The sequence below is a fragment of the Mustela erminea genome, chromosome 19, assembly GCF_009829155.1.
Source record: "Mustela erminea isolate mMusErm1 chromosome 19, mMusErm1.Pri, whole genome shotgun sequence".
NCBI classification, from domain to species: domain Eukaryota; kingdom Metazoa; phylum Chordata; class Mammalia; order Carnivora; family Mustelidae; genus Mustela; species Mustela erminea.
The window spans coordinates 12,267,974-12,412,152 of NC_045632.1; the positions used below are offsets into that span (position 1 = coordinate 12,267,974).

A 144,179-nucleotide genomic window follows, 5' to 3' on the forward strand; every position below is an offset into this window, starting at 1 on the left:
AAATCAAAGGAAAAACTAAAGAGTTCTCAAGAAGGACAGTTACCAGAACAGCTCTATCCATGCAGAAACAAATGAGTCAGTGCTACCACTGGAATGAGGCATGTTGTGTCCTTCTGCTCAGGGAGCCCAATAGGCACCAGGCTTAGCCTTTAGTTGAGGTAGGGGCAGGGCACTACGAAGTAGTCTCCAGAAAGAGGAAGAGTATTTTGCTTGGTGAAAAGGGCAAAAACTGCCTCAATAACAAAGCTACCTCATGTGAAAGGAAGGTTAAAGATACAGAAGTTCTTAGGAAACCCAAAAGTGGGCAGTTCAGCCAGAATCCACAAGGTACTGGGGTGAGTGAGGCACCAGGAGCCAAGCTTCCCTTCAGTTATATGGCCTAATTCCAGACTCGTTTGTTCATCAGCACACCCAGCCCCCAACCTGTGAGCTCTCAGGTAGCCCTTAGTCTGAGTCTGACTACACACTGGGAGCCAAAGGGCACCTATCAGCTGAGATCAGGGAGGAGTCAAATATCATGGAATAAATGTGGGGCTGGAGCATGGTTACTGCTACAACAGAAACACAGTGGAGGAATTCTGGAAGTGTGAAAGTGCTGGTCAGGCAACCCCAGATGACCTTCACTGAATTTCTTTTCTCTACTTCCTTTTGTAATATAAACTTCAGGAAATCAGTCTTAAGAGAACTGACCCTCTCACCCTGACCTATGCTGATTACCCCTCACCACAGAGGGGCCATCAAAGCTGTGACTGAGGAGTCAGAGTTCACAAGAGATAACCATAGTGTGGTGGGCTTTCATTTTAATATAAATAAGCTAATTTCTAATAAAATGAAAGAACCCAGGACTCTGCCACTGTCAAATTCCAGAGTAGTTAGAATTAAATGAAAATCACATTTTTATATCCTGAGGAGTAGAATCCAATCATGTGACATGCAGATTAGAAGGAGTCAAGTATATAAGCACCTCCTTTGTGTCATGGAGTCAAGGACACAGCAATTTCAAACTGGCTAAGATGCAAACCACAGTCCTAACCAACAGGGATCCAGCTAGCAACCTGGCCAAAAATCTCTGATCATAACAGAATTACAGGCATGTTTAAAAATTACCTCCCAATTTACCTGGGATGGTAACCCACCAAATTGCATGAGATCCTTGGGTGGTAAAATCAGGTTAAAATAAGGGAAATGACTCCCCTGAAGACTTTTAACTTCAAGGAAGAATTAGGAATAGACACTTTAAAGAGATTCTAGGGGACCCGGATGGCTCAGTCAGTTAAGCATCTGCTTTCTGCTCAGGTCATGATCTCCAGGTCCTGGTATTGAGTCCCACATGGCGCTCCCTGCTCAGCAAGGGGCCTGCTTCTTCCTCCCTCTGCCTATGCCTGCTGCTCCCCCTGCTTGTGCTGTCAAATAAAATCTTAAATAATGATAATAATAATAATAAAGAGATTCTAAACCATAGTACTAACATTTTTATGTTAAGGCATTACTCGTTTGTAGTTTTTTTGCTTGAAAGAATCTCATATTTGAGATTAAAAATTAAAATGCTGACTCAAGTTGAGTGAAATATACTTGTGTTTATTAGCAAGTTTAAAAACACTACAGGAATATACAGAAGTGCAGTTAAAAATGAAGAATCCTGTAGCATTTAAATATCTCTTAGAAGGAATTATTGAAATAAATACTTAAAAATGTAGTAAGACTTGTAAGCCAAACTTAAAGGCCTAAGGAGAAACTAAGTTTTTGGATTTATAGTTGTAACAAAAAACTACACTTACCAACCCCAAACACTTAGAATGGACAAAAGAAGAGACTGACAAATACCTTCTTTTTAACTTTATTTTTATTGTTGACACTATTACAGATAGATAGAACAACCACAACCATATTATCAAACCAAAAACCTGTGCACAGAAACAAGATGAAGAAAATATATCAAGATGTTAACCACAGTCTTTGGATGGTGAAAATATGGGTGAGTTTCTCTTCTACATTTCTGTAACTTCAAAGTTTCTATAATGAACACATACAGTGTTTATAATGGAAATATATGTGATAAAGGTGGATTACCAAAACACTATGATAAAGACCATTCGAAGAAACCAAGACAAAATATTTAACCATAATCCCACAACAACCACATAACTATTTAACTGTCTTCCATATTTCTTCCCATCTTTTACTCTATGTATACTTATCATTAACACCCTAATTATAGATTGGTGCACAGATCAAGATGTTAACAGCAATTGTTGCTGGGTGTTGGGAATATGGGTCAATTTCTTTTCTTCTAGTTTACTGAATTTTCCAAAGGTTGCTATGAGTATGTATTATATTTGTAATGGAGAAATACATACATAAGATTTAATACCAAAACACCAAAGGTCATTCAAGGAATTTGAGACAATATATTTAACCATAATCCCACAATGACAACACTATTTTAATTATTTTCCATATATTTTTTTCATTTTAGACTTTATGCATACATATTTAACACTTATAATCACAAGCGTGTGCACTAAAACAAGATGGAGGAAATAGATTAAGATGTTAACAGTAGTTGTTGTGTGTTGGGAATATGGGTGACTTTTTTCTCTTTTCTAATTTAGTGTATTTTCCAATATTTTCTCTGGGTATGTATTATGCTTGTAATGTAAACAATCATAATAAACTTTGTTATCAGAACACTATTATAAGGAACATTTGAAGACATTAAGATGAAAGTATTTAACCATAATTCCACAAAGATAACATAACAGCTATTTTGAATACACATTTGACACAGTTATAATCATAAACCTGTGCACAGAAACAAGAATAAACAAGATGTTGAAGAGTATATCTGTCTTTGGATGGTTGGAATATGGATTTTTTTCCTCTACTTTTCTGTATTTTCCAAGTGTCTGATAATGAGTTCAAATTATGTTCACAATGGAAACGTGATTATAAACTTTTTAGTAACACTACAGTAAAGAACATTCAAAGAATTTAAGAAAATAATGCTCAACTATAAGCCTACAACAAGAACAACACAATAGCTTTTGACTATAAGCATACATTTTTAATCAGTTATAACTGTAGTATAAATATAGTTCTGTGTCCTGCTTTTTCCACTCAATATTCCGTAAATATACTTCCACATTGCTACATAACTCTTCATGATTATCATTTTTAAACAACTGCATGACAGTCCATGGATACCTTCTTGTAATCATTTTCCTACTGTTTGGCATTTATGTTGTTCCTAATTTTTCACTAACATAAGGTTGGAATGGGCACCCTAAAGTCTGGCAAGTTGTTTAATACTGCCAACAGTGATAAATCCAAATTCACCCCAATAACATCAATGCTGGTTCCCATCTAAAGGGTCCTCCTGTTTTGTGGGGCCTCAATGCTCCTTGGATGTCCATTCCAACCTCAGGTCTTTCCATGCAGCTGGCCCTCACCTACATTGAAAAGGCCCCTTCTTAACTGCCCAGGACATCCTGCTCAATTCATTCCCACAAACCTGGCCTTCTAAGCCTTGCTTTCCATGTTTCCTTCTGTCTGCTTCCTTACCCTCCTAGATCTGGTGATGTATTAGGACTCCCTTCTTTGGCTTCCTCATTTCTGCTTCATGCTTTCAACAATACAACCTCCCTCGACTTTGGCATTCCCTGCAGCTCTGACATACACTCTCTGAGCCCCACCTGCAGATCCAGGAGAGTGAGACTTAGACGCATTCCCCCAGCAGGTGTATTAATTTTGCTTGCTCAAATTATCTGCTGTTATCTTTTGCTCACTTAATCTATAGATCCACTAAGTTTTTTTTTTTTAATTTTTTTTCCCAGCCAACTCAAAGCCAAAAAATTTAATAGTTATTATGCAAGGGGAGGGGAAGCAAAAGAGCACAGGTGGTCCACAGAACAGGACACAGAAAACCTCAAGCTATAAGGTCAATTTGTGATTAAGTGGAAAACTGAGGTGATCAGACGAACGTGACACTAAATGGATAGCTCAGAAATACTTAGAAGGGCTGAAAGAGGGAGGAACAAATGTTAAGGAAAGAAATTAAGGCTGCTGGGGAACCTGAGTCCATGTTAAGCTTAAGTTGACTGTAAAGAAAGCTTTTTTTAAATTTTTTTTTAAAATTTTTTTAAAATTTTTAAAATGCAAGTTAGACATGGGTGGAGGGTCGGACAGGTGAAGACGAGAATTAAGCGATAGAAAGCTCTAAGGATACTAGCTCCTGGGCATCCAGGGTGCAAACTGACTTGTGGCCATATAATACTAATGAAGCCACGCTGCTACTTGTCACTTAAGGCAGGAAGCGCACAAAGGAAGTGATGGAAATTGTAAGCCTGCGTCCTTATTTACAACATGAAAGCCTCTCCCTCTGGTTTTCAATCATCAGTAGGCACTACTGTGATCTAGTGATGGTTGCAACCCACTCTTCAAAGGCAAAAGCATAAGATTTATAGGGAAAAGCTTCAGCTTTTAAAAATTCACTATCAAATACACAAGTTGGTTAAAAAAAACAAAAACAAAAACTTGTAATATATTTGCATGAGAATCACTGCAAGGTACAATGTGGCAACCAACCACTTTGGGTCACAGAAGGCCAATCCACATATTGTAAAGGCTTACACAGCATTAGGTTCCAAAGTGTTGGTGTAGACAAAAAGGCTGAAAAGGAAGTTCCAAGTACTTCTCTTTTCAAACAGCAAAGAATAAAAGACATTTTACTTTTCATGCTTACACTTTTACAGGAATACTTAAGGGTAAGGAACAATACACAATTACTCAAAACGATACTGACGGGGTTCAAATAATGCACAATAAGTCTTTCTCAGAATCTAAGATACTTAGAAATATATTCTAATTTGTTGCTCTCTTCCTCCTCCAAAAAAAAAAAATCAGAGTACCAGGTAAGGTGCCTCTGCACAGTAAACTGTATTATCATATTAAATCCAAATATATGTAATTACTGCTTTTGCTACCATATGCTATTTTATATACATTGCAGGGAATATTATATATAGGTTACAGAAGTGTCATTTACATTTGACTGGGGCAATTTCTGTAATCTCAAAAACTTTTGAAATTTTCCCTCCAATAGATTACTCAGATGAAAGGTATGTGCTATAGCTTTCCCACATACATTCAGCGATGTGTGATGGGGGAGAGCTAAAACCAAAGAAGTTTCCACTTCGTTCTCTTTAGTCTGAGTTGTCTAATACTACAAGTCAGGTGTGCACATGCCGGGGTAAGTTTCCTTCTGACGCTATTATAGATTGGTTTCAAGTCTCCGGTTTAGTGGTGGTCAAGTTCTAATTGAAAGTTTTCTAAACTTTATACTTGTGTTCTCAGCCAGTATGAGTATTCTGGTGTCTAGCAAGGGACAGGCGATCACTGAAAAGCTGCCCACAGACATCACATTTGAAGTACTTGTCATCGGCCCTATCACTGTCACTAGTGCTGGTGCTGGCATGTTCAGTGTAGCGTGAGCTTTCCCCATAGACACTTCCAGGCTCAAATATTATCACCCTGGCATGGGTTTTCAGGTGCTCACCATAGGCTGAGTTGGAGGTGAAGGTTTCTCCGCACTCCCTACAGTCATAGTATGGTTCTTCAACCTGAATCTCCTGATCGTCACCTTCTTCTTCAGGGTCTTCGATCCCTGCCCCATCTGGCTCATCAGCATCTCCCTCTGGCTCTTCAGCCTTTCCCTCCGGCTCCTCAGCTCTTTCTTCTGGGTCTTCAATCCCTGCACCATCTGGCTCATCAGCATCTCCATTGGGCTGTTCAGCCTCTCCATTGGGCTGTTCGGCCTCCCCATTTGGCTCCGCAGCCTCCCCATCTGGCCCTTCGGCCTCTCCATTGGGCTCAGCGGCCTCTACGTTAGGCTCAGCAGCCTCCACCTCTGGTTCAACAGCCTCCACCTCTGGCTCAGCAGCTTCTACATTTGATCCCTGGATCCGCAGAACTTCTCGTGGAACAAGGACATTGGCTTCCACCTCCTGGGCTCCTTCTTCTTCTTCCTCTTCAAGATGAAGCTTCTGATGTTTTGTGAGAACTGTGTTGTGAATGAAGGACTTCCCACAGTCCTTGCATTCATAGAATGGTGAATCTCTCTTAGGGGGCTCAGTGAGAAATGAGGTGTGAACAAAGGAGGCCCCATAATCATAGGGCTCATCTTTCTCATGAACTCTCATGTGCTCCCTAAGGTCTGACTGATTGAGGAAGGATTCTCCGCATGTTTTACATTCATAGTGTTTCTCTTCGGTCTGACTTCTCTGAAACTCAGTAAGGGCCAAGCCTGGACTGACTGCATCTTCACTTCTCTGGTCCTGCTCTGGTAAATCCTCACCAGTGTGAATTCTCATATGTTCACTAAGGACAGAGCCATGAATGAAGTCTTGTCCACACACGTGGCACTGAAGGGATGTTCCTGCAGGAGGATTCTTCTGTGGGGCACGAAGCCTCCGTGGGTTAATGACCAAGGGTTGCATAAAAGGTTCCTCATACCTTCTATGGCCAAAGAATTGATCTTGCTCATGGATTTTCTGATGCTCAAATAGGAATGAGCTGTGAACAAAAGATTCCCCACAGGCAGGGCATTCGTAGAGCTGCTCCCCAATATAATCTTTCTGATATTCGCTGACAGAATGGGTATGGATTACAGAATGTGTGTACTCACGACTATCAATGAGATACTCTCTGCCATGAACCTTCTGATGATCCTTCAGGTCTGCACGGTCTGCAAAACCCAGCCCACAGTCCTTACATCCATAGATTGAGTCTTCAGTCTCATCCTGCTCGTCCTGCTCATCTGGGTCATCCTGCCGAGGGTCATCAGGCTGAGACTCTACCTGCCGAGGCCCATCAAGGCCTATGCCCTGAATAACAGAGTTTCCAAAGAGCTTCCGGCCATGGAATTCTTCTCGGGCATAGATTTTCTGATGTGCCCCAAGCTCTTCAATGGTGGCGAAGCAGTCTCCACACTCCTTACATCTGTTGCGCACCTGCTGTTCAGCGTAACTCGTCTGTGCTTGCTCTTCAGTGTAACTCAGTGATGCTGGCTGTTTAATAAAACTCAGTGGTGCTGGTTCTTTAAGGAAACTCAGCGCTGCTGGGTCTTTAATGAAACTCAGCGGTGCTGGTTCTTTGGTGAAACTCAGTGGTGCCATTTGTTTAATGTAACTCATCTGCATGGGGTTTTCAGGGTAACTTATCTGCACTGGGTGTGCAATGTAATTTGTCGGCCCTATTTGTTTAGGGTAACTCACCGGCGCTGGGGGTTTTGTGGAACTTGCTGGCGCTGGGGGTTTAGCGTAACTTGTCTGCACTGGTTGTTCAGAGTATCTCGCCTGCCCCGGGTGTTCAGCGTAACTTGTCTGCGCTTGTTCAGCATAACTTGTCTGAGGGTCAGTAGAAGCTAAGCTGCGAATTACAGATCGTTCATAGTTTTTACTTCCAGAGGGCTTCTTTCTATCATGAATCTTTTGATGCTCGGTGAGGTCGGAACTACGAACAAAGGATTCTCCACACACTGGACATTCATAGAATCTCTCTCTAGGGCGAAATGTATGAGGTTCACCAAAACGTAGGGAGTGAATTACAGAGGTCTCATGGTTCCTACGCTCAATGTTTTTTTTTTTTAGCACGAGCCTTCTGATGTTCGCGGACATTGGAGCTGGGAACAGACGACTCACTGGACCCCTGACTAGTCAGACTTCTTGGAGGTTCAATACGGGACACACTTTGTATAACGGAGTCCTTGTAGTTGTTACTCTTAGCCCCTTCATAAGGGTTCTCTCTGGCAGGAGTTTTCTGTTGCTTATCACGAGAGTCGGAAATGTGAGTGGAGGATTCTCCCTTCTCATCACATTCAACAACTTCATTTCCGTTGCAATTTTTGGGAGGTCTGAAAGAAGCTAAGCTATGGATAACAGACCTTTCATATTTCTTTCCTTCGGAATTCTCTCCAGCATGGACCTTCTGATGTTCAGTAACACCTGAGCTCTGGGTAGACTCTGCAATCACTTGTGGTTTACTGGGCCCCACTGCACTGTTACTTTTCTGAGCTTTAGCAAAGGCTACACTATGAATAACAGACCTCTCATATGGTTTTCTCTCACAGGCATTTTCTTTAGCAGGAATCTTCTGGCCATCATCAGGGTTAGAGCTGATGGTGAACGCTTTCTCATCCTCCTCGCTTTCAGGTGGTCTTGTTATAGTATGACTCTTCTGAGATTCAGTGAAGGGCACGCTATGAATGACAGACTTCTCGTACCCTCTGCCTTCATAGAGGTTCTTTCGAGAATGAATTTTCTGATGCTCACTGAGGTCTGAGCTTTGCCTAAAGGCATCCCCACCATCTTTAAAGTCATAGAGCTTTTCTTTGGAGTAAGATTTCTGACGCCTTTTAAGGGACTGACCAGGAATAAAGGTTTCCTCACACACTTTACCCTTATTTTCAAATAAGTTTCCTCTAGTATGGATCTTCTGATGTTCTTTCAGGGATGAGCTATGATGGAAAGTCTCCCCGCACACCTTACATTCATACATTTTCTCTTTACCATACATTTTCGGAACCTCATTAAGGGGTGGGCTAGGTTTAAAGGCTTCCCCACGCTCATTATCTTTGTCATCTTTACCATGGGTTTTCTGGTGTTCGATCAGGGCAGAACTATGAAGGAAGGTTTCCTTACATACCTTACATTCATAAAATTTATCCTTTCCGTATATTTTCTGAAGTTCACTGAAGGTTGGGCTAGGCATGAAGGGCTCCTCGTACTCTTCATCATTACATTCTGCAAGATGCTCTCGAGCATGAATTTTCCGGTGTTCGGCAAGGGCGGCACTCTTATTGAAGGTTTCCCCACACTCCTTACATTCGAAGCGTTTCCCCCCAGCCTGGCTTTTCTGAACCTCACTGACAGCCACACTGTGAATAAACGATTCGCCATACTCATAGAGATTCTCTCTAGTATGCATGATCTGATGTTCGACGAATTCTGAAATCACACTGAAAGATCTCCCACACTCATCACACACATAGGACATTGCCCCAAAATCAAGTGGGTGCGACTCAGTGAAGGAAGGGGCGCTAAGACTGCTCATGCTCATGGCTTTCCTCATTTCACTACATTCAAAAGGTCTCTTCCTTGCACAGCCTTTCTGCTCATGAACGGAGCCCTTCCCATCTGTGTCAAAGTGATAGCGCCTTTTTCTTTCAAGAACTCTCTTTTTGGAAACAAGACTTGAGTTACAATTATAGCTTCCCCCAAAAGCATTCCCTTCATAGCCCCTCTCCTGAATCACCGACTCCCTCTTGTTGAATGAAGCTTCTTTCCAATCATTGTCTGGCCTTCTGGAGAACCTCTGTGACCGATCATTAGAGTCCCTGGCCCTTCCCGATTTGGAGTTTCGTGAAACATCCTTGATGAATTTTTCCATTATCACCCCGTGGGAAGATTCATCTTCACAAATTCCCCGCCGATGGGTTGACTTTTTGGTTTCAGGCATGGTTTTCAGACCTGAAAAGAAACCCCAAATGTAAATACTCCCTAGTCCCTGTACATGTGCAAAGTAACAGTGGGACTTCTGAGATGATGGTGTGAATACAAAATGTAAGAGATTTACCAGTGTGTAGGTACAGCTCCCATCTCACTACCTAAAGGGGCCACTAGCTGGGATCTGCCTAGTGCTTACCTCGACTGGTGCTCGGGTAGGCACTTCTCTTTGACCTCGATGAATGGCCTTGTGTCATATGGGAATGACCATCGTCTTCGGCAAGCTGAACCCCTGTTCACAAGAATAATAGGAGTTATGGCTTATATAGCTGCAATCAGGTTGGGTACAAGACTCAACACAAAATAGTGCCTACCTTCCTACAAACCACTAAAGGAGGTAGCTCATATCCAACTCCGTGAACAGTCCCTGTCTCTGAACAGTCCTATGTGCAGTCCCACATCCTCACTGTCCACCTCTCAATCCATTCTAGCCTGCATTTTAATTAATTCTCCCAACTCCACCTAGAAATCTTAGAGACAATCCCATGTCCTTAAATCCAATGCATCCTTTTTAGTAACCTTTTCATAACCTTTTAAATCCCCACACCCTCTTTTTCACCAGCCTCCATGGTTCTCTTCTTCCTTGACTCTTTTCTCTAGCTGTTCTCTGAACTCCACTGCCTCGCACAGCTCTCTCCCCAGCATCAGACCTGCATAGCCAAGTGCCCGCTATGACTGGAGCTAGAGGACTTCAAGGACAGTCCAAACGGGAACTCGGGATCCCATTTTACTTTTGTATTTAAAAATCTTCACTGCCACCTCTCTAGAAAAAAGTGCCAACTCTTGTGGCAAGAGACATCACCCCATTCTCTTCTACCTTGTACAATACACTCTTTACCCAAAGCCAGAATGATTTCTCAAAAACATAAATCTCATCATTTACTTCTCTCCTTGAAATATTCAAAGCCTTCTTATTGCCCTTAAAGTCCAAATATATTAACGTCAATTCTAATATCTTGCAGCTTTAAGAATAAGGTGACAAAAAGCTTTAATGACTAGGTCTGGAGTAACTGACAGAAGCACCTGCTTACCCAGGGAGAGCAGCTTCCTATAGTTCTCCATGTTGTCCTGAATTGGGTTCTGAGGCTTCCTGTCCTCAGTCAGGTTCACAACGTCCTGGTATGACACTGCATCCTAAAATACCAAACACAGACCTCTCAATGGAGTCTTTCCACAGGCATCCAAGAGAGAAGAATTCTGGCAACATGGGTGCTACACATACAAAGATATGTAGAAAGTGCTCACAGTGTTTGGGGTTCTGAGTGATCCCAGGCAAGTTTTACTACGGACCTACTTTGTACCTACCTTGGCGCTATACTCTGAGGAAGATCCAAAAGACGTATGACACATATTCCTTGCCCTCATGCAGCTTATAATTTGGTTGGAGAGAAAAGACTCATGAAACAATTAGAGAACAATAAACAATAAAGTGGGGTACAGATAATCAGTGTTAAATAGCTTTGGTAGAAGGACAGCTCAGGGTTTTGTAGGACTTGGGTGGAACCTTAAGTGGTTAAGACTCCGAACACAGAGAAAAGGGACTGGTGGGAGAGCTTCAACAGGCCAAACATCAGTTATGTGTGGCATATGCAAGGACAGAAGGAAAACATGTTTCAGCAGACAACTAGTCAGCAACTGTGACTTAAGACTCCCTCCAAGGTCTCACTGTGTCCTATGCTCACCTTCACTGTACAACATGGATACTTGGTGGGCTCTTCTAGCTGTGGACAAGTTCCAAATAACCCAGATATAACTTTAAGTACTGAATGCCTTCATTTTATAGCTGCCTCTTCTACTGTAACAGCTATGCCTCTAAAAGTAATTTTTAAATTCCCTGCATTACTCAGAAGAATCTTCTATGCAGGATCTTACAGGATCTTTCCTTACTGCTGCACCAGAATGTCAATGGTCTCACGGAAGTGTGGTCCCAGGGAGTACGGCACCATGGCCTAGAGACAGACTTAAGGATGGACACAGCACCATGGAAAACCTGCAGGTTTTAGAGCCAGAGAAAACTCGAGGGTCAAAGGAGAACTGTACCATTTATGAGCCATGCAACCTTGGGAAAAGAAATCTTTCTGAGCCTCAGGTTCTTCGTCTATAAAATGGAGAGTTAGGCCCAACCTGCCGTGCAATATTGTGGGTGATGATTTTCTGCAATGTGATGTGTTGTTTAAACACCAAGAAAAACTACATAAAGAAAATGTAAACCACCAAATTACTATATAAAGATATTTTGATATTAAATTTATTAATTTCTCTGTGAAGTGGCATTATAGCCATGTGAAATGTAGCAAAAAAAAAAAAGTGCATTCACAATTAGGTGTATCTCCTATGAAGAAAGATAATAAGCACACACACTACGAGTTAAGAGGAAAGCCTCATTTATGCACCCGCCAACATCCAGTGATACAAAGCAAAAACCACAACCAAAACTAAGCAGAGTTCAAAACTGAAATCCTTTCTAGGTCCAGGCTGAGAATTCCTAGAATAATGAACAAGCGACATAGCTCAGGAGGCACTGCAAACTGGGTACAACTGCCACCCCAGAAAGCTGACTTGCATTGTTTTTGCTGGGTGCCAATCTCCTGCCCAACAGCAAGTTCAAGAGCAAAAGCCATGCTATGCTCATGTCTGTGACAGTGCATCCTAAGTCCCAGCACCAGTTTATTATACTACAAAGGAAAGTGTGGGTGGGAACAGATGCATTTCTGGTGAGAGAAAGGGAACCAGGGCTCTTAACTTGGGGGATTAGCAGAGAAACAGATGCAGTTAAGAACTTGGGGAGCACAGGGAAGTCAGAAGGGTCACCACCCCTGGTGTTGACAGACACCCCCAAGGACAATGGCAAAAAGCAATGGCTGTTTTTCATATTCTTCTCTCCATTTGACTGAGTAAAATAAATACATGTTAAATTTTTAACTACATTGTTCCTATGAAAGAAAAATGGTGCTCTGATTTAAAGTGAAGTTATAATCTATGTAACAGGGCTTCTCTAAAGCAGTCGCTGGCATTAGATGCCACCAAAATGGCATCTAAATTTGCACAAGCAGCAATCAAACTCCACTCAAATGGGCACCGCCCAGAGGGCAGCGTGGCATCACTTCACTTTCATGGAAGGACCCACACGCCAAGTGATTCAGAGATTTACACGCAGTGTTAAAAGAGGGTGAGGATTTTCTATTGTGTATACCCTCACAATATAATTTACATCTGCTGCAGCTGCTACTCCTACCACACTGAGTTAGCAGCAATCAGTGGGTTCTAGACATTTAAGAAGACACAGACATGGAGCCAGTTCTTCTCAGAGTCAAGGAAGGGCATTTTTGTTTTTTTAAAAGTAGGCTCCGCACCCAGCATGGAGGCTGACTTGGGGACTGAACTTAAGACCCTGAGACAAGACCTGAGCTGAAATCAAGAGCTGGGACGCTTAACCAACTGTGCCATCCAGGCGCCCCTCAAGGAAGGGCATTTAAAAAGCAAAATAAGACAAAAGTCAATTACCAATCTCCCATCATCTTCGTCTCATAAGAGTATTCTAACACTCCCAAAATAAGGACACTTGCATTTCTCATTTCCCCACATATCAGTGAAAACTTAGTGACCATCTGGCATGGCAGCGCTCGGGAGCCACTGATCTTCACTGCAGACCAGCTTCATGGGTGGAAAATGCCTATCAATGAGACTTTTTTTTTTTTCCGAAATCAAATTTAAGAAAGAGTCTATGATTTAGTATTCTTATCTAGGTTCCTAAAATTTTGGTTACTTTGGTTTCTTCAAATAAAGCATCAAAATTAGTGAAAAACTAAGTGTGTCACAAACTTAGATTGTTTTTCCCTGACACAAGGGCTAGAGGGCCTGAGTCACCTCTGACCCCATCTACCTTCTTCCAAATCCTTCTGCTGCTGCAAGAGCTCTGCTTTCAATAACCAGACGCTACCCATCCTCCCTTCTCATACACACCTGTGGATCCTTGCTTGCCTGGGATAGAGGACAAATGACAGACCTCTCAGGGTAGGACACAAATCCCTCGTCAGCTGATCCCAACTCATAAATCTCACTGGCACCATTACTAATATATCTCAGTGCACTGGCGATAGACCTGAGCTCTCCACTTGGCTACAGGACACCAGCAACCAGGCCTACCCAGGCTTCAGGATGTCTTGGGTCTCTTGTCCTCTGTGTTCTGGCTAACCTGGCCTTTGTTTGGTTCCTGCCTCAGGGCCTTCGCCTGGGATCTCCTGAACCCAACACTTCACCTAGTCAAGTGTTCCTGTCCTTCAGCTGCCAAATGTTACTGCCTTCAAGAGATCTCCTTTCAAATCCAAACCAAGATGTCCATGACAATTTCTTGTTGTAACTCCCAATTTTTCCTTAACAGCACCCTGTATAATTAACATATATGGTATTTTTATGGAAATTTATTTGTGGGATTATTGAATACCCTTCTCTATTATAAGCCTCAAAGTTTCCAGGGCATCCAGGGACCCTAATTATCTCAGTCACTACTGCACTCCTTGACCTGAAGGAGGTCCTTAATAGTTAAGAGGAGACGCAGGCTCCTCACACTCAGCTACCCGCTTCCTCTCAAAGCCCTTTCAATGCTATGGCTGCCCTTTACGATGCCATGTTCTAAGTGACCCGTCTCCTTAAAGGTCAGCTCAAATCCCAAGTCCTTTTTCCCTTCACCAATTGCCCCAGCATACCGCCTCTTAAAATTACTGCCCATGCCAGGCATTCATGATAAGCACTTCATATACACACATGAATCGCACTCATTCCTCCCAGCAGCCCTGCTGAGCCAATCGCCACATCCATCCTACAGATGAGGAAACTGAGGTTCAGCTTGCTTAAGTAAATGTTCCAAGGCTGCACACCCAACAGGTGGCAGAGCTGGGCTTCAAACCCAAAGCCCAGCTCTGGTTGGCTCCAGAGCCTCTGCTCTCACTTGCCAGTCTGCTGTATGACCTGGCCACTTCCTTGGCTCCCCACAGTGGGCCGGCCAGAAAGCTCTCCAGAACAGTTCTGCATCCCTGGCCCAACAGGAACAACAGACATGACCGAAGCACGACTCAGATGCTGAGTGGAAAAGTATTTCCTCTGACTATGTGGATAAATGGGAAAATAGGCAGGAGTCGCCCCAGCCACTTGTCTCCTCTGGGGACGGGCCTGGGCTCCTTGCAGGGAGTAATTACCCCCTCCCTACAGCCAGCTGGGATGCTAGGGAGCAGATGAACATACCCTCTTGGGAAAGAAAGGCATCTCTGCCATGAAAAGAAGATGGCCTTTCCAGAAAGAGAGGAAACCTAAGCATACCTGGGATCCTGACTCATAATCCATCACGGAGTCCCTACGTTTGCGCTCCCTTTCCATCGCGAAAGTTGTTTTCTCCATCAGAGGAAGGGAAAGATCCCGTTGAGGAAGTCCTGGGAAGAGAAAAGACATCATGAAGGACAAGGCCCAGTCTAACCCTGCACGCTCATCAGGACGTCAAGCAGGTGACTTACTACTTCTGGGATTCCTGGTGTACGGCCAGCGGTCTTGAGACTCCAGGTCTCTGCTTCTCCCTCTCCGTTCCCGCTCCCGGTCCCAGTCCAGCCCCCAGTCCCGATTCCGGTCCCGGTCCTGATCCCAGTCCTGGTCCCATTCCCGGTCCCGGTCACCTGAGAAAGCCAGACATTCCAGAAGTTAACAGAAATGTTCTGACACGTGTGTTCTCCCTTCATGTGCACACATACCGCTTGGGAAAGGAACACTCTCCTTGCTCCTCCCTTGATGAAAGGGATCCCACAATGAGGTTTCCAGACTCCTAAGCATGATCTGAGCTTTTCTTATTACCCTAGACCTGGAACACCATTTCTGGAGGCTTTGCTCAAGTGGGACATACTGTAAAGCAAGTTCCAAAGGTTGGTTTAGAGGTTAGTTCCCCTTCAAACACTTCTGTTGGTTTTCCAGTTCCTACATACTCAAACCCACACTCAGGACAATAACTTGAGACTCTCTGCTGTTGGGCTTACCTCTGATTATCTTAATGGACACATTACACTACTCCAAAGAAACAAAACACATGCCCTTCCCAAAAGCACTCCTGCTTTTAGAAAATTCACTGAAGAAACTTTAACAGATAAAATAGCTTTTAGAAACAAAGTAGTAATGGATTTTGTCCCTCTTTGGTAGGGTGTGGGCATACCTTCAAATAGCCTGCTGCAAATTTCCAACAGCTTTAAATACTATCTTGAAAATTGTAGGGGTGCCTGGGCAGCTCAATTGGTTGAGCGACTGCCTCTGGCTCAGATCATGATCCCAGGATTCTGGGATCGAGCCCCAGGTCAGGCTCCCTGCTCAGGATCTGAGTGTTTCTCCCTCTCCCTCCCCTCACTCACTCTCAGATAACTGAATAAAATCTTAAAAAAAGAAAGAAAGAAAGAAAGAAAGAAAATTGTATTTCATGCCACATACTGCTATCTGCTTTAATTTTTAAAAAAAAAAGTCTCACTATGTCATCAATTAATTTACTTTCCGCTCAGATCTTGAGTAGCAGCAGCTGCCCTGAGGAAGGCGCTGCTGTCTTCCCTGAAGACTTCATGCCCACCATGCACTTTTATACCATGCAGCAGGCTTGGTGGAGGGGAAGTTAGGCTGAAGTCTGGAAGCATGCCGAATGCGGGGGGAGCATAATCGGACAGGGTTACTCACTGCAGAAAGAAGAGGCGGAGCGGGGCGGCGGGGACTCTGCTCCCTTCCGGCTCATGCTGTCTTCACTGAGGAGGTCACTGCTGTTGTCGTCTGAGAGGACACCAGACACTGACTTAATGCTTTATCACCTCTTGCCTGTGTTCTCGAAATCACTCCCCCAAGTGGAGTCTGCTCTTGCCCCTACTGCACTAACCCCCAACCTCAACAGGTTGGATCAGAAGTGATCAGATCCTCTCATCCCTCAGCTTCCTACTGCTCCTGGGCTGGCAAGTGGCTGCAACTGCCCTCCCACCTCCCCTCTAAATAACAGCCACGACAACTTTCGGGGGAAATACACCCTCTGTTTCACGAAAGGGACTGGACCAGGGTTGTGAAGCCCACGGAGGCTCACCAATTCCTCATGGAGGCCCTCAATGAAGTGTTGCTTTTCCTTCTCACACCACTTAGGGTGGTGGTTCTTAACCAGGGCATTCTACTCCCCAGGGGACATTTGTCAACATCACGTTGTAGTTGTCACAGCTAGGGAGGGAATGCAACTGGTATCCCGTGGGTAGAGAAGGGCCAGAGATGTCACTGTATGTCCTATAACAAGCCGGCCCCCCACGAAGAGAACGATCTAGCCTTGAACCCCAACAATGCTGAGGCTGCAAACCCCCAGGAGCTCACAGCTCCATGACGGCCTTCACCACGCTTCTACAAAGTCTCACCTCCTGGCTCATACATCCCCTTGTAATTTTCCAGCAGAGTAACTAGCTTCTCACAGTTCTCTGGCTTTTTTGCCCGCACCCAAGGCTTTATCTTTTCTGGAAGGATGGTCAGGTACTGCTCAAGGACCAAGAGCTCAATAATTTCCTCCTTGGTGCGAGTCTCCGGCTGCAGCCAATCAAGGCAGAGGTTTCGGAGTTTGAACAGCGTCTTCCGAGGCCCGACAAATTCCACGTAGAGGAAATTTCGAAACCTCTGATGAAAGAACTCAGGGTCAGTTGCACCTTCTCTTACGGTGGCATCCGGCTCCTTAGTCAAGTCACTGTCTAGCTCATACAGATCTGGGGCCCAAGACTTCTTGGGTTTGGTGGCAGACAAGTACTTTGGAGGCAGCATTTTTCTAAGTAAAATTTTCACTTGAGGAACCAAACATGAGTCAACAGGAAAGACGCAGCAGCCTGTGACAGTCAGTACTCAGGGACCTGTAGATCGTAAGGAAATATACACATGTCCCAAAGTTGAGGATCAGGCAGCAGAGCAGGGCTGCCCTACATGGTCAAGGGGACAGAGATGCATAAACCCACAATATACAGACACACACAGCACACAAAGTTGGCTTCACAAAGGACTTACAAGCATGACCTCTGGGCACACCTGTTTGAGAGTTAGCTCTGCTACTAACTGGTTTTGTGACCGCGGGCAACCATTCAATGCCCTAGAGTCTGTCCCCTTATCTACACAAGGGGAAAAATGCCCTCAACCCTTTTAAAACTGAGATTAAATAAGTTAGTATTTCTAAAGGCCTAACTACCCAATGTCCACACATGGGAAATGCTCAAGGTGCTAGCCATTACTGAAACTGGAGGTCAATTTTTTCTTCAGCAAAAATGGAAAAGGGAATATAGGGAATGATGGCCAAGCCTGCCATTTCTGATTATTTCTGAACATCTCCATCACTGCCGAAGGTTCTACTGGCCAGAGTGGCAGAGTTTGCTGGTATACTTAGGACCCCTTCCCTCAGCACTGCACACCCTTCTGATGAGTGCCTGTCCCAAAACCCAGCCTCAAGGCTCTGCTAACACCACATCCTCAGGTATGTTTCCTGAGCTGCACTTGATCTTTTTTTTTTTTAAGATTTTATTTATTTGACAGACAGAGATCACAAGTAGGCAGAGAGGCAGGCAGAGGGGAGGGGAGCAGGCCCCCCGCTGAGCAGAGAGCCTGATGTGGGGCTCGCTCCCAGGACCCGAGATCATGACCTGAGCCGAAGGCAGAGGCTCAACCCACTGAGCCAGCCAGGCACCCCTGCTGTACTTCATCTTTTAAGTGTTGCAAGTACTCATCACATTTATTTTTAAATACTGGAATTAACATGCTCCTCTCCCCACAGCAAACTATAAACTCTATTAAATGGATTAGAGATTAACTTTTCTATCCCCATGTCCTCTAGTGCCAGTGTAACACAAAGTCAAGTGTCAACAGTGCAATAACGTTATAAAAAATAACATACATAGACCCATCCTAGAATTGATTTTAGACACAGGCAAGTATTACTATGTGCCTGCAGAAGCATGGAGAAGTTTCCAGGGAGAGAGAACATTCTAGGTTAACCTCTAGGCCACTGCTTCTAAAAGAGCATTCTGGTGTGTCACCCTCCTCACCTGCCAACTGTTCTACCAGCCCCTTCTCCGTATCTCCAGACAACTGGGTGGGAAGCCCTGGTGGGTATATGGGAAGCCTCTGTCCTGCCTAGTACACTGGAGGGAAATTAAACACAATAGCGGTGAAACCAAGGTGATAAACGTATGTTATTCACATGAACAGTAAGAATATGATGCAGTGGCCGTCAGGCTTCCTATTACACATTCTTCTGCCTTGATCAATCTTGCCAAAGTTTGTCGTGAAAGAACCAGCTTTGATAATCCTCTGTATGGTTTCATTTATTCCCCTAGTTCTTTATTTTTCTTTTATTAACTGCCCCCTCTTTTTAGAAAAACGCTTTAGACAGAGTAAAAATGCTGATATTCATCTTTTTTCTAATGTAACCAATTAAGGCTATACATGTCTCCCTGTGGACAGCCACAAATGGTACAAGGAAGCAGGCACTATGGAAACAAAATCTAGCTTTGGGTGGGTCAATTAACTCACCCGACAGTTCTGTACTTCTGGCTTTACTTCCAGAGAAGAACAAAATCATATGCAGCAAAAATTCTCTGCTTTTTTGGTTTTGTTTTGTTTTTGTTTTACAAGGAAACCAAGTATGTTTAAAATTAAGGTTTTATTTTTTAATGTCTAAAGAGAAAACAAGGTGTTTCCTTTATTATTTGGTAATAAATGTAGCAAACTCTGCCACGTTAGGTTCCCCTGGCAGTGATGGGCTTGCATGCTACTCATGCACAAACTGCCCTCCCATCCCCTCTCCCACCACTATCTCCGGGAGTACCAAGCCTCACAAACACACATCCATCATCAAGACCCTCATGAATGAAGCACCATCTCCCTGACTGCCCTGCCCTCCTTGAGGAGGACAAGCAGTAACAGAGACAAAGGCACTTCTGGACAGAAGACTTCCAAAGCAGGGAAAGGAAAAGAGCAAAGGAAAAGGCTCTGGGGAACTGGTATGATAATCTGGATGAGAGAACAGTCCATTTTATCCAGGATTTGGCTAAGAGGGACCGCCTCTGATAAGAGCAGAGTTCCCAAAGAGCGGCATGCCTGAATGGCAAGGACAAAAGGGCAGAAAGCCCAAGTCTGCTCTTTGGCATCCAGATTCCAGAGCAACACTCCAGTCCCCTAGAAAACACTAGTCCAACTTCTCGGAGGCAACAGGGTACCTGTTTGGGAACAGGATCCTTTCTGGAACTTCAGAATAAGCAGCTTTCCACAGGAAGTGAGACAAAATGAAACAAACCTGCAGACAGTTAAAAAAAAAAAAAAAGACAAAAGTGGAAAAAATGTAAAAAGAGTGTCAGAGAATTAACTCTCCAAATGGCTGCGAATTCAGATAGCATTAGAGGTGAGAGCTTTATATATCATATTCAAGAAAAGGCCAATTCCCATGTCATGTAAACCAACCAGAGAGAAATAACTTTCAAATTGTAAAAACCCAAGATAGAGCTAGCACTAACAAACCACAGACTGAACTCAGTTATAAAAGCAGACACAAATCTTTAACACTATCACTGTTGAACATGATTCTACAGAGTTCTAGCCAATTAGAACAAGGTAAGAGAAACAAATCTGAAGCATAAAGATGTAAAACTATCATTCACTTATATAAGACTATCCACTCAGACACTGTGAATCAATGCAAACAGACCTTATAAAAATATGGAAACCCCTTATAACAGACTTCCTAAAAATGTCTCAGCAATTATAAATTTTAAAAAATGGGAAGAGAACTCCTATTATAAAGATAGGAAAGATTTAATAAAAGACAACAGCAACCATGTGAATAAAATTATAAATTATAGTAATAAAAGGCAATAACTGGAGAGACACAATTTAATCATGGGAGATGTATAGATCTGGTGTATCGAAGTTCTAAAACCTCCCCAAAATCAATCTATAATAAATGGAACTTCAAAGAATATTAACATTGGGTAACTTGGCAATGGTTCTAAGGTTGACCTGGAGGAATTCCATTTGTATCAATATTTTAAGAATCCATGTATCAAAGGTCAACAAACCAAACACAACATTTAAAAAATATTTTAACATAATCTCAGGTAAGAAAGTTCTTTTATAATATGCCTAAAGGCAGAAAGACTACAGAAAAATAACAAATTATGGTTTTGTTTATACCATCAAAGAAATAAAACAACAAAAAAGATGCACTTGTAACTTATGACCAAAAAAATGAATTCATTTAGGAATCTTAGTCTGAGTCGACCATATATAGTCAAGTATCCAGTAGTGGCATGAAAAGTGGCATTTCAAACTAGTAAAGAATGTATAAATTACTTTGGTGATTGGTATATAGGAAAACTAGCCTATCATTCACTTAGGGGAAAAGGTCACACTATATACAAAAACGCTAAAACTAAAATAAAAATAAACAAAAGTTTAATTTTTATAATTATGGAACAAGGGCGGGCTTGTCTAACCTGACAATAAAATCAGGAGATATAAAGGGTAACTCCCAATCCACATAGGTACTTACTTACTATGTTAACTTTTCTTCCCAGTAGGCATGTATTTGAAGCATAAAGCACCAGTAAGTGAACTATATATAAGAACTCTAGGGTTAAAAAGTTTGATAGGGAATCAACAATTTTTCTAAGAACATAGAAACAGACAAATCTGATCAGAAAGCAGAGCAAAATCTAGGGAAGGAACTTTAAAAGATGAACTGATTTAAGGAGCAACCTCCCGTAAAATTTCCATGAGCAATGAATCTACCATGTTATAAAAACCCTCCCAGAACACAGAAAAGAGATGAAGGACTTTCTATTCATTAATAATTTGACCATTTAAATGTCCTTATGAATCCTATCATAAGGTAGATGCCGAGTTCTATACAAAAAATTCACTCATTTCTTTTCTCAAGAAATTCAGGACTAGAGAAACAAATACGATCTTCATTAAATGTGTTCATAGATTTTTCTAACCAGGGGAATAAACAGCTCTTGGTGAGTAAGACCATTACATTTTTTTTATTTTATTTTAACAGGAAAACCTTAAAAAAAAAAAAAAAGAATCAGACCCTAACAATTCCTTCCCACAATGGCAGAGGAAAGTCACTTGAGATCTGAGAGTTTGGGGCCTTTAGAACAGAGTAATCATAAAGATGGACAATATATACATCTGTATGAGGAAACTGGGATACTCACATAGTGCTTATGGCAATGTAGATTCTATGGAGGGAAATCTGGATAACTTATCAAAATTTTAAATGCACATACCCTGTCCTCTAAATTCTATTTCCATGAATTTATCCTAGATATATGTAATGACATGTGCAAAATATATTCATTGAAGCACTGCTAAAATGCACAAAATACAGTACATATTCATCTAATGATTATGAAACCTTTTAAAATAATGAGGCAATTGTAAATAAATGGCTATGAGATGGTCTCTAAGGCAGTTAAGTGACAAAATGGGACACAACAATGTGTATAGCATTCTAAGAAACTATAAAAACAGATGCATTTACCTAAACAGATAATTTCTCTAAGGATATAGATGAGACTGCTATTAGTGATCAATAGTGACTGCCTCCAGGGAAGGGAACTGGGGGCCAGGGAGAGAAGGGAAACTTACTTTTTCACTGTATATTCTCCTTTTATTTTTTGATTTTATTTATTTTTTACCATGAGCATGTACTACCTAGTTCAAAAAATACATTCTAAGTTAAAACAAAACAATAAACAAAAGCACTGGAGGCCTTAGAGACTGTGCTGCCCACTGCATAGGTAACACAACACTGACACCTTAATGCTGATCGGGGTCTTCTCCCCTCCCTACCCATCCCACCCTGCTGGAGTCAGGTCACACCCTAAACCAGATGGCAGTCAATTTAGAAAAACGCCAAGAATCAACTGTGGAACTTCTGACACCCAAGAATGACATATGGAAATTGCAGCTCAAAATTGAATATATTCCTCAGATATCCAACAATTATTATTATATAAATGCAATGCCATCCCCTACTATGCTAGTGTTTTCGCATCTGAAATCTAATAGACTTATCTGTCCACTACACAAAGACAAGAGTTCACCAGTGTGTTGACAGAGGCACTCTTTACAACAGCAAAGAACAGGTACAGAAAGGAGAATGCTCAAGCAGAATCTCAACAGCAGAGACCACTGAAAGACAACTACTCAGCAGACCTGAAACTAAAAATGGGTAACAAATTTTCTATAGCACTATAAAAAGCAACCAAAACAAAAACAAACCAGAGGAGGGGGAAAATATTTCACAATATAGATGACAGTTAAAATTTGAAATGTGAAAAGCTCTTAGAAAATAGTAAGAGAAGGGCGCCTGGGCGACTCAGTGGGTTGGGCTGCTGCCTTCGGCTCAGGTCATGATCTCAAGGTCCTGGGATCGAGTCCCGCGTCGGGCTCTCTGCTCAGTGGGGAGCCTGCTTCCTCCTCTCTCTCTCTCTCTGCCTGCCTCTCTGCCTACTTGTGATCTCTCTGTCAAATAAATAAATAAAATCTTAAAAAAAAAAGAGAAAATAGTAAGAGAAAGGTAAGTGTCTCAACATGAAAATAAAAACACACAGTGATAAGATCCAACAGTTACATTAGAAATCAAAGAAATGTGAAATATGACGGTGAACATTTTTTGGCTTATCAAATGGGCAAATATTTCAAAAATCAAAATAAAAAAAAGAAAACCTGATGTTGGTGAGAAGCTGGCTGGTGCAGACATGAACCATATTTCTGAATGCTGTTTCAGCAAATGGCTTAAAAACACTAAAAATACCCATTCCTTTTGAACCAGTAAGTCTCCATTTAAGGATAGTCAAGTAAATAAAATATTAGTAAGATAAAAATAAGAGCTAAAAAGTTGGCTGCCCACTACAATTAAGTCTTTATATGGATATCTAATTTCCAGTTTATAAAAGCTAACACTTGCAGTGCTAAAAACCTGTGGCAGTAAACGACGGCAGGTGACATCATTTTACACACAAAGTCACAGGAAGGGACAAGCACATGTCAGAGAAGTATTCTGCTGTCGGTGTGTTGTTGTATAACGCAGTCTTACCAGAGTCATTAAGAATCAAACTCAGGAAGACAAAACACTGGTCAGTATCCTCCCACTGGGATACCTAAGAGCAGGTGAGCCCTGTGAGATGAGGTAAGGTGCTCCACTCGCTACGTGACCCAGCCCTTAACCCTTACTCACTCTGTCCTCCATCTGCAGCCCAAAGGGCAACTAAGAATGGGGCCAGATATGCTTAGTACCTGCCAGGGCCCCATACTCACCTTACCCTCGGGAAGACCCAGATCCCAGGTGAACTCATCCTGTGACAGCACCTCTGGCCAATCAGAAGCATAACTGCTCTACCCACTTCGCCCCCACTTCCCCAGTCCAGCCTACAGTTAAAGAAAACAGAAGATACAGGTGAAGAAGTGGCTGAGACCAAAGCATCAAAAAGGAGTCGACTGAAGGTTTGCCTGATATGGATCACATGAAATGTTAAGGCTGAGGGGGAACCCCTCCAAGGATGCTCAGAAAGGCCAACAATAACAATTTACCCATATAATGAGATGTGCTTGAAGATGCATGAAGCCAGTAGAAATGAGTGCCCACACTTATACCCAAAGTCCCTGAGGGCAAGGCCTCTGCTGCCTTTTCCATCATTGTATTTTATCTTCACAGGACTGGCACAGAAAAGGTGTTCAGTAAATATTTGCACTTCAATGCAAAAAATGTTTAATAAATCCAATCTAGAAAAGTCTAAATAGCCCATAACCATGAAAGCCTATTCCAGGAATACAAGGAAGATATCCCAATTCCAGTGGACTATTCTATATGAGCTATTAAAGGGGGAAGGGAGGGAACCCCGTGAGCACTGTTACACATTGAAAAGCATTTGCAAACTTCAATAGCCTCTCCTTATTTTGTTCTTAGCAAAAGTAAAAGTAGAAGACCATTTAAGAATAAAGATTTAATCTCAAATAAATACAAGAAAGCACGTGAAACACTAAAACTATTCCAACTAAAGGTGAGGACAAGGAAAGGAGGTCTTCCACCAAACTACCATTCAACGGTATTCTGGAAAAAACCTAGTAAACACAACAGAAGAAATGAAAGGTGTGATGTGAAAAAAGAATTATTTTGAACTGAAAAACCTCATCAATAAATACAAGAAAAGAAGCCCATTAATAACAAAATAAATTCGCATAAATTCACCAAAGTATTTGGAACCTCAAACAAAAATTTTAAATGTACAGAACATAAAACAAATCCTAATAAATGAAAACATATGTTTTCAGATGAGAATGTGGAAATTTTTGTCAATCCTTCCTTGAACATAAATTAAGATTCAGTAACAGGGTGCGGAGTTTTAACAAAATGAGAATCCAGTTCCTCTAGGTAAATAAATGTACAAAAATATCAGGAGAATTTTGAGTAAGGTATGTGTGTGGTGGGAGGAGGGAGTTGTCTGTAAAATGACCCAAACACATGAAAACATAAAGTATTCTTTCCAACACAATGATCCAAGTGTTAAGACAAATACACTAACAGAGCTAACGCAGTCGAAAAACTGACTTGCAAGGAAGTATATACACATGCGGGATTTAGTTTACAATAAAGAAATGTCTCTCAGTCAAGAAAAGCATTAACTGTTTAAATACAAACTATAAACTTTCTGAGGACTAAGTAGTAAAGTAATTTTAACAAACATGGTAAGAGGCGACAGCCAACACTTTAATTTCTGACGAGTTATTCAAGTATGCTTTCCAAGGAGGCTGGAGATAGCCTTTGACATTAGGAAAGAATAATAAAACCAGTGTTGGTGTCTGGCCGCCTGACAAGAAATTCTTTATTTCAAAACATCGCTAGAAGGCTAAGACCACTAAGGCCAATAACAAACATACTTTGTTCACACCAAAATAAATCACTGTACTCAAAACACAGCATTCTTCCAAAATTTTCGAACAGGAAGGAATGAAAACAGATAAAAATCTTTAATAGAATGTTATGTAGCCATTAAGTCATGTTTTCAAAAAATTTTATTTCTGATTACAAACACAGAAGATAGGGCAATGTTCAGTTACAGAATATTTGATGGGGAAACTACAAGCCATACCCATTGATCAAATTTGTTGCTATTCTAAACCTTCCAACATCCATATATAGAATAGGATCTCATTTTTACCTAAATGAGATCACATTAGGAGTTCTGCATGAGTATGCTTTTTTTTAAATTTTTTTTTTTTAAATAAACTTTCCACCCAACATGGGGCTTGAACTCACAACCTCAAGATCAAAAGTCACATGCTCTACCCACTGAGACAGCCAGGTGCCCCTTATGTGTGCACCGTAAAACTTAGTAATTTTTGATGGTTATCTTTTTGTACTAGTACTTACAGATCTACATCATTCTTTCTAAAGGCCACATAGTATTCCATTCTACAAACACACTGGTTTATTTAAACTTGACAGAAACCACTAATGTAAAAAAATTTTGAAGCATTATGTTAAAATAAGGTATAAATTTGTACATACACATGACATTTATATGTTAGAAAATGATGAAAATATCCACACAAAAGAATATAATGCAATTTTTAGAAAGCAAAGCTTTAAGTGAAAATGTATTTATATGAAAATTCTTGTAGACACTGTTAAACAGCGACAAAGTAGTACATGTACACGCATAAAAAACCACACCCTTGTAAATGGAGACTGAAAATGTGGTGGACACATTCTGAGCTCTCCAGAAGGTATATCACACCTTCCTGCCAACCACTGTCTCACATCCTACAAACTTGCACTGTTATAACTTGTCTGAAACATTAATGAATTGGGTATGATCTCTCATTTGTGTTAAAATAAAAATTACAAAAATATTTAAACATGGAAGTAAGTATAAACTAAACCAGAAGAAAACTTCCACATAAATCATGAGTAAAGATTTCATAAACCTGAAACATTTTTTTTAAAAGTAATAAAAGATACTTCCATTTCTTTTTGCATTTTAGTTTAAATGTTTTCCTAAGTTCACAATTGAAAAACATTTTTTGAATATAAAAATCCAAAGTAAATTTAATTGCTATGTGTCCTTTTTCTTTCTGCTTGTTACTGTGTATCAGCACTCCCTCTGCTGTGGTGGTGCTTGGGACATGGCCTCTGCTTACTCTGACACTTCCCCCTCCTCGTCAGGCCACCTCACGTTGCTCCCATGGAGTCCTCCACTCACTATCTGTAACCCCCCTTGAGCCTGTGCACCACTTGATGGCACTCCTCACGTAGGGCCTCCCCTCTGTCCTGTTTAGTGCAAACTGAATTCTGGCCACATGGCCCGCCCATCACCTTTTCTGACTTGGAGGTGGGCCTTCACATGCCCCTAGTTACTAAAGCTTCTGCATTTCCCTCTGTTCTCTAGAGTAGTAAGTGGGTTAAGTACTAGCCAAAGGCAGGATCTTAAAAGGTCTGACCACATTCTGCAGACAGGCGCAACGGTGGAGACACAAAGGGACCAGGCCAACTCTGGTCCTAGGGGCCAAGGGAGACCACGAAGTCCAAGAGAGGAGACATATGAGGGAAAACCAGTCTCGATCTCCACACCAGGTAGAAGAGCTTCCAGATTTCTAGCTGTTCTTTAACCTCCAAATATCTGTTCTTACACACACTGGACGTCTAACCATGAAATGTTACGTGCACTACAAACATTTTATATGGAGTGAATTTCAGACACGAGCTTGACCACCCAAAACCACAGGACAGTGCTGCTGCCAGGACAACAGTGTTGCCATTGTGGTTTATGCTGCAGTTTTAGCGCTATTCTTTAGAAGTTTTAAAGCACTTCACTTCTCTATTTCATGAATAGAAAACAAAAATATGGGTCTCAACTGAAACAAAGATGGAATTCATCAGGCGTCCCTGCTATAAGCGCAGTGTCTCTGGCCTCAAAGGATCACTGGGTCAAGAATTTAACTGAACTTGGAAGAACTCAAAGAACACATACCAGAGGCTTGGAAACCTAAGTGGGATGTGTAAGGAGAGATAAAAAAAATCCTGTGACCCCACTGTTTGACCTCAGGCTCCCCACATCCCATCAATTGAGAAAGAAGCTCCAAGAGAGCTTCTTTTTTTTCCCCCCCCCAAGAGAGCTTCTTTATCCCCATCTCTATTTACTTACTTTGGTCCCTCAGCACAGTGCACCTAGATTTAGCCCCCTCACTCATTCTACCTACCTCATCCAAGGGGGCTGGAATTGAGAACTTTAAAGTCAGGAAGCGAGGCAGTTACTTTCTTCATTTCTCAAGGACAGCATGGTATGCAGTCTCCTCTCTCTTCTCATTTGCTCCATTCTCCTGCCTCTTTCTGCAGACCAACAGTCTCTACTACAGCATGCACCTGGGTAAATTCTGCCCCCCTCCCAGTCCTACCTCACCTCCCAGTGAAGTGCTCAGTGCCGAGAGACTAACAACTCAAGCTCTCCGAATCTGCAAGTGCACACCATGGCTCAAGTTCTTCTAGGGTAGTGGTTCTCAAATTTGGGGGTGCCAAAAGCTATCTGAGGTACTTGTGAAATATGTAGCTGCCTTTCCAGGTACGATGACTTAGGAGGTCTGTGGAACTCTAGGCAAGAGGCATTCAAACAAGCCCTCCAGGAGCTATACAGTGAGAACCACTGCTCTAGACTTAGATGTGTGGTCTTGTCCAACTGACCGTGAACAGCACCATATGGCCAACAGGAGCTGTTGGGCAAACAATTTTATATAAGAATGTCCGCAAAGAGTAAATGACCACTCTCCCTACCACACTGGCCTTAATCTCTACTCTCTGGTCTTTTACATGGCTCCTTTCAGGTAATCTCCACATCACTCTGGGCTTACCTCTCTCACATAAGCTCAGCACTTACCAAACTGCAGCAAAATTTCCTTGTTGTTGTCCATTCCTGTGGGGTTTCCCCAAAAATTTCAGAAGAGAGGAAACAGTATCTCAGAGTTTAATGATCAGATTCCAAACAGTTCAAGATGAATAAAGCTACCTTAAAGAAAATGTCTTCTGAACCAGTATGATATATCTGACCATACTTAAATGTCAATAATTAGCTGATCAGACTTTTTTCCCCCCAAAGAGAAAGAGCATGGAAAGGCAGGCCACAAAGCATGGTTCATTTGACCATGTACAGAAAAGGGCTACTCTGGTTAGACCTAATCTGAATGGAAATTAGGGAGGAGAGGGACTGTAGACAAAGAGCTTCTGGTGTCCTAGTAATCCTACCAAGAGCTTCACTGCACCAGAGGGTAGCACCAGCCTACTTTACAGGCCAGTGCTATTAAACCTTGTCTGCATCCTCTCATCATGATTCCATACTCGCCAAGCAACCTGCTCATTATGGTTTCACTTCCCACGTAGGTCTGCATACAGAGAAAGAATTTACTAGCATACATACTTTTTTTTTTTTAAGATTTTATTTATGTGAGAGAGAACATGAGCAAGGAGAAGGTCAGAGAGAGAAGCAGACTCCCCATGAAGCTGGGAGCCTGATAGGGGACTTGATCCCGGAACTCCAGGATCATGACCTGAGCCGAAGGCAGTCGTCCAACCAACTGAGCCACCCAGGCGTCCCAATCATACATACTTTTGAGTATTTGGGTCCCTGTTGTACTTATCTCCCACCAAAAACTGATAAACCAAAATTGAGAAAACAGGAACATTGTACTTTAGCCACACTATTTTTCAACATAAATTATTATGTCAGTAGGGTTTCCAGAAGTCTCCTGAGCTTCAGTCACGTGTACCTACTAACATGAGTAAAATAAGGTTCCTGAGTCTCCACAGGCTTCAGCATCAGACATTAGCTACTTGGAGCATTTACTGAGGCCAGGAATAAACAAATCCATTCCCAGGGGCCCACCTGGGACAGCATGTAAGCCTTTCTCCAGATGGTAACACCATCAACATGGCCACCTATCTTGGTGAGCATGTTTTCTTACTCTCCATCTAAATAGAGTTCTCATTCAGAAAATACTAATGTCAGTGACTATGATACCCACTTCCAGAGACAAAGAATCTAACATGGTCCTATCCCAGACTGGGCATATAGTGTCCATGTTTGCTGATGGAATGAACAACTTTTGCTATCCTTCTCTCTTTTCCACATAATGTGATTTCTTGCACCTTATCTGAAACAGTCAGCAAGCCATGAAAGAAGAGTACAGGCCCTCCTGAGTCTCTTAGAACCTCTCTCAAATCCATCCACTTCACTTAACTCCATGCTCTGATCTGAATCCACGCCACCACCTCTCACCCAGACCTGAGGGTGCAACCAATTTCCACCCTCCCCTTCTAAACCTGACAACCAGCTGGTACGTTTAAAACACAAATCTGATTCTCATGTTACTTTCATGGCTAAAACACCTCAATGGTTTCCCACTATGCTTCATATCAAGCCCATATACTTACCATTGACTTCAAGGCCTTTCACAATACAGTTCCTATTGACCTTCAAAATCCACACTTTGCTCAACTGCCACTCAATTCTTTCCTTTGCTCCAGGTATCCTAGACTTTTGGTCTTTATCTCTGGATCCCTCAGGAAATGTCCCGTCCCCTCTTCTTAAGACTACACTTCCTAAAGTATACTACTGTCCTCCTTTCTTCAGGGCTCTCAATGACTTTCCCAGGAAGGCCCTATGTGGCCTTTCTCAGGTTAACTGTTGTTCATAATGAATGTTCTGTCCCCAAAACATGAAAGATACAATTGTTTTTTCAACATTTTTCATTACCCAATAGAGCAGGAGCTCTAAGAAAACACCTCCTTTCCCACTCGGGGTCACGTTTGATAGATGAACCAATGAATCTCTCATGCTTCTTTAATCACCCAACAAGAGAGAAAGAGCAGGCCTGAAGGTGCAGCTGAGTGTTGCAAAAAGAAGTAGGAAACTGAAAAGGATGGCGTAGAGCCAAGGAGAATTTCTGGTGAACACACAAACTCACCAGAAGAGTCTGTGAGTTTTCAGAGCACAAATGACATTTGCATGGCTATATGGAACACCTATGCAGTAGGAAAGTGTCAGGATGAGGAAAAATGTGTTCGCTCCAAGGATGAGTGTAGCACTGTGAGAAGGGAATTCAGCTCACCTGGACCTGGCCACCTAGTGTTTGGACCTAGTCCCTCGTCCTCTTGCCAGCTGTCTCTGAGAAGGGTAGAAGCTCGAGAAGGCAAAGCTGGGGAAGAAAAGAAAACATGAGATATCAAATTTACTTTGTATATACATTACTCAGGCTGAAAAGAGATGCATCTCCACTTCTTCCAGTGACAGAGGTCAAACCAGACCAGGAAGAAGAGCTCTTCCTTACAGGATGGAAGGGCCCATGGGCATTGCTCCCTGAGGCAGATGCACCTTGGACTGTAACCACAACCCTTTTCCAATGAGGTTATGTCAATGGGTGTGCAAGCCAATTTCTGGGTATCTCAGAACCCTTTCTAACAAACAGAGCAAAATAGTAAAGACACAGTGCTTTGGATTAAGAAATCAAGTCAAGAATTCAACGGAAGTTATTAGCTATGTGACACTGGCTGTCCCTCTAAAAGCAAAGGATGCATGTTGCAGGCAAAAATCGGAGGAAAGAATAGCTAAAGCAGTACAGTCATTTACTAGTTACATGCCCTATATAGTGCTTAACATCTTACTTTTATTATTTATTATTTGTCACTCCTTACCACAACACTATTAATTTTCTAGTTCCCAGTTCACAGAAAAGCAGATGCTCAGAGAACTCAATCTCAGACCTCATGGCAGACTATTATAGATCATCGTAATGTCATTTTGGAAAACAGAACATCTACTGACATTTTCCATGAACACCACACAGAGCAGCAACAATATGCACCCTTTAGAAAAGTGAATTAAATCCCAGTTTTGTCATTTAACAGCCAGTGATGCAGGGCCAGACATTTAATTCTACTTTAAATTTAAGTAATATGAACTTAACTTAAAATTAACTTATATGTGGACCTCAGTACTATCATTAAGTAGTAACATCATTCCTTAACCTTATGTAACATTTTAGAGATTATCAACACCCTTCCAATGATTAATACTTCCTATTTCAAGTCCCTCTGTGCCTCAGAGCATGCATTCAATCAACTAGAAGCACCTGGGGGAAGCATCTTCACCATTACACTCTACTATATATTGAAACATTGTTCACCAGTGGATGTATATTCTTAATTTTCTCTCACCACCATTGGGAAGGAAGAATGCAACGTGTTACCTTCCTTACTACCTAAATAAATAAATAAATAAATAAAGGTAGGGACTTACAGGCTCCTTTGTCGGAGCTAGGACTAGAAGCAGCCCCCACTGGAGTCCAGAATAGACTTAAGGAAACATGGTGAAAGCTAATTCAGTGTTGGAAGCATCACTGCCCTCCAGAGGACGCTGTGACAGTGCCCCAAAGAGCTCTGCGCAGGAGCAGCCCCACCTCACCTCTCTAAGCAGGAAGCCCTGCCCCTCCAGCTCTCCCACAGCCTCCACCCAAAACCACGCCCGGACTTGCCTAGAGAGCATCCACTCCATAATCTCCCATACCACGCCCCTCTTGTAACGGTCTGTAGCTCTGAATTGTCTAGTTCATAGGCTTTTAGACCTTTTTCTTTGCATAACCTCCATACTGCCCTCAGAGCTTCCAAACCTCAAACCTTACATCCACAGCCTGCCATCTCCATTTTCTTGAGACCCTGCCCTTCCCCAAACATATTAAAAGATCTAAATCTGAACCCCAGTTTTCCAGACTGACCCTCCGAGCTGTCCGGGTGAGCCCTGTCCCCCGGATTCCCCTGAGAGCTGGCTTTGGTATCCTTCCAAGGAAACGCGCCTCCCGCCATGCTGCATGGCCACTGCGGCGAACACTCTGGGCCTGCCAAACGGGTGCCTGCACAGCAAACCTCACACTCCCTTTGGCCAGCAAAGGTGAGCAGAGCTACACAGGTGCCCTTAGTCACTCAAGACACGGCAACACCACCTGCAGGCCCACCCTCCAACTCCATGGCCATTCCTGATGGTGCCTGCGCAGTAACCCTCGGAGTCACCTACTGGCCAACATGGCACAAGAACAAGCAGGAGTCTGCAGTTCCATCAATCAGGACAAGTCGGCCTGTCCTTCACAACTGCCCCGTGTAGTTCTACCACTCACTCAAAATGGCGCCTGCGCAGTGAGCCTCGGCAGCCATCTACCGGCCAACAAATATACCGCTAGGGTGGGTATGGGTCTGCAGATCCTGTCCGTCATTCAGGACAAGCCAGCCCCTCCCTCAGGGCCGTCCTCCCCCGCAGCTGAGGCATCACTCAAGATGGTGCCTGTGCAATAAACCTCGGGTGGGCGGGGGGCGATCCCAGGCCAACATGGGGTCTACAGTCTCCTGTTAGTCACTCAAAACATGAAAGCCGCCCTTCGGTGAGCTCCCAGAAATAAAATCACTGATGGTAACATCTGCGCAATAAGCTCTAGCTGTCACCTGTTCATCAAATGGGTGGAGCTCCGAAGCCCCCCCTTGGCCTCGTGGGGACCACACCCCCAGCAAGAGCAGCCAGTCCCACTGTCACTTAAGATTGTACCTGCGCAGTAAGTCTTGGCCGCCACGTGGCAGCCAAAACACACTGCTAGAGTGGGCGGAGCTCCATAGGCCCTCCTCTTGGCCCCACCCCCTACCCCAATGTCACTCAAGATGGCGTCTGTGCAGTAAGTCTCAGCTGCCACCTGTTGGCCAACAAGCAGTACTACAGAGGGCCGAACTCCGCAGCCCCTCCCCTTGGATTCATCCCACTCCTCCACAGCCAGCCCCACTGTCACTCAAGATGGTGCCTGCGCAGTAAGTCTCAGCTGCCACCTGTTGGCCAACAAACAGTACTAGAGTGGGCCTTGGCCCTTGGACCCGCCCCCCCAAGGCCAGTCCCACTGTCACTCAAGATGGCGCCTGCGCAGTAAGTCCGGCTGCCACCTGTTGGCCAACAGTACTAGAGTGGGCTGAGTTCTTCAGCCCCTCCCCTTGGATCCACCCCATCCCTCCGCGGCAGCCCCACGGTCACTCAAGATGGCGCCTGCGCAATAAGTCTCGACTGCCACCTGTCGGCCAACAAACAGTACTAGAATGGACTGAGTTCTGCAGCCCCACCCCCTTGACCGCCCTCTACGGCCAGCCCCACTGTCACTCAAGATGGCACCTGCGCAGAAAGTCTTGGCTGCCACCTACGGGCCAACGAAGAGTGCTAGTCTGCCGAACTGTGCAGCCCCTCCTCTTGGGCCCACCTACTCCCCGCCCCACCTCCGCCGCGGCCAGCCCCACTGTCACTCAAGATGGTGCCTGCGCAATAAGTCTCGGATGCCACCTGTCGGCCAATGAAGAGTGCTAGTGGGCCGAACTCTGTAGCCCCTCTTCTTGGGCCCACCTACCCCCCGCGCCCCCGCGCCGGGGCCAGCCCCACTGTCACTCAAGATGGCGCTTGCGCAATAAGTCTCGGCTGCCACCTGTTGGCCAAACAGCGCTAAAGTGGGCCGAGCTCTGCAGCCCCTCCTCTTAGGCCCACCTACCCCACCCCCACCGCCACGGCCAGCCCTACTGTCACTCAAGATGGCGCTTGCGCAAGAAGTCTCGGCTGCCACCTTTTGGCCAAACAGCTCTAAGGTGGGCCGAGCTCTGCAGCCCCTCCCCTTGGATCCTCCCCCTGCAGCTCTGCAGGCCTGCAGGATGGCGCCTGCGCAGTAAGTCTCAGGCTGCCACCTGTCGACCAACAAAAATAGTGCCAGAGCAAGCGGGGCTTCACAGGCCAGGCCCCACCCCAAGCCCACCAACAGAAACTGCGCAACACACCTCCACCGCTCCCGCACCCCCAGCAATTCCCCTAGCCAAATGATGGGGCCAGACACACCCAGGGCACCAACTGTCCCCAGACAGTAGGAAAAGGGTGGTCTAGGAGAAAGAGCGGGCACGCCAACAATCTGTAGCCCTGTCCCTCGGAACTGATGGTTTCATGACGGCCGCGGTTGCCGCGGCAAACTTCAGGCACAACGCCTGGCTTCAGTAGACGCTGCCTCTCCAGACCACACACATGGGGCGAGCCAATAAAAATGGCGCCCAGTCACTTGCCGTGGCCCATTCTCAGAAGTCAGAGTCCAGACCCCACGCTAGTCGGCCTCTGCAGCCAGACCCATGACTACCAAAGGAGCTGCAAAGTAGTCGAGACCCTGCAGCCTTCAATCACTGCGTGGAACACAGGTTCGGAAAAGCCAACTACAGCCCCTGGCCCCGCCCCCTGCTGCGGCCAGACACCACCACGCCTGCGCGGCAAGCTTCGGCCACTCCCCCCAAAGATGGCGCCAAGGTAGGCGGGTCTCAGCAGACAGCGGTAACCCAGCTGAGCCGCAGTCTTGACAGCCCCTGGCCCCGCCCAGCCTGCAGCCAACCAATCAGGACAGCGCCTGTGCCGCTACCGTCACTGCTCACACCGAAGAAGGCGCTAGGCGGGGAGGAGGGCTCCCAGCCTCTCACAGCCAGAGAAACTACCCCACAGGCATGAAGCCCTCGGCCCCGCCCCTTGCAGCCGGTAGCTCCTCCCGCCGCCACTGCGGCAAAACAGGCCCCTCCCCCAAGGACTAGAAGGGATGCAGGGACAGCCAGAGCGAACCAGCCTGTCAGGGACACCGTGGGATGGACGTAGCGGTCTGCAGCCCCCAGACCCAGCTGCGAAGGGAGGGGGCGCCCTGAAACCCGCCAGCCCGCCACTTCCCCAGCGCCCACTCTGGTTGGCTCGCTGGACAGGAGTCCGCGGCCAACCAGTCCCCGTTCCCCACTTCCACAGGCAAGATGGCGCGGCAGTCCCCCAGCTCCGGGGCCACCTCAGAGGGATGACCCGTCCCCGGGACCCTGGTGGGCCACACAGGATGGCGCCTGCGGCAAGCACGGCAACCCACGCCCGAGACCCGCTGAGGGAGGACCCTGCCAGACGACGTCCACCGGCCCCACCCCCCGGCTGACCAGGGTCCCAGACTGTGGCGTGTGACCGCTGTGCCGCCTCACGCTGCATCCTGACACCGTCCTGATGTGGCTGTCCAGGACGAGCGCCGGCCTGACTCACCTCCCCTCACCACACGGCCTGGGGCCCGACCAAGGTGCAGCCCCCGTGCACCGTCTAGCACGCCCACAGGACCCCTGGCGCCCGGCGGCGCCACCAGCCCAGGGTGGACATGCCAGTTCCTCTGCTCCGACCTCGTCCTCCTGCAGCTCCCGGCGTCTGCACGGAGCCTCTGCGTGCGACTCCTTGTCAGACTCTCCGCAGAGGCGGGGCTCCAGCGCAGGCCAATCAGCGGCCAAGTTTCCCACCCCGGGCCCCTTTGCCACGCCTCTGAACCCTGCCAATCAGGCTGTGATTGCCGTGCCTACAGCTTGGCGCGAAGGCTGGAGGTTGACGTCAACTGAGCTGATACTAGGGGCCCCTGAGAGGGGTCTGCTAAGGGGGGAGGGGGCGGTGGGCGGGTGTGTGTGACCCCCACACAAAGAAAGGGGGGTGACACCGAGAAGGGCCAACTAATGACGCCCAAACACAAAACCAACTTAGAAAAATAACGTACATTTGTCCAAAATGTGAAAATTCAGCGGGCAAAACCGAGTATGTAGAAGTGCAAAGACAAGCGAGAAGGTGGGAGACGACACTTCTCCGCCTGGGACACAGGAAAGACGCGGGCCAGCTCCCTCAGTAAACGAGCCGCTCTCGGAACCAGTACGGGAAACACCAGCCGCACCAGAAAGCTGGGCGGCCACGGAGACGCTGGTACCTCATGGGAAGACACAAATGGCTGACAGACCCGCGGCAAAAAATCCTGCGCTGCCTCAAAGCCCGGCGAAGTGGGTGCCACGGACAAGTGCGGTGCGCGGATCCCCGCACGGATCCCCGCACGCATCCCCGCCATTGCCCGGCACAGACCTGCACAGACCCCCGCAGACCCTGCCAGTGTCCCGCACAGATCCCTGCAGAGACCCTCGCAGACCCCGCCGGTACCGGGCACAAACCCCGGCAGACCTTACCGCCACCTGGCAGACCTGCACCGGTCCCCATCCAGACCCCACAGCACCCGCACAGATCCCTGAACAGACTCCCGGAAGACCCAGCGCCCCGCACACACCCTGCAAGCCGCTCCGCAGAACCCCGCCGCACTGGGTGGCAGACCACCGAACCGCAGATGACACCAGGGAGGGGACCGGTAGCTCAGGACAACAGTGAGGGGCAGCTGTCCAGGACTAGGAAGGACCAAGGACTCCCAGAGTTAGGTAAACACATAAGTTGCTCAAGTTTGTAGGAATGAGCTGGTAAGTGTTTTCATTTGTTTGTTTGTTAAGGATGAACACATCTGCAGATAAAACTTGCACAAAACAAGAACTCGTTAACTGGTTACCTGGAGGGAAAAGGAATGGAGGGGGCAAGGGAGGAGGACGAAGGAAGGATTTTTCTTCCCTTCTCCAACCTATACCGTCTGAATATCCTTGATAGAAATACCAATTTCTTTTCTAGCAATAAAATCAATGAATTTGGTGAAACTCATTGATCCAACTATTCTACCTTCAAAAGACCAAGACAAAGAAAATAAGCAGTGATGTATGAAAGATAATACGCAAGCATATTCATGGAGCATCATCTTTTATTAGAAAAGTGTACTCCGCAGGAGAATTAAATGGTATTCTGGTAAATCCATACATTGCAATTTTATGTGGCCAATAAAAATGTAGGATTTTAATTTTAGAGGAAAAAAATTCATGAGTTAATTATAAAATGCAGGTTACCTACAAGCACATAAAATATGATGCCCCAAATTAAATTTTCTGTTTATACTTAGTAAGTATAAATAGAAATCAGTGGTTGCTTGTTACATTAAGAAGTTACTGGCGTGGGATGGAGGATGTTTTAAACTCCCCAAGTCTTCACCAGTCTCTTCTCAGCCAGCCAGCCGCACCACAGTAAACATAAAAACTGAATGAAAACATTGTGCTTGCTATGCACCTTTGAAACATATTCCCCAGCAGCCTCTACAGAAATTCTAGAGGCACCAGTGCAAGTGAATGGGGTACTACCCTTAGGTCAGAGGTTTTCACATCTGGCCACCCATTAGAATCACCTGGGGAACTGTTGAGCACTCTAGCTGTTTTGGAGCTCCCGGTGATGTTAATGTCTGATTAAGGTTTTGGAGGTGATTTTAACACATTCTATGGACCCCATCCTCTCTCTCCTCATAGTCCTCTATCTGCTTCCTAGATCATTCATTCCGTTCAGATACCACATCCCCTCTGAGCTCCTCCAGCTACTACCCCTTTCCTCAGCACTCCTTCCTCCCACGCTCCCCAAAATCCTCTCTTGATGGAGTGGTCTTCTAACTCAAAGGCCTTACTGTACATTCTTTCCCTCTACTATGCCATACCTTCTAGCCAAAGAAATTGCTGAGCAATTCCCCATGCAGTTAGGACACTTGATCTTAATTTCACTGGATCTTTCAGTGATATTCAACATCCTCACTAAAAGAAACAATAACAAACAAGAACACACACTATCTTCTTTTTGGTGACCCTACACCACTCTGATTTTCAGTGGCCTCTTCTCCATCATCTTAGCTGGCTTCTGCTCTGTTCAACTTATAAAAGCTCATAACTCAGTTAGTCACTAGACTTCTCCATCAACATCTGCTCCCAAGGCAGCAGTTTCGGCTAGTAGCATGGTTTAAATATCACCGAGATGCCAGCAGCTCCCACGTTTATATCCTCTGCCACAGAACTTTACACAGAAGCTCAATCTCCTTTATCTGTAGGCTGAACAGCGGACTGCTCCTTGATATCTAACAGGAACTGAAAGCATTTAAAACAAATATTTTATTTTCCTTTTCCTCATTCTATATTTCTATATGCTTCTATAAACAGCACCCGTTGTGGTAGCCAAAAATCTCACAATTGTTCTTGAGTCTTCTTTTCCTTAATAACACCATCTAATTCATCAGCAAGTCCTGCTGACCCTACATCTAAGCCATCCCAAATCTGTCCAATGTTTTCCCTCTTTCTGACAATCCTAATCACCATGAATTCCCTTGGTCATTAGCCTACTCACTTGGAAAAACTGCTTTTAGTCCAAACCCTTCCCTCCCAACATTCTCTACATAACATCCAGGGTGATCTTTAAAGGCAAATAATGAATTTGAATTACCTCCCATTTCCTACCCCAGTTGCACTTAAATATAAGTCTAAAATATGTACCATAAACAAGTTTAAAAAAAAGCCATCAAAATCCTTTCCTATGGGTGTTAAATACTGACGCTGTAAAATTTAACAATCTCTTCCTTCATATTTCTGCTTTTTGTACCTTAAGAAATCCCTTTCCACACTGAAGTCATAAAGCTATTCTAAAAGTCTAAAGTTTTTATGTTTAATTTTCTGTATGTTTTGTGATTGGGATCTGATTTTTCTCCTGACATGTTTCTGTAGATGGGCAGGCCTGTTCCTAAATTCTCTCATCTGTCCCACTGGCCCATTTGTCAATCTCTGTATGTTAACACATCATAGTAATTGTTATAGCTTTCAATATCTTGATACCTGAAAGGGCATCTGCCCTACCTTGCTTTCTGAAAGCGTCTTTGACTATTCTTCACCCTCCATCTTCAAATGAGTTTTGGAATTAGCTTGTCAAGTTTGATGAAACACACTACTGCAAGGGTGCCTGGCTGGCTCAGGCAGTGGAGCACGCGATTCTTGATGATTCAAGGTTGTGAGTTCAAGCCCCTTTTTGGGTACAAATATTACTTAAAAAAAAAAACAACAACCAAAAAAACACCTGAAGAAAATATATCCTATTGGAATTTCAATTTGATTTTAGGAGGTCTTTTCCCCCTATTACTTAATCAGTTATTTTGGGGTTACAATGTGGTACAGCTTTTTTTTTTTTTTTTTTAAGTAACTTCAGGTTTATAGGAAAATTGCAAAGATAAAGCTTCCTCACCCAGTCTCCCCTGATGTTAACATCTTGCCTAACCTTGGAATGTTGTGAAAATGAAAAAACTAACATTAGTACAGAATTATTAATTAAACTACAGACTTTATTTTTATCTTACTGGTTTTTCTGTAAATATCTTCCTTTTGTTCCAGAATCCTATCGACACATTGTTACTTCTTAGGCTTTGGGCTATGACCGCCTCTCAGTACTTCCTTGTTTTACATGATTTTGGCAGTTTTGAGGTATCAGTAAGATTTTATAGAATGTCTCTCAATGAGTTTATCTAATATTTTCTCATGACTTGCATTAGATTATGAGCTTTTGAGAAGAATTATCTGCTATTGCTTTTTTGATTTCGTAGTCAGTGAATTTGTTTACCAGTCCTGTTAGCTCTAACACTTGTTAGTTTGTCTACAAATATTCCTGGTTTTTGGTAATGTCACTATCTTTATTAATGACAGTTTTTTTCTCTTGACAATCATAACTCGTTCCATTATCATAACACATTGGTTAGGATCTCTGAGGTGGGGATACATCTTACCTTTCACTATCAAGTAAAAATGTTCACAAGCTTTTTTGTAGAGCCTATTTATTGGGGTTTAAGGAAATTCCTTTAAGCTCTAATTTTCTAAAAAATTTACCATGAATAAGTTTAATTTCATACAATGACTTTTCTATATTTTGGGGGAAGATTATACTTTATTATTTTATATAATCTGTTAATGTGGAGAATGAAATCTAATTTTCTGATGCTGAAACATGTTTGCATTCCTAAATCCTAATTGAGCATGACTACAAGAGTCTGATTTATATATATATGCAGCTGGATACTACTGGCTTATATTTCATGTTTGTTTTTTACATCTAAGTTCTTAATTATACTGTCCTTGCCTGGTTTCCTTATCAAAGTTATGCCAGCCTTATAAAATGACTTGGATTGTTATCTTGCTGCTTATATTCTCCACAACAGTCTATAAAAAAAATAGGGTTCTCTGCTTTTGAAAGCTTAGTATAATTCACCATAAAATTATGTAGATCTGACGTCTTCTTTCATAGAATATTTTAGATTTCGTCTCCTTGTAAGTTTGGGACTTTTATTTCTGCTTCGTCTGGAGTCATTTTGGTCGTTTATATTTTACAAGAAAACTGTTCATTTCACTCAAATTTATTAGCACAGAACTATTCACAGTATTCTCTTTGATTTATAATCTCTTCTGCATTGGTAAAATGTCACCTTTTCTAGTACTAATACCATTTCATCTACTCTAATGTTACCAGTTTTATTAAAGATTTGACAATTTTATGTTTTTAAAGTGACTTTTGGCTTTTTTAACCATATTCCTTTTTTCCATTTAATTTCTGTTCATTTTATTATTTCCTAGCTCCTACTTATTTGGGTTTCTCTTCCTCACATCTTGAGTTGCATATTTAACTCATATATTTTAATCCATTAATTTTTAACAGATATACTTAAAACTGTTAACTTTCCCTCCAAGTACCACTTGACTGGCTTTGCATGTATTTCACTGCTGTTCAGTACCGTGTTATATTGTTTCCATCACACTTCCTCTTCATGACATTTAAGAATGCCTTTAGGTTTCTAAGTTCTGCAAAAGTCTTTAATTACAGATTCCTAATTTAACTGCATTATGGCCAAATGACATCACCTGTATGTTATTATTTGATGTTTTTGTTAAAACTTCCTTTGTGATCTTGATATAATCAATTTTTAATTGTTCAATGCATTAGAAAATAATGAGTATTCTGTAAATACTAGCTACCAATTTCTGTTTGTGTTCATAGACAAGCTTATTAACTATGTGTTCACATTTTCAGAATTCTTACTAATTTTCTCTCTGCTTAATATATCAGTCCTAAGTAATTATCATGAAACCGTCCATTATGCCTAAGGTTTTAATCCACTGCTCCTGGTTAATTCTTTACCTTTTGCTTTATGTTTCAAGGCCATATTTTTAGGTAGAAACAAGTCCATGATTTCCTCTGTTAAGTTGGATATCAAAGAAATTACTCTGTGAGTTTATTCTTCACAGAGGAGTTAATTTGTTTGCATTATTAATTTCTGATATATTTGCTTGATGATTGTGCTTTTTCCTCTGCTTATTTTTTCCTTTCTTACTTTCTACTAAGTAGATCAAATTTTCTTTACCCCCCTTTTTTCCCGTCTGCTAATATGGAAGCTCTCAATTATATTTCAGTTATTTTATTGTCCACCTTAAATTCCTAATTTGTATACAAGTATATATTTAACAGTATAAATAATAAAAGATATCCTGGAATACCCTAGCAATTTTTGAATTTCCTATTCCTCCTTTCTAGTTATTGTCAAGAAATTTAGCCATACTTTTTAAATAAACCAAAAAGTTTTTTATATTCAATGACTAATTTTATATTTATTGATATTTTAATAATTTATTCATTCATTTTTGCTTAAATTTTACTCCTCTCTAGATTCATCTTTTTTTAATGAAATAAATCCTTAAATAAAATTTTAGTTAGTGTGTAAGACAGTCTTTCTATTTGTATTTCTAAAAATGGCTTTAGGAGACATTTCTAAATGACAGTTTATCTAGGTATGGAATTCTAAGGTGACCTTTATCTTCCCTCCTTATTTTGAAGATAATATTCCATTGTCTTCAGACACTGCTGAGAAGAAGGTCTGATATCAATTTAAATGTCCCTGGAGCTTTTAGAATAGGTGGTGGGATTTATTTCTGTTTATCCTGCTCAGAACTTGTGTGCTTGATGAAGGTATTTCTTCCCATTTGGAGAATTCATGCCAGTATGTCTTGGCCAAAATCGCTTTTCTGCCATTCCAATTCTATTTTCTTCTGTACTGGAGTATACTGGCCTTTCTTCATCTATCCTCCACTTATCTTAATTTCTCTATTTTTCATATTCTTTTCTGGGTTGCTAATTCCTTTTTTTCTTTTTTAAACACACACACATTTTTTTTTTATATTAAGTCAACTCTATACTCAACATGGGACTTGAACACAAGACCCCAAGATCAAGAGTTGCATGCTGTACAGACTAAGCCAGCCAGGTGCCCCTGTAATTCCTCCTTTTATCTGCATCCAGTATAGTATTTCACTTTATGTGTTTTACAATGGCTATATTTTCTTTATGTCTATGATTTTTAATTGGTACTCTTTTATGACCACCTTTCTCAAATGGATGAACATGTTATGAATACTATCTTTCATCTTTTAAGAATCTTAAGGTCAAGGACACCTGGGTGGCTCAACTGGTTAAGTGACTGCCTTCAGCTCAGGTCATGACCCGGTGTCCCAGGACTGAGGCCCACACTGAGTCCCACATGGGCTCCCTGCTCAGCCGGGAGTCTGCTTCTCCCTCTGACCCTCCCCCCTCTCGAACTGTCTCTCATTCTCTCTCAAATAAAATCTTTAAAAAATAATAATCTTAAGATCACACTGAAACTATCTAATTTGAATTGCATTTTGTCAGGAGTGAATTCATGTCCTTTCTGTTGATTTTATTGTCTTGCTTATTACAGGTTTTCCTAAGTTTAACTCAGTGCTTTGCAATTTTAGTTTCTAAGTGTTTCTCCTGTGGATTATCTTTTCCCCTCCTCTCAGAACTTCTCTTCCCTCCACATCCAGCTTTTTTTTTGGGGGGGGGGTGGTTAATCTCTACCTGCCGGTGAGAAACTTAATCCCAAGACAAGTTTTATATTGTCAATTAGGGAATTTGTGCCATGTGAAGAGAGAGTATATTATTCACTGAACAAGACTTCAGCTTAGGCTAGGTACTCTCTACATGGTCATGTTTTTCCCCACTGCCCTGAGTATAACCATCATAAGCTGGAGGCCTGAATAACCGTCACTGCCTTTTTCCAGTCTCATTTTATGTCAGGACAACTCCACCCCAGCCCGTTTGACACAGTGAACCTGGGACCTCAGTGCGCATCAGCTTCTCCTGGACCTCCTTACTCCACAGCAGTGGAATTAACTTCCTCTGCCTATTTTAAGAGCAAAAGTCCTGCAGGTTTATCTCTTTGAACCCCACATATCTTTGTGTCTTTCTGTTCAGTTTTTGATCCACAGAGATGTCATAAATATCTCTATCATTGCAAGTTCGTATTAAAAAGAAGTGGAAGTGTGAAAGCAAAAACTCCCAGCACCATCTCAAAAATAGTATCTTCTAAATTATCTACATCAGTAATCTCATTTCTTTCCCAAGTGTATAGTGGAGTTCTCCTGAGGCTGACAGAGGGAATGCTTAAGCAGATGAGCATTTAGCTATTTTCATTCAAGCCAGATGTTAAAGAGATTAGCAAAGATGTAAAACAATGCTGCTCTCTTTGTTTTAGGAATTAAGACATTTTCAGTTTAAAAAAAAAAGTTGCTTATATTAACATGTATTGGGATTTACTACAATTATTTTTAAGTGAACTAATATACATTTATAATTTTTCTGTTTCAATTTCTAAACCTATATATAGTGGCAAGTATAACCCACATTAGCAGAATTCTTTGGAGGACTCAATCATTTTCAAGATTGTAAATGGGTGTTAAGACCAGAGTTTGAGAATCTCTGGCCTGCAATAAATCTGCAATAGATTGGACTAACTGGGTATTCTGATCCCATAGCTTATACAGATCTTAAATACATAGAAATCTCTCAGTAAATACTTATTCATCCATTCTTTCAACAACTATTTGAGTGCCCACTACATATAAGGACCAACGCTAAGGCCAGGTTCATGGTTCATTTTGAGTGCCACTAAAATGACCCCTGCCCTTACTCATTTGATAAATGTGTCTTCAAGCTTCAGTCTAGCTAGGAAGATACATACAGTAAGTAAGTTGGCAAAATAAACCTTTAAAACTGTGCTGAGGGCGCTGAACAAAAACAAAAAACAAAAAACCAGGATGTGGAAATGAGGAGGGATGTGTTTGTATGGTGGTTACAACATAGTCAGGGAAGGCTTTTCTGATGAAGAGAAGCAAAGACTCAGTTGTAGGAAAGAGCCAGCCAGAAAAGCAAGGGGAATGACATTCTAAACAGACGAAACAGCAACATACAAAGACCATAAAGGGAAACAACAGAAAGACACCTGAATTGGTGGAGGGTAGTTAGGATGAGGTTGAGGTACATAAAATGAGGTTGTACGAATGTGCAAGAGCCAGCTCTTTAGGAACTGTGGACCAAGATGATCTTGAATTTAATCCTAAATATGATGGGAAGCCATTAAAGACTTATACATAAGGTCTGTCTCAATCCATCCTGAGAAGATTCATGTTGCTGTGTTGAGAATGAGAGATGGGGAAGAGAGGAGGCAGCTGTCTAGCACAGGATGACGGTGCTCTGAACTAACCTGGTGGCAGTGGAGACAGGGAGAGGCGAACAAATACAATGTAATTTGGAGACAGAAGAGAGAGATCTTGCTGGCAGTCTGTGTGCACATGGCCAGGAAAAAAGGTGTCAGAAATGATTCTTATGTTTCTCATTTGGGCAACTTAGTAAATGGAAGTGTAATTTAGTGAGTTTCTGAATTACATGTTTAGGAAAGAGCCTAAAATCAAAAGCGCTCTTTTGGACATGTCACCACTGAAATGCCTGTGCTCCTATCAAGTGGAGAGCTTAAGCAGGGAGTCTTGAGAGGCCTCTGCTGGAGCGCTAGTGCTGGAAGTCCTCCGCTCCTGTTCTCCTGTTCCGAGCTGGGTCAACACATGAATAGGTAGGTTAAAATAAATACCACTTTACAAGATAAAGAAAGAAATCATTCTTCAGTATTTAGGGCTCTTACGTACATATTCATTGCTGAATGGGTAAATATCTTAGTATACAAATTTGTATAAAATTCCTCAGTAATGCAGTTTTCCTTAAGGGTAAACTTACTTTTATTTTTTAACCCTCTCAAAGGATGTCAGGACAACTGAAAACCAAACATTTATATTAAAGGCATTGGGACACCTGGGTGGCTCCGTTGGTTAAACCACTGCCTTCAGCTCAGGTCATGATCCCAGGGTCCTGGGATTGAGTCCCCACATTGGGCTCATTGCTCGGCAGGGAGCCTGTTTCTCTCACCGCCTCTGCCTGCCACTCTGCCTGCTTGTCCGTTCTCTCTCTCTCTCTCTCTCCGACAAATAAATAAATAAATAAAATCTTTAAAATAAATAAATAAATAAAAGCAAACAACTCTTTCACAAAAAATGCCCCTAAATTGAAATATTAAAATAATAGCTCCCTCAAACAATTAGCTATATTTAAGATTAAACCTAAACAAAGGGCAACCCTGTCAGAAATCAGAGTTTATAACAGGAAAATATGTCAAGTCTAGACAGTGCTAAAGTTTAGAACCACAGGAGTTCCTGTATGCCAAGAAGGCTCACCTGCCTACTCAATGTTCTGTTCACATGTTCCCATCCGGAGGGCACTGGGCATCTTCTCTCATTGGAGGCAAAAACATTCAGAAGTCAAGTTTTCACATGTTAATCAAAATACTTATCTAGAAAATAGGGGTTATTCACATACCTTTCCCTCAAATTGGTGTATCAGCCTGAAAGCCCTAATCCTGAACTGGCAGCATCCTAGAGGCTTTTTATTCAATCATTCAACAAACAGGCAGGGAATATCAACTACATCCAGACACTTGCGGTACAACGAACAAGGAAACAGTCTCTGCCGTCATGGGCCATACGGTCCATGGTGAAGCCCAACAATCACATATAACCACACAATGCGAGTGACGAGCAGTAAATGTCATGAAGATATACATGAACAACGGGAGAGTCTGACCTGGATCGGGGCTGAGAAAAGACAGCCGATGCCTAATTAACGGTGCGTATGAAGGTTAGGAGGCAGAGAGGAATCTGGAGAGCCACAGAACTGGAAACAGACGGGCATAAGACAAATGCTACAAAGAGAAGTCAGACCATACAGGTCCTGTAGACCATTTAAAAATGAGATCCCCGGCAATCACACCCTCCAGCACATCCTCCTAGGGGCAACCAACACTCAAATCTCACCCAAGTCTCCTGAAAAATGGCACGATTTCCACACATACTCACATGTCAACACCTCAAATGTGACTAAAATGGTATGGAGAGGTGATATGGTTTCCACAGCGCAGATCATCAGGCCAGGCAGGCCTGGCTGGTTTTGCTAAAGGCCCATCACAAGATACATCTAAAGAGAACAAGAAAAGACCAATCAGGGGTGCCTGGGTAGCTCAGTCAGTTAAGTGCCTGTTTCTGGCTCTGACCCCATGATCCCAGGGTCCTGGAATTAAGCCCCCCATCAGGCTCTTGCTCTGTGGGAGCCAGCTTCTGTTTCTCTCTCTGCTATCCTCTACCCCTTGTGCTCTCTGGCTCTCTCTCTCTCTCTCTGTAAACTAACTAAATAAATAAAAATCTTACAAAAGAAAGAAAGAAAAAGACAATCATTGAGATAAAAGTAGAAAATGACTCATAAAGCAGAAAAACAGCTGGAAATAAAGATTTTACAAATTCTGTATGTAATAGAAAATCCCATCCAAAGGAGAAATATTTTATCCAAAAAAAATCCAAAGGAGAAATATTTGATGGAATGATGTCCAAGACACATTATTAAATGAAAAGCCAAGGAGTTGAACACTTTGTTAAGTTAAAAGGGAAACATATCTATATTTGCCACTATATACGCAGGATAACTTTTGAAAGACTATTCAGAAAACTAGTGACACTGGCTATCTACAGGACCAGAAACTGGTGGCTGGAGATTGCATGTGGGAAGGAAATTTTCACTACATACCCTTCTCTCCTTTTTAATTGCAAATCACACAAATATATTAATAATTAAAAGTTAAAGCAAACACATTAATATTAAATAAGACTTTAAAATGATATATATGAAAATTCAATGAAAAGGAACATTTTCAAAGAAAATAAAAATGACCAAAATTGACTACTAAAAGGATAGGGAAAAAAACTGGGAAAGATTTTCTTACAAAGAATACTATGTTAAAATGCTCTCCAATATATTTCAGTAACCCAGCAGAGGGATTTTCAACTGCATAAGATCTATATGATTAAAAACTAATCTTTATTTAACACTTCTTGGGCTCTCCATACTGCCTCGAGCATTACATGTTTTGCAGCTCATCCTTACAATAGGTGAGACAGCTGTCCTTATCTGTTTTATATACAAGGAGACTGAAGCTCACAGAGTCTCACTCAAAATTGCATACCTCATAAATGACTCCGAAGGTCAGGCTCTTCAACCACTATGCCATGTAATTCTATGCTAACACATTGGAAAAACTTAAAGAAATGCTATCATTTTCTAGGGAGGCAGCAATTACTTGAAATCTCAGTTTGACTGGAGTGTCTTTCAAATGCCCAAGAAACTAATTATTCTTAGTCTGCACAAATTGTTACAGGGCGTTAAAAAAAAGGCAGAAGGCTTGCCAATTCCCTTAACTAAATTAGGAGAGTGGCTTTCAAGAACATTTTCTGACAAAAACAATCTGGGTACCACTTGGAAAAGTCTGGCAGTTCCCTGAGAGGTCAAACAGTTACCACAGGACCCAGCAATTCCATTTCTGGAGGAAATGAAGACATATGTCCTTATGAAAACATACGTGAATTATGAGAACAGCCAAAAGGTAGAAACACAAATGCCCATCAGTGCTGAGTGGACAAATAAACTATGGTATATCCATACAACAAGAGTACTGGGGGGAAAAAAGAATGAAGCACTGATACATACCACAACACGGATCCATTTTGAAAACATTACACTTTGTGAAGGAGCCAGTCGGAAGAGCTCTCTTCCATTCATGTAAACTGTCCAGAACAGGCACACCTGTAGAGACAGAAAGTAGATTAATGGTTGCCCAGGGTTGGGGAAGAGAGGAATGGAGAGTGAGATTTCCCTTCAGGGTAATGCAAACGTTCTAAAATTGCTTGTGATGATGGTTGCACAATTCTGTGAATATACTAAATGCTACTGATTTGTACACTTTAAATGGGTAATTAGATCTGGATGAAGTTATTGGCAAATTTACGTATCTGGGTGTATTTTCCCAGTAATCATAATGAAACTAGAACTAATATATTTGGTTTACAGATGAGAAATCTTCAGCTCAGAGAGGATGTCATCTCCTCAAAGTCATAATCTGACCAGTGGAGAAAGCCAGATTTCAAACCTAGGTCTTTTTGTCTACACTGCTTTCTACTTCCCAATACAATGATATGCAAATACAACGAAAATCTTCAAGAAATGGCCCCCTTTATGAGAAGTAAACTGGTGACTAATGGGTTCCTGAAGGCAATCTCCTAAGACCAAAAATTCCTATAATAATACTAAGCATTCCAAACCTAGAAGAAGAGGGAAGGCTGCCCATTTAAAAACCTAGCAAATGGTTTTCAATCTCAAATGGGTCTTACATTAAGAGTGCCCTGGAGGGTAAGAAAAGTAATAGCTATCATTCATTAAATTCTTACAATGGGCAAAGCCTGGCACCAAGCCTTTTTGTGCATTATGATGGCTAACCCACATCACAACTCTACGAAGTACATGCTAGTATTATCCAAGTTTTATGCATCAGAGGCAAGCCTTGAGAAGTTAGTTATCTCATCTCAGGTACATGCTAGTAGGTGGTAGAGTCAGGAATCAAACCCAAATTTGTGAGACGCCTGAACTCTCAACCACCACTGGGTACATGTCTAGGCTATTAAATTTGAAAGCCATAATGAAATATATCATTCTTGAAAGGAAGGCAGATAATAAAAATTTGGCAAATGTCAAGGGAGTACTTTCTTGAAATATTTCTCTAAGCCCTTGCCTTTTTCTGGCAACTTTCTTCACACTTCCAAGGAACAAATAATTCCTCTGCTTTATAAACTGTACTTCAGTGAAATGAAAATCTTTCATTTTAACAACACAGCACAGGGATTTTCAACCCCAAATATATCGTATTGTGAAATAATAATAGCTAATGCTAATTGAGAATTTATATGCGCCAGGGATTTTTCTAAGTACTTTATAAATAAAGTGTTAGCTTATTTAATCTTTAGGACAACTGTTTGAAGTGGGTACAATTAAAATCTCTATTTTAGGGATGAGAAATAGGAGGGAGAGTGGTTGAGTGACCAGCTCAGAGTTACATGGCTAGTAAGTGGCCAGGATTTAAACTCAAGTTATCTAGTGACAACCTCTACCACTTAATTCTATTCAACTAAGTCTCAGAAATGTGAGATAGCTAAAATGTGATCACTTGACTCCCAACACTAAGACCTTTCATATATATTATCTCAATTGAACAGCCCAAGGAGGGAAGTATATTAGTATATTGCCTATCTGACTCCAGATCACACCACTAGTCACTGTGCCATGAAATCTTATGGCGGGGTCAGCAAACTACACCCAAATTCAGCCCTCTCTCTGGACAGACTAGATACAATATAGTTGAATTAAAAAGTGGTTAAATAACTGAAAAAATAATCAAATGAATAATCAAACACAAAAGTCACATGAAATCCAAATTTCGATGTCCATAAATAAAGTCTCATTGGACATAACCATACCCATATTTACATACTATCTATGGCTGCTTTCATACCACAATGGCTGACTTGAGTAATTTCAACACACATCAAATACCCCACAAAGCCTAAAATATTTACTATTTGGTCCTTTACAGAAAGGGTTTACTCACCCCCATTCTCTAGTATTAAATTTAAAACTCTTAGCAAAATGAAAGGGGAGAATATAAAAAATACCTCCCAAAAGGAAGAAAAAGCATGACTTTGAAGGGTGACTGGAGTAGGAATGGGAACTTCCTTCCAACTTTCAAGGAACATGTAATTTATCTGTTCCATAACATGTTCCAAGGCCTAGGAAACAGTGGAGGGCTTCCCAACTTCTTTTAATTAACTAGTTCACAGAGGTTTACAATCCCTAAGCTGTTTTAATTGGAAAGAATTCTGCATAATGAAAATAACAACAGCTGATAGTTATGGAACTTTCTCTATGCTGCCAGGTTTAGTGTTAAGTCAAAGGTTTCCACTTAATCCTCTCCACAAGAGAAGGTAGGTGCTATTGTTATCCATTTCTGAACATGAAATTGGAGCCTCAGGAGGTCAAGGACACTGCTCAAGTCACCAAAGTTGGTAAGGGCTCAGGCCTCTAACCCTTGTTTCTACCTTCAGGGACTACACTCTTAAGAGCAAGCTATTTAATTTTAACCTAATAAATCTGCAAAGATTAAGGAAATGCACAATTTCCTGAGAAAATAAAAGTACCCAAACTATCAAAACAATACTGGTGGTTGGGGGGAGGTGGTTATAAACTTCCTATCAACTCCCAGGGAGCAAATAATTATAAGCCACAAAAGGGTCTTAGTCATAAAAAAAGAGTTTCTCAACGAACTTTATGCCTTAGCCCACGGGTTGCAGTAGCATCCATTTCTTGACCCACCACCCTTGCTATCCCAAAAAAAGAATCCGTAAAAGTTAACAAGAGCTAACATTCTAATCTAGGGTATGCACCAGTGCACGAAGACTTTCTATGCAGTAATTTCAGTCTAGTAACAATGATCTCCTGCAAACAGAGACACAGAAAGATTGAGCGGCTGTCCAGAGTCTCTCCACCGACGAGTGAGAGGACCTGAATCCAAAGCCAACCAGGCAGTAAACAAAGTCAGCGTCTTTAATAACTTCCTAGGATTCCATGGTAATAAATCCGAATTAAATATGCTTGACCCAGGGAAAACAGAAATTGGCAAAACTGGCCCAGACTTTCGGGGGGTTGGGGGGGCGGTGTAGGTGTGGCCGCATTCCCACAATGTCTGAACAAGTCTTGACAGTCCGTCTCGACTCCCGCAGAGCAGTTCTGAACCAAAGCTACTTTCCTTGAAGGGAGGTGGGACCCCATGCCGGGTGAACGTACGACACGTGACCAACACGTGGACCCCAAAAGCATTTCTGCTAAGTACGAGAAGCCTGCAGCCAAAGACCACACATCGTACGAACCCATTCTCACCAGAGGCCCAGGAAAGGGACGTCTGAAGAGACATCAAGGACATGGGTGGCTGCTTGGGGGCTGGGACCCCTGCCGAGGGAGAGCACACTGGGGGCAACGCGGCCTCGGAGCCAGGATGCACAACTCCGACACCTGCTTCAAACACCACGGGGCTGTGCACTTACAGCGGCTGAGCTTCCGAGGACCGGCGCTCCCATCTTCGGGAAGCTGCTGTGGACACGGCAGCGGTGCTCCTCTGAGACCCCTGCCCGGGCGTGCTCTCCTGCGGGCGCACGGCCCTCTCCACAAATCCCGGGCTCAGAAAAGCGCGCCGCTCCCGACTGCCCGGAGGCCTTCCGGGGGCTGGCCACAACGACGGCGCGGGAACCCAGGCTGTGACGCTGGCCGGGGATGCCACAGGAGTCACGCGAGGGACGCGAAGCCCTCATCTGCAGGAGTCCTCGCGGCCAGAAGGAGAGCGGCCGCCCAAGATGGCGCCGCCCCCAGCCCGGCTGTCTGCGCAGGCGCCTGGCCCGGCCTTCGGGGTTAGGCTCTGGAGCCGGGCCTACAGAGTTCTGTGCATTTACCCAAGGCTGCAGAGAGCAGTCGGTAGAAGCACGGCGTCGGTTTGCTAAGATCCTACCAACGCCGTGGGTCTGCTAAGGTCTTACCGTCGCAGGTCTCTAGGCCTTCCCCGGCTCCCCGCGGAGGACGGGGTGAGGCCCAGAAAACAAGCATTGGCGTGGTGGAGCGTGGGTACTGAGTGCGCAGGCTCACCTGGAGCCCCTGCGCAAGGGCGCCTGGGAGACCCGCCGTGGCGGGAGAGGGGACTTGGACCTCGAGGGTGGCGCAGACGTACGGCCCTTCCCTGGCCTGAGGCACCCGGGGTAGGGCCTGCGCTACGCGTTTACAGACCCGTTACCTGTGTCTGGTGCGGGAGGCAGCCTGTTGGCTAGCCCGGAAGTAAGCTCCGGTTTTAGAATTCCATCGGGGCACATGTTTACCGGATTGAATACGTTCTGGCGGAAAGAGAGCGGATTCCACCCGTCCTAGAACGACTGCCCCGGGCGCTGGCACTTGTCAGAGGTGAGCGTCCGCGGCGGCTGGCCCCGATGGGACGCTCCGCGACGGCTTTTCAAAGGCGGGGCCGGAGCCCCTGAGGAGCCGCGGGCTGAATGGATGCGGAGCTGCGGTCAGGGAGCCATCACCTAGGTGGGCTGACAAGACCAGCGCTTCGTCCGTCACAGAGTAGCCTAGGGCGAGGAGGGGGCCACGGCTCCAGCAAACGCAGGTACCGGCCCACCCGCTTCCATCGCATTTCCCATAAATACCAGTCTTCTTGGCACTAGGTAGTCCCGTTGGGGTGCACTGCGGCCCCTGTATTTAATCCGGGGCCTTAGGGACAAGGCCGCGCGGTAAGGTAGGGAGGGAAGGGGCCTGCATTCCTCTTGGAGGAAAGAAAAAATGGCGTCTGGAATTTGTAGGTAAGGGCTGGGCAGATCTGAAGACCATCCTGGAGATGCTTGAGGTTTCTAAAGCGCGGGGCCCTCTGCTAAGGGCTGTGTGCACATCATCTTAACTGAAACCTCCCGTGCAGTGGGGGTAACCATCTCACTTTACAAATGAGGGAAGAGGCTCAGAGATGCAGTCACTTGTCCAAGCTCCCGATTTTATTCCGTCGCCCCAAGAATATTTACTGAGAACCATGTACTGATTCTGCTTTTCGATTCCAAACACACAGTCAGCCTCTGGAGCTGGAAAGTTCCAGTCCCCGCCCCCTCCTCAACCTCCCTCCTTTTCTCCACTCCAGCTGCAGTTTCCATGGTAACAGACTGAACCTGCCTCTATAGCTAACAAGAGCTAAGCGCTCTTGAGGGGGAACAAGCCAGAACCATTGACATCATCCTCGCTGACTGGGGGATGGGGAGGACTGCCTGAAGCCCTAAAACCTCCTCCATCAGTGGTTGATGCAAGACTTTTCTGTGTGTTAAAAGCTGTTGTTGAGAGGGGGTCTCGGCAGGAAAACAAAATGTCGACCGTGTGAACCTCTGCAGAGTCCACAAAGTCATAGGTTTCCCGTTCAGAAGCTGCCGCAATCCGCAGTGACATTAATATTATGCATATTCACCACTTACTGATTCATTTAGTCTATCATTCAAAAATCGTAATTGGACAGGTGGTGGCATTCTGTGTGTCAGACAGTGCTAGATCCTAGAGACATAATTGCTGTTCAGACATTCAGGGTCTCTACCTTTCTGTTCCTTAGAGCCCAGCAGCAGAGACGTGTCCTTATTCATTCATTCTTCAGTGTATTCTGAGAGACTGGGTGTGTGAGACCTATACTGGAATCTGGAGGATACGGAGGTGAGTTTTGAAAACCAAACACTCTGCTGCATGGAAATGCTTTTGGTATGGATCAAGGTCAGTTGTTGAACAGAGAATCACAAACACAGCGAGTATTTACTGAGTACCTGCTATGGTGTCAGGAACTGTTGTAGGCAAAGGAACTACAGCAGTGAGCAAAACAGACCTGGTATCAGTTCTTATGGAGCTTACATTCTGGTGGAAAGAGAGAAAAAATATGTAAATGAATCAGTGTCCTTTCTTAACAACAAATAGTATATTCAACTTACATTGACTTAAAGAATTTTTTGGCCGAATTAATTGAAAATGCCAGAGGCATAGTTGGTCTAATCAATATTTGTAAACATGATTTATATTATTGCAGACATCCATAGTTTTTCTGCCCAGTACTCTGCCCCTGCTTCTTGCTACAGCCCTCTATTGTATGGGGAACTGGTGAGTATCGACCCAGCCTTGGGAGGTCAACTCTGTTCCTGGTTGTTCCCATAGTGATTTTGGTTCAGGGATGAGCACATGACTCCAGATGAGCCTCTTGGAGAATTACTTGGTATTTTTCCCTGGGGGCTATGAGAAATGACATTCTCTTTGTTCCCTGCTCAGCTGGTGGGAAGTGTGCCTGAGCTAGGACGGTCTTGTCTGCCTACCAGCGAATAGAGCTAGAGCCTCCTACTCTTTCTCCTGCTGCTTAGGTTAGATAGTGTACCTAAAGCACTTAGTGCAAAGTAAGCTCTCAGTAAACATTAACCAGTTTTGTTAGTGATTTACAAAGGGAGCAGTGGGAAGAAATTCTTTGTAGGGACTGGGAGACTGTAGGTTTGTTGACCACTTCAAAATCCATGTGAATCAGGAGGTTTCTTGGAGGAGGACATGGAATGAAAACAAATGGAGGTACACAGTGTAGAAGAATGTGTCCTCCAGGCCACAGTGAAGTTTGATGAGCTGTCCCGGATTCACTGCAGAACGTAATTCCCTGGATTCAGAATGCTTGGACAAACCCATTCAAACTTCCACTGACGTGGTCCTAATACATCCGGGTCGCTATAACGGACTATCATAAATTGGATGGCTTATAAATGACAGATATTTCTTTCTCACAGTTCTGGAGGCTAGGAAGTCCAAGATCATGGTGGTGGCAAATTTGGTGCCTAGTGAAGGGCAAGTTGGAGGGGGGTGCAGTTTGACTCCCAGTAGCAAGTGTACCACCCTCTTTTCTGGTTCCCCTGCTTCCACTTCTCTTTCCTTCCATTCATTCCCCAACCTAGGCCAAGGTGACCTTCCTAAAATGGAGACAGGATCAGAGGCATGCTGTGAGTTTTGGGACTCATCTGGACCCGTTTCTTCCTGTATTTCAGGAAAAAGAACTATCTCGGTCCCCCTCTGCCTTCTTTCTGGGTGATAAACATGGAAGCCTTGAGAAGGCTAGAGCTGGGTGGGTGAGTCAGGATGTTTTAAGTCAATGCTTGTTCTTACCTGTCTCCTTTCTCCTCCTCTGGCTTTTCTTTCTCAAGGACCCAGTTTTTCTTGGAGAGGAGAGAACAAGGGAAGAGGGGAGGAGATATATTCCCAACACTATCTGAGTTGGCCTTTTTCTTCTTCAGGTAGGGCCAGCGTAGAGGGTGTAATGGCAACCCCCAGAAAGGTTCCTTGTCATCTAAATCCACAGAACCTGCGAATGGTTCCTTATTTGAAAAAAGGGTTTGCTGATGTGATTAAGAGTTTTGACATGCAGTTGTTATGGATTGCTCGAATGCACCCTAAACCCAATGACAAGTGTCCTTCTGGGAGTGAGGCAGAGTTTAGGTAGAAGAGAAGGTGGAGGCAGGTACATCCAGGCGGCAATTTGACAGGGGCGTGACTCTCACTGCCCCCGATTCAGACCTTCGGGAATCGGTCATCCCTGCAATGTTGGATATGAAGGGGGAAATAGTTGGTTTGCATCTCTGCCCTGCCCAGGGCATGCTGCTTCACCCTGGCCCAGAGGGGAGGAGGAAACTAGCAGCTAGTGGGCTGCTGATTGCACCGACAGGTCATGAGGGGGACCTTGGAAAGAAGGGAGAAGCATTATATTTTCTGGCCTTTGAGGCACACTTTTCCAGTGTTTTGGACAACTTTCCTTTTGCACTGTCCCCGCAAACCACGCAGCCAGGCCTGCTTTTAGGAGTTAGTCTCTTTCCTCCCAGAGGGTTGATGCAAGCAGCTCTGCCTCATCCTAGAGCTCCCCCTCCCAGAAACGTCCACTTAAACATGATCCTGGTCTTGCAGAGGACTCGCCATCCACCGGCACCAAAGCGCGGCTCTGCTAGGAGGCCAGGGCAGAAACTTGGCTGTTGCCCTTGGTCAGTCTCCTCTGCACACCTGGTATATCCCATCAGTCACCAGCCCTGCCAACTCTGCCTCCTGAAATAGCTCTTTCTGCAGGCCTGAGCTCATTGTTTCCAACACAGTGAAGACCATTTCTACCACGTGGTGGTTGCTACAATCAAGTACTAACTCTCCCTCATTTTTACCCCCTTTGAATCCATTCTCCATGCCTTTTAAAAATGCGAATCAGACTGTCATACCTCTACCTAAAATCCTCCAAAAGATTCCCACAGTTCTTTGACTAAACACCCAACTCCCTACCAAAGCCCTTGTGGAGTGGAGACTCCCGAGTTCTGTCCGGAAGGTCCGAGGAGTGGCAGTTGGCTTAGAAAACGGAATGTGTCTGGAAGCTACTTTTGCATCATTTTATGAGCAATGTGCATCAAAAGCAATGTTCATCAATATGTACTTACATTTTGTATGTGTGTTGCGTGTATGTGTGTGTGTGTGTATACATACCCTGATGGAGGTACAGAGGGGTGACAAATAATAACAGTAAAAATATTCCCATTCTGTTACGGTTTCATTCAGGATGTATTTTTGGAGTTTTGGAATTTAGTTCAAAGGACAATAATCAGGCCATTTCTCTGTACTTTCATTGAGAAAAGGATTCAGGACACTAAACTGTTTTCTTAGGATATGAAGGGGAATAGACTGTCAGCCCCTGAAAATGGGGCTAACACTGGTGAACACAAGGATCCAGGGATAATTGGCGGGAAAGACTATTCCCAGGGACATCTTTTTCGGTTTGGAAATGTGGCTGGAACATTGGACATGTGCCCTTTCTAAGAAAATCTTCCATCCCCTCTCTTCCACACCCACACAACCCATAGACTGTGCCGCATGCATTGCTGGGTCTCTGCCTGGCATTTGGCTCAGGAGTCAAAGGAACATTCTGAGGTGGGGCATTGGTGGAAGGCCCCTGTGGACACTCAGCCTGTATGAACTTTCTGAAGCTCCCTTTCCTCAGGGAGGACAAGCCTCTGCCAGAATGTTCCCTCTTGCCTGTCTCCAAAGTTCTCTACCTGTGCAAAGGTTGACTGTCTCTCACTATCTCAAAATCTCTCAGCTGCATCCTTCTGTACCTGTTCCATCTCTGCGTCTGCATTGCCACCACGTTTCTCTGGACAATTGTCTCCTAAATGTTCTCCCTCTTCTCTCAGGTCACCTTCTGCCCATTCCACACAGCAGCTGGAGCGGCTTCCATTGCCCTCCAATCAGTTCCAAGCCCCTCAACCTGGCTCACATGAACACCTCTGACTGGGTGCTCTTGGTCCCAGACTTTGGCTTCATCTTCATACTTATCTCATAGCTCCCCACGCCTCAGCTGTGATGATTTTCCTCCCTGTTCTCTGTGGAGCCCCCGTTCTCTCTCAAGATTTGCCTGTGCTCATTGCCCACCCTTCGTGCCTCACCCTCTATTTTGTGTTATCCATGTTTCTAGCTTCTGTAAATGACATGCTTTAATATCTGCCCTACAGGCTGACATGGACACACCTTTTCTGCACAACCCAGCAGTACCTGCTGTCACCTTGCTTGGCCTCCTGCCTCCTCCTTTGCACCCCCCACCACCCACAGGAGAAGCCCTCTTTCTGGGGGCATGCTTCTCAGATGCAAATTCATCAATCCAGAGTCTACACATGCCTCACCCTTACCTGCCTTTCACACTCTGGACCATCTCCTGCTCTACTCGCCCCAGAGCCAGGTACTAGAGGTCTAGGGACATCCCCTAAGTCCCAGAGCCCACTGAGATTATTCAAACTAGCCAATCCCAGCCTGGTTTACTCCACCTCATCTGTTCCTTCTCTCAGAAACCACAGTAAAGGATCTTACCCATGGTTTCCCCCTCCTCTTTCTGCCTCCTGACTGGCCCGGGTAGACCTGCATAGTGTGGTGGACCCTTCTCGGGAATTATGAGTAAAAAACGGTCCTTTTAATGACAGTCATCTTTGGATCTGTTGGCCTTGCTATACGTTAAATTTTCTAATAATACACTATATTTTAGAACACATTCTCCTCAGTTCCTTCTAAATAGGCTTCTATTCACCCTACACTCCTGAAATTATTCTGCTCAGAACTTACTCTGTTGTTAAATCCCATGTTCATGTCTCTGTCCTCATGTTATATGGCTTTACTGTGGCCATCAACAGAAATGACCTCTTTGTCCTTCTTAAAAACACTTTGTTCTACCGCCTTCTTTGAACCCCTGTTCTCTTGGTTTCCTGGCCCCACCTCATTCCAGCTCCCCCTCTTCTGCTTTTATCAAAGCTGAAGATGTGCACATGCTTTGACCAGGCCATTCTCATTCAAGGAGCCTAGATCGTGACTCCCAGGAAGGCACACTGAGCAAGGAATAATAATCCAGCATTTGCTGCTAAGAACATGTCATGTTCTTAGGCCCCAGGATATGTATGGATGAGCAACTCAGGTCATGTTACTCTTTTCACTGGGCTGACAGTCTTGTGGGGCCAGAGTCCTCAAACGAGTTGAGAGTAAGGAAGTTCCCACAAGTTTGGGAAAAGATGCACTGGTCCCCAGCCAGGGAAACAAACAGCTATCGGAATCAGTTTTAAACCCATTCAACCGATCAATGACAACGCTCCTCAGAGAATGCACTTTTTGCAAGCCAAACAATCAGTGTCAGCACTTTGCTTTGGAAAGTCAGCCACTGAAAGAGCCCATCAAGGATGGACTCACTCCGGTAAACACGCCTCTGAGCGCCAACCAATCAACAGGGGTCTCACTTGAGAGGCGACAGTTCTACCGATGACGTCAACCTGTTTGTGTCCCAGAAGGCCTGCCAACCCCTTAACTCCAGATTCTGTATAAAATCAGTCCTTCTGCACAGAGATGACCCAGCTAGTATCCCTCTCCCTTCCCATGGTAAAGAATCAGTTCAGCCTTGTCCTTTGATTTCAGATACTGAGTGGTGTTAGTCTTTGAGGGCTGCTATAACACGGCACATAGCATTACAATAGAAATTTATTGTTGCCCAGTTCTGCAGACCAGAAGTCCAAGATCAAGGTGTCTGAGGGGTTGGTCTCTCTTGAGTACTCCTTTCTCTTTGGCTTATAGACAGTTGTCTTCCTGCTTTGTCTTCACAAGGGCTTTTCTCTATCCCCCATACATATACAAATGACCTCTTCTTACAAGGACGCTGGGCTGATTGGATAGGGCCCACTCTAATGACCTCATTTTACCTTAACTATCTCTCCAAAGGTCCTATCTCCAAATAGTTTCATTCTGAGGTAGGGTAGTTAGGACTTCAACACATGAATTTGGGAGGGGTATATAATTCATCCCATCACAGAGTAGTACTCTCATTGCGTTTTGACAAAGTAAATGCAGAGCTCCGTATATAATTACAGGTTATTCCTGCATTTCTGAGTTTTCCGCACGTTCCTGAGAATGTGTCTCCTTCCTCCAATGGGAGCTACAACGTCCTTATTATCCCTGGTTTTTGGTCACATGCCACGAGTTCTCCACAGGAGCAAAATTCACATAAATTATCTATATTCTGGATTGCCCATTTATTGTTTGCCTGCCTCTCCTATGTGGGACAACATCAACTTGGGGAATTTAGTGTTCCTCGAGTAGAGGTAGAGTGGAGAATAGTGAACCTAGGGATAAATCATGCTGTAGCTTTTGTCTCTGGGTGTTAATTAGTCCCAAAGAGTTGGTGCCATTTCTCCCTAGGTGTCCCATGCTCCCACTTGGAAGGTAAACACCTACATGGTGAATTGGACAGAGCTAGGACCACTGCTCTCCACTTCTCACTGCCTCAGGGTCTAGGCTGGGTGAGCAAGTCTCCTTAAGTTTAAGAAGGCACCAAAAAAATCAGTGCTCAAGATAAATAATATTTGAACACAATGTTTTAAAGAACCATAATGAATGCAAAACAATCCATGATGAATGGTACTAACATTTTGTTTAAGATTCTGTTTATTTACTTGAGAGAGAGAGTAAGAGAGAGCATGAGAAGGGAGAGGGTCAAAGGGAGAAGCCGACTCCCCGCTGACCAGGGAGCCCAATGTAGGACTCAATCCCTGGACTCCAGAATCAAGTCCTGAGCCGAAGGCAATCGCCCAACCAACCAAGCCACCTAGGCACCAACATTTTAAACGAAGCCAGTCAGTATTGCTTATTTTTCCTTTACCCTCAAGCTCTGACATGATGTGTCAGGGCCCTGTGACTCATCTTGTCTTTAGAATTAACAAATTTAAATTAGATTTTTAAATCACAAATCAAAAGTCTTAATTAAATTAAACATTCAAATCTAAAATTTAAATGAGATTAAAAATTTCAATCCTAAAATTTGAGTGAAATTAAGATTTTAAAAATCTGAAAGTTTGATATTTTGGGCACCTGGGTGGCTCTGGTCATTATCTCAGGATCCTGAGATCAAGTCCCCAGATGGGCTTCCTGCTAAGGGGGAGGTCTGCTTCTCTCTCTCCCTCTGCACCCCTCTGCCCCTCCTCCCCCCCTGCACTCGCTTGCATGTTTTCTCTCAAATAAATACATAAAGTCTTTTTAAAAATAAAAAAAGGGGCACCTGGGTGGCTCAGTGGGTTAAAGCCTCTGCCTTCGGCTCAGGTCGTGATCCCCAGGTTCTGGGATCGAGCCCCGCATCAGGCTCTCTGCTCAGCAGTGAGTCTGCTTCCCCCCTCTCTCTTTCTGTCTGCCTCTCTGCCTACTTGTGATCTCTGTCTATCAAATAAATAAATAAAATCTTTTAAAAAAAAATAAAATAAAAATTAAAAAAAAAAAAGTAAAAGTTTGGTATTTTGTTCACCATGGGTTCTTTTGGATTCATTTTGATTTTTCAAAAAACAATCCACCGGGTGCCTGGGTGGCTCAGTGGGTTGAGCCGCTGGCCTTTGGCTCAGGTCATGAGCTCAGGGTCCTGGGATCGAGCCCCGCATCGGGCTCTCTGCTCAGCAGGGAGCCTGCTTCCTCCTCTCTCTCTGCCTGCCTCTCTGCCTGCTTGTGATCTCTCTCTGTCAAATAAATAAATAAAATCTTAAAACAAACAAACAAACAATCCACTGAAGTGTTCTTTATCTCCACTCAGGAGCTTCTGACATGCCCTTAAATTTTGCATGTCCGGGGAATGCCTCACTCACCTCACCCTGATCCTGGCTTTGTTCATGCTTTCCCATGCCTCCTTCTTCTCCAGCCCAGCCCTCTGACAAGAGTTCTAGAAGCTGACTTCTGGGCTTTCTTGCTTGGAAGGCGTTTAGCACCTACAGTGCAGCAAAGCTTATAAGAAATCCAACCAGGTGGGGCGCCTGGGTGGCTCAGTGGGTTAAAGCCTCTGCCTTCAGCTCAGGTCATGATCCCAGGGTCCTGGGATTGAGCCCTGCATTGGGCTCTCTGCTCAGCGGGGAGTCTGCTTCTCCCTCTCTCTCTGCCTGCCTCTCTGTCTACTAATAAAATCTTTAAAAAAAAAAAAAAAAGAAAGAAAAAGAAAGAAAGAAACCCAACCAGGTGTTCTTTGGACAGGACCTTCTTTTTATAGCAATTCCCAGCTTGGCAACTGGGCCATCATCCACCTAGTTTCCAAGCCACAGAGCCAAGAACGATTCCTGACTACCTCTCACACCTCCCGCTCAGGGGCTGCACCTTCAAACACACTTTCTTCCATCTGACCTCCTCCCCTCTACTTCTCTCTCAGCTTTCCCATTCTCTTCCTCCCCAGCACTGCTCACCCTTTGTCAACTCTTTTTTCTTTAATACTTTTTTCCCCCAGTTTTGTTGAGATATGTTGAAAATCCCAAGACTCCACCAAAAAAACCTCTTAGATCAATGACGTTAATAAAATTGCAGGATACAGAATCATCATATAAAAATCAGTGGCAATTCTGTACTCTACTGAGGAATAATCTGAGAAAGAAAGAAAATAATCACATTTATGATAGCTTTAAAACCAATAAAATACTTAGGAATACATTTAACCAGGGAGGTGAAAGATCTCTGTGCTGAAAACTCTAAGACACTAGTAAAGGAAATTGAAGACACAAATAAATGGAAATAATGCTGTATCCGTGGATTGGTACAATTAATCTTGTAGAAATGTCCATACAACCCAAAGCAATCCACAGATTGAATGCAATCCTTCTGTCAACTCTTGCGTCCTCAATAAGGCTTATCCTGCCCTCCCCACTTAAAAATGCGACACCTTTTCCCTTCCACAAAGACCTCTTCCTTGACCTGCCTGGATTCAGACTTTCTGACAAGGCCCCCCAGCCTCAGGCTCTGTGATTAGCCTGGGCCAGTTCGGCAAAAATTCCCTGCGGACAGTCTTACCACTTTCAGCCTCTTGTCACCGGGTTTGCCTTCAGCAAGAGTTTCCTCTCCCTCTGCCCCTCCCCCTGCTCACACTCAAATAAATAAATAAATAAATAAAATCTTTTAAAAAAAATTTTTAAAAATTAACCTACTTCTTAAATATTTCTCACCCACTGATGTCCACCTTACTCCTTGGCTATAAATTTCTGCTTGTCCTTATTGTATTTAGAGGTGATCCTTCCCTACTGTGAAACCCCATTGTGATAGCTCTCTTGAATAAAGTCTTCTTTACCATCTTGGACAGGTGTTGTGAAAGGATGAATGGAGGTATCGCCTATGGTGGTAACCATCCTGCAACATATAAGAGTGTCAGATCAACACATTGCACACCTTACACTCACACGTTTTATGTCACTTACATCTCAGTAAAGCTGGAAAAAAAGTGTCATGAATAAGTTTTTCTCTAACACTGCCTAGCATTCTGTACCCTCTTTAACGTGATTGCATATCACTTCCCAGAACACTGTATAATTTCCTTAATGATTCTCTTTATCTTTTCTGGCTGTCCTCTCCTGCTCTTGTTAGAACAGTGATATTCAGCTTGAGGCAATGTTACACTCACAGGACATTTGACAGTGTCTGGAGCTGTCTGGGGGTTGTCATAACTGAGGGGGGGGTGTCATAGGCGTCTAGTGGGCAGAGACTAGGGATGCTGCTAAACCAGAGCAGACCCCTACAACAAAAATTATCTGGCCCAGAGTGTCAGTCCTGCCAGGTTGAGAAAACCTGCACTAAGCCTGGGCTCCGGTGAGGGCAGAAATTTTGGTGTGTTTTGTTCACTGAGTCAGAACAGTGCAAGGACAACATTCTCCATTAATGAATTGCCTCCCTCAAGGCCTCCCTGCCTCCATGTTGCCTCCTTCCAACCCACTCTTCAGCAGCAGCTAGGATGTCCTGGTGCAGACTGGGACAGGGACATGCCAGGAGTCCCCAAGTAATTCCAGCCTAGGTGGCTTGGCAACAGGAAGCTGGCCCCTTTTGTGACCCAGAGAATGGAGTGGCGGTCCTGGCTCACACTTCCAGAAAAGACTGATTCTTGCCCATTTCCAATCTCATTTCCCCAAATGGGCCTCCTGGAGGGCCCACTCCTTCCTCAGGAAGGGAGTTGAGGGGAAGTAAAGGAGTGGAAATGGCCCTGAGCTACTTCCCAAACCCACCCAGTCTTATCTGGTCTTCCTCTGCTGTGAGGAACTAATTTTTTGTTCTTGGGGAGTAAAATCTTGGCTGGGTCATTAGCCTACACATCTCCTGGGAAGGGAAATGCTTATTATAGTTACAAGGCAGAAGCAGAGATATCAACGCAACCCTCCCCCTAATCACAGTCCCCATATACCAGCAGCTGCAAAGTCCTGTCCATGGTGCCTCAGAAGCACGTCCTTCAGACAAGATCTCTTCACCTCCTCTGCTGGCCCCCGGACCTCTCCCACCCTCAGCCTTCCCTGTGATACTCCATTGGTCTCCTGATGGTATCCCTCCTTCCATTCCTGCCCACCCTCCAACGCATTCCCCACACAAATAAGATTTTACCACTCCCTTACTTTAAACCAACTGCCACCACCACCCCCACAACTGCTATTAGAAAAAGAATTGAAGCCCCTTTATTAAAAACCACTGGGCATGTAAGCAGTGGGAGCTCTAGAATTTCTACTTGGAGGATTCAGGGGAATAATTTACTTACATAGTCTGGGGTGAGGAGAGGCAATTCCACTCTCCTTGAAGCTGTGTTTGTACATTTTTTTCCGACTACAATGCAGTATAACTCTGTGTGAAAATGATGGCAGCTGTGAATACTGTGGGGGCTGCGGCTAGGGGCCATGTGTGTGTTTAGGTAACTAGCGCACTGGGTTTCTCAACGTTGGCGCTACCAACATTGACATCTGATTATCCTTCAGTGTGTGTGTGTGTGTTTTTGTGTGTGTGTGTTTGTGTGTGTGTGTGTGTGTGTGTGTGTAGCTGTCCTCTGGATATCGGAAGTTGAGCGACACGCCCAGCCTCCACCCATTAGATGCCAGGAGCACTGCCCACCCCCAGTCAATGTGACCAAACTTTCCTCTAGACATTGATCACCAGGATCTCTGGGGGGTCCAGATTGCAACCCCCTACACCAGCTGAGAACCAATACTATTGAGTGAGATGCTAAAGGAGTGAAAGAGACATTTTTTATTGCTTTATAGTAAAACATGGCTTTTATTCAGCTCAAGAAGCATCCTCTATAGATCTGCTTTGGTGAGGTGATAGGAAATGCACTCAGAGCTGCAAAGCGCAAGAGACGATCAGTATCCTGAGTGTTAGGGGACACTCACTAAAACCAGGAACCAGGGATATATTTGAAAAATGGACAGTGGTCTTTTACCTTCTTCCATTTCAGAAATGGGCATTCTCCGGAATACAGTGCACACTGTGCCCTTCCAAGAAAACGGGTCCCTTCACTGATGCACACGGAGCTCAGCCTCCGGCAGGTGTTCAGCTCATAGATCTGGGTGATTCCCGGAAGGCTGTTGACTTGAAATTTTCATCTGGACACTGGGCCTTGTGTTAATGTTCTGATGAGATTTCCAGATGTAAATTTCTCTCCTAACTGCCATCTTTTTCCTATCCCTGCCATTAACATCACTTCCAGGTTTCTCCACTTCTCTCCATCCCCCTTGTCCTACTCTAAAGCCAGCTGCCATCTTCTGCCAGTGATGGCTTCTGTGGATTCCTACGCAGCAGCTTCTCTCATCCCTCACAGCCATTCTCCAAAGTGCAGTCAGACAAATGTGAAAACACAGATCGTTCTCTCCCAGCTTGGAACCCTTCCATAGCACACCTCTGCTCCAACACATCACACCATCGGGATAGCTGAGAACCAGTACATCGACACAAAACAAAACAGACATCAGTATGGGCAAAGATATGGAGAAATTGGAATCCTTATGTCAAAAAGACAGGACTTTATCATGCAACTTATATGGAGTACTTACAGTTGTCACATTCATAGAGACAGGAAGTAGAATGATGGTTGCTGCAGCCTGGGGAGGGAAGAATGGGGCATTATTGTTTAATGGGGACAGACTTTGAGTTATATAAGATGAGAAGAGTTTAGAGATGGATGGTGGTGATGTGTGCACAACATTATGAATGTATTTAATATCAGTGAACTATACAAACAGCTAAGATAGTAGCTTTTGCTATGTGTATTTTACCACAATAAAAAAAAAATGAGAAATAGGAGAAGAAAGATCTAGCCTTCAGTCATCTGAAGGCTTGACAGGGGCGGGAAGATCCACTTCCAGGATGACTTGCTCAAGTGCCTGGCAAGTAGAGTGCTGGCTCTTGTCTAGAAACCCCGGTCCCTCCCCTATATGTCACCCTTACAGGACCGTCTGAGTGTCTTTAACAACCAGGGTTCATCTCATCCAAGAAGGAACAAGGCAGAAATTACAGTATCTTTTTTTACCTAGCCTGAGCAGGCACACACTGTCACTTCTGCAGTATGCTGTTGGTGACACAGGTCACCGTCCCTGCTCAGTGTGGGAGCGCCTTCACAAAGTAGTAGGGATCACTGAGCACCGTCCTGGAGGCTGGCTACTGCAACCTGTAATGGCAAAAGAGGGGTATGAAAGTTATTCTTGGAAGAGGATTCTTTCCCAAAGCCTCCAGATAAGAGCATACCCCATCCTACACCTTGATTTTGGTCTCCTGAGATCCTAAACAAAGAACCCAGTAGAGCCTGCCTAGACTTCAGACCTATAGAATTTTAAGCCACTAAATTTGTGGTAATTTGTTACACGATAATAGAACACTAATACAGAGTTATTGTCAGAATGGACCATGGACTATAAATTATACAAGGAGGAACATGAAGTCAGGTGTAGCAGACTGAGCATGCTAATAGTGTCACAGAATCGTGTGAGTGTTGGGGGAAAGGGGAACACTGAAAGGACAGGAGCTAGTGATGAGAACAAAGACTGTTTGATATCAAGATTTCAGAAATGATGCAGTTTCTGATAATGACAAAGTCTAGATGGGTAGGTAGGTAGAAGGACACAGGGAGGGAGGGAAGGAAGGAAGAAGGAAGGAAAAGGATGGATGGATAGATGGAAAGAAGGATGGATGGATGGATGGATGGATGGATGGATGGATGAGTGAATGGGGGTGGGTGGCTGAATGGATGAACGGATAGATAGATAGATAGATAAATAGATAGACGTGTATGGAAAAAAATGAAGTAAATATCCCTAAACCTTAACGGTAGTTTTCCCCATGTTATCTGATGATGGAGAATTTTTAAACTTTGTAGAGAACCTTCAACTATTTGTTCCCACTGAACAAATACTTGTACTCCTGGGGATTTTTCAATAAGAAGGAAGCAGCAAGGCACAAAACAACATGTGTACAGGGATTTTCATTACAATTCTGTTTACATTTACACACAAAAATACTGGAAATGAACCCAAAGTCCAAAAATTTCTGAATGGCAAGTGTATTTTGGTATGTCTATACAATTAAAATGTAAGCTGTCATTATAAGGTATGTCTCTAAAAATTATTTGATGAAATAGTGGCATACGTTTCTGGAAAAGGAAAAAGTGGGGTGGAGGAAGGGCACATAGTTCAGGATATCAAGTTCACAAGGCAGGGAATTAATTTTGTCTGTTTTGAACACCACTATAGCCCCAGACCTGAAACAATGCTTTGCACATAATAGACACTCAGTTAAAATTGTCAAATGAATAACACCGTCATGGTTTCATTAAATGTGGCTTTCATGAACATCTTTTCACAGGGAAAAAAATGTGTGAAAATATTCCACAGTGTTTCCAGAATTCATCTTTCATTAGTCTTGTGGATAATTTTAATTTTTTCCCTTTAATTAATTTTTTGTAATTTTGGAACTAGCCACCATGGGCATATGTTCCTTTTAGCATGGGAAAAATGAAACAATCCTGCGTGAAAGAGAAAAAAACTAGGGGATAGGCCAGCCTGGGCAACATAGTCCTTTCAAAGCCAGAACAACTGTGGCGGATTAAGTGTAGGCTCTGTTCTTCTTGCTTCTTCCTGCCACTAGCCCTCCCCACCCCCACAGCTGTCATTTGATCCAGACACATCTGCGGGCTCAGCAAAGGGGGAAACACTGGCTGTCTTCCCTTGAGGAGATCCATGCCCAGCAACTACTAACCATTCCTATTTAAACGTTGTCCCATTTTTAGGGAAGGGTTATCAGTCATCCATATGATATGCAGGGCGAGAGCGGGGGAGCCCATGTCTTGCCCATTACTTTGTGCCCAACTATCCTTGTAGATGTCTTCCTAACCTTTCCTCTTTTCCCTCATCTCCATGACCAGACATTAGCTCCAGGTCACTTTGGATTTGAGTGGCTTCAGATGCACTCCGTTTATAGTCGGAAGGATCTCCTCTAGCGAAAAGTCTGGTCACATCACGCTCCCTGTTAGAAACCAGGCAGGCCCCTTAGGATGAAGACCCGCCTCCCCTCAGCATTGATTGGAAATTCCAGTAGACCGAAGGCTATGCCCAAAAATCCTGCTTCTCTTGCAGCTTCTCCCACTCAAGTAGTTTTCCTTCTCTACTCCTGTGCAATGGGTATCATAACAGACCCAACCTTAAATGAAATAGCTTATATGGAGTTCTCACTATATGCTGGGCATATGGTACCAAGATAGTAGGATTCTGCCCAAGACCTTTCTCTAGGCACGGTTTGTTATCTCCCAAGACCCTCGTTACTGCCATACATTTTGCTGGGGCAAGAGGAAGATGCAGAACAGGCTATTTCTCTCCTCAGCAATTCCGCTTCTTGCTATATTCCCAAAAGAATTAAAAAGTAGGATCTCAGAGAGATGCTTGCACACCAGGGTTCTCGGCAACTTCATTCACAATAGCCAAGTGTCAGAGGCAACCCAAATGTCAATCGATGAATGGACAGATAAATAAAATGTGCTCTCCTCATCCGGTGGAATATTATTCAGTCTTCCAAAGGAGGGACCATCTGACACTGGCTATGTGAGCAGACGCTGAAGACATCATGCTAAGAGAAATAAGCCAGTCACAGAAAGACAAATACTCCTGTGATTCCCGTCCTATGAGGTCCCTAGAGGAGTCAGATTCAGAGAGACAGAAGGTAGAAGGGTGGTTGTCAGGGGCTGGGGAGTTGATGTTTAACATTGGGGACAGAGAGTTTCAGTTTCAGATGGAAAGAGTTTGGAGATGGACGGTGGGGTTCGCCACACAACAGTGGGAATGTACGGAATACTACTGAACTGTACTTAAAAATTATTAAGGTGTTGGGGCGCCTGGGTGGCTCAGTAGGTTAAAGCCTCTGACTTCGGCTCAGGTCATGGTCCCAGGGTCCTAGAATTGAGCCCCACATTGGGCTCTCTGCTCGGCAGGGAGCCTGCTTCCCCCACTCTCTCTGCCTGCCGCTCTGCCTGCTTGTGATCTCTGTCTGTCAAATAAATAAATCTTTTTTTAAAAAATTATTAAGGTGCTAAATTTTATGCAAATGCTTTTCACAATTACCAAAAAAAAGCCAGACTGGGTCTGTCCTCTCCATGCTTGTCAACACTGCCCTTCTCAGAGGCCATGCTCTCAAGAGCCAGACTTGGAGGTGCGGATCTCTTGGCCTGAAACACCTTCCTTCCTGTTGCCTCTTCTTCCTGGTTCTGTCTCCACTTCTCAGGACACTTCTAGGAGCTCTTCTCTTCCCTTCCCAGAAGAAGGGAAGCCCCGGCGGTAGACTGGTGCTGGCCTTCACAGGCTCCCAAGAGCCAGTGGTGTTCCTCTCCTCCCAACTCTGCCACATTCGGGTCCGTGACCTTGTTAACTTGCCGTCAGCCTCGATGGGAGTACTGGCACAGCAAAAATCGGCAAATGCTACAAACTGTGGTTCTGGTCCCCTGAAGGGCTGGTTGTGAAATGTTCACCCGCCTTCCACGGGGTGGTTTCCCTTTCTTGTTGCTTAGGCATCCTAGCCTCACCTCCTCGCAACCTCCAGCTCATTCACAGGCTGTTGTTATGTTGTTATAGGCTTTTGCCCCGTAAGACGCTTCTCCCAGCCCAGAGTGACCTCTTATCACCTTGTGTGTCCTGCTTACTGCTCTAGCCACAGCAGGCTTCTCCCATACCTCTCTCCAGAGGCTCACACTTGCTCTCCTTCTCTGTATCCTCTTCACACAGCTCTTCTCTTGACTTCTCCTTTAGGCTTGTGGTTAAATACTGTCTCGTTAGGGAAGTCTTTTCCCAAGAGCTACAGCTACATAGTCCCTTTCACCCTCCCCAAATGCCTGTCACCTCCTGGATGGCCCCCGCTCCACCACTGATGCCCATTCTTTGATGCACACATCTGTGTCTTCTCTAAGTAACTTAAAACGTGACACACAGCCCTGTGTCAAAGTCCCTCCTCATCCTTCTGGAGCCTCTGCTCTGTAGAAATTCCTGAGGAACCAGCAGATTACCCTGTCCCCTTATCTCCAGTCTTTAAATTGAGGTAAAATACACAAAACATAAAATTTACCATCTAAACCATTTTTAAGGGTACAATTCAGTCACATTAAATTATATAAACACTGTTGTGAAACAGATCTCCAGACCCTTTTTATCTTGCAAATTTAGAATTCTGTACCATTTAAACAACTCCCCACTTCCCGTTGCCCTTTGTCCTTTGATTTCTATGAAATCAAACACTCTAGGTACCTCAGGGAGTGGAATCATAGGACATTTGTCTTTCGGTGACAGGCTCTTTTTCAGTCAGCATAGTATCCTCGAGGTTCATTTGTGCTGTCGCATGTGGCGGGACTTCCTTGCCTTTTAAGGCTGAGCGATATTGCATCATATGGATGCCATTTTGTCTGTGTACTTACCCACTGATGGACACATGTGTGGTTTCCCCCTCTTGGCTGTTGTGAAGAATGTTGCTGAGGACATGGGTGTGCAAATATCTCTCCAAGACCCTGCTGTCAACTTTTTTGGATGTATACTCCAAAGTGGGATTGCCGGATCCTGGGGTAGTTCTATTTTTAATTTTTTGAGGGACCCCCCCATCCTCTTTTCCATAGCAGCTCTACCATTTTGTAATCCCACCAACAGGATGCAAGTGTTCCCGTTTTGCCCGCCACTGTTATACTTGGTATTTTCTGTTTCTGTTTGGTTTTGTTCTAATAACCACTCTGATAGTTGTGAGATACTGTCTCACCGTGAGTTTAGTTTGTGCTGTCTGATGATTAATGACGCTGAGCACCTTTTTATGTACTTGTCGGCCATTTGCATATGTCTTCAGAGAAATGTCTGTTGAAGTCCTTCGCCCATTTTCAAACTGGGTTTATTTATTTACTTGTTAAATTTAGGAGTCTTTTATATATATAAATTGAACATTAACCCATTGTTAGCTCTACCATTTGCAAATATTTTCTCCCATTCCACAGGTCGCCCTTTCATTTTGTTGATTATTTATTTCCTTTGATGCACAGAAGTTTCGAAGTCGAGAGTAATCCCACTGTGTACTTTTGCCTTTGTTCCCACATTTTTGGTGTCACATCCAAGAAATCGTTGCCTATTGCCATTAATTATTTTTTATTTTATTTTTTTAAGATTGTAGTTATTTATTTGTCGGAGAGACAGAGAAAGCACCAACGGGGGAGGGTAGAGGGAGAGGGAGAAGCAGACTCTCTGCTGAGTGGGGAGCCCCACACCACATGGGGCTCGATCCCAGGACCCCAAGATCATGACCTGAGTCAAAGGCAGACACATAACCAACTGCACCACCCAGGCGCCCTGCCATTAATTTTGAAAGTTATCTTGGCTTTGTCCGAGTTCCTGTTCCCTTCTCTGCCCCTTTGGGAGGAAAGGAACACATCTCCTTGAGCTCCTGTGACTGCCCCGAATTTAGCCCAGTGCTTGGGACACAGTGTATGTTAAAGTACTTGTTGAATGTGTGAATGCTTCACTGTGGGTGTCTGATAGAATTTTATTTATAGTTTACACCTCACTGTCCCAAGCAGGGTCTCAGAATTCCTCTCCTCGGCACCAGGGAGGGAGAGCAGGGGCTCCCAGAGGGGAAGCACCTATTGCTGTTCTGTAATCCAGCCTTGGAGGGATAGACAGTGGCTCCTGGTGCCCCAAAGGACTCTGTACAAGGACTGGGAGCTGGGAGCCTTCCTGCTCTTCGATTTGCAAGGTGGATGGGATGAGCCCCTTCTGTCGCTCCCTCCCATCTCCCCTCCTTAGGGAAGGTTGAGGCTGAGTGAGATTGGAAAGGAGGGCGCAGGAAGTTCTGGTTCTTCCTGAATCCTTCTCACTGCAGCTGGAGACAAGCTTTACTGGATCACCCACCCCGAAGTGAATGAAAGCAGAGACAGGGTCTCCATCTACCCCATTCCTGGGTATGGAAACATTTACAGGGTCTGGGCTTACCCCATCCTGATATATGGAAACATGAAGAAAGCCAAGGAGTCCCGTTTTCCTGGATATGAAAACAGTAACCCATTGTTTCCCTTCCAGACCAGATAGCACCCCCTAGATCTCACTGGTATACAAATCCTGTCGCATGGGGGTCAGGCAGGGGCTCTGGGAGGCCCTCTCTGCTGTGGTACAAGCCTTCCGCCAACCATGGTGGCCAGAGCCTCCAGCCCCAGCCGGAGGGATTAAGGAAAGAAGGCTCCTGGCGTCCCTCAGTCTGGTGTGGCTGCCTGGGAGCATCCCAGGAGACACTGAGCAGCCCAGAGGGCTTGAGGCTTCAAATCAATCAGCGACCTGAAGGTCATTAGAGCTCTGGCCTTCAAATTAGGTTACTTGTAACCCTGGAGGCGTGCACACCCTGCAGGGCAGGGAAGAAAGGCAGAAGAAAGGCTGATTGTTTAAGGAAAGCGATTTCCCAGAGAGGCACTGTGTGGTTCCCCTTTCACCGAGGCCCTTCTGCACTTGACAAATGAATAGCATACCTCTCCCCTGCCCCCCAGTCTCACCGAGGCCCATTGTCCAGGGCTAAGAAAGCCCTTGAGATCCCAAACCCAGCAAGTGACAATTAGAAAGACTGCTTAAAGCAGGAGGGAGTGAAATGGCCAGAATTTGCTCTGACAAATCAAGGTTAATGCATGAAGAGAAAGGAGTATGTTGGAAACAATGCGGTACCTTCTGTTCTCCAGGACACTTCCCATACTTATAGCAGAAAGGTTTTCATTAGCTTTTGCTGAAAGATGATTGCATATTGTAGCTCGGTCTTTGATAGGCAGTAAACAGTTCACCGTTAATCATTTCTCTGCTAGTTTATTCCTCCAAGCCGCATTTCAGAAGGTAAAAATATATAAACTTAAAAAAATAGTAAATGGAGATATAGTCCTTTTGTAGGCCCTGCACTTTCCTGATACCTTTCTTCTTGCATTTCATTGAATACTGTCTCATTCTCAGCAGTAAGTAACATTGAGCAAAGATATGTGAGCTAAGTTTTGTCACAGTGGGTGCTCACAGTGACCTTCTGGCTGGATACTTTCAGAGAGCTTTTTTTTTTTTTTTTTCTTCCATGTAGGGAAACTGAATCAGGAAAGGGAGAGGTGGTTTGTCCAATAGCCAAGATCTTTATACCGGGTGCTTTGGGAGAAATCATAACTGCTCCTGGGCTCCGCACCTGCAACTTCATTCCTGGAGACTTGCCTGAGTAGAAGCCAAGGTCAAGGCGTGGCTGTTTGGTGCTTCACTTGATGCCACAACCTTCTAAAGAAATGTTGGAATCAAAGGGGGGAACGGCCACCTTCTTCCAGCACTACCTTCACACCTGTGTCTGGGCCCCATGGCCTTCCTCCCCTTGCTGCTGCATCTGGGTTGCTAGGCTCCTTCCTGAGACCACCCTCCCCACTTGGATCCCATTCCCCTCTCCAGTCAGGGGCACCATTTTCACTTTCTCCCCCTCAGCGCGAACTCTGCAGCCCCCTGAATGGCTTCACTTGACCTCCACGATGAGGCTTTCTTCTTTCTTCCCACCATGGGGACTGGTGACAGCTGGAGGAGCCCAGCCTCCAAGACGGCCCGAAGTCCTCGCCTTCTGCTCTTTGTTCCCTGGGGAACTTCCTTGGTGATAGGCCCATCCCTGAACCAGTCACTGAGGCCAAGGGGGATATCCGGTCTCTGGGCCACACTGGGTCTGGGGCTCCTCCTGGAGTCAGCGGGGTGGGGATCAGCCACACCTGAACTGCAGGACAGGCCAGTAAGAGAAGGGGCCACCTCAGAAGAGATGTAGCGAGCGCTTGGGGGGCAAACACAGCACCTGGGGTGGGACGCGAAGTAGCTATTACAAGGAAAGGGAGGGATGTGCGTGTGTTCAGCAGGTTCATTTCCCCTCTTCATGCCCACATCTCTGGTGGACTCGCGACTACTCCCGCTTGCTTCCTTCTACGCCACATTCAGCAGATGGATCTGTTGATACCTAAACACAAGGCACAGTTTGTGTACCTGGTATAGATTTTCTTTCTTTATCCTCTGCAGTCCTATGAGGTCATACTTTTTTTTTTTTTTTTTTTTTAAAGTTATCAGCCTCTGCTTCACAGATGAAGGATCACATACGGAGAGGCTAAGTAACTTGTTCTAGGCACCTGGCGAGTAACGGGGCAGTTCAGGAAGCATAAGCTCCCGTCCCCACTATACAACACTCTGTGTCTCAGGAACTCAATCCATTTTGAATGGATTTCTCATCCAGTGTGGCGGCCCAGGCACAAATGTCCCTGGGTAGGTGACCCCCCCCCCAAAAAAAGAAGCAAGTGTCACAGGAGCATCCGTCCACTGAGTGTGTCTGAGAGCCCATGACTGGGATGGCGCTTCCCACCGCAGAGCCCTACGGGACCGTCTTGGTTGCAAGGGAAAGGAGCCTGGTCTAGTCCACCTTCAGCCTTCTCCTCTGGCACATGGGGCCACCCCGCAGAATGGCAGGGGTGCAGCTGGTCTGAGAGGGTTGCCAACAACAGAAACAACTCAAACTAGTTTAGGCAAAGAGGGGGAATATCTTGGCTCCGGTAACCAAATCCCAGGGAGGAAAGGGGTGTAGCCGTCCTCGGGGTGTGAAAAGCAGCCAGCAGCTGTCTCTCTACCACTTGAATCTGCATGTTGGCAGCAAAGTGTCACGCAAGTCTTCCCCATGAGGTCAGAACGGTGCTATTCCTAGGTTATCCCTCTGCAAGGAGGAGTCTTGCTTGCCTTGTCCTTAGAAGGCTCTTTCCAGGCCTGGGTTGGGCCACACACAGAGAATACTGTAATATGTCACCTGCGATGGGAATAGCGGTAGAGGAGAAACAGTCCCTAAAATAAGGGGCAGGGTTAATATCCTCCAAGAAACAAGGAGGACTGCTACCTAGAGTAATATCTGGGCACCAAACCTCATTCATGGGGTCTCAGGACCTCCTTCCTTGAGGAAGTAGCTGAGCAGGAAATTGTTGAAAAGATGGGGCACCTGGGTGGCTCATTCGGTTAAGTGACTGCCTTCGGCTCAGGTTACGATCCCAGGGTTCTGGGATCGAGTCCCATGTTGGGCTCTCTGCTCAGCGGAGAGCCTGTTTCTTCCTCTCCCTCTGCCTAGCTCTCTGCCTACTTGTGTTCTGTCTGTCAAATAAATAAATAAAATATTTAAAAAAGAGAGACAAAGAAATGAGAATGGGAGGGACGAGTATTGGGATCAGGTGGATGTGTGCAGAAGGCTAGGGATGAGAGAATTGAGGGAACCCAAAGTGATTTATTCTAATTAGTGCGTGGAGGGGGTGGTGGGGGAAGGTGAAGCGTGGGTACGGAGGAGAACACAGGGAGCCTCATGGAGCTTGCAATTGATCTTGAAGGTACTGGAATGCTTTGGATGGATGTAAGATAGTACTAACCAACAAAACTCCCTTCTCCTTTTGAAGAGCCCCCTCCAAACGTCCAAGTGTATGGGGCTCCTGGGACCTCTACCTGGTCAGTAGAAACCACTGGAATTGGTTCCAGGACAGACGTGTCTCAGTCTGGGCCAATGAAGGACAGCCCTAAAAGCTCTGTGGGAGGCGTTAGGGAAATCAGGGCCAGGGGACAGAGAGAGATGGATCTCCATTGAAAGGTTTTGAGGAGGAGCGCCTGGGTGGCTCAGTGGGTTAAGCCTCTGCCTTCGGCTCAAGTCATGATCCCAGTGTCCTGGGATCAAGCCCCACATTGGACTCTCTGCTCAGCGGGAGCCTGCTTCCCCCTTTCTCTCTGTGCCTGCCTCTCTGCCTACTTGTGATCTCCATTTGTCAAATGAATAAATAAAATCTTTAAAAAAAAAAAGAAAAAAAAGAAAGGTGTGGAGGACCTGGGTCCATTTATGCCTGAGGCCAACCAGCCCTGGACTTTTCAGTGACCTAATTCAGTGTACAACCTCTATTTCCATTTGTTTGGTTTTGTTTTAGCGATTAATATTTCTTTCTCTTGTCACTGAAGGAACATTGTTAAGCAGGAGAGAGAGTTAGATGAGTGTTTTGGAATGATTGCCTTTTTGAGATTGGGCAGTGGAATGGAGAGGGCCAGCGTGGAGGCAAGCAGTGGGGAATTGATGGTGGAGTGGCCTGGAGACTTGGGACATGTGTCCACGTGAAGGGGGTAAATGAAGACATATGTGTGCAAAATATTAGCATGATGGGACACACATATATGCGGGAGGTGTCACAAGACCTAGCAGCTCTGCGAATGTGGGGAATGAAGAGGGAAGAGGCAGGGATGATTTTAATGTTTTTTAAACTGAGTGGTGACAAGGGCATAGGATCAGGTTTTATCTGTCATAGATATTTCAGATGTAAGCGACAGAAAAATGAACGCTTGAAGCGAGTGGTAATGTATTGGCTTGACATCTGTAAAGTTCAACGTGCTTCAGGTAGAGTTGGATCTAGCATTTCAAATGATGTCCTCAGGATGTGAGCTTTATGTCTCAGGCTCTGGGGCCTGCTTTCGTGGTCGGGTTCATTCCGCCGTAGGCTATTCCCTCACAGTGGTGAAGATGGTGCCATAGCTCCGTGTGCAGGTGATGATATCTTCACAGTGGGGACAGAGAGCATCCCTCCCAGTAGCTCCTCCCAAGTCCTAAGTCCGTCCATGAGATGTGGCCGCCCAGACCTGAGACGTGGATCCACTCACTCCTGGATCAGACAGTGATATCATTTCCACTCAGACTGCACGGGCTGTGAGTGAGAGTGGCCTGGCTCCCCAAATGAACTAGAAAGCTTTATGACCAAAGCAACAAGTTTGTTGGGTGGTTGGTTTGTTGGAAAATCCATAAGCACCCAATTAGATGAGCACAAGATAATTTTGAGTAACCCAGCGTCGGGGTTGGGGTGGATTTGGGGATCTACAGAATGTATGGGGCAAGGTGGGGTGGCATCTTCAGCGAGCCTGGTGGCATTGAGGATCTGGGGTTGAGGGCAGCATTTAGAGGCTTGGATATGGCTGCTGGTCTAGATGGAGCAACTGGGGAAAGCCTGGGTGACGAGACAGTGTTTGATGTGAGCCCTGCGGCAGGGAAAGCAACCTGTCCTGATCTGAGCCTAGGGTGGCTGGCAGGTGGGAATTATCAGGGTCTGATCGAAGAACCAGACAAAGGCCAGTGAGGCAGGAGTGCGGCAAGCGGTAGGAGCTGGGCGGCAGACCCTTGTGGGCCTGATAAGTTCCTTGTCGAACACTCATCCTGGAAGCCAGACCAAAGCCGTAAGCAGAATTGGCCCATGTGGTGTCACGGGAGCTGGGACAGTTGCCAGCAGGCGGGCAGAAAGATGCTAAAGAGAAGTGACGGAGGGAACAGCAGCAGGAGTTCTGCATTCACCTTCCTTAAGTTGAATGTTCCACCCTGCGCAACCCAGCCCTCGGTTTTCTGATGAGGAACCTGTGCTTAGGGTTGTTAGATCAGCATCTCAAAGCCACAGACCTTTTCGGGGCTGAGTGAGTGTCCCACCCAGGACGTGTCTACATAGGAAGACGGTCTTCCAGATGCCAGGTTCTGGACGTGGCGGGCAGGTTAGGAATCTCCTGGATTCTAGGAGCCTACCCCCAAGCTGTGTCTCGCTAAGCCTGTTCTGCAAGGAAGAAAACCAAAGATCCTGGAACTCTCACTACTTGGCTAAGGTTACCTGGACCCAGAAGGCCCCTCAGCTTGAGCTCTCTGAAAAGAAGGGGTTAAACCTTTCGGCCCATTTGTCCTTGGAACCTCAGCTTGCATCCCACCCTGGAACTTTCCTCTGAGCTCCAAAGCCAGGACAGCTGCCAAGTCCTATATACATTGCGGGTAGCCAGGCAACACGGAGCTTTTTCTGGGAAGGCTCACAATGTGGTCACTGTTTTGTAGACGCCAGGTTCCAGATGGAAGAAAGACTTTAATCCCCACTTTCGCGGCTGTTTGGCACATTTCACTTCTGAGATCCTGCTCGGGCCAGTTTTCATTCTGACTCTCCAGCGTGGCCATTTTATCCCATTCTGTTTCTGATGTTTAAAACTTTAATCCTTTGCAAGTTGGTTTGTGTAGAGTGGGGAACGGGAGAGTAGATTGGAGGGAAGTTTACGCACAAAGAGGGGCAGCACCTACCTCTTAAGGTGAGGACATGAGAGCAAAATAATCAAAAGGCAGAATAACAGAAGAAAGAGAAAAGTCCAGGAAAGTTAGTACAAGAGGCTCAACTTCTCAGTTGATGAGGGAATGCAAAAAAAAAAAAAAAAAAAAAAAGACAAAGAAGGACACAACGCCAGACTTAACTTTCAGACAAATCCAAAAATTAAAATATTGATAAAGGCCAGGGCTCTCCTACACAGTGATGAGGGTTTTAAGGACACAACCTCTTAAAGGGTGATTTGCTCAGACTTACCAACATTTTGAATATGGGGCATCCAGCTGGGGCAGGCCTTGGAGCATGCGACTCTTGATCTCAGGGTTGTGATTAGAGCCCCATGCTGGGTGTAGAGATTACTTAAAAATAAGATTTTGGTGGGGGTGCCTGTGTGGCTCAATCAGTTGAGCGTTTGCCTTCAGTTCAGGTCATGATCTCAGGGTCCTGGGATCGAGCCCCATACCAGACTCTGCTCAGCAAAGTCTGCTTCTCCCTCCCTGTCTCTCAAATAAATGAATAAAATCTTTAAAATAAAATAATATCTTTTTTTCTTTTTTTTTTTTTTAAGATTTATTTATTTATTTGACAGATAGAAATCACAAGTAGTCAGAGAGACAGGCAGAGAGAGAGGAGGAAGCAGGCTCCCCGCCAAGCAGAGAGCCCGATGCGGGGCTCAATCCCAGACCCCTGGGATCATGACCCAAGCCAAAGGCAAAGGCTTTAACCCACTAAGCCACCCAGGTGCCCCAATAATAACCCTTTTTTTTTTTTAATAATAACCCTTTTTAAAAGATTTTATTTATTTATTTGACAGACAGAGATCACAAGTAGGCAGAGAAGCAGGCACAGAGGAGGAAGCAGGCTCCCTGCTGAGCAGAGAGCCCAATGCGGGGCTTCATTCCAAGACCCTGGGATCATGACCTGAGCTGAAGGCAGAGGCTTTAACCCACTGAGCCATCCAGGTGACCCTAAAATAAAATAATATCTTTAAAAAAAAGCATTCTGAATATGCATAACCCCGGACACAAAAAACTTATTTTCAGTAATTAATCCTATAGAAGGATTCACAGAGGTGCACACTGTAGTTGGGAATAGTGTTGCAAAATAGTGCATTAGTTTGAATTTGAGTACTTTAGATCTCTCACATAAACAGTTTGCAAAATAATGGAGATACTCTTGTCAGTTGGTTGATAAGAGAATGGCAAGACAAGTTATTTTGCCATCCATGCTGTAGAATTGTAAGCAGTTGTCTGAAAGTTTAATGCAAAGCTTGCACTTGGGCAGACTGTTGGGTCAAAAATAGGAAAGTACACTCAGGTTGGTAAATAATATGTAGAGTCTGAACTTGATCCTCTTTAAAAAATGTATATATGTGTATATCTGTATTTATTAATAGTTTTGTACACACAAAGGTAATTGTTGAAAGAAAAAAAATATTGGTAGTGGTTAGCATCGTGGGATAAAATGTTTTCCAAGAGAGACTATTGGTTCCAAAAAAAGAAAGGTACAGTGGTTGTACAATGTATAGAATATGATTCCATCCCTACAGGATAGGAACTCTGTGTGTACATGCACACACGTGTGCACACACACACATACACTCCTTTATTATAAGAAAAATTCAGGAAGGAAAAAAACCAAGAAAACATTAATTGTGACTGGTCCTATGGAATTGGGTTGGGGGGTATTTTTAGTTTTTCTTTCTACATTTCTGTATAGTTTGAAGTTTCTTGAAGATTTTGTACTATCTTTTTAATTGAAAAAAATCTTGGGGTGCCTGGATGGCTCAGTCAGAAGAACATGCGACTCTTTGATCTCAGGGATATGCATTCGAACCCTACATCGGGTGTAGAGATTACTAAAAAAAATAATAAAATAAAATAAACTTTAAAAAATCCTTTAAAAATATCTTTAAGAAACTGACATAATCATATCATCCTAACACAAGTGTTTTTAAGCATTTTTCTACATGACTCTCTCTCTACACACCTATGTCACACATAAATATTATATATTTATTTATAGAAAAGGTGTATGTGCACACACGTGTAATGTTTGATCATGATAGATGGAGACAGAGGTATAAGTGCTAATATTTTTAAAGGCTTGTTATGGGTCAGGGCCATCTTAAGTACCAAGGAGAGAATGGATCGGTGTTTGTAACTGCGGGTTCAGGAAGCTTTGGGGAGCTGCTGGATGTCATGGCTGTCCAAAAGCCAGGAGCAGGAAGGCCAGCCTAAACTGGGAGCCATGATGATGGGGAGACAGGGGTGGCTCTGAGAGAAATTCAGAAATTCAGCTCAAAAAGGCTGAGAGAGGAAAGGGGGCAGGAGGAGGAGACACTTGTGGCCAGAAGCAAGGGAGCATGGCTGCTTGTTGGAGGAGGGGGGGAAGGCAAGAAGGGAACAGGGCTAATCCTGTGGTTGAAGGGACAGTGACTCTGGGTTGGGGTGAAGGGAGGCGGGGCTGCCTTCGGGCTGGGGCTTGTTGAGTGGGTGGACAGCCAGGCTAAGAATTAAGAAGGGAGCAGTATGGCAGTTTCTTGAAAAGTTAAACATAAAATTACCCTATGAGCCACATGGTTCGCTTCTGGTGTGTATCCAAAAGAATGGGCAGCAGGATCCAGAGAGAAATCTGCACCTCCATGTTCCTGGGGGTATTATTTACCATCAGCAAAATGTGGAAGCCGCCGCCCTAGGGTCTGTCGGCAGAGGAGTGGGTAAACAATGTGTGGTACGTGTGTGCAAGAGAACATCCACCAGCCTTGAAAGGAAGTCCCGCCACGTGTTACAGTGTGGATGAACCCCAAGGACGTCGTGCTCGACGAAGAAAGCCAGCCCGCAGAAGACTCCCACTGCATGATTCCATTTGTAGGAGAGATCTCAAGGACTCAAAATCACAGAGACAGAGAAGGACCGGTGGCTGTCAGGGCCCAGAGAGGGAAGAATTGGGGCGTTATTGCTTAATGGGGACAGAGTGCCCGTTTTGTAAGACGTTCTGGAGATGGTCAGTGGCGCTGGTTGCAGAGCTGCATGAGTGTGTTTAATACCACTGAACTGTTCCCTTGAAAATGGCTGAGACGCTAAGTTTTGTGTTCCGTGTATTTTGCCCCCATTAAAATGAAATCAAACAGAGTTCAGGAGAGAGGTCTGGCCACAGCAGAGCTGTGGGGCTGTGAGAGACAAAGCTGCTCCAAACGCTCACGAACAAGTCTTTGTATGGACACAAGTTTCCTTGTCTCTGGGGTGAGTACCTGGATCTCACTCAGGCGGAATGGCTGGCCCCTGCTGCAGCGTGGGTGGCGATGGAGCAAAGAATTTGATCGTTTTAGTGTGCCCCAAATAGTGCATGTCTTTGTTTATCCAAAATTCAACTTGGACTGGCCGCCCTCTATTTTTATTTGCCGAGTCCAGGGGTGCTGTCCTGCTCTCTCCTCTCTGAAGTCTCTGCCCAAAGGCCATCTCCCCAGCGAGCTCTTCCCTGTCTCCCCTAGCCTGCACTTACCGAGTAGCCCCGCCACCCCTCTCTAGCGCCTTCCCCCACCCCATTTGCTCCCAGCAGCCTCACCCTGAGCCTGTTTGTTTGCTCACTGTTTCCCCCTTCCACCTCTAGCATCAGCATTGAAGCCTGAAGGTAGGGATTTGGACTGCTTGTCCATGGTTGTATCGTCCATGCTTAGAACAGTGCCTGGCACATGGTAGACATTCAAATGGTACGTTGAATAAAACTAAACCCCAGCTTCCTCTTGCCACATCAAAGCCCACAGCCCTGCTGATAGTTTAAAACTAAGAGGGACATGAGCCTGCCAAGATCATGTGCACACACGTGTATCCAGGCAGCTGCGTCCAAGGACATGATTAACTGTTAAGCCCCTCTGGATCAATGCATCGCTCAGTCAGCACATTCTCTTCCCAGTAAAGCGGCTGGAAGCCCAATGATATTATATAATTCTCACCACACCCCGTGTGAAGCTAGCCCCCATCCTTCCCATTTACAGATGGAGGATTTGAAGTGCAGAGCTGTTAAGGACAGATGCAGGTTGAACTTGGGGTTGGCTTTGTTTTGTGGAGTGAATGGTAACCGGGACTCGAAATAGGGATGGGAAGAAGTCCGGCTGTGGTGGAGGGAAGGAAGCGGTGGCCTGAGCGTGAGGGGTCTGAGATCCATCAGTCCATGGTATGTGGGGCCAGGGGTGAGGAGAGGATCTGAGATCGAGTCTGCCCACATTGGTGGTGGCTGGGCTGTGGCCCAAGTTGAGTCACCTTTGAAGGAAGGTAAGTGAGGAAGATGGATGAGGACCCCCGCTCCTTTGGGGAACACTCAGCTTCCCTTGGAAGCAAGATCAGCTCAGGCTGCCTCAGATGTGCATGTGAGATCAGCCTACTGAGATCATGAAAATGAGGAAGGGCTTTGTTCTTCTTCCATGAGTGAGGCCAGACTGTCACTGGCTTCCTCAAAGACCCAGGCTCATTTTCTTTTCCTTCCTCACCTTTCATAGTGTTAAGGTTGTCTTCTTGTCATAGATGGCTGCTGTACTTCCAACCATCACATCCACATCCACATTCCAGGCAGGAAGTAGAGGGAAAGGCAAATGCTTTCTGCTCCCGAAGCTTTGCTTTTTATTCAGGAATGGGTGCCAAGATGGGCTTCGCCTCTATCTCATTGGCCAGAACTGACTCACCTAGCCCATTCATGCAGCTGCAAGGGATTTCTGGGGAGGCTGGCATTTCTAACCAAGCCACATTGCTGAACAAAATTAGAATTTGTTATTATTCAAAGAGAGAGAGAGAGAGAGAGTAGGATGGATATTGAGTAGGCGAACAGAGTGCCTGGCACAGTTAGAAAAGCATGGGGTGTGAACAGGGGCACCGAAAACAGGCGGGTCTCTAGAAGGAGAGCTGAAGACTTTTCATCTTAGGGGTCAAGATGTGGGGGAGAACAGGGAAGGAAATTTAAATACCTCTCTGCTTTACCAAGTGCCTATTACAGGCCAGATGCCAAGCCAAGCCTTTCCCTAAGCGGCCTTCTTAATGGAGACCAACGGACTGCCATCTGTTGACGTAGGCATTCTCATCCCCTTTTCACACATGGCAAAAGGAAGTCTTATAGGCACTAAGTCTTGTGGCTGTTGCAATTTCTTGAAACCTTTCTTTTATTTATTTGAATGTGTAGTAAATACACCCAACACAAAGATCAAGAAAGTAGACAAGGATATCTATCAGACAGTGAATTTTCCTTCCCATCTGTGTCTCCCTTTCCTGGCTTCTCTCCCCAGAGACAAGCACTGGTCCGTCTTCATCACTTGCTGATTTCTGTGTTTGTGAATCCACCCTAAGATGTATTTTACCCCCGACGTCAACACCTGCTCAGTGTTCAGTCACTCATGGACGTGCAGAGGAGTGAAAAGTGGAAGACCGACCAGGACCGTTCCCGGCTGAGGCTGCACAAGGCGGCCGTGCTGGCTTCTCACTTCAGCTTGGGTGCCCTAAACAGTGTCCCCTCTGCAGCCCCGTTAATGCCGGTCACAGGCCCTGGGGACCACGGTTGCGTTTGGCCAATGCAGTACGCGATCGCGATCTTTCCTCTGCCTGACTGCTGAATGGGAAATGGTGCGCTGAGGTTTGCTTTGGGGTTTCTTTCCCCGGGGCTGAGGTTGACCCTTTTCTCACATGGAGAAAAGCCTGTCCTGCTTCTTTTTTGGAGATATTTGGTACTGCCGTTTGCTTGAAGGATTAGTTGTTTATTACCCAGCCGCCATTTGAAGTAGACTCTAGGAGGAGAAGGGCTGGCATCTAAAAGGGCTGGCAGCTCAGAGGGACCTCACAGCTGGTACACGGCACTGCTGGAGATCAGAGCCACTCTGCTGGGTCCCTGGATGGCTGCCTTCAATACGGTGAATGCACTGCTGCACTCGAGGCCCTGCTAGGTGGTCTCTATCAAGCATCCCTTCCAGCTGTCACTGCCTCTGCTTGGACTGGCTTCCCCCTCTCATCAATGACAAGACTCTGGCTCCGAGGTATCAGCCTCAATATAACATGACTCCTGAGTGGAGGGAAATGGGTTTGAGCTAAGGACGGGCGGACTGGAAAGTTGGTGCAAATCAAGACCGAAAGGTTTGATTTTTCACACACGGCTCAGTTTCCAGAGGCAGATCAGCTCATGAGCCTACCATGGGATTTTTCCCTCTGGGCTGCAAGGCCAGGTTTGATTCCAAGAAATATATACATCGTGGTGTAATTAAGCCAGGGAACGATGTTTTTGGAGCCGGGGTGCCATGTGGTCAGTATTTGGGAGACATCTACTTCCTGACGGTAAACAGATCGAAATACACCATCTGTTTTGTAGTTACTTCCCTGGACCTGCTTTTAGTCAGTTTCTCTAATTTTGAGGTTCTGACAACCTTGTTTTCTTTCTCTTTCCTTCTTAGAAAAATGACATAAAACAGTATTTGCTCTTATTTTTTTCATGTGCCAGGGTTGATTATTTTGAGTTAATTTACATGCCTTCATTTGTTCCCTTAATATAAAAAGTAATCTTTTTTTTTTTTTTTTCCTGTTTGCTTTGTCATCAGTCACAGTGAATAAGAACTTACAAAATAGTATTTGGTTTTGTCCTTGAACTGGTGAAGGGTACTTTTTTTTTTTTTTTAAGCCAGATAGACAGGGAAAAGAAAATTGACAAGCAAGAGATGTGTAAAATGTGATACTTTTTTCTTAAAGTTCTCTTAACTTTGGATCATCCCATTTCTATTCTTTAGAACATCAGAATATCCCTCTGGGCAGATTCTTACATGAGGGCCGTGGACTCCAGGCTCTGCTGTAGGAGTCTGCGGTTCCTTACCACTGTTTGCGGCTTTAGGACAGAGATAAGGAGGTCTTGGAAACCTCTTCTTCGCTGTGAACTTGGGTGTGTGCTAACACATTACAAATGAGGATGGAATAAATTAGCTCAGTCTCGGGAGATCATTCAAAGCAGCTTTATAAAACTTGAAAAGTTGATTTTTAAAAAATGTTTCTTTTTGTTTGTTTTTATTTTTAATTATAAAGGTATTATACAGGGAAAATTAGTTTCCCTTCAATATTCCAAGTCAGCGTTAAGAGACTGGCTGTGTGTTCTTCAACATCTTTCTTTTTCCGAGTCTTTAGCTGTCTTGTGGCCTGGTGTGGTATTTCTAATTATTTACTTAAAACTGCTTCTAATCCTCTCTGCCTGACCTGTTTTTAATTTGCCAAGTGCTTGCTGATCTCTACCCAACAGCTATCAGGGCACACACAGTTTGATCAGCCTGGGTCTTTCATGGATATGATGAGCAGGTTTCCACCAACCTCTTTCATTTATGCCAACCGTCAATTTTTATTCCATGTCTACTATGTTTCAGGCCAGTGTCTCCCAAATTTCTGGAAGATTACATCCTCCGAATGTCAGTCCTGACCTGCCAAATCAATTACATCCTCAGTCACTCGGTTGGAAATTTCTGCAGAGCAGGTCGGATCACAGCCCATACTGGTGTCCGATATCTGGTATAACCCCAACCAAAACACCCCTTTTAGGGAAACCACTGCCTCCCCAAATTAACTTACTGAGGTCTATTTGCTGAGAACCAGTTCTTCAAATGATCACATTTTTTAAACTTCCCAATTTGCTGTTTTACCCCAGGGTTTTTTTTAGAAAATCAGCTTGACACATTTCACTTATTGGAATCAGTTTCCCTTAAAACACATTTTTGGGCATTTACTATTGACCAGGTACAGTTCTGATATTGAGATTGAGGTAAGAAAGCAGAAGGTCTCATCCTTGTGGAGCTTCCAGTTGAGTGGAGGAAACAGGCAAGAGGCATACAAATAAATATATAATACATCAGTCGTCATACAGACATGTAGTGTGAGGTAGTGAGAAAAGGCAGACAAATGTTATAACATAATATAATAAAATATATAGTGTGGTATAACATACATAGCGTATATACAACAATATTTAATATAAAATACAATATGTAATGTGATATGATATATAATATAACAGTACTCTGGCACGGCAACACATGGGGCAAGAGCAGAGGAAACAGAAGCACAGAACTATACGCGGGGACGTACAGTATGTTCTAGAAATGGAAGGTGGTTTGGAGTGGAGGGAGCCAGCAGACAGTGGGTGAGGTGTGTGCAGATCAGAGACCAGCAGCAGCTCCTGTGGGACCTCGTGGGCGTGTGTGAGGAGTCTGGGTTTTTATTCTGAGCATAGAGATGTTGTTGTGAGCACAGCAAGAAGCACCAGGATGGTTTTATGTGGCATGGTGAAGTCCTGCTTGCATTTTGGAAAGGCAGCTCTGGCCATAGTGTAGAGAATCATCTGCAGGGCGAGCACAGAAGCAGGGAGAGCAGCCGTGAAGATTTGGCAGCCGCCTGGGTGAGAGACGTGGGACCTTGAGCCAGGGTGACATCTCCTCCTTGCAGGAGGTGAACCCTGGTTGGACGGAGACTTGACGTAGTTAAAATGAAAAGTCAGTACGATGGCCTATTGATTGCCCCTGCGAGTGTGATGGAAAGAAGTCAAGGATGACCTCTGGGCCCGTGACCCCGACAACCGGATGCATGAGGTTGCTGTTTACTAAGGTGGGAAGACTGGGTGGGATCGGGGGAACAGGGCATCTTATCCCCTGGAGCTGCTATAATGAAATACCGCCAACTGTGTCCCCCTACAGCAGACATTTATCTCTCATGCTCTAAAGGCTGCAAGTCCCAGATCCAGGTGCTAGCAGACTTGGTTCCTGGGAGAGTTCTCCTCCTGGCTTTCAGAAGGCCCCTTTCTTGCCGGGTCCACACGTGGCGGACAAAGGGAGCAAGGCCTGGTCTCTCTTCCTCTCCTGATAAGGGCGCTAACCCCGTCACGGGGGCCCCACTTTCATAAGTTCATCTCAACCCAAGCACCCCTCACGGGCCCCAGCTCCCAGCCCCAACACATTGGGGATTTGGGCTCCCACAAAGGAATTTTGTGGGGACACAAGCATTCAGTCCGCAACCCAGGGCTAGGAGGATGCCAGGAGCCCCATGGTAGTGATACCAATTTTGAGGTGCCTGTGTGATATCCAAGCAGACAGGGTAGGTTATGATAAGTGGCTCATGTGAGTCTAGAGCTCAGCTAGAATTGGAATACAGATGCCAATTTGTCAGTATTAGAGTTTTCGAGGGTTGCTGTAACGAATTGCCAGAGCTCACAAACAGCAGAAATTAATCTTAGCACGGTCTGGGAGTCTGGAAGCCCAAAAGCAAGATGCTGGCAGGTGCTGGTTCCTTCTGGAGGCTCCATCTCATGCTTCTCTCCTGGTTTGCGCTGTTGCCTATCAGTTGGTGCTGCTCCTTGGCTCGTGGCTGCTCCACTCCAGCCTCTGCCTCAGTTGTCGCGAGGCATTCATCCCTGGGTGTCTCTGGGTGTCCTCCCCTTTTCCTGTGAGGCCGCTGGTGTTGGTTCCAGGGCCCACTCCCATCCAGCATGATCTCCTCTCAATGAGTTACACCTACAGGAGCCACGTTCCAGCTAAGGTCACATTCTGAGGTTCTGAGGGGACATGAATTGGGGGCACTGTTCAACCTGGAACCGTGGGTCACTGGCACCGTGGGTCACTGGCACTGGTGTGGTACTGAAAATCGGGAGGCTGGATATCACCTGGGGCGCGAGTACAGGTGGGGCCGTGGCTGAGGGTCGAGCATGAGCTCCACACTGCCCAGTCAGATGGTGACGAGAAGGAGGTGCTCACTGCTGTTGGGGGGAAAACCCAGATCGTGCGGGGTGTGGAAGCCAAGTGAAGACAGGGCTGCAGAGGGCAGGCTTCCACATGCCTGTGGTGTCTAGAGATTGGATCAGAGGGACACTGAGAACCAACACTGGTTTGGGCAAAACGGGGGATCCTGGAGAACTGGACAGGAGTGGGTCTGTGTGGGTTGGGATCGGAGCCCAATTCCAGTGGGTTCAGGAGAGAATATGCATGGGAGGAACCAGGGCAGGGGTGAAAAGGTGCTCTGGGTGGTATGCACTGCCTGTAAAGGGGCAGAGAAACGGGGCAGTGGCCAGAGGACTCGGGGTTAAGGAAGCATCTGCTTTCTAAGATGGGAGCTATCGAAGTGCATTTGAATGCTGGGGAACGGTTGATACAGGAGACAGAAGATGTCCAATCAGCATCCTTGAGCAGGCGGCTAGTGATGGAGGCAACATTCTGGGCAGGGACCTGGAAAGTGACTCTGCCAAAAAGACAGTTTACTGAATTACCAGTTCACTATAAACTACTTTCTGTTAAACATTTGCAAGCGTGACAACAAACCCTGCCATGTGGCGGGGTGTTATTGAACTTCAAGTATAATTTATTTATTTATTTGTCAGAGAGAAAGAGCACAAGCATGGAGAGCAGCAGGCACAGGGAGAAGCAGGCTTCCCGCTGAGTAGGGAGCCCGATGCTGGACTTGATCCCAGGACCCTGGGATCATGACCTGAGCCAAAGGCAGATGCTTAACCAACTGAGCCACCCAGGCACCCCAAGGGTTTTTTTTTTTGGTTTTTTTTGGTTTTTTTTTGATGATTTGGTTTCGTTTCTGTTGAAACTCATTTTGGTTTTGTTTTAGCTTTTGTTTCCCATGGGGCAGGTTTATCTCAGTTTTGTAGCCTGGTTTGCAAATCCAGCTCGATCCCATGTCAGATTGGGTGCAATTCTCATTTTAGGCACGGAACATCTCTTACACAGTTAAAATATGTCAAAATTGTTATGTGATCATGGGGTTAACATAATCTGTCATTCAAGAGAATTTCAAAAGGCAAAACACAGTCATGAAAAGGGGTTCTTGATAGAAATCTGTCCTGTCGTTTGTAACGTCCTGACTTCCCAGACCAACAGAATACTCCTTGCTGAAACACCGAGAAATTCTCATTTTAATATATAAAGACCCTCAGAACACGCCAAACTTCAGGTTGCCTGCAATGAAACAGCTGCAGCTGAATGTGAGTCTAACCTGAGTAACCTGCGCTGAACTGAAACTAAAACCTCAGAGCACAGTCATTCAAACGTCCCAGATGTCTCCAGAAGCCCTCTGCGAGTGGGATTGCTGTACTGTCAGAAAAAGTTAAGACAAACACATTTTTTTGTTCTCATGGTGATTAACTAGATGAATGTGGTAAATCTGGCCAGGAATTAACCATGCAGCAAAAATGGTCATTTGGAGAATTGATTTTCAGTGAGTCAACATGGAGCTGGTGGTGTCTGATAGTCGCAGGGCCTGGGACTGGGCACGGGGTTTCAGATTATCTTTAAAATGTTCAGATGCATTCTTCTCCATGGGCAACTTATTTCACTGTGCGATAAGGAAAGACATTCCAAGGAACCACGACCAGATTTGAATTCGGTTGTTTGGAAAGAGTTGATAAACACGGAAACAAGGTCCAAGCGCCAGTTAATGTCCCAGCACACTTCTCGGCCGAGGACACTTGCCGTAGGATGGAAGCAAGCTGCCATGCCCCCAGCACACACTCAGGCATGCAGTGGTGTTCCTGAACACATGGCCTCGTGCCAGTGGTCAGAGTCCCCCTTTGTCTTCAGCAAACACACTTACCTCCACTATCTGTTGGCACACCCTGTCCAGGCAACCTTTTTTTTTTCTTTTAATTTTTTTGCTTTGCAGTTTCACACTCTGACAAACCCATCCCTTCTTTAAAAAAGACACAACACAAAACAGGGGCTACATTCAGTGGTTCTCACATTAATTCATATACAGTCACGTGTTCCGTTAAAATAAAAAGCATCATCTTTTGGTTCTTGTGGTTACAGCCCAGAGGCTAAGAACTTGACTTTATTTTTTGGTAAGGAGATGTCTTATCTTATTCCGCAGTGTTTCAGGTGGATGGACCCAAGAAAGAGAGCTAGTATGCTGAAGTTGGTAGAATTTGATTATTATCGGGCGCCTGGGTCCCTGTTTAGAACTTCTGGCAGTACGAATTCCCTTGAGTTTTTTATTTTATTTTATTTTTTAAAGATTTTATTTATTTATTTGAAAGAAATAGCACAACCCAGGGGGAGAGACAGAGAGAGAAGCAGGCTCCCTGCAGAGCCAGGGGCCCTACCTGGGGCTCAATCCCAGGACCCCAGGATCATGACCTAAGCCAAAAGACACTTAACCAACTGAGCCACCAAGGCAGCCCTTTTCTTAAATTTTTAGGTTTCATGAGCATTCAAGTATGTTGAGACCCAACATACTAGGAATAGAGACAGGACTTACAGGGGTCTTCACGCCTGTGCCATGGGGTTCCCTGCAAATTGTACTAACTAATTCCAAATGAAGCTGTGCACCAGAAGAAATTAGCTCCATGTTTTTTATTCAGAACCGCTTGCCTCTCTGCATCGATACATTTATTCAAAACTTTTTTGTTTCTGGTTTTAGTTCAAAGTCAGCATGTGCTTGTTGTAACAAAAGGACTGAAACAGAAATCTCTAAATACAGTAATGCAGCCTTGCCTTCTCTATACTGTACCGGCTGTGACACTCCGGAAGATTCTCTGGGTGCGCTTCCCCTTTCTGGAGAATCTCACGTCAGCCTCATTTCTGATCTTTTTTTTTTTTTTTCCCCAGAAATGAGGCTGATTCCTAACTCATTGCTTCTTTCACTTAAACCTGATTTTATGGCAATTAAAACTCATAAGAATTGGGGGGGTGGGGTAATTGTAAATACTCACTGTCAGCCCAGCATACAAGTTTTCCATTTTAAATGTTTCCTTCCAGTTTTTAACTTGTCTGCGTACACAGTTGCAGTCTGTGCTGTCATTTAGGAAGGCTTGTTGCAAACCAGGCACTGTGCTAAGTGCTAACAGACCTGCGATTTCTCAGGCAAAGGAAAGGGAACAAGGAGAGGAGGGAGATCTCCCTCTCCTTTCCTAGATGAGGAAGGTGAATTTCGGGCCATGACTTGACCTACCTCACGCCCCACAGAGCAGGGACTCAAACCGTGGTTTGCATATACAAGCATAAAACTCAGTGTTTCACCAGATTTTTGCTGTTTGTTTAGATTTTTGTTTTGCTTTGTGAGACCTCGTAATCCAGACACCTGGCTGGTGCTCAGCCTGCGGAGCCAGGGACGCCTCACCTCAGGGTCGTAAATTCGAGCCCCACATTGAGCGTAGTAGAGATTACTTGAAAAGACAAACAAACAAAGAACCTCCTTAGCATGTTTCTAGTTTTTACTAATTAATTTCCTCATTAAAAAATATTGATGACAGGACTACCATGTGCTACTACTGTAGGCTGTGGCCACAGGGGGATCAGATCATGCCCCCACCCAAATATACCCTCGGGCACATGGATTCTTTTGAGCTAAAGGCCATCAAGACCTGGGAGGTCCAGGAAAAGCTCTAATAGCAGAGCATGAGTGTACGGTCTCCCTCTTACTCGGTCTTCTCAAGAGAAAAGGCATTTACCAAAATGAGCACAACAGACCTCACTACACCCCCATTTGCCATACCTCCACTAGTTTCCTTTCCATAACTTGCCTCCCCAGCCCAGAAGCCACAGACCCTTATTTTTCATTAATATTTTCTTAAAGATTTTACTTATTTATTTGAGGGAGAGAAGAAGTAGAGGGAAGAGGCAGAGGGAGAGAGAGAAGCAGGCACGGAGCCTCACTCGGGACTCGATCCCAGGACCCAGGATCAGGACCTGAGCTGAAGGCAGACGTTTAACCAACTAAGCCACCCAGGTGCCCCCCCTTGGTTAATACTTAAACCCAAGTTCTAACCAGGCCTCTGGGCTCCTCATCCATCCCTGGATGCTTCCATGTATACGTACGTGCGAGACGCACAGTCGGTAAACTTCTGTGTGTTTTTCTCTTGTGAACCTGTCTTTAGCCAGTGTCATTCACGAGGCCCCAGGGAGACCACCGTCGATGGGTAGAGAGACTTCTCTCCTCGCCTTCACTACAGGCGGCCCCTGAGCCTTTGAAATGTGGTTTATCAGACTCAGAATTGCCTCAACCATAAGGATAAAGTGCACCCCAGATTTCAGACTGAGAATGACAAAAACAATGTAAAATATGCCAGCAAGGTGTTTTATATGGAGGACATACTGAAATTCTGGGAGACGCTGGGCTTTTTTTAATGCAGTATTAAAAATTAATCTGACTTGTTTTTTTGAATTCTTTTGTTTTTATTATTTTTTTGAAGTTCTATGTATTTATTTGAGGAAGAGAGAGCTCAGAGAGGGAGAAGTAGACTCCACTCTGAGCAGGGAGCCAAACTTGGGACTTGATCCCAGGACCCTGGGATCTCTGCTGAAGGCAGAGGCTTAAGCTACTGAGCGACCCAGGTGTTCCTCTTTGAATTCTTTCAAATGTAGCTACTGGGAAACTGAAAACCAGAGACGCAGTTGGCATGTGTTTCCTGTGGACGGCACTGCTCTGGCCTCTGACTGCTCAGGGAAACGCCTGGGGCAGGTTGGCTGTGCTGACGGACGGGGGTGTCGGGCACATCACTGCAGACCCAGGACAGGACATGTGTCCCCACACTCTCTGTGAGAAACCGTTTGCTGGGCTGTAACCCTGAGCACCATGTGTGAACGCGCCAGCATCACCGCCTTCTTGCCCACGGGAGGCTTCTTGCCTTTTCAGTTTGCTCTGGTTCGACGCAGTTCCAGTGAGAGGCAGAGGTGAGTTTGCGGAGGACAGTGTGGCGTTGTTAGCGTGTCTGCAGGGCTGTGCGACCGTCTCCATTGGTGACGTGTTGAGAAACACATCCTGCTGTGACCTCCCATTGTCCCATCTCTCTAACCCTGAGCAGTCCCCACCTACTTTCTGTGTCTGTAGATTTGCTGATTCTGGGCCATTCCTTCAAATGCAAGTCTAGCTACCACGTGTGGTCTGTGCTGGCTGGCTCCCCCGGCCCTGCATGCTGCTGTTGAGGGTCACCATGTCCTGTCCCCACCATACGGCCGAATGATGCTTTCTCGTGCAGAGAGACCCCCCCTCTGGTCATCCCTCGTCCATGGCCGTTGGGTGCTTTGCACCTTTTAGTTACTGTGAGCAGGGCTGCCAGGAGCACTCGGGAACAGATTTGTTGGAGCACCTGTTTTCAATGATTTTGGATTTTAACATTTTAAAGAAAGAGAGAAGTGAGGAATGCATGCGCGTACACACACGCACATGCCCCTTGTCTGTGAGAGCCTGATCCGAAAATCAAGCAGGTAGGCTTCAGACGGGTGATACCCACGCATGTGCCCACTGATTCACGCCACATCTGCCAAGTGACCACCCACTGTACAGCGCCACGAAGGTGACAGGGAACCAGACGGAAAGGGGCCCAGCCCCAGGAGCGCCCCCTCCAGTGGGGAAGGCCAAAGAGAACCCTGCAGTGAGGCAAGGGCAGTGTGATCTCACATGGTGGTGGCCTCTGAGCAGGACCCAGCATAGGTTCTGGGAGCAGGGTAGAGGAGGCGTAGAGAGGGCGTGGCTTGTCCTGGGCAGTGGCTGGGGCTGGCCTCTGGGGGAGGCTTGGATGCCTATAAGGAGACAGGTGCATGCGTGCGCGCACACGCGTGTGTGTGTGTGTGCGCGCGCCAGGAGAGAGCACTTCTCCTGGCATGTCCTGAAGGGCCTTGTACACCTCGGGGAAAGAGGATGTTCTCAGCCCTACAGCAGTGGGGCCCCTCTAAGCCTGGTGCTGCTTGTGGGTGGGGTCCCAGGCGGAGCAGCAGGGGGGCTCAGAGGCTCTGGGGCTGCTGTTGTTTTCTGGAGCAGAGAGGTGGGTCTGGGCGGTGAGCAGGTTGTGGAGGTGTGGTGGAACAGTGGGGACAGTGGGGTCCCGGAGGTAATCAGCTGCCACCCCCCTCCCTCTCTGCAGGGGCCTGAGTGGCTGAAGAGGCCAAGCTGATTGGAGAGGGAGTTCTGGAAACAAGCCTCACGGGGCACAGCCTTTCCGCTCCGCCACCCACCTCCACCCTTCCCAGGGCCCCTCCTCACCCCCATGCATTCCTCCTGCCTCGCTGAGGCAGGGGCCCCTTTCCCCGACTGCCTCACGCTACATGTATTTACTTTTATGTCTGTTTCTCTCACTAAGATGGAAGTTTCCAGAATACGGGAAACTTGCCATTTTTTGCTCCTGCTGTATTCCTATGTCTCCCAGAGTTCTTGGTGCACAGAGTTTCTTAATAATCCCTCATGCGTGGCCAGCAAGCCCTCAACAGATGGCCAGTGCAACATGTTGAAATAGTATGAGTTTGGATATCCTGGTTTAGGTGAAATACATCATTAAAATTATTTTTACCTGTTTCTTTTTGTGCTTTCTTATTTTTTTAAGATTTTATTTCTTTATTTGAGAGAGAGGCAAAAGAAAGCATGCGAAGGGGAAAAGGGCGAGGGAGAACCAGACTCCCCGCTAAGCAGTGAGCCAGCACTGGGCTGAGGGAGCTCGGGGCTCAATCCCAGGACTCTCAGATCATGACCTGAGGTGAAGGCAGACACTTAATCAACTGAGCCACCAAGGCACCCCTCTTTTTACACTTTTTAATGTAACTGCTGGACAATTTTAAAGTACGCATGTAGCGTGCATTGAGCGTGTCGTGTGCAGCTGGAGGACGGGTGCAGGAACGCGTGGTGACTCTGACTCCAGACTGCGGTTAGTGTCTTCAAGCAGGAGAGATCGTACCCGCCAGAGTGCAGCTGGCAGCGTTGGGGAGGGGAGTACAAGGAGCATCTAGAGGGTGGCTGGGGAGAGCCCAGATGTTCTGCACCAGCCCGGGACACCTGCCCCCCACGAAGAGTGACACAGCCTGGGACACAGCCGGCTGTCAGCGCCAGCGGCCCTTACGTAGAGCCACTCTGCGCTGTATAAGGGAGTGCTCTACTTTGTCCCATTAAATACACCTTGATACCACGTGTTCTTCAAAACACAATATTTATTTTTATTTTTTTATTTGATTCATTTGTTTTTATTTTATTTTATTTTATTTTTTAATTTGATTTATTTGAGAGAGAATGAGAATGAGAGAGAGAGAGCATGCTCACAGAGGCAGGGGAGAAGGAGCCCACAGAGCAGAGAGCCTGATGTGGGGCCCAATCCCAGGACCCCAGGATAGTGACCTGAGCCGAAAGCAGACACTTCACCGACTGAGCCACTCAGGCGCCCCCACAACTTTTATTTTTAAGGGAAGACTCTGCCTTTTCCTGATCGTGAACCCACCTCATCTTCGCCCTCAGTGTTTGCACTGAATAATCCCCAATTCTCACGCCCGCCCCAGTTTCCCTGAGTGCCCTTCGCGGGGGTCGCTGGGCACCAGAAGGGGGCTGGTGTGTGCTGGTTTCTGCTTTCCCTTTGATGGCTGGTGCGCAGTGCTCCAGGAAAGAGGCAGCCATCCAGCCTGCCCCCACTGGCACCGCCAGCCTGGGGCAGCGCCTTGCACTGTGCACCATTCACGACCCTCCTAGCGTAGCTTGCCTCGTCTTTCTCAGTCTGATGGGAGCCACAATCTCTTGTTTTGGTTTTGACGTCCAGTTTTTTGGATCCCAGATGAGGTGCTTTTCAACATTCAAGTTTCCCCCTCCTCTGTTCCCTCTCTCTCTGAATGAATATCCTTGTTCTGCATTTTTATTTTAAGGGGTTTTCCCCCTTTTTTTTTTTATTTTTTTTTTAAAGATTTTATTTAATTATCAGAGAGAGAGGGGGAGAGAGCGAGCACAGGCAGACAGAATGACAGGCAGAGGCAGAGGGAGAAGCAGGCTCCCCACCGAGCAAGGAGCCTGATGTGGGACTCGATCCCAGCACGCTGGGATCATGACCTGAGCCGAAGGCAGCTGCTTAACCAACTGAGCCACCCAGGCGTCCCAATTTTCCCCCTTTTTTTCCATCTCTTGGCACTCTGCAGACTTAGTGCTTAAGTATGTATGTTTTGAATGTACGTTTTGTGATGTTTTGACTCAGTCTTACTCCTTATGGGCTTTTCCCTGCACCTAACTTTTCAGTGTTTGTGGAGACAGATTTATTAATGTCTTCTTTCATATCCACTGGCTTTGTTGGGTTGAATGGGACACTTCCCATCCCACAACTATGAAAGTGTTTACTATGCTGTCTGGTGCTGAAATGAGCAAAGGAGCTCTCTACCTGCTCCAGACACTTCCTGATATCCTTCAGCAAACAGCCCCTAAATACAAGATCTGGACCAAAAACTGAACACAAAGGAAGATTTTGTTGGAGGAGATTATTTCTGAGGGAAAAACTAAACCATCTCTGAAAACTGTTAGGATGTCAGCTTGGCTTCAGTTGCCAAATAAAACCATAGGGCAGTCACCTACCATGGACTTCTCCCCTGATTAATGACCTCCGAATGCCAGGCATGAGTCCAAGTTCTATAGACGTTGACATCCAACTCAGGAAGGGAATGGTTTTCCCAGAAACAGCACAACATGGGCAGTATTCTGGGGACATCCATTTCTAAACCATAACAAGTTTGAATACTAGCCTTCTGTGTATAGATAATATCTCTGGGTCGTGTTCGCAGCTCTGGTGTTCTCGGTGGGAAATCTTGTGTCCCCATTTTGAGAAGAGTTGAGTGCTTGTTCCAAATGCCCATCATGGCCCATGGTCCAGTTTTCCTTATGGATGAAGGGTTTAAATATTGGCATATCAAGGCAATCTTCTTTCAGGCGCATTTGTTGAACTAAGTACACAAACACTGGAATACTAAATAGTGAGTGTGTTTTCACTCTTACTCCTCTGTACCGAACTCTGTAGGTCCCTAAATACATGCCTTCAGGGGAGTGTGGGCTTCTTCCCAACAACTGCCTCGTTTGATGAGGGATGATTGCACAATCATGGCTTCAACGCAAGTCCCATAATCCTTCCAACCTCCCGCTAGACTGTCCCTGTCAAGGCCCTTCTATGTGGAAATTCTTGAGTCTATCTGCTCATAGATCCTCATAAAAAACTTGGTATGTATTGAAAGAGCAGTGTCATCTGCTGACCAGATTTCCCTTTGCAAAATCTAGCCTGACACTTGTCAGGAAAATTAACTGAAGACTAGAGATGGTGGAAGAGACCCATGAAGAAATGCCAGCAGGACACAGGAGAGGAAGGATGGAGAAGTAGTTGAGATGTGGAAGTCAGGGAGATGGAGAGATGTGTCCATAAAGAAAGTGTTATTGGAATGCGGCCATGCTCACTTGTTACTCTCACCTACATTTGCTCTCACGCTCCAGTGGCAGAGGTGAGGAGATGAGTCAGAGTCTGCATGGCCCACAAAGTATTTACAGTCAGCTCTTTACAGAGAAAGACCCAGTCTAGGTGTAGAGTCCAGTGGTTCAGGACTTTATGTGGGACAATTCCATGTTGACCCTTCCAACATAGCTGGCACCCCCAAATTCCTCTACAAAGAAAAGCTGGGATCACTGTGATGGTTTATAGGCTGTCATGAAGAGGTGGAGTTTTTTTCTTAGAAATCGCATGAAGAGGGATTGGTAGGAAGTGGCTTGAGGGTTGATTCTTCCTTTGAGAAGGAAGAATCTCTAGGGTTGTGTTTGCGGTGACCTGAAGGAGAGATCAATAGGGCAGGCGGATGGAAAACCTGTTTCTGAGGCAGAATCAACAAAACTTGGGGAACGATGGGCTGGCTGGCTCTGGAGACAGGAAGTTCACACAGACGTTCATGTTTTATCCAGGACAGACGCAGGACAGTTTTGAGGTGTGGTGAGTGAAATAAAATATATTGTGTTATTTGGATTAGTTGTAGCTCTTTCTTTGTTTCCTGGGAAATGTCCTGTTTACTGGAAAGTTCTAAGTTATATGCATTAACTGGACTATATTTCTTTTGGGCAGCACTGATTTAAAGAGAATCATGCCCCAACATTCTGACTGACCAGGTTTTTTATAAATGATGGGACCAAATTTGAAATGTGTTGAATTTCAAACACAAAAAAAGTGGTTTTTGTTTTTTAATAATTTTATGGAGGTGAAATTCAGGTATTATAAAATTAGCTATTCTAAAGAATAATTCAGTGGCATTTAGTGTCACAATGTTGGGTGACCATCACCTCCATGTAGTTGCAAAGTCTTTTCATCACCCTGAAAAGAAACCCCCGGAACCGACTAAGCAGACCCTCCCCATTGCCCCTTCCTGGCATCTGAGCGCATGAGGACCTTAGAAGCTGGTTGGAGATGGCGAGAGAAAAGAGGGGCATCAGGAGGCAGATGTGAGTGTGGCGGGGAGAGTTTGGGGAGAGGGAGTATCTCAGGGCTTAATGGGGAGAGAATATCCAGGCACCTAGGGCGACACTGGAAGGTCCTTCCTATCTGATGGGAAATAGTGGGGAAAACATTGTCAACCTGATAAGGCCTTAATTGGGTTAATCAACCCTGCAGCCCAGTGGTTCTCGTGCTAGACAGACCCCAGACACACCTGGAGGGTTCATGAAAGTCACAAGCTCCCGCTGCTGCTGCTGCTGCTGCTGCTGCTGCTGCTGGACTGAGTGGCCACATTATGCACCACTGTATGCAGGTACTGGCTGGCCCAGTGCCGCTCAGCCTCCCCACATACTCCTTTCTCTCCATCCCCAGGGGGATTAGATTCTCCAAATCATGTTTTTGTCACTAGGGTAAGCTTTTCAATCACAAGAAGCTGCTCTGAAATGAAGAGCCACAGTCAGGGGGAAGGGAGGCGTCAATCCTGCGAAATCCTCCTCAACCCCCACCACGCAATTTTATTATCAGCAACTCGGCTTTATTCTTTATTCATGCTGGTACCTGCAGGCTTACCCATTGCCATGACAACTGCTGCCTGGCGTGGGACGGGAGGGAGCTATGGAACTGACTGGAATTTTCCAGGCTGTAGAGGTAAACAGGTATGGGTTTAAAAAAAAAAAATTCCCAGCATGTAGTTGTCATGTCTGCATGCTTCTTGAAAGAGAGGACAGCAAATCTGATTACACTCGTAGAGCACTGTTCACTGAGGGGCAGGAGTCTGGGGAGTGGGCATTTGGTTCCTGTGGACCTCCACTCCTCTAGCTGCTCCCGCTAATTGAATTATGGAAGGTGGACGTCAGAACAGTACCTAAGAGCTGTAAATAAGCACAGAAAGATCATTCCCAACAACTGCCAGGCAGACCCTGTCTAGGGGAGAGGTGACTGACAGCATCCTTCTGTGCCTGCCTTCCCCGATGCAGCAGTCCTGTCCCTGAGCTTCGCTTTTGTTGGGATTGGGGCCTGGAGCCTTCCTTCAGGTGGCTAGGCAGTGTGCTGTGACATGCATGTGCTGTGTTTCACGCACCCCCTCTCGCTGGGGAAGAGCGGGGTTCCGCACCCACACCACACTGTTTGCTCTTGCAAAGCGACATGAGGGAAGTTGGCATACAACAAGCATCTGTCAGATCATCACTGTTGCTGTTGTCCATTCTGGCATTTGTCTCCTTGCTCACAGATGGAGGGTTTCTCCAGGGTATGTGTCCGGGAACGGAACTAGTGGCTGCTACGGAATTCATCATTTCAAACTATCCGTACGTTGCTAAGTCACTTTCCGAATGGGTAGTTTGTTTTTTGGATTACCCATTAAAAGGAAGGCCCACGAGGGCAGAGTGTTCTATCTTTGCTCTCCAAAGCCTTCAGAGTGTCTAGCAGATAGAAAATGCTCAATACAGTTTATAGATAAATATGCAGTATGTAAATAATGAACAAGTGGATTATTTTTGGAAAAAAAAAAGTGGTTTTGTGGCCCATATGTGAGCTTTTATCATTTTTCATGTAACATGCTTTCGTGACCTTAAATATTCTTTTAAAAACAGCACTTGTTTTTAGAGAATAGACTCTGGACATCCTTGGGGATATGTTTCATGAACTTGCTTTTTGTTTCTTGCATTCGTAGGCAGTATTATTATAACCCCCGTGTAGGTGAGTGACTGCTGTGAGGGTTCAAATGGGCAGGAGTAGATTCCCAGACATGAAATTATTGAATCAAAGGACATGTGCATTTTAAACTTTTGCAATCATTGCCAAAATGTTTGCCAGAAAGGCTGAACCACGGTGTTCTCCCACAGCTGGCTGTGACGACATCCGTTCCCTCACCCTCTTGTCACCCTTGGGTGATATCAAGTCTCTTGTCTTCAACCACCTGCTAGGAGAAATGACATCTCATTTCAGTTTCAAAGTCTGAGTTTTGGAATACAGGTGTTAGATCTAGGTTTTGTGAGACCCAAAACCTCACAATTTAGGGGACACTCTTTGAGGAAAAGACTACAAAATGACAAATATGAATACTTGGTACAGATGTGATGATTTATGTAGAATCTACAGAAACCACAGCAAATCCTTCACGTCACCACCTCACGCTGCCAAGTACTATAATGTGTAACCTTAAAAAATATGTAACCTTAAAAAATGACTTAAAATGTTTTGTTAATTAGCTGACTGATATATCTCTGTAATACTTTTTCTCCATGTGGATTTTGTTTTGTTTTGTTTTTATTTTGACTGCACACTCATGTATAACTTCCTCTTCTGAAAACAATTTTGTTAACAGAATTTTTCTTAGAAAAATGTAATCTTTGGTCTAGGATGATTTTACAAAAAGACCATATGAGACACCTACAGTAGTCAGATGCAGAGACAGAGTAAAACAGTGACCCTGGGGTGGAGGCCGAGGGGAATGGGGAATTCGTGTTTAAAGGGGATGGAGTTTTAGTTTTGCAAGATGAGAAAGTTACAACAGTGTGAATGCATTACTACTGATGCGCACACTAAACAATGGTTAAGATGGGGAATTTTATGTTATGTATATTGCACCAGTTAATTTAAACAAAAGTGAGATGAACCTAAAGAGAGAACGTGTCACCATTGCAAAACACGGAGGTGGGAGTCAGTGACCTCAGAGCAGAAGCAGCTGCTCTTTTTCTGCTGAGATGAAGGGTGGCATATGGTACATTCCTGCTGATTTATCAGTGTTTGTGAAGAGAATTGTTCAAATTTCACAACAGCTGCACTGTCACATACTGACTAAGAATGTCGTTCATGGTGCATTACAGTCATTTAGAATTTGTTTCACTTTACTGAAAAACATCTCAGATGGGTGGTTTTCAGGAATCAGAAAAGACCCCCCCCCCGACCCTCCAAAATCTCTCATGGATTTTTACATTATGACAAACCAAGTAAATCCCCTTCCCATCAGATGCCCCACATGCCAGCAGAGCCCTGAAGCTGGAGGTGCACTTGGCATCCGGCTTCAAGCATCCAGTTTGCCACTTTCTTCCATGAACGTTCCCGATTATTTTAATGCCTTCTTTATATACGGTTTTGTTTAAATAAGGCACATTTTTTTTCTCAGTTTGACATTTTCCCCCTCAGAGTGCGCATGAGTATAGTAATAACTCCCATGAAATTTTGGTTAGTGGGAGAATACATACTCCTCCTTATCGGGGCTGGTGCATCTTTATTTGAATAATGTACCATCTGAGCAGACACAGGCTCTGCGCTCCAGGAAAACCTCCGTCATCTGCCTACATCCACCCAGTTTGGAGACCTACTCGATGCAAGTGACACTGTCCCAGTCGAAAATCTTTCACAAACAAAACAGCTATAGTAAAGCTAGAGCGCTCAGAAGGACTAGGTTATATTGTCATCACACATTCAGTGGCATCTTTGCAAATACCACCGAGCTCACAGTTTGGGGGGAGAAACAACAAAAACCAGTTTTTCTACAGTGTTGAATATTGCTTATCGCCACAGAGCACAACGAAACTCGCAGTCCTTATTAAACATGGCAAACAAAACTATTTGTTTTGTTTGAAACAAAACTATTACCTGCCTCTTTGCAGGTTTTTTGGGGTTTTTTTGGTGACCTGAAAGTTGTGTTTTTTTTAAATTTGCTATTGTTTCCATGTTTCTTTCTGCTTTTAATTTCCTGTTTGGAAGAGGCCTGGTTCTTATAACGAGAAAAAAATGCCTTGTGCAGTTGTTTTCACAATCTGCATCTTTTTGGCGGTCATGATTCTTTTTCTTATCGTTATGATTCTAACAGTGTTTTTAGCTACTTTCCGATTTCGAAGGCCCTGCCAGCCTTCTTTCTTTCAGACTGGGGTTTGGCGCCCGCCAGCATACTTCCTTTTTTGGCACATTTGAAATCTGATGTGATTGATAAAGAAACATCTACAAGTTTGATCTGTAATTCACTCATACACGAGAAAGGCTGCCGTGCTTTTTAAAGTTGCTGCTACAGTGTATTGGGAGGCGCAGAACAACCTTGCGGAGAAAGGTTTCGCTGTCGTGACTGACAGTTTGACAGGTTGATGAATGTGGGCAGGAATCCTGTCATGGAGGCATCTGCTTCTGCGGGTAACTTCTCGGTACTGGAGGGAATGTGATGTGACATTTTGCCTAGAGACACAGATGCCCTAGACACACATGGACATGTCTTCACGACCAGCCTCCTGTGCTGTTTGTCCTTCCCAAGTGCACTGGAGATTCTGCTAAAACCATGCTTTTCCAAGATGTCCTAACGTAAACCTTGGCCTGAAATGTTCATTGCTGATGGAGAAGAATTTGTGTCTTGTCCAGGAATTAATGAGAAGGGGTCCTCCACATACAGATTGCGTACTTCTCGTGTTTAGAAAAATTTTCCGGGCCATCTTCTGCTTTGTACATTTCAAACCTTATCTCTTCTCCCACAGTTCTCATAATTCTAGTCCCTGCATAAGACATGTTCATAGTGTGATAAGTACCTTTGTAATCGATGTGGGGTTAGCGCGGCATGGTATTTCTGGAGTGATTTTTACCCCAGAGTAGCTACTAAAAACTTTATAGTTATTAATAGATGTGTATATATTATTATATATGATACTGTAAATATAACTATATGTAGTTACACAGATATGACCTTATAATAACTAATAACAGAAATAGGGTTGCCAGATAAAATTTGAATTTCAAATAAACAGTGACCACCTTTTCAGTATAGGTATGTACTATACTAATGTCTTAAATATTCCATGGGACAGGTTTATACTAAAAGTTACTTATGGTTTATCTGAAACCCAAATTTAACTGGGTATCCTGTATTTCTACTTGCTAAATCTTGCAAACCTGTACGTGCATATATTCCACAAAATCTGCCCCCTACCCAACTTGCCTTTAGCTGGGTCCTGAAAATTCCCATCACCACGTCAATATGGTCAAGTGTAAGGTTTTGTTGTTGTTGTTGTTTTAAGGGATGAGGTATCAAAATAGAAACAGATTGGTGATTTCAACCAATTGCCTTTAAAATAGCTCACTTTTGGGGCAGCTGGGTGACTCAGATGGTTACGCATCTGCCTTCAGCTCAGGCCATGATCTCCAGGTCCAGAGATGGAGCCCCGCATCAGGCTCTCTGCTCAGCCGGGAGCCTCTTTCTCCCTCTCCCTCTTCCCCTGCTTGTGCTCTCTCTCTCTTTCTCAAATGAATTAATAAAATCTTAAAGTAAAATAAAATATCTCACTTTTGTAAACTTTACACCTTGCTAGACTGTTGAAAGGGGCAAGTAAGGAAGCTTGAAGTTAAACCTTCACAGGAAATCAACAACCATGAACAGACATTTTGAGTTCCCCCTGCCAACTTTGTTTTCTATTTTGGTTTTTGTAGTGAGTTGAATAATGCCCCACCAAACTCACATCCACCCAGGACCTTAGAACATGACCTTTTTTGGAAGTGTAGGGTCTTTGTAGATGTCATTAACTAAGTATCTTGAGACGAAACAATCCTGGATTTCGGGTGGGGCCTAAACCCAAAGACTGGTACCCTCAGAAGAGAGAGATTTAGACACACGGAGACACAGAGGAGATGATGTGAAGAGGGGTCAGAGAGCCCTGTCCGGCTGATGCCTTGGTCTTAGACTCGTGACCTCCAAACGCTGGGAGAATCAGCCTCTGTTACTCTGAGTGACCCAGTGTGTGTTCATTGCTTATAGCCGCTTTGAAGGCCAGTACAGGTGCAGCTATTTCTTACAAATCTGTGAGAGGAGATGCCGTAACTAGTGAGCGGTCATCGGGACTGGACCGCCCTGTGTGTTGGAAGAAGTTTCGCCAGGTTGCTCAGATAGTCCCCGTGGTGGGCGCGTCCGGGTGCTGGGGCCGCCATAGCAGAACCCCACAGGCTGGGGCTGAAACAAGGAAAATGGACTCTCCAGTTCTGGGGGCTGGAAGTCTGAGGTCAGGATGTCGGCAGGGGTGGTGTCTCCTAAGGACGGTGAGAGAAGGGTCTGTGCCAGGCCTCTCCCCTCGGCTTGTGGGTGACTGCCATCCCCTCCCCTGTGACCGCCGTACCCCTGCATGGCCTGTGTGTGTGCAGACCCTCCTCTTCTTACAAGGACACCAGACAGGATGGGTAGGGATCCAGCCTGAGGACCTCGGCTTAACTTAACCCCTGTAAAGGCCCTGTGTCCACATACAGTCGCACTCTGAAGTACTGGAGGTCTGGATTTTGGTGTGAATTTTTTGGTAGGGAGGGGTTGGGGGGGTACACAATGTAACCTGTAGCAGGGGGATTTTCAGTTTTATGTTGTCGAATTGAATACAGGTTTTTCTTACATCTGTTGGCTTTTCCACTGGGTTTAGTGAGGTCTCCTCCATTCCATGATTTTTTTTTTTTAGATATTATTTATTTACTTGACAGAGAGGGAGAGAGCACAAGCAGGGGGAGTGACAGAGGGAGAGGGAGATAGAGGCTCCCCACCAAGCAGGGAGAGCAGGGAGCCCAATGCAGGAGTTGATCCCAATACCTTGGGATCATGACCTGGGCCAAAGGCAGCCGCTTACCCGCCTAAGCCCCCAGACGTCTCCTCCTCCATCCTATGATTATAAAACAATTTACCCATGCTTTCTCATGCTGTGTTCCCCAAACATTGCCTTGCCACGCCTCATCCTACCCTGCAGAGCCTTGAGCACCAGGAGCTGAAGGTGAGGGTCGAGAGGGAGGGTTTTCAGCCCTGAAAGGAAATGAGGCTCAGATGGGAAAGGAAACCACCATCCTGAGAAGAAGCCGTGCGAAGGTCCACCCTCAGCCCAGGTACTGTGTAGAGCAACCCACCCTGGAATCTCCCCCCAGTTCATGATCTGACGCCGGACTGGAGTGCGACAGTGCACAGGTCCCGTCCTAGTCAGGAAGGGGTTGGTGCCCCCAGATACAGCTCAGCCTCTGTTCTGAAGATGTCCATCTCTAACCCTCATCAGATATAACCCCAGGCATCCCAGAGCAGGCTAGATCTCTGGGCCCTCTTGGCCATGAGCTCTTCTGATGGTGATTTGAGTGGGCTGTGGGGCTTGGCCTTCCACAGCCCCTTGGGCGTGCACATTTTAAGTCCTCATGTCACACAGTAACCTGTTCACGATATGCCTGTTGGACCAAGCCTCGTAATACTTTAAAATCAACAGTGAGAATTCTACTTTAATTATACTTTTTAAATGTGTAAATGTTCACACATATATATTCAAATTTCTCTGGTGCTTGCCTTGGTTTGGGTTTTGCCCTCGGCTGGGTAAGGATTTCCTTGCCGCACTGAGGTAGATCTGCTGGTGGGAGAAGGAGAATCCTGCGGGGCAGGAGGCCAGGGCAGTATCATTTCACTCCCAGGGCAGCAGTGGCTGGTTGAGGCATGTTTGAGGGTGGTGATGGCTGTGCCCTCACCTGGCACGGCCACACTTGAAAATGTAGGTCCTGTCACTCATGTATGGGAAAGCAAACACATCCTTCTGGTTTCCCCAGGCACAAAAGGCCAGGGAGAGAGAATAACATTTATTGAGCACTAACTGTGTGCTAATCATTTTGCATGCCCTCAGTGGCTCAGGTAAGTCTTAGAGTCACCCTAATGAGTGGGCTGCTCTAACAAGAAAGGTGTGATGTGAGTGTCCCCAACCCAGAGCCAACACACAGTAGTTGTGCAATTAATGTGAATCATATTGGCAATCTTATAATTTTCTCTCTTAATAGATTCCAGAGCCAGGACTATGACCTGTGAGGTCCTGCAGCCCCCTGCCTTGCATCCTCTCCATCCTCAGCTCTGGTTTTTCTCTGAAGCTGACTCTCTGCCAGCTGGCTTGCCCTTGAAACATTGTCCTGCCTCAGGCCCTTTGCACCTGCTGTGTGCTCACATGGCTTTCTCCTTTTATCCATATCGCCTCTTGATTCTGCCACCCTACAGATATTCCCTGATTTTGTAATCATCACACTTCATGTCACTGTCTTTCCCATGACCCCCAATTTAGTGTTCATCTTAGGGACTCATTGACCCAACATCATTTTATATTTCTGTTTATAGCCCACCTTCTCTGCCAGAATGTCCGTTCTAAGAGATCAAAGACTTCTCTTTGTGGCTTCAGCAAATCGCCTGAGAGAGACTCTGTGGAAACTCTGTGTAGCAAATAAGGAAAAAAATGAAACTTTCTAAATGAATCTGTGTCTCTCCAGGGTGGAGGCTCTGCTGTTTTGGATGTTTTTGGAATTCCTGCCCTTAGCACTGAGTCTGGCAAATAAAAGGAACTCAGTTCCTTTTTATCACATGAGTAAATGCATGAGTGTATGAAATGTGGGATAGATAGTTCATATCACTGGAGCTTTGGGGAGACTTAGGATTTCTTTTTGTTGTTGTTGTTTTAAAGTTTTTATTTAAATTCCAGTTAGTTGACACACAGTGTAGTATTAGTTTCAGGCATGAAATGTAGTGATTCAGCACATCCATACATCACCGAGTGCTCATCACAAGGGAGACTTGTAATTTCTAACACCCCAGGGAAGCCAATTTTGTTTTCTTTCTCACAGACCCAGTCTGATGATGCTGTTTTTCATGCATTAATGCTGTGCTGGAGGCAGTGATGGGGGCTTATCTGCTGGGCCTTCTCCTCCTCCGCCCCATCCCCCAGTCTGCCCCATCCCCCAGCCAGGCTGTTTTGTTTTCCTTGCTTTGCTCTGATCCTCCCAGAGCGTTGATGCCTCACTTCCGGGCGGGCTCAGGCTGTTGCCATGGAAACCATAGCCAGAGAGGGCAGGGGAGCCAGGCTGTATGGATACAGAGTCATGGAGTCTGGAATTTTCCAAGTTCCAAAGGTGAATGTGTGTGGCTTCAGAAACGTCACAGCACACTCCAGACCAGGCCTGTACAACATGGTAGCCACTAGCAGGTCCAAATCGAGATGTGCTGTCATTGCAAAATACATGCTAGATTTCCAGGAGTTAGTGCAAAAAACTTTTTTTACATACCTCGTTAAAATTTTCTGTATTGATTAATTTCACCTATTTTATTATTTTTGCTTTTTAAAAATAGAAGTGGTAAAAAATTAAAGTGCTTACTAGAAAATGTAGTTACAAGTTGGCTGGAATATTTCTGTTTCTATTGGATAATGCTCTTCTAGGGTACATACAAGTGAATGAATGAGTGAATGAATAACCTCTGGTCAAAACTGAGATTATTACTTACAGACCATTTTCTATCCTGCTTTCCTTCTCAATGTATTTCTTTCTTTTTTTTTTTTTTTTTTTAAGATTTTATGTATTTACTTGACAGGGAGATCACAAGTAAACAGAGAGGCAGGCAGAGAGAAGGGGGGGTAGGCAGGCTCCCTGCTGAGCAGAGAGCCCGATGTGGGGCTAGATCCCAGGACCCTGAGACCATGATCCGAACTGAAAGCAGAGGCTTAACCCATTGAGCCACCCAGGTGCCCTTCAATGTATTTCTTAAATTGTTAGTTAAATATCCTAGTTGAAGGGTATATAGACCTAATCTTCAGTAGTGAATTAAATTGGGAGTTAAGTAAAAGTCATCAGCCCAGGCATTAAAATACCATTTATGTTTTTTTAAAGGAGTTACCTTTTCCTGATGGTAAAATGCCACATCATTACTGCAGGGGATGCCTTTGTGTGTCTCCTCTACATATGGGTTTCTCATATCTGACTCTTGTTCACAATGTCACAGTGGCCCCTGTGGAGACTGGCTACCCCTCTTGATTTCCACACCGAGCAGCTTCCCAGAAACTTCATCCACGCTTGTCTTGTCTCTCTGATGGCTCTTGCTGAAGTAGCTCTGAGGATACTGTGCCTCCCAGGTTGCCTCTGGCCTCACCCGAAGGGGCGCGCTCCCTCCCCCTCTTGCTAACTCCTGGGGCCATGACTCTGTTCATCTTCATCAAGGCGATGACCCTTAATTTTGGTCTGGGTGTCCGCATTTTGTTCTGTTTTGTTTTGATTGCAGTAGAATACACACATGTAGCGTAAAAGGTACCATCTTAGCCAATTTGAAGCACACGATTCAGGGACATGAAATCCATTCACACTCCGCGACCATCAGCACCATCCGCACCATCCATCTCTAGAACTCATCCCAGAATTCTTTCCTCTTGCAAAACTGAAGCTCAGGGCCCGTGAAACGTTCAGGCCCCACGCCCCTTCCCCAACCCCACTGCGACAACCTCTGTACCTGCCGTCTCTCTGTGATTTGGGCCCCTCTAGATAACGCACGTAAATGGGATCATTTTACCTTTTTACGACAGGTTTATTTCACGCGCCGTGACGTCTTCGAGTGTGTATCTGCCACTTTTGGCCAATCCCCACATCGGGCAACGGACAGACACTTGGTTGGCGTCTCCCTTTCGGCAGCTGGTGTGAATACGGACGGACTCTAGTTCTGCAGCACAAGGAGGTTGGAGGCCCTTTTCTCAAAGTTTTCTCAAAACCTTTGCATTTTCTCTGTCATGAAAGGCCTTTTGCAGCCCCTTTCTGCTTCCCTAATTTGACATTCAGCTTTTCCATGTGGACCCATGGGCACTTTTGGGTTTTATCACTAGAATTCCTTCGATTTTATGTGATGCAGTGATTTCACATTGGTTAGTTAGTGTGATAGGGGTTTCATGTTCTTACGTTTTTAATGTTTATGTGATACGGTTTAATTAATACTCTCTCATTTTGTGTTTGGACTCTCTTGAATGAGGCATCCCCCCTCCCACAATTGCAAAAATGGTCTGAATTGCACTTAGCTCAGAAAAGAACTCTCTCTGTGCACAGACCCTGGCCTCCTCCCTGTGCCCAGAAACCCTGGTCCTCATTAAGGCCCCAGACCTTAGTGTTACAGGAGGGATCAGGGCCAGATCTGAAATCAGTTAAGAGACACATGTCTAATTGGAAACTTGTGGTCCTGGAAAAGAAGTAGTTTGGATGTTGCTTCCTGGCCCAATCATCAGATTATATTTTAGTTCAAGGACTCACCGTGGTTCATTAGCTCAGTGCTCGGCTGGAAACCAAACAATACATACATTTCCTCCCTAGCAGGAAGCGGTTGGATTTCTTGGAAACAACTCAACGTTGACCTCTGTTCCGAAGACATGGGTTTCCAAATCATGAAAATATTTAACACTAGCTATCCTTTCCCCAGACCCTATCCTTCTAGATTCTTCTTTCTTAGTTTCTCTGTCAACCAGGCCTCATCCTCTTCTGATGGACCAAGTGCCTGGCCCCAGACTGGTGCTTGTGTGTGCACACTGCTGATTTTTCTACACAATAGCCATCTGGTTCCAGATATGCTTGGTTAAACCACATTACACAGAGCACTGAAGTCACGGCCATGTCAACGAGAAGAATTCCACTGCAATTCCTCTGTGTACACACACGCATAAACGTATGCACATATGTTCAAAGAAATCATTTGCACTTTCCTAAAGACAGCTTGTGTAAGTCAAACCAGCATGCAGATGGACCTCTGCAGCAGGGCCCAGAGGCAGTCCCTCCCTGACTGGGGTGCACCCTCTATCTCGCCAAGCACAGCCTCTGTAGCAGTTCTGGAGTACCCCTAGCCTGCAGGTCTAGGGAGGGAGCCGGGTCTTTACGAGCAGAACAAAGGGAATCCACTGAAGTGATTTAAGCAGGGGACAGATGCCTACTTTCCTCTGCGGCCTGTTATGTCTTGGGGCAGGGAAGAGGCAGGGAGTATTTCTGTTTATAACCAATAAATATTAATATTTATGTAGCCATGTATATACATACAGATACATGTATTTATTATATGTGTGTATTACATACATATTATATGTACGTAGTCAATAGTTGGTCAAAGAGAATGAACACTGTCAGGGCTCCAGATTTCAATAATGGAATTTTCTTCCCGCACCAGACAGCGCAGTGAAAAACACTGGTTATATTTTGCTACATTTTCTATTCTTTTTTTTCTGTGCCCACCTACACATACAGTTTTACGTGAAATTGGCATGATTCTTTGCAGCCTAACATCTTTTTTATGTAAGGCATGAACATTACATCTTTTTTATGTAATACATGTCATGAAATATGCTTTAAAATGCGACTTTAGGGGCGCCTGGGTGGCTCAGTGGGTTAAAGCCTCTGCCTTCGGCTCAGGTCATGATCCCAGGGTCCTGGGATTGAGCCCCGCATTGTGCTCAGCCGGGGGAGCCTGCTTCCCTTCCTCTCTCTCTCTGTGTGCTTCTTTGCCTACTTATGATCTCTGTCTATCAAATAAATAAATAATCTTTAAAAAATAAAATAAAATAAAATGCGACTTTATTTTGAGAGAGAAGGGCCTGACTCTTTGTCCCCCCCCCCTTTTAGATTATATAATTTTATTTTATTATTGTGAGAACACTTAACATGAGATCTACCCTCTTCATGCATTTGTAAGTGCACAACACAGTACTGCGAACTACAAGCTGCTTCTTGCTTGGCTGAAATGGGCTGTTTGCTTCTGATTAGAAAAATGCTCTGTGCTCATCCCAGTGGGGATATTTTATAGACCCGACTGCAATTTGTTATTTTAGAAACAGGCTACCCTAATCTCCAATTTTTTTCTGGCACATTTGGGCCTGCTTCCATTGAGGATAAATTCCTAGATACGGAATCGAGGAGTGGGTCAAGGAAATGAAATTTGGTACGAATTGACAAATGACTCACCACCTCCTGACAGGTGAGGCTAAGGATCTGGTCTGTTCGCTGGAGAAGGGTCTCGAAGGCCAAGAATGGGAGCATCGAAGCCAAGGCGGAGGCCAGTCCAGATGGCAGTGGGCTAGACACAGGCAGCTGCCAACCGTGAGCAGTGACCTGTTGGAGGGGACAAGGCTTTAAGTGGAACTAGACCTAGGGTCAGCTGGGAGGGCAGAAGTCTGTTCCCGAGTTCCCTGGAGCCCTCACTCAAGTGACCCCGTGTCCCGGTGAGGCCTCCGGCCAGCATCCCATCCTAGGATGTCCCCTGATACATGAGATGAACATATGGCCAGTGTCCAAATACATCCAATTAAACAATTAGGTGAGAGAACTTTGAATCCGGCCAACACCAATGCAGATCTGGGGGTTTCCATGTCTAAACCATACAAATACAATGTTTTAAGTTTTTTATATATATATTTTTTATTTATTTGAAAGAGAGAGAGAGCGCACACGCTAGCGAGAGGGGGAACAAAGGCCAGGGGAGAGAAGGGGGGAGAAGCAGGCTTCCCACTGAGCAGGGAGACTGATGTGGGACTCGATCCCAGGACCCTGAGATCATGACCCCAGCCAAAGGCAGACGTGTATCGACTGAGCCACCCAGACACCCCTAAACTTTTTTTTTTTAAGATTTTATTTATTTAATTGACAGAGAGATCACAAGTAGACAGAGAGGCAGGCATAGAGAGAGGAGGAAGCAGGCTCCCTGCTGAGCAGAGAGCCTGATGCGGGCCTCAATCCCAGGACCCTGGGACCATGACCTGAGCCGAAGGCAGAGGCTTTAACCCACTGAGCCACCCAGGCACCCACCCCTAAACTTTTTTATTAGAAAAATTTTGAGTCCTGGGGCACCTGGGTGGCTCATTCAGTTCATTGTCTGCCTTTGGCTCAGGTCACCCCAGGGTCCTAGGATGGAGCCTCACATCTGGTTCCCTGCTCAGCGGGGAACCTGCTTCTCCCTCTCCCTCTGTGATTTCTCTCATTCTCACTGTCTCTCAAATAAATAAATAAAAATCTTTTTAAAAAGAAAAAGAAAAAATTTGAGTCTTATAGAAGCAGAAGGGTATAGCAGAAGGGTACAGTGAGCACCCATGTTCCACACCCGGCTCCAACATCTCCTACCCCATGCAATGAATGTGTAATGCAGCCACAGATGCGTATGTCTCGAACCTCATCATTTCACCCAGGCATCACCGCCTCTCCTCCTGATGATATCAGCTGCATCTCCAGAGACCATGAACATCCCCCCATGTCATCCTGACACCATTTCCTCACCTATGAAACAGAGCCACGCCCTTTGTGAATGAATAAATGAAGCGAAGACATTTCATATTATTCTCCATCGTTAAGAGACGACCTATCAGGTGCTGGCTTTTACTTAGTTTTTACTTGGAGATAATTATTGATTCACATGCAAATTCCCCCAGTGGTGACATCATGCAAAACTGTATCACAACCATGATACTGATGTGGGCACACCCCACCCATCTCACTCGGATTTCCTCACACTTGCGTGTGTGTGCATGCACTCATGTGCACACGTACTACGTCCTGGGTGGTTCATCACACATGTGGGCTCACACGTCTCCTTCCTCCTGGGAGATTTGGTCGCAGTTAACTTCTGCCTGTGTTTGCCCAGTGGCTCCAGTGGCTCTGGAAGAAGCGACCCTTCCTCCGCTGGATTGCTTTTGCACTTTTGTCAAAAATCTGTTGGGATCCGGACCGTGGACTATTATTCAGTGCTGAGTAGAAAAGAGCTGTCAAGCCACGAGAAGATGTGGAGGATGCTTGCATGTCTATTATAAGTGAGAGAAGCCGATCTGTGTGACATTCTGGGAAACATGCAGCTTGGGACGGTGAGCAGATGAGTGGTTGCCAGGAACTGGGGGCAGGAGGGATGTATAGGTCAGGCACTGAACGTTTTTAGGGCAGTGGGACTGCCCCGTATGACCCTGCCGTGGTGGGTACAGGTCCTCATGCATTTGTCCAAGCCCAGAGAATGCAGAACAGCAAGGATGAGCCCTACTGTGCACTGTGGACTGTGGGTGACAGTGATGTCAGTGTGGGTTCACCGACTGCACCAATGGCCTCTGGTGGGGGTGCTGATGGTGGGGAGGGGGCTGTGTATGTGTCAGCGCAGGGGGTGTCTGGGAACTCTCTGTTCCTTCTCCTCAAGTTTGCTGTGAACCTAAAATGCTCCAAAGATAGAACGCTCTTAGAAAATCAATTGGGCATATTTTGGGGGGAGGAGGGGTTGTTCTTTTCTTCATTTTTTAAAAGTAGGCCTTCCTTTTGATTTCTTTTTCTCCTATCTGCTACTTGAAAGTTGTGGTTCTCAAAGTATGTTCTTTAGGCCAGCAGCCTTGGTATCACTTGGGAACTTGTCAGAAATACGTGTTCTCTGGCCCCGTCCCATACCTATTGATTGAGAAATTCTGGAGCCCATCACTTTCAGCTCTAACAAGTCCCCTAGGGGCTCTGATGTCTGTCAGGTTTGAGAGCCGCTCTTCTAGATGAGAGCCTTTCCCTGCTGGGATTCCTCATGTGAACCATGTGACTAGGAAAGTGGCATTGCTCACACTCACTGCCTCTCAATGTCAAGGATGCTACGACTTGGAAACCATTCCAGGTGCAGAGGAGAAAGGTCTGTTGGTCATATCCAGTGGGTGCCGTAGGACATTGGGTCAGAGAGTCAGGGAGGAGAACAAAGCAAAAGAGAATCCCCACGGGGTAGGCAGAGAGGTGTGCTGGAGAGAAGGATCGCTTTGCTGTCAACAAAGAGATAGACTTGAAAATTTGTGGATGTGGAGGTCAAGCACACCAGTATGAAACGTGGGTAGGATTCAGGAGGGAGATCTGGGCTGGGGATAGAGACGTGTGGTTTCCAGGAGGAGTGGAGCCAGGGAAAAGATGACACTGCTCAGCCAAAGTGAAGAGGGGAGAGCCGAGCAGTTGTCCAAGGGGTGAGGAACTCAACAAGAAGGGCTTTCCCACCCTCGAGGAAGGTGTGACATGCTCAGGGCACCATTATTAACCCGAAGTCACTGCTCAAACTGTACAGGGCCCACGAAGCACCTGGAAATTGGCCGAAATGTAGCTTCTGACTCAGCAGGTGTGTTTGCCTGCTCTGACCGCCATCACGAAACACCATAAACTGGGGGAAGCAACAGACATGAAGTTTGTCCCAGTTCCAGAGGCTGGAGGTCCAAGCAGAGGTGGCCTTCCAGCAGGATTGTTCTCCGCTGAGCCCTCGGCCCCTGCCTTGCAGGTTAGGGGCTCACCCTTATGATCTTGTTTAAACTTATCACCTCCTTATAGGGCCCATTGCCAAAGACAGTCACACTTGTGGTAAGGGTTCAACAGATGAATTTCGGGGGACACAGCTCAGTTCACCACAGTAAGTCTGGGGTGGGGGGGCTGCTGATGTCCTCCATTTCTACAAAGAGGGGGTGCCCATACTGCTGGTGTGTGGAACATGACTGAGTGGCAAGCGTGAGTATTACAAGTGGACCCGCTAAGCGTCACTGAGGACCTGTTAGAAATGCAGATTCTTGGGGACCACCCAGGTGTATGGCGCTGAAAGACCAGGCGATCCTGAGGTCCCCTCCAGCCTGGTGTTGCCCCCTATTCATCCGGCTTTAGTCATGATTTTCTCCAGGCAGAGGGCATTTGCAGGCAATGAGAGGCTGAAAATGAGGCTGCAGTACCCCGGTTTGGAGGACATTGATTCTGAAGATGGGAGTGGGGCATAAACCCCTGTTGGGGGGACAGCGGGCTTCAGCCCACCCTGAAGTCCCTGCCTTGCCCCCTGAAGAGCACTTGACCACCAGGAGCTCTGCTCCGCTCTCCCCCCTCACTGCCTGTGAATGGGAGCAGGAGAGGTGGCTCAGGCTGTTGTCATGGAAACCTCAGCTCAGGGGCCCAGTTATTTGGGGGCCGGGGGAGGGGCTTGCTGAGGAAAGAGCTTTCGAGACCGGAATTTTCCATGCCCCTGTGAAGGCTAATACGTGCAGGTTCAAAACCACATCCCAGTACACAGTGATCTTTTTGAAGGAATGGATGAGTAGACCTGCACTCCCACCATACATCTGTGTGTCACAGAAAGTTCTCACTGTAGGGTGCACACAGGTTAAGCATCAGATCCTAGGAAGTGTGCTCAGTAAGTCTCCTTATTTTTCAGGGTGGTTAGTGGAGGAGGAAGGAACGTGAAGGCAGGGAGAGCACATGTTTGCTGTGAAGGAGATTAAAACACAGCGGGTGTCACCCCAGTAGAATCATCCCAGAGATGGGTCCCTGCCGATTTGGGCAACGTTTGTGCCTTCTCTTGCTACTGGGCAGCAATCACTATGTGCACACACATCCCGTCCTCGTGTCCCTTGACGGGTGTGAGAGCTGCTCCCCATCCCGATCTTCCAATTCTCTGTGGATGTCTCCTTCAGTGCCTGGTGCACTGCTGTTGATTAATAACTGTTTATCAAGAAAAGGAAGGTTGCAGGGACCATTCTCATTCTGTTGCCTCGCTCGTGTGGTGGAGAATTTCTCCTGGTCATTTTTCTGAGGGTGGAACCACTGAGAAAACACATCTTCTGTTTTTGGATGGGGCCGACTTTCTCTCTTAGGAGGTATTTCCTTTGCATTTTCATTGGCCTCTCCATAAGCCAGGGCCTGCCTTGTTTCATTCTCTGTGCAGGACCCCAGGTGCCTTGAGGGAGATCTGGCCCAGAGTAGGTTCTCAGTTCATGTGTCTCAAGTGTATGTGAATGAATGGATTCGTTTTGCATTAAGTGAGCGCTGAGATGTATAGATATGCATTTAGCCTGCCTTCTCCATGGAACAGGCGACCATGACATTAAATGTTGTTTAGAAAATAAGAGCTCTTACGGGAGGAGTTTATTTCATTCGATGACTGCACATGGCATCACAACGTTAATATGTTTTGGGCACACATTGTATACACTCGTTGCCAGCTACTTGCTCTGGTGGACCAGGATGTGATAACCACTCCGTAGGTTTCTGGGTATCTGTGGGTATTCCCGGACAGCAGGTTCTCCACAAAAGGACTTGCTATGCCAAAACCACACACACCTTTTAAGCTTTGGTACCAATCACCAAACCCACACTCGGCTACCCACATTTCAGAATGTCCATTCCTGACAACCTTCCCAACTTCATTTATAGACTTTTTTTTTTTTTTAAGTGGGCCCCATTCCCAATGTGGGGCTTGAACCCATGAAGTCAAGAGTCACATGCCTCACCAACTGAGCCAGCCAAGTGCCCCCAACCTCCTCACTTTAGAATGATTTTTTTTTCGACTTCGTTGGTCTAAAGTGATATCCCCTCTTTGGTCTGAATATCTGTTTAATATTGAAGGTGTGGGGGAATAAGTCTTTTTTTATGTTTGTCGTACACACAGACATTCTCGTGTCAATAGTCAATTCGCATCCTTTGCCTGCTTTTCTATTTCGATGTGCAACTTTTTCCTTGACTTGCCTCTTTGCACATGGACTTGACTCTTATTTCTGTTTCTGCAGATTTGTCCTGGGGTGGCCACTTTAGTCTTGCTTGTGGTAGAGATTTCTCCAGCACAGATGTTCACAATTGTTGTGGAGTCAGAGTGAAACATTTGTTCCTTTATGTTCCTTGACTTTTGTGTCATGTTTAGTAAATCCTTCTTCATCTCATAGCTTCAGAAATATTTTTGGGCCACATGGCTGGCTCCGTCCTGATCTTGGGGTTGTGAGTTTGAGCCCCAAGTTGGGTGTAGAGATTACACAATTAAAAAAAAAACAACCAAATTTTTAAATTAATTCTCTTCCGTTTCCTTGTCATGCCTGTGAAATGGAGACCCTGCCCAAACACTGATTTTCCTGCTCAGACAAAATTCTAGGATGGAACTATCCAGTAGAGTAGCCAGAGGTCACCCGTGGCTAGTAAGCCATTCAAACGTGGTCAGTCTGAATTGAGATGTGCCACACAATGGGTTCCGAACGCTAAGTACAGACAAAGGATCCAAAATATCTCCCTCTATCTTTATACTGATTACACGTTGAAATGATAATGTTGTCGACATATGGAGTTAAATGGAGATGACACGTATCATTAAAATTCATCCCACCTATTTCATTTTGTGGCTAACAGAAAGCCACAAGATCGGGAAGAGCAGTAGCTAATAGAAACTTAAAATTAGACACGTGGCTCACAGTAGAACCCTACAGTGTTGCTGTAGGGTCTTTCAAGACAGCAGGAAGGATTTGGGCCCAACCTAAATAAATAGAAAGAGGTTTAAATGACAAACCTTTCTGACTGGAGACTCTTAGTCCTCAAGAAGGAGTTTGAATGTCAAAATCGGGCCCAGTTGCCAGATAAAACCTCAGTTCAACAACCCACCATGGAATTTTTCCCTGATTAATGAGCTAAATGCTGGACTGGAATCCAAGCAGTATATATGTTGCCATCCAGCTCAGGAAGGGACTGGCTTTCTCGGAAAGAGTACAACCCCGCCAGTGTTCTGAAGACCTCTATTTCCAAACCATAAAAACATTAAATACTAGCCATCTGTTTTGCAGATTGTGTCCCTGATTTCCATCATTCATCAGGGCCCCCCCACCACATACTTTCTGGGGCAAATGTCCTGCCCCCTCCTTTTCTGGGTTCCCATCATGAGGCTCTATCTGGGGTCCTGGTGTGCAAATAGCAGTGGGGTGTGGATATCCCACACTGTGATATAAAAAGCCAGCCTACTCCCATGGAATAAAATTCCATAATGCCTTCAGAGCAAAGCTAAGTAAATAAGAATTCACTTTTCAGTTTTTTAGTAATAGCTTTATTGCGCCCTCATGCATATACTCTACAGTTCACCCATTTAAAGTGTATGATTCTGTGGTTTTAATTTGCAGGGTTGTGTGACCATCACCACAGTTCAGTTTTGGAGCATTTTTATCTCCCCATGTTCATTAGCAGTCACCCTGTGTTTCGTTTCATTGCCCCCTGCCTGAGGCAACATACTAACATTACTTTGGGTCTGTAGAGATTTTCCTATTCTGAACCCTACAATATGTTACTTTCTGTGTATAGCTTTCGATTCTGGGAAAGCTTTCCCTTCCTTTCTGGTTTAATGTTCTCAAGTTCATCCATGTGGTAACATGGATCAGTACTTCTTTCCTTTTTCTGGCTGGATAATCGTTCATGGTATGGCTGGTCCTCGTTTGATTGATCTGTTCATAAGTTGATGGACTTTGGGGTTGTTTTCCCTTTGGGGCTATTATGAATAAGGCTGTTAGGAACAAATTTATGCACAAGTTTGTGTATGTGGACTTATGTTTTCATTTTCTTAAGCATATACGAAGGAATGGAATTGCTGGGTCATATGGTGAGTCTATATTTAACCTTTAGAGGACTTTCCAGATTGTTTTCCAAAGGAGCTACATTGTTTCATATCCTCACCAGCATTTATGAGTGTCCTGGTTTCTCTATTCTTACCAAAGGTTGTCTGTCTTTTTGATTATAGCCATCCCAGTGGGTGCAAAGTTATAGTTAACGATTTGAATTTTCTCAATAGCTAATGACATTGACTGTCTTTGCATGTGCATCTTGCTATTTGTATATTTGCTGTGCAAAAATATCCTTTGAGAACCTCTATAGACCCACCCATTTTTGGAACAACTGGTCTACCTATGATGGTTTAAATTTTCAGTCTATGTGGGTGCAGTGGAATCACAGAAGACGAAAGGGTACAAGAGTGATTTGGGTGGTGACTGGAGAAATTGGGCGCAAACTAATCAGCTCAGAAAGGCTCTGCTTAAAGATGCCATATAGAAGATTCACCCTAGCCTCAGGGAAGGAGACAGAGGGAGGGAAAGGGGAAGCAGGAAAATGCCAGAGGAGCTGGCCCTGGCATGCCTAGAAAGAAAGATTTTGTTCATTCTTCTAATGTAAATTTATGTTTAGTGGCATACACAGAAAAAATGTTATGTGCAAGATAAAACTTGGAAATTTTCCAGAGGATAAGATAAAAAAAAAAAAAGAAAGAAGATGAAGGAAGTTTCCAATAATTGATTTATACATATGACCACTTTTGAGACCACTGATTTAAGTGCCACGCTATGGGGTTAGACCTGGCAGAGTCATGCCAGGGTTTTAGAAGAGGGAGGGAGAATATCAGAAGCATTTGGGAATGAGAACGGCTGAAGTCTAATTTGGAGAGTGATTCCATCTGATGTGCTGATGGACCTCGCTCTCCATTGCGAATGAGGTCCGTGCTGAAAGTGGTTGAGATGGAAGTGCCAAACCTTGTGGGATCTGGGGCGTGCATGCAGCTCTAGAGGGAGGTCTGGGCCTGAGGAGCCGGGGTGGGGATCGCTGAGAAGCAAGTCGTTAGTGTAGCCAGAAGACTGGACGAGATGACAGTGAGTAGAAAGGACAACTGGGAGCCAACACAAATTTCCAAAAGCTCACCCCGAAGACAGGGGTCTGGCCAGAGCCTCCCTGTCTGGGTGTGTGGGCTTCCTTAGGAGTCTGGGACCCACTCTGTATTCTTGCCATAGCTTCTGTTCTCGTCGAAGCCAGCCAGCCAGTTTCCACCAAAGCAAGAATTCCCACTCAAGCAGAGGCAGCTGGCTCACAAGCCTGCTGCAGCCCCCTTCCCTAGAACCTCACCCAAGAGCATGTCTTTAAGGTGTGCAAAAACCAATGTGCAAGGAGGCACTGCCGGAGAAAACCTGAGCCTCCCAGGCCTCCCTCTGCCTCTGAGTCCACCTTGAGGACACTGACCTGCTGCCCTCAGCGGGGGCAACCTCCAGCCGTTGCCATGGCAACTGAGGCTGCCGGGGAATGGCATTTTCTAGGTTCTTGGGTCAGCTGTCTGTGGGCTCAAGATCCCAGCCTAGCATGCAAAAAGCGGTTAATCAATGTCTGTAGGAGGAGGGAACATTTAGTCTCCCCTGCTCCCACCACAACCCAGTGCTCTGTGCTGTAAGAATGATCTTCTCAACGTGAAGCAAAGGTTCGTGACACTGAAATTTAAAAGAAATCCTTTGGGTTTATTGAAGTATCATTTACATATACTCTGATTTGCCCATTTTTTAATGTACAGTCTGCTCCATTTTAGTAATGGTGTACAGTCGTGTAACAGCCATCCCAATCAAGATATGAAACTTTAATTTCTCCAAAAAGGCCCCTGTGCCCTTTGCCCAAGTCCCCTCCATAGGCCCAGCATGAAGCCAGTTTTGATTTGCTCTTGGTCACAGCAGTTTTGCCTTTCTAAAATTTCATGTAAAGGAAATCAGTCGATATTTTGTGTTTGATCTTTTTTTCACCCAACATAATATCGAGATTCATCCATGTTGCTCTACGTATTGTGTTTGCTTTAGTAATATTAATTACCCAGTAATTAATATCTCATTCCTTCTTGTGGCTCGGTAGTATTCCATGACATAGATATACCACACTTTGCCTCTTTTCGCCATGGTGGATCTTAATAGGTTGCTTCCAGTTTTGGGCCATTATGAACAATGATGTTATTAACATCCACCTTTTCTACCGACATTTTGAGATTTTTCTTCACTGTTTGTAAACCCAAAATATTAAACTTATTTTTTTCACTCTTGTCAGTTGGAAAGAGAGGAAATGACCTCTCCTTTTGGTTTTGCTATCCAGTTTTCTTTTTAAGTTTATTTGTTATTTTTTTCAAGATTTTATTCATTTATTTGACACAGAGAGAGCGGTCACAAGCAGGCAGTGAGGCAGGCAGGCAGTGGGGGGAAGGGAAGCAGGCTCCCTGCTGAGCAGAGAGCCCGATGTGAGGCTTGATCCCAGGACCCTGAGATCATGACCTGAGCCGAAGGCAGCAGCTTAACCCACTGAGCCACCCAGGTGCCCCTTATTTGTTATTTTTCAATAATCTCTACACCCAGGGTGAGCCTCAAACTCATGACTCTGAAATCGAGAGTGAAGCTCTTCAGCTGAGCCAGCCAGACACCCATGATGTGTACATTTTCACTTGTTAGGGAATCACACGTGTCAACACTTCCAGCACTATAGTTGCTGTTACCTCCTCTACCCCGAGATTATAAAAATACTCCCCACGGTCTCTCGTCATGAGTGAGAAAAGGAGTCCTTTGACCCAGGGAGGAATTTGGGTTGAACCTGAATAGGAAAGCAGGTCAGAAGGGAATGACATTTCTGACCAGACACCCCTGAGGAGAAGCAGTTAGAGAAAACCTCAGTTCAGTGACCCACCACAGAATTCCTCCCTTGATTCAAAGGCTGAATGCCGGGCTGGGAGCCAAGCAGTGGAGACATTGCCGTCTGAACTCAGGGAAGGAGCCGTTTTCTCAGAAATGGCACAGACCTGGCCGAAGTTTCAGCGATCTCGTCTTCCAAACAACAAAAATACTGCATTCGGGTTGTCATTTTACAGATTTTCTCCCCTGGTCCTGACAGTAGTCATTGAGGGGCGGAGGGGGAGTAGAAAGCCTTCCTCTTCATTATTTTCTGGTTCCACTGATGTTCAGCTGTGATTCCAGCCTAATTCTAAATAAGCTTATGAAACTAAAATTTCTGTAATTGGTTCCGTTTGGGAAACCAAGTCAATAAGAGGAACTCACTTTTATTGCTTCACCTGTGTGTGTCTCCAGTAAGTTCACACACATACCGGCCCCTGCATAGGGTTTGGCTTTTGGCAGAAAACCGTTGTGCACACTTTACTGTCTAACTGTATGCCTGTCTTGCATAATAGTTCATAACTTTGTACAAACATGTCCTCAGAGTAAATAACTCCTTCCTTCCTGTTATGTCTGCCCCAGGAGTTGGTCTGTTGAAGTCCTAACTCCCAGGACCCTAGAATGCAACCGCATTTAGAAACAGGGTCTTTCCAGAGGGAATCAAGGTAGACTGAGATCACTAGTGTGGGCTCTAATCCAGGACGACTGATGTCCTTTCGAGAAGAGGAGCTGTGGACACAGACACCCACAGAGAGAAGCCCACGTGAGGACCAGGGAGAAGACCTCTGTCTACAAGCTAAGGAGAGAAGTCGTAGGAGAAACCAGCCCCGCCCACACCTGGGTCTCTGCCTTCTGCCCTCCGGAACAGGGAGATGATGCATTTCTGCTGTGATCCCCCACCACCACCACCACCCTCGGGGCTATGTCACCATAGTGACAAATCAATATCCTTCCCCAATCAAGGTGCCCCCATCCTCCTCCCATGTAGATATTCTGGGGTTCGGACAGCTTCCACATCACGAGAAGGAATGGAGTCTTTCTCTAGAGAGCAATGTGAGGGTCCACAGGTGTGTTTTTAACCCAATTTGTACACACAGGTACCTTTTCTTTCAAGAAAGTCCATGTTTGGGGCGCCTGGGTGGCTCAGTTGGTGAATCGTCTGCTCCTGGCTCAGGGAGGGATCCTGGGGTCCCAGGATCAAGCCCTGCATCCTCATCCTCGGGCTACCCACTCAGAGGGGAATCTGCTTCTCCATCTCCCTCAGCCTCTGCCCCCTGCTTGTGCTCTCTCTCATGCTCTTCCTCTTATAAATTACTTACTTAATTAAAAAAGGATGTCCAGGGCACCTGGGTGGCTCAGTGGGTTAAGCCTCTGCCTTTAGCTCAGGTCATGATCCCAGGGTCCTGAGATCGAAGCCCCACATCAGATTCTCTGCTCAGCGGGGAGCTTACCTCCCCCTCTCTCTCTGCCTGCCTCTGTCTACTTGTGATCTCTGTCTGTCCAATAAATAAATAAAACCTTTTAAAAAATAAATTAATTAAAATAAAATTAAAAAGAAAGTTCCATGTTGGCAAAAATAATAATAATAATAATAAATTAAAAAGCCAGGATTGGTGGATGGAGGGGACCCATGAAGGGACAATGCTTGTTTTGTGTCCACTTGGCCAGGCTCTCGTCCCAGTTACTCAGTCAGACTTGAATCCGGGTGTTGCTGTGAGGTGCTGGTAGATGTGGTCAGCATCGACAGTCAGTTGACTTGAAGTGAGGAGGTTTGCCTGGAGGATGTGGATGGGCCTCCTCCCATCAGTTTAAAGACCTGAATTGCTGGGGCGCCTGGGTGGCTCAGTGGGTTAAAGCCTCCACCTTCGGCTCAGGTCATGATCCCAGGGTCCTGGGATCGAGCCCCCGCATCGGGCTCTCTGTTCAGCAAGGAGCATGCTTCCTCCTCTCTCTCTGCCTGCTTCTCTGCCTACTTGTGATCTCTATCTGTCAAATAAATAAAATCTTTAAAAAAAAAAAAAAAAAGAAAGAAAGACCTGAAGAGCAAACACTGAGGTTTCCCAAGGAAGGAGAATCCTGCCTCAAGACTGCAGCTGCAGCTCCTGCTCCAGTCTCCAGCCTGCCCTCCAGCCCCACACACCTCAGACTTGCCAAACCCGCAGCCGTGTGAGCCAGTTCCTTGAAATGAGTCCCTTAAAAAAGCCCAAACTTGGGTATAGATAAGTCTGTCTATGTCTCCATGTGCTAATAAATGTCTCCATATGTGCACACGTGAACGTGTACACCCATATATACGTGTGCACACATGCACGCACGCAGGGACATGTATGTCCCACCTCTCCCAGAATGCTTGAGCAGCCTGATAAACCAGCACAGGCCGAGCCGTCTAAACAGAGCTCTCTCCCCGTCCTGCAGGCTGGAAGCCCGAGGCCCAGGCGTGGGCCAGGCTGGTGTTCCTGAGGCCTCTCTCCCTGGCCTGCAGACGGCCGCCTTCTCCCCATTTCCCCTGTGTTTTTCCCCATGGGTGTGTCCGTGTCCTCATCTCTTCTTATGCGGACACCAGTCATGTTGGATCAGGGCCCACCACGATGAACTCAGTTTACTTAATTACCTCTTTAAATGCCCTTTGTGCAAGTTCATCCCTACTCAGAGGTGCTGGGGGCTGAGATATCAGCTCATGAAGGGGGGGGGGCACAATTCGGCCTGTGACCCTGCTGGTTGTTTCTCTGGTAGAATTCTGACAGTTCTGGGACATACACCGTTTCTGCCTGAGGGAGCTGGCAGCCACTGTCCCAGAGAAAGGGGAGGATTTGGAAGTGTGAGGGGTTCTGCGCAGCTGGGTAGAGACCTCCGGGAAGCAGGGGAGCCTCGACTACCTCTGTGAAGGGAGACCCTTGTCCTGATGTTTCTCTCTCCCAGAGAGCAGCAGCACGCCGGCCTCCACTCAGATGGACCTCTGTGGGCTGCGTTCACTCCCCGGGGAGGATTCCACAAGTAGAGCTATGGGTCAAAGTGCAGGAAGGGTGCTCGAGATTTTCTGAATTTTATCCCAAGTCAGGCAGCTCCGCCGGGTGCCTGTTCTGTGGAGGCCACGTTTCTGCTTCTCTGGGCTGGCTTCACAGATAAGCCTGTCACTGTTTACTCGAGATCGGGGCTCATTTCTGCAGCTTACCATCCGATTTTTTTCCCCTTTTGACGCTATCCCATGATATACAATATTTCTCCAGAATTTTGATTGCATTTTCAAAAGGAAAGAAATTCATTTTTATCTCTTCATTAAAACAGTGTGAAGTTCTCATTCTACGTGCCATTCCTGTGTTTTCGAGTCTTGTTTCCAATCATTCCGTCTCGCAGACACGCCGTGGGAGCCCCCTCTGCCTGTGTCTCTGGGCACTTGGGCTGCATTCATTAAGAATCTCGGCTGTGCTGGATGCATGGGCAGCCCAAAGTGGATGCAGTATGAACTCCCTACACTACGGACCCCCTGTCTCTCCGAAACCGCACCCCGGCTGAGGCACACAGGTGCAGGGGGAAGGTGGGTGGAGGGAGCAGAGGAGGAGGAGGAGGCCAGCCTCACCAGCCGGGACTGTGGCCGGGATGCGGGGGCCAGCATGGTGGCTGGGAGAGGATAACGGGACAGGCCAAGGTTTTAAGTGGGAGCTGTAGAGTGACGGCGGACCCTCCTCCCCGGGGGGAAACCATTAGTATGTTATCCCAGGGCCCCGATGAAGCCTCACGCAGACCTCAGCCTGAATGGTCCCCAGTCCAGAGAATTTCCTTCTGAAAGATGCGCCTGGTAGACACTGTGCTGGAGGGATCCTTTTCTAAAGCACAAACATAGTTTCTTTGGCAATCATGTCTTTTGTAACTGTTCCTAAGCTTTAATCACAGAGAAAAGGAAAGAATGGCACCTCGAAGACATTTGATCATTGCTTCACAGTTCCCGACAACTTCCAAATATTCAAATGTGTGTCCTGAAGGGCAGTCACAGGCCTGGTACATAGGAAATGCTGGATGAGTCCTCTCTGCCCGAGTTCGCCCCTGCCCACCATGCACACTCAGGCCCCGTGAAGAATGTCAGTGTCCGTTTGTCCTCTGACGGCATACACGGGGAACGTACGTGCACCCACCTCTCCCCGCTCACACCCCGCCCTGCGGGCCAGGCAGAGCCTGGTGCCTTGGGGTTTTGCACTGTGCAAACCAACCTGCTAGAGAAGCCCTGGGCCCTACCTTCTCCGCACCTGCCTGCCTCTCGCCAGGCCTCCTCTGGGAAAACTCAGACGCTCCCACTGCTGTGCGGCTCAGTATGGAGTGGGGTTTTCACCAATGCAGCCGCAGGAGCGTGAATCAGGGAGCGATGGGGCCATTTTCACTTGTGGAAGGAAGCAGAACACTGAGGAGGTTCCTGTGGGAGGTGAGAAAGACGGTCAGTGATGAAACAGGGAGCGTTTTGAGGCAGAACCGACATGACTTGAGGATTGATAGATCTCTGTATCGGGAAAGGGTGCCTCCAAGGCCCCATGTCCATGGTTCTAGCCCAGTCCCGCCGTGACCGAGTATTTTAAAACACAGGCTTCATGATGGTTTAGGCGCGGCAAGGTGAACACAGATCAGGAAGTGACTGCTGTGGAAAAGGTTACGTGGCTACTCGCCATTGTCAAGAGGAGAGGGCACGTCCTCTCCGTGGCAGGGGCCACTCAGGGAAGGAGCATCATGGTGCAGGAGGCAGGGGCAGCGAGGAGAACACACAGCCAGAGCGTTGACTGTGGCTTCTATGGGAAGGAGCGGGCAAGACCGAGTAAGCAGGCTCAGGGTTGGCTTGCTTGGATGGTTTCCAAGAGCTGTGGGGCGCCGGGGCTGCCCCTGGTTGTGGGGCACCAGGCCGCGTGGACAGTGGCCCAGAGCATGAGAGCCCCCTGCCCCAGAGCAGGTGGGGGTGGTGGGCTCTGGACTGGCTGGTGTGCAGACAGGAGGTGCGCTCCGCTGTCTTCCTGTCTCTCGAATTAGCTAGCCCTCGGGGAGCAGTCCCTCCAGGGTCATCAAGGCCCTGAGAGGCCAAAGTGTCAGAACACAGATGGTAAGATGATTGGTTAGCATGGCCAGGGGAAGAGTGGGGTGGCCCCATGTCCATGTGTCCTGCTGCTGGACCGTGAGGGTGGGGGACCCAGGTGCACTGAGCTGTAAACAGGATGCTGCCGGGCTTTGTGCCCACTAGTCTCCTCTGTCCACGGCTCTGCCTCCTGGTTCGGCACCACTCAGGTATTCCTGGGCTTCGAACCACCTGGGGCGGTCTGGGGCTGCCTGTTGTTCTTGCAGCGCTGGGCACACAGGGAGAGCCCATCACCCCGGGGCAGGGCCCAGCTCTCCGCAGCAAAGCCCGGGCCGAGCCCACTCCTTCCCAAGACAGCTTCTGCCTGTCCTGCTTTGCCCATGGCACCCTCTGGCCGGACTGACCTTTGGTTGTTGGCATCTTCTCCTTCCGGCCGTGATCATGCTTGAATTTGGTTTGGCTGCGCATCCAGACAGGCTCACGTTGCCTGTGTCTGGGACAGGACTCGCCATCTGTGCGCACACAGACTGCCCCTCCATCCTCCTGTGGCTCCAGGCGTGCTCACTGGTGGTCTGCTTGTCTGGAATGCTGAGCCCCAAACTCTCTTGTAGCCCCAGAGCTGGGTGCTGTCTGCTCTCCACAAGGCACGCCAGGGGGTGACTTCCCAGTGCAAAGCTCCTCGATGAAGTGGACCAACCAACGCACGCAACAGGGAAGATAGGCCAGCGGAAAAGGAAAGGGGAGCAGGGAAGCTGGCAGAAACAGAGACAGCACAGTCCAGACCCCGTTTAGGGCACAAACGTGTCCAAAAGACGGAAGCTGAAGACCAAAAAGAAAGAGCAAGCAAAGGCTGGTACGAAGCTGCGAGCTACGAGAAAATTTGAGCAAGTACAAGGAGATAGTCCACTTGGCTCCGATCTGGCAAAGCGGGTCCAGAAATCAAAATGAGGCACCACCTTCCATGCCACAGACAGAGAAAGATGGGCATGTGGGGAGCATGTGAGGGTGTGGCTGGGGAAGCGCGTTGGTCTGCGGCCCGCAGGAGGTGCCATCTGGTGCTGCCTTTCTGATCCATGGTTTAGCCCTCGGTCTGCCCTCCGACCCAGCCATTCCCCCCATTTGGGAACTGGGTCCTCGTTCGGCGGGGAAACAAGCACACAACAGCAGCGGGGGCTGTTCTAATCAGGGGACGACCTTTGCTTCTCCCGCGTGAAGGGATATTTGACAGCAATTACAGACACGTTTGCTTTGTCACAGCGAGCAGGTGGGCCAGTTGCTCCCAGAATCCGGTGAATAGACCGAGAATGCTGTTGCACATCCTAAAATGCCCGGGACAGCCTCTCCCCCACCAAAAGGGAATAACCGGCCCCAGATGTCAGCCATGCTGAGTTGAGGAAGGTGCTCTGAGCCCAGCCTTTGTGCTCCCGGTGTGTGCCCCAGACAGGGGCGCTCCCCCGTCCCCACAAGGACTCAAGTACGAGAACGCCCACTGCAATGCAGTGCGTAGGCAGCGTGGTCTGGGTGGCCAGGGCGCTGTGCTAGGAATGGGGGCCCTTTAAATTCTTTGTAGCAGAGAGAGAAAGGGGAGGGAAACAAGTTAGGTGTCTGTTGACAGAGACCAGGCAAGAGGTTGCATCGGTATCTGGAGTTCCTTTAACAATCCCATTCCCGAGGAGAGGAGTGAGGAGCGCTGCCACAGACTGGGGTCAGTCAGGAGGGGCGGAGACATTCCTTTACTGAACTGGGGTTATGCACAAAGGTGTACTCCCCTGCACTGGGAGCACCCTGCCCCCCAACTCACACACTGATACCAGAGCAAGGAAACTTCCAGTCTCTCTCATCCCCTCCCCCAGCTGCAGCTTCCATGGCAACAGCGGAGAGACCTCAGCTCCTCCTCCTGGAGACCAGGTCATTTGCCCTTGAAAAGAAGGGCAACTGGGGCCTCAAACCCACAGTCTTGCAGTCATGGTCTGAGCAAGACTCAGGTGGCCCTAGAAATCCATCCCTGCATGGGAGCTCGGCTAAACACCCCCAGACCTGGTTTGCAGGCCTCCCAGGACCCAGCCAGAAATCACCCGTGTCTGGAGAGCACCAGGGATGCCAGTGTTACTGCTCCTTCTCGTTCATTTGCTCATTCATTTATTCGACAAACGTGGGCTGACCTTTCTTGGTACGAGGAGAGGCATGCGCTTGGCTCCGAGTGCCGAGCTCTGAGTGGTTTTGTTCCTTCAGGTGAGAGTCTTAGTCATTCAGCAGAAGCAGATGGATGGACCGGTACGGGCTCGGGGTCGTGGGAGTCACAGGTGCGTCAAGAAGGAAGGGCAGCCAAATCCTTGCCCACCTCGAGCACATAGTCTAGTTGTGGGGGGAGGACACTAAACCAACGTTTGTGTTTGTGTTCTCCACCATCTGCCTGGCCCATAGGAGGGTCTCCAGACGTTTTCATAACATGAGCAAATGAATGGATTCTGTGCAGCTCACCTTTGGGATTCTGGAGCCTTTATTCATTTAAGATAGTGTCATAGCATTAATCTTCCTTCCTCAGACGAACGGCTGGTTGGTTGGAGGTCAGAGACCCTACAGTTGTCTGAGTACGAGGAAGGAGGGCCACATGGGACAGGGAGAGATGATGTTCTACAGCTTTCTGCTCACTGCAGAAAGCTTGAGTGAATGTTTTCATATTTGGATGGAAACAAGTTCAGGAAAGACAACTCTAAAACTTACTGCCTTAAGAAGAAAAGACAGGAGCTGAAAAAGTAGGCACAGAAGGGAAAAAGTAAAGCAAAGAGACAAAATGGGTAAAACCACTTGCAACCTGATGAAAATCAAAGAAATTACATCTTTTATCTGGCAGGTGTGTTTATGACAAATGAATTTAAAATATAAGGGGCAGAAATGAGCCTCAAATTACATAGGTGGACAGGAAGGCTTTAAAGAAGAAACCTGAGGGGCACCTGGGTGACTCAGTCAATTAAGTGTCTGCCTTTGGCTTAGGTCAGGATCCCCAGGGTCATGGGACCTAGTCCCACGTTGTGCTCCCTGCTCAGCGGGGATCCTGCTTCTCCCTCTGCCTGCTGCTCCAGCTGCTTGTGTGTGCACTCTCTTTCTCCGAGACAAATAAGTGAATAAAATCTTTTTTAAAATTAAAAAACGAAGAAAATTGAAATGATAACATAATACCAAGTGACTTTCCAACATCTTTGTACTCAGAACAACAACAACAAAAACCCTGGGTGTGAAAAGCAAACTGGCCAGCCGTTATTCCCACTGTTACAGGGACAAAGATGAAACGTTGTCCAGCAGAGTCGGCAATTGTGTGGAAAATGGATGCCTTCCCTGGCTGGTGTTGAGAAGGCAGCTTGCTATAACCTTTCTGGCAAGTTCTTTTAACAGTGGGCATCACCATGTAAAATGCTTATATGCGCCTTGACCCGGCAAGCCCACCTCTGGGCACCTCAGCCCCACAGACATTCGTAAAACACCTGCAGCCACACCAAGCTCGAGGTGGTCCCAGTGACAAGGGCATGGAATGTGGGCGCCAGGACGTGAAGTGCCTGTTGCTGCTGGATTTTACAGCCCAAAGACACGGATTCTTTGCCTGATCAAGAAACTGTGATTTGAAGGAGATTTGATGTTAAATCAATAAGAGCTGGACTAAAAACTTGCATCGGCATCAGTTATCCAAATTCGAGCAAATACAAGCCACCTACTTGCCCACTTATTCACCCGCCAGGTGCCAGACCCTCATTCCACCACAGACCGAGGCTTGGACTCAGCAGAAATGGAAACACAGCCTGTCTGTCCTCAGAGGGCATCCATTTCAGCAGGCGACGAAGACAGGCTGGAAGTCTGAGAGCATTTCGAGGAGCGGTAGGACAGTATCTAGAAAAGCCGGCGGGGTGCGTGCCCCTGGCACTCAAAAAACCCCACCTGAGATTCGTGCCCTGCGAGGAACTCTCACACAGGGGTGTGTTGATTCAAACTCTGTGCCCAGACAGGCAGTGTGGCCAGGAAGAGCAATGGGTGCCCACCCGCACATTCACCGACAAGCGCCGTGCACGTTCACTGGGTCTGCTCTGACGATGGCCTGTGAGGGACAGTTTGCAAGCGTGTGAGGACAGACAGGAGCTGCAGAACGACCCGTTGATGTTAGACCCCCTACCCGTCTCTCCCCGGTCCCTGCTTCATGTTCTCTGCTGTCCTCAGAGCTCCCCGAAATTACTTCTCTCCCCTCTCCCTGCTGGCGTGATGCTGGAGTCGGGGGACAGTGTGCCTGCAGGTGTAGTGTGTGTGCCATTCTCCTGGGAGCGCACTGTGAGGACAAAGCACTCTTGGTTCAGAGATGAGCCCTACGTTTTCACACCACACTTCCAGTGCTTCAGGGCAGCTGGGCACTGTGACCCCAGCCCAGGCTGGAAATTTCCAGCACTCCTTAGGCTCTCGTGCTCTGGCCCCCTCCCCTGTCCTTCCAGGAGCCACTGTGATTTCCATGGCAACAGGGGTGGGGGAAGCCTGCCTCTGCTGCTCAGTCAGGTGACTGGCTCTTGAGAGAAAGCAGATGAAGAGGTGCTCCGAACAAAGACCCAGCCTGCGTGGGGGCAGGGGGAGGGGGCTCCCACCTGCAGCCCCTCCCCCACAGCTGGTCCCGACCCTCCTTTGTGCACATTTGCAGGCGTAATTAGATGGGGGTCACTGGGTAGGAACACAGAGCCAGCTCTTCGGGTCCTTGCCGGCCTCAGAAGAGCTCACCCCCACCCCCGCAAGAACAAGAATGGGCTGTCGGTCCTAGTTTTTCAATGTTCACTGACTCATTCTACATATTGATTAGGCCGCACAGCCAGGCATGCGGTGCTAAGAAAAACAAGTGGTCTCGGCCCTGAGACCCTAATGTCAAAGACATCTGTTCCTCTGAAGCAGGCGTTTAATCATCAGACAGATATGCACCGAGCCCCACACCACGTGCCAGGTGACAGAGCAGGGGTGCAGATACGACAGAAACCAGTCAAAACCCCCTGCTTCTGGGGCTTCTCTCCTAGTAGGGCCGCGTACACGTTGGACAGGAGAACCCAGAAGGCAGCACCTCAATTACAGCCTTGAAGTTAAAGAGCTGGGAGAGGGGACTGGGGAGGCTGGGCCACCCAGGATAGATCAGTGAAGAAGGCCCAGGAGAGGACAGGGACTGAACAGCTGCGTAAGGGAAGGGAGTGCCCCAGGATGAGGGAAGACAGGCCCAGGCTGTCTGGGGGCTTGTTGGGGCGTCCTAGGAAGGCAGCAGTCCCCCAGCAGCGTGAGCTAACAGAACATGAGAGGTGAAGTCAGCGATGGAGGAGGGTCGGGTCACCACAGAAGGCACTTTGGATCGTTTTAATCCATCCCCTGAAGTATTTATCTAGAGTGTTCTTTGTTGTAAATGCGTCCATCACTCAATGAAATGAGGATGGAGGCATCCAAGTGGCTCAGAGTCCATGGGGGGAGGGGAATCCTGCTGACAAACACACGGAGGTGACGTCAGAAGGTGACTACTCTGGTGCCCAGTCCCAACCCAGAAAAGGGACACGGAGAGAAATTTGGTGTGGGTTTGAGGTTTGGGGTGGGTGCCTTGTGGGCGGGGCCGTGAACACCAGGATGGGGAGGGGGTCCAAGGTGGCAGTGGTGACAGTGGTACTAGTCACAAGGACACATTTCACGAGTCAGCTGATTGGCTCCGCGCTCTGTGAGCTCAATATGCCGGTGCCCTCCTTTCATCCCTAATGGCACTGAAAGACAGAGGTCCCTGAGGCAGAGGGGAGGGGGAGGGCCGCTCAGCATTGTGGTTAAATGTGGGGGTGCTGTATCCAGTCCATCATGCCATCTCTTTCTTCTCAGTTTCCTGGTCTCGTTCAGAGAACCCTTTTAGGCTCAGGACAGCACTTGGGGTTTCATTAGTTAGCCACTGTAAGTATAAATATACATAATATTGTTCATCAGTTTTGACGGGGCTTACAAGAAAAATGGGGCTTTAAGAGCACCTGACTCACAAGACGGGTCTGAGATTCTGAGATTAAACTGCATGTGCAAGTTTATGGTTTGCATATAGTAGGTGCTCAATAAACACAAGTGACACATTTTCAATCTTTCCTTCTAAAGATTGAAAAATGAGCAGACCAGGGCACCTGGGTGACTCAGTGGGTTAAGCCTCTGTCTTCAGCTCAGGTCATGACCTCAGGGTCCTGGGATCAAGCCTTGCATCTGGCTTTCTGCTCAGCGGGGAGCCTGCTTCCCACCCCCTGCCCCTCTGCCTGCCTCTCTGCCTACTTGTGATCTCTCTCTGTCAAATAAATAAATACAATCTTAAAAAAGAAAAGAAAAGAAAAGAAAATGAGCAGGCAGGCCATGGGGCTTCATGTAGAGCTGTGCATGCTGTCCACTGCACAAGGGTGATAACTGAGGGGGCAGGTAAAAGCACTGAAACGCATCTGGTCCTGTCCCATTAAGCTGGGCGTGGATGTAGGAGGCCACACCCTCCCAGAAAAGGGGCATCCTTTGCAACTTCATGTAGAGGTAAGATCTGGGCAAGTCCTCCCCACATTGGGACTTTTGGACACGGGCTCAGGGAGATGCTGGTGTAACAGCTGGCATTCTTGTCAGTAAGCAACAGAAGCCAATATGACTCCAACCGTAGAGAGAGGCACTGGGGGGATGGCAGGTAGATCTTCAGGGAGGCAGGAAGGCTGTAGGTCCCTGTGGAGGCTCTGGGGGCAGACTCATGGAGGTCGGCCACAGGCTGCTGTGGGAAGGACACAGACACTGCTGCCCCCAGACTCGAGGGTCGTCCACTGGCCAGAAGGCATTCTCTGGCATCCCACTAACCGGCACGCCTTGACAATAAACAAGGGGAGTCCTTACTCATAGCAAGAGTGGCAAGAGGAGGAGTGGAGAAAAAGAATAAAAAGATATTCTTTTTCGATCTGTTTCTGTACCTGGATTTATAAACACATCCACAGAAAGTCAGGTCACAAAATCATAGAGACTTCTCTCTAGTGCATCCCGAGCATTTTACACATGCAACTCTGTTACTGTAATCACTCGCATTGATTTTTACTTTAATTCAATGTAGCACTGGGTTTTCGAAGTGGGCTCAAAATGCTTGATGCCTATGGGGTCCCAGGAAAGTCATTCAGCACAGGAACCAAAGCCAGGAGAAAATTAGAGGCAGGATTTTCATGCCAGAAAAATGGAGAGAAACTCCTTTGCAGCTGGCCCCCAGGGACAGAGTCTACAGAACGGACGACGAGTCTGAAACACGTTTGGGAATGAATGTCTTCAGAATATTGGCTACATTTTCCTGTTTCCGAGAAAGCCATTCCCTTCCTGAGTTAGAAGGCGGTACAGAGAGAGCTTGGGCTCCAGTCTGGCACTCAGTTCGTTAATCAGGGAAAATTCTGAGGTTGGTTGATTTATCTGGCACGCGGACTGAATGTTGACATTCTTTGAGCCTCGTCCAGAGGGCCCTGAGACTCTGGACACACTCCTCTCCCATATGAACCATCTTTTCAGTTTAGTTCTGGCTCGGACTCCTCGGTGCACAGCCGGTGCCAGCACCTCATTGAGGGACCCGGTTTCTCTTGGGCGTGGAGTACACTGTGACCTCCTTTCCCCGGCTCAGTATGAGACTCGATGTGTCTGCATTCTTACCATCACGGAGAGGCAAGGATGCATGAACGGTGTACACACGCACGAGCACAGAGACACAGAAACCTGTGTCACCTCACCCATTAGGATGTTACTACTAAAAGAACAAAACAACAACAACAACAAAAAGAAAACCCAACAGATACCAAGTACTGGGGAGGATGTGGAGAAGCAGGAACACTTGGGTGGGTGTGCAGCCTGATGCAGCCGCTGTGGAAGACAGCAGGGAAGGTCTCAGTCTCGGAAAGTTACAAACAGAGCTGCCTGCGACCTAGCAGAAGTGGAAGCAGGGTCTTAAAGAGGCATCTGTACACCGGTGTTCAGAGCCGCGTTCTTCACAGGCACCAAAACGTTCACACCACCCAGGCGCCTGTCGTGACCTAATAGATGGCCGAAACGCGGTCTGTCTGCCCAAGGGAACACTATTCAACTTGGAAGAAAGGAGGGCGCCTGGGTGACTCCGTCGGTTGGGCATTCGGCTCTTCATTTCGGCTCATAATCTCAGGGTCCTGGGATCAAGCCCCAAACTGGGCTCTGTGCTTAGCATGGAGTCGCTTGAGAGTCTCTCTGTCTCTGCCTGCCCCCTGCCCCACCCCTTCAAAATAAATAGAAAGAAAAAGGAAGGAAGGGAGGAAATCATGACCATACATTCGTATGAGGTATATAGGATAGTCTGGTTCCCAGAGACAGATAGGTGTCAGTGGTACCAGGGACTGGAGGAGGGGAGCGGGGAGTTGTCATTTCATGGGGACAAAGTCTCGGTTTCACAAGCTGGAAAGTCCTGGAGATGGTTGCCCAACGAAGTGAATGAACCTTCACTGGACCATGTCCTTAAAGCTGATTAAGATGGCACATTTTATGTTCTTATATGTATTTTGACATACTTGTTTTAGAAAGTGTATATTGTACCGGGGAAAGCCATATGTTAAGAGAGACTGAAAACCCAACTGGTTAACGTCCTTGCCACAGATGTGAGTGTCAAGGAACGTGTGTCACTTGCATACATGAATTGTGTTTCAGGCCAGTAAGAAACTGTAAGACACACAAAATGGAAAACCAGGACAGAGGATCCAAAAAGCTGTTCAGAGAGGAAAACCCCCAGTGTGCAAGCAACAGTAACAGAGCGTCATCTTGCTTGTGACCCACAAACGGGATGCCAGGCTGAGCCGAGACCGGGTTTCTGCCGCATCAGGTAGGCAGAGGTGATGATGCGCCATCAGCGGCAGGGGGCTGGGGAAGCAGGCCCGTTTCTAGAGCGGGCGGTGGGCATGTGTGAGATGCAGCCTCTCTGTGTGGTCTTTCTGGCAAAGTTTAAAGTACATTTGCCCTGCGACCCAGCAAGGCTGCTTCCAGAATTCACGAGCGCACGGAGGCCCACCTTGTGGTCATGGTAGCGGCGGTTATGAGCCGATGAATTCAGACAAGCCATGCAGTGCTTACAGCAAAAATAAGAAGGCACTTTCCTCTAAAGCAACTTAGGTCTTTGAAGAATACTTAATGCCATGGGGGTCAGGGTCCCCAGGACACCTCACAGGTTTCACGAGTCACTGGAAGGCTCCTCTGGACGTGGCACAAGCTTGTCCTCATACCTGGGTCCACAGCACCCGCACATTTTTGTCGTGCCCATGTGCCTGGCATCATTTCCTTCCTCTACTTAATGGAAGCACTTGGTTATTTATTTGAGTTCCGCTCCCCGAAATTCACTTAGCAGGCAGGACTGGGCAAGTGCAGTTCTCCCAAGAATCAAACTCAGACCCCTTCCACGTATGTCTTGCAAGGAGGAAACATTTGTCACATCACAGATAGAGCAGATACTGTGTGTGCCAGGGAGTTGGGGTGTACGGCAAACGAATTTTGTTCTTTCCACAAACTCCTGTTGTGTGGCATGTGTACGAGGACATCCTGAAACTCACATTTGCCTCTGGAGCCTGGATGTTTCTGTGTCCTGAGCCCCTCCCTCCCTCCCTCCCTCATTCCCCCTCTGTGTCCCAGCAATTCTGCAGGACCCTCCCTCCCCTCCCCTCTCCCCTCACCCCCAGCTGTGGTTCCCATGGCAACAGGCAAGGGTGGCCTTTGTCCTGTAAAGGTCTTCAGGGAGAGCACCAAACAGCAGTGGACAGCAAAATTAACCGGCATGGGGAGGGCTCAAACCTGCTCCTTGTCCATCCACCAGAGGCCCTGGCATGTTCTTTTCCGGATTTAAAAAGCACCATTGGGTGTTTGTAGAATGTCGCCTCATTGGCCTCACTACCTTAGACACCCACAAGCACCATGATGCAAGCATTATCTGCTACAATTACTCATCGGTAGACTATGGATTTCACGCCAACAGTAATGGCAGATCCGTTCTTGGTTTCGGGGATAGAACAGTGCTTTTCAGCTGGGGCCAATTTTGCCTCCCCAAGGAGGCATTCTGGAATATTCTGGTTGCCACAAGCAAAGGGGGCGGGTGCTGTCAGCAACTAGTGCATAGAGACGTTGTACAATGTGCAGGACGCCAGCCCCCGACAACAAGGAGCGACCCAGCCCCTAGCGCCCATCGTGCCCAGGTTGAGAACCCCTTGGCTGCAGTGATGTGGAAGAACCTGCCCTGAAAATTCTCGTGGTGCTTACTTTCTGAGGAAGGAGGCAGACCACAAAACTGAATACGATTTGTGTACTCTGATAAGGAAAGAGGGAGTTAATGGACGAGAGGGTGACTGGTGTCAAAGTGGTGGAGTGGTCAAGGCAGCCTTTCTCGGTTTGTGGTAAATGAAGAGAGAGAGGAATAAAGCCAGGGAGCAAGTCGTGGGAAAAGAATATTCCAGGGAGATGGTAGAGTACATGTGAAGGCCCTGAGGCAGAAACACATTGAGCACACTCAGGGGAGAGCAATGAGACCACAGTGGTTGAAGCGTATTATTAGGCAGGGCGAGGAAGTGGAGGAGGCAGGGGTGGATCAGGAAGGGCCTTGTCAGTGTAAGAATGGTGGAATTTGCAGGTCAGCTTTTAGAAATTTTAACATTTTTAGCGTCATCAGGAGTAATTAAACATTTACTGTATGTCGGCCTTTCTCTGGGACTCTGGAGATCACCAGGGCATGGAGCAGGCATGATCACTGCTTTCTTGGGGCTCCAAGGCCACTGGGAGAAAGAGACCAAATAGTCACACAGAAGCAAACTGCAAGAAGAACAAATATGTGTTCAGTGACTTCTCTGGGCTGTGTGGCCTCTGGGCCAGGGATGGGGCCCACAAATGACAGAGGGTGGGCGCCTCCATTAGTGAGGTAGCCAAGACACAGGAAGAAATGCATGTCTTAGATGGTGGGGCGAGTCACTGAGATGAAGAATCCTGGAGTTTTTAGAACCGAGCAGTTTCAGATCTGGCTGGGGCCCCGATGGCTGGTGCATCACCACTATCATCATCACAGTCACTGTCATTATTAGATGGTAACTAATGTGTATTATGCCCACTGTGTGCTGGGTACGGGCCTGGCGTTGCACGCCCAGGACACAGCTGCAGGTGAGTGCGGGGACCATCCCACTTTACCAACAAGCTCCAGAGCGCAGAGGAGAGAAGGGTGGTCCTGTCCAGTTCCAACTGCAGAGTCAGGCCGCCCTGCATGGAACCCATCGCACCTCGACCCCCACACCCTCTGAGCTGCCTCCTCACTTGAAGAAAAGAGGACCTGCCTCTCAGGGTTCACATGAGCCTTACATGAGCAAAGGCACAACCGCCGCTCAGCAGACGCGATCAGTAACGGCACACAGCACTCGGTCTTCAAGGTAAACAGTTACTGTAATATTTAAAACATTTAAATGAAAATATTTTTTAAAATATTTTAATGTAATATTTTAAAATCAATAATGAAAACCCTTCATGATGAACCAATTATTAACATTTTATCTATTTATTAAAGGGGGTTTAATTCATTTATTTAGTTTTTTTTTTTTTAAGTAATCTCTACACCCAACATGGGGCTTGAACTCATGACCCCAAGATCAAGTGTTACACGCTCTATCAACTTAGCCAGCTGTGTACCCCACCTTTATTTTTAATATATTTTTAAAATTTCCTCACAGTATCTATCACTTCTTTTTTTCCTCCCATAGATTTTGTTTATTTGTTATTTATTTGAGAGAGAGAACTTGAGCAGAGGGGAAAGGGAGGGAGAAGCAGGCTCTCAGCTCAGGGACATGGGGCCCGATCCCAGGACTCTGGGATGGTGATCTGAGCCAAAGGCAGAGGCTTAACCCACTCAGCCACCTTGGCGCCCCTTAAATGTATTTTTAAGGGGTAATTCTTTTCCAGAAATAGATTTTGAATATATTGTTGATGAATTTGCTTCCATTAAGTCCGGGAAAGTAAAATTATACTACTCCTGAGGGTTTTTTTTTTCTTTTGTATAACTAAGCTGTTTAAACATAAGATAATGTTATAAGGTTTAGTATATTTACTTCCAGTTTTTCAGTATTTATTCAGTGAGTTTAATGTTCTGGGGGAAAAAAATCACTCATTAAAAATTTACATAAAAACACATATATTAGGGACACTTGGGTGGGTCAGCGGTTAAACGTCTGCCTTGTGCTCCGCTCACGATCTCAGGGTCCTGGGATCAAGCCCCACATGGGGCTTCCTGCTCAGTGGGGAGCCTGCTTCTTCCTCTGCCTGTGGTTCCCCTTGCTTGTGCTCTCTCTTTCTGGCAGATAAGTAAGTAAAGTCTTTAAAAATAAATAAGTCCCACATATATAGGAACTCACATTTTTTCCTTAGCCCCAAGCTTTATCATGGCACAGCACACATGGGACTTTTTTTAAATTTTTGACATTCCGTCCTTCCATCGTGGCTTTTTTTGGCATTCATTTTGATTTTTAGCTGAAGATGCAGTTCATGCAGAGATGTCACAGAAGCAGGAATTCAAATCTGAGATCAGGGCTGAAGACGGTTTTTGTCAAAGTGGCTCTGGGTAAGGGCAGCTCCAAGGGAGTAGAAGGGATGTGGAAGCTGACCACCAAAGTGAGCCCTAGTGACTCGTCCTGGTCCTCGACCCTCAGTGCGGTCCCCTCCCGCAGAGGAGACAGCTAGCTGAACTGTGTGACCAGTAGGACATCCCAGAACTGTCCACGTGGGGTCTCCAAGGCTGGCATATAAGCGTGGCATCTTCCCACGTGTTCTTTCCCAGCTCTCTTGCTCTGGGGAAGCCGCGTCATGTGGGCACTGAGACGCTCTGGAAGCCGCTCTAGGCCAGGAACTGAGGCTTCCTGCCCCTGGGCAGCATAATCTGCCAGGATTTGAGGAAGCCACCTTGACCGTATACCATCCAGCCCCACTCAAGCCTCCGGCTGACCACAGCCCTGGTCAGCGTCGTGCCGGCGGCCTTGGGAGAGATTGAGCCAGAGGCACTCCGCTGAGCCGCCCCCGCTTCCCAGAATCATAGGCGTGTCACCCGTGGTCCTGGGTGTTGGGGTAGCTTGTTAGCCGCTGTGGGTGGCCAGCGCAGACCAGAAAGTGGACCTGGACCCAGTCCGGAGCCTCCGCTGGGTAGAGGAGCATGTGGGGGAGGAGGATAGACCGGAGGGAGCTTAGTGTCCCTATGAGACGGCCAAGGCCGGTGAGCTGAGGGCAGAGGACTGAACCATCGATTTAGGAATGTGGAAACCACTGCCCCCCTTCTCGGAGGGCCGTGCTGGGGAGGGAGGGAGGGAGGAGGCGGCACCCACCAGGAGAGTGGAGGTCTCCACAGTGAGCGCACACTCAGAGCACATGCATGCAGCCCTGGGCCTCGGGTGGCGCAGAGTCAAGTTCCTCTGACTTGCTTCCAGTCACAGAGGGGACCTGTTCTGGGATGCCTCTTGACAGGAATGTGCTGAGCGGACTGTGGCTGCTCTGTTCTGTGAGGCTCCCGTCTCGAGCACAAGACTCGGCTGTTCGGAGGTTCAGGGCAGGAAGGAAGGAGAGGGCCGAGAGGCAGGAGGCCGAGTGCCCCGTACCCCGCCTTTCACACAGTAGAAAGAGAGGCTTTCTTCTGTGTCTCTGCTCACAGACGCCCCTTCACACACACACCCGGCCCGTTCCAGGAACCGCCGTGCTATCCGCGGGCCAGAGAGAGCCTTGAACTCCCAAATCAACAAACTCTGGGAGTATGAATTGAAAACAGACCCTCGCAAAGAGGCCGTGTGTACATTTGGAAACAAGAGAGCTCACAGTATTTCTTTCTTCACAAGACAGAGCGTGGCATCGAAGAGCTGAAAGGGGGGAAGGAGGTTCAAGGACGTGTTTGTTCTGGAAGATTCGGTCCCATATGGGACGTGAGGTTTGGGGGGTCGCGAGGCGTTGATTTCCTCGTCGGTGGGCGTGTCGGAGGCAGGTCTGTCCGAGGGCATGGCCTCCCAGGCACGCGGTGTCAGATCACAGAGTGCAACGGCGTGCACACGCTCACGTTAACAGTTCTGGGCACTGTTCTTACTTACGTCGGGCAGCACCACGTGAGGGTTGAGCTGCGGGCTCGAGGCGAACCCCTAGCCCTGCCTGCAGCGCACCTCCCAGGCCAGAATTCAGAATTTGGTGTTCACCCTGTTAGCCGTGGGAATTCCTCAAGGGACGGTCCTACCAAAAGCACGCGCCATCCTGGGACCACCCACAAAGCAGTGGCAACATATAGAGCCCAGCGACGAGGTGGTACCCGGGACCTCAGAGACCCAAATCAGCTTCCAAGGTGTTCATGAGCCCATCTCGTCAGGACTCCGTGATGGGAGCGTGGGGAGTGTGGGAGGGAATGCTGAGGTGGAGGCCGTGGTCCTGTGCACAAGTGGGTCCTGAGAAAGGTGTCCTGCTCCACCGCTGGAGCGTACGCTCTGGGGTGGGGCTTCGCTCCCCTCGCGTGGCCAGTTCGGGCCTGGACGTGGTCGTGCGCACCAGGCTGCACCTGACCTTTACAAATACGGGTTGTCTAGTCTTCGCTGTCCCCCGCAGGCGCAGAATCTGTGTCGTGCCCATTTTACATATGAGGAAACTCAGGTACAGACAAGGAGCACTTCACGAAAGAGGAACTGGTCTGCTCTTGTGCCTCGATTACCTTCCAGCGCCTCGCAGATTGTAGACACTTGGTAAATGGCATCGAAGGAACGAGCGTACGAATGACTAATTGAACCAGTGAACCCTGGGGCCTCCTGGCTGAATCAGTTGGTGCAGCACACCAAGGCTTGATCTCGAGTCGTGAGTTCAAGCCCTACACTGGGGGTGGGGATGGCTTAGAAACAAACAAGCAAACTTTAAAAATAAACGTATGAAGGCCGGGTGGTAAGAGGTGGTGGGTTTTGTTTTTGTTTTTAAGATTTTATTTATTTATTTGACAGAGAGAGACAGAGATCACAAGTAGGCAGAGAGAGAGGGAGAAGCAGGCTGCCCACCGAGCAGAAAGCCCAAGGCGGGACTCAATCCCAGGACCCTGAGATCATGACCTGAGCGAGAGACAGAGGCTTAACCACTGAGTCACCCAGGTGCCCAGGAGGTTGTGTTTATGGCACCAGCACCAGCAACCGCTACTCAGCTAAGCACCTGCAATGACAGAGTCAGCAAGAGCTTGCAGCAGGAGCTTACAGGAGCTTGCAGCGGGTCTGCAGAGGCTCCCACCACAGAAAGCAGATGGCAGGCGAGCAGGACACCCGACCACTGGCGGGAAAGTGCCGTGGGCAGGCAGCCATGGGGAGAACCATGTGGCAGGGCTGTGAGACCCAGCAGTTCCGCTCCCAGGTCTGCACCCCAGAGAGCTGGAGATGCCTGCACACCCATGTTCACAGGAGCCAAAACGTGGAAGCCTTGTGTCCACGGAGGGGTGAAGGGATGAACAAACGTGGCACAGCCACGTGCGGGACCATGATTCAGCTTTAAGAGAGAGGGAGGTCACTCACCACAGCCTAGGGCTGTGGAATTTGGAGCCACAGAGGCAGGGTGGTGGCTGTGAGGGCAGGGGCAGAGGGGGAGCTCTGGGATGATGGGGACGGCTTCAGTTTGAGGATGGTGCACGGCAGTGTGAATGCACTCAGTCCCACAGAACCGCATGCCTAAAAAACGGTGGAAAGGGTAAATTTTATCACGTGTATGCTTTGCCTCCATGAAACATTTTTTTAAATGCGCATCGACTGTTGGTGAGATGTCTGCACCTTTAAGGGTCTCCTCCCCTCGGAGGAGCCCAGGCTGGTGGGGCCTTCACCAGCCTCTGCATCAGGAGCCTGTTGCCATGGAAACTGCAGCACAGGGAAGGAGGGGCTGGGAAGGAGTGGAGGGAGCCTGGGAGCCTGGAATTTTCCAGGCTCTGAAATGGCAATAAATGAATCAATAAAAACATGGGTCTTTGTCCCCAGTAAGACCGCTGCCCCTCCTTCCTCACTAGGGATGGACACGGTGCCTACCTAGGGGCCAGATCCTGTCCAGGCAGGTGTCCCCCATGGGTCCCCCTGAGCTTGCCATCAGTGAATGGAGTGTGCCAAATGAGTCTCATTTTCAGGCAGACTCTCTCCACTACTTTTCCTGAAGTAAAAGTCTTTGGAAAAGATAAAACATCCTGACGGCCCTCCTCTTTCGCATGTTGACTTATGAAGTTTTCGTGCTCCTAGAATTCGAGTTAGGCCCAGGTCTTGGCTCACGGTTTCAGTTAGTCTACTTGACAGGGAGCCTAACTGGGGGCCAGGAGCACGCCTCCCTTCAGAGGAGTCGTCCAACCGCTCCATCAGCGGACAGGCCTGCGCATTGTCGGGGCTTGCTGGCCCCGCAGGCAGGGCTGTGTCCCCTTCTGGGTCTTGAGGTCCTTTTCTAACACTGTGCACTTGTTGGTGGAATTCAGTTCCCTGAGGCTGAAGGCTGAGGTTCCCAATTGCCCACAGGCATCCTGTCACATATGTGGCGGCTTCCTTCTTCATGTGCAGGTCACTGCCTTTGTGGAGATCCTCTGAGGCTCCGGATGAAGCTGCCTTTTCATCTGCATTCCACTGCATATTCTCATTGACAGGTGGGGCACCTCCCAAACGAAATGCAGGCAGTTCTCCTGGGCCCCCAAGGTACCTGTATGGGCTGAACGGCAACCCCCCAAAACTCATGTTGAAGCCCTAGCCCCCCTGTGTGCTGGTATCAGGATGTGAGCTTTGGGGGGTAATTAGGCTTAGAGAGGGTCACAAGGGTGGGATAAGTGGTGTTCGGAAGAACAGGGGGAGACCCCAGAGCATTGTCTTCCCATCGAGCGAGGACACAGCCGGAAGGCAATCACGGCCAAGCCAGGAAGAGGGTCCTCGCTTGGACTTCCCGCCTCCCTGCCCTCTTGCTTCAAGTCCACTTAGACATACTGCAGCGGGGCCCGGCCTCCTCCTCTCCGCTCCCCCCACGCCCTTCCCTATCCCACCCCCCACCCCCCACCCTTGCTCTATTCCTGACATTTCTCACCCCAACTCTCTTCCCAGGTCTCCAGCTAGATGCAGCTCTGGGAGGGCGTGGCCTTGGTCCCACCCCACGCTGACTCCTGCGTGTAGCACAGCCAGTAGTGGATATCCCCCAAATCCATGTCGAGGGAGTAAAGGAGTTTTCTGGAGTAAATGAATGAATGATTCTTCTGACTGCTGAAGGCCTAGGCCCATTCAGTACCTATTGTTGCTTCCCTTTCTAGTCCAGAAGCCTCAAACAGAGCCCAGCACACAGTTGGACTTGGTATTTGTTGACCAACTCAGTGAGTAAATGATGAGGACAGGTGACCCCTCGTGCATCCCTGGGGCTTGGGGCAGAGGAGTGGTTCCTCAGTAGGGTCTGCAGAGCCCGTGGGGTGCTCTTGCCTCCCCCCATCACTCCACAGCACCCCGGTACATTGTGATGGGCAGCCTCCCCAGTTTATGGTAATTCTCCCATCCCCAGGGAGCCTGGCTGTTAGTTGGCCAGCCAGCCTTTTCTCCTTCAGTGGTGACTGGCCAAGGCTGTTGCCATGAAAACAGCTGCAGTGGGAGGAGGGGACAGAGAAGGGATCCAGAGAACCTGGAATGTTCTAGAATGTGGCTGAAGATTGTGTGTGATCTAGTAATTGTGGCCCAGCCT

The 144,179-nt window shown here is 46.4% G+C and overlaps 1 protein-coding gene and 1 long non-coding RNA gene across 3 annotated transcripts; one reads left to right on the forward strand and one right to left on the reverse strand.

Moving 5' to 3' along the window:
• Nucleotides 1-1,825: 1,825 nt before the first annotated feature.
• Nucleotides 1,826-35,914, reverse strand: PEG3 (paternally expressed 3). Its single transcript, XM_032324585.1, is given in 11 exon segments — nt 1,826-7,643; nt 7,645-9,524; nt 9,700-9,792; nt 10,592-10,694; nt 14,877-14,986; nt 15,068-15,223; nt 16,257-16,346; nt 16,964-17,443; nt 19,796-19,872; nt 30,741-30,827; nt 35,738-35,914. Coding segments are annotated over 8 exon segments (5,121 nt in total). The 5' UTR covers nt 17,358-17,443; nt 19,796-19,872; nt 30,741-30,827; nt 35,738-35,914; the 3' UTR covers nt 1,826-5,348.
• Nucleotides 35,915-35,947: 33 nt separating this feature from the next.
• LOC116579438 lies at nt 35,948-75,098 on the forward strand. Of its 2 annotated transcripts, none has more exons than XR_004281253.1 (3): nt 35,948-36,966; nt 53,880-53,977; nt 73,202-75,098. It is a non-coding gene; the product is annotated as an uncharacterized LOC116579438 (long non-coding RNA). The 2 variants fall into 2 exon arrangements; XR_004281252.1 differs by lacking the exon at nt 35,948-36,966 and adding an exon at nt 51,294-52,904.
• Nucleotides 75,099-144,179: the final 69,081 nt, after the last annotated feature.